Source organism: Taudactylus pleione, unplaced genomic scaffold, assembly GCF_031769625.1.
Source record: "Taudactylus pleione unplaced genomic scaffold, aTauple2 ptg000807l, whole genome shotgun sequence".
Lineage (NCBI taxonomy): Eukaryota > Metazoa > Chordata > Amphibia > Anura > Myobatrachidae > Taudactylus > Taudactylus pleione.
Window position 1 is genome coordinate 116,438 of NW_028285209.1, and position 144,179 is coordinate 260,616.

Here is a 144,179-nt window from a genome sequence, read left to right on the forward strand (position 1 = left end):
GCCTGATACTACAACATGCCTGATACTACATCAACATGCCTGATACTACTACAACATGCCTGATACTACTACAACATGCCTGATACTACAACAACATGTCTGATACTACAACAACATGCCTGATACTACAACATGCCTGATACTACAACAACATGCCTGATACTACAACAACACGCCTGATACTACAACAACACGCCTGATACTACTCACAGAAAAAAATCCTAGACTGCGCTATTTATACAGGTTACATCAGCACCCTTCAGTAAGTCCTCTGTTAGAAGGACTATTATACAAATGAACAAACAAATTACTGATGGGGCGCTCTTAATAGAACACAACTTTGTTATATAATATCATGCAATGCACTCCCTCTTACAATGTATATGTCTTCTATTCTTTTTTTGAAGAGACAATTTCGCTGTGGTTCCTATTTGCTTTTCAATTCAAATCAGTTAGTCCAGATAATGAGTTTGTTACAAATCCTCCTCGAGGTTCTATAAAAGATACCCTGGTACCAAAGCACCCGGACAGTTAGCCGTTGGATTGAGAAGCATAAGCGCGTATCTAGATTTTACGTTTCTATGAATCAACTATTAGATGGTCAATAATAAACCACGGGCATAAGTTTATTCATTCCAATTATGAGCTTCTACAACATCTGATTCAGAGAACCGTATAATCATTTTTGGTTACACATTAAATACAAGTGTGTACACCTATTTTGAGATTCACCCCTGAGGAAGTCTCATAAAGAGATGAAACGCTTTGGGTTTTAAAAGAAAGGTGGACACTATATCTAAACATTTTTCCGATTGGAAGGTGAAAATTATCCTTCTTTAAAGATCGGTAGTTGCTTACTATCAATATTATGTAAGAAATGTTCATGTACTATATATTGTTGGATTTTTAATAAAGAAATATTATCATTTTAGATTTTTAATTGTTTATTAATATTGGCCTTGGGCTAACTGTCCGGGTGCTTTGGTACCAGGGTATCTTTTATAGAACCTCGAGGAGGATTAGAAGCAAACTCATTATCTGGACTAACTGATTTGAATTGAAAAGCAAATAGGAACCACAGCGAAATTGTCTCTTCAAAAAAAGAATAGAAGACATATACATTTTAAGAGGGAGTGCATTGCATGATATTATATAAAAAAGTTGTGTTCTATTAAGAGCGCCCCATCAGTAATTTGTTTGCTCATGCCTGATACTACATTAACAAACTCTGATACTACAACAACATGCCTGATACTACAACAACATGCCTGATACTACATTAACAAACTCTGATACTACAACAACATGCCTGATACTACAACAACATGCCTGATACTACATTAACAAACTCTGATACTACAACAACATGCCTGATACTACATTAACAAACTCTGATACTACAACAACATGCCTGATACTACATTAACAAACTCTGATACTACAACAACATGCCTGATACTACAACAACACGCCTGATACTACATTAACAAACTCTGATACTACAACAACATGCCTGATACTACATCAACATGCCTGATACTACAACAACATGCCTGATACTACATCAACATGCCTGATACTACATCAACATGCCTGATACTACAACAACACGCCTGATACTACAACAACACGCCTGATACTACATTAACAAACTCTGATACTACAACAACACGCCTGATACTACAACAACACGCCTGATACTACATCAACATGCCTGATACTACAACAACACGCCTGATACTACAACAACACGCCTGATACTACATCAACATGTCTGATACTACAACAACATGCCTGATACTACATCAACATGCCTGATACTACAACAACATGCCTGATACTACAACAACATGCCTGATACTACAACAACACGCCTGATACTACAACAACACGCCTGATACTACATTAACAAACTCTGATACTACAACAACACGCCTGATACTACAACAACACGCCTGATACTACATCAACATGCCTGATACTACAACAACACGCCTGATACTACAACAACACGCCTGATACTACATCAACATGTCTGATACTACAACAACATGCCTGATACTACATCAACATGCCTGATACTACAACAACACGCCTGATACTACAACAACACGCCTGATACTACAACAACACGCCTGATACTACATTAACAAACTGATACTACAACAACACGCCTGATACTACAACAACACGCCTGATACTACATCAACATGCCTGATACTACAACAACACGCCTGATACTACAACAACACGCCTGATACTACATCAACATGCCTGATACTACATCAACATGCCTGATACTACAACAACATGCCTGATACTACAACAACATGCCTGATACTACAACAACATGCCTGATACTACAACATGCCTGACACTACAACAACATGCCTGACACTACAACAACAAACTCTGATACTACAACAACATGCCTGATACTACATTAACAAACTCTGATACTACAACAACACACCTGATACTACAACAACACGCCTGATACTACATCAACATGCCTGATACTACAACAACATGCCTGATACTACAACAACACGCCTGATACTACATCAACATGCCTGATACTACAACAACATGCCTGATACTACAACAACATGCCTGATACTACAACATGCCTGACACTACAACAACATGCCTGACACTACAACAACAAACTCTGATACTACAACAACATGCCTGATACTACATTAACAAACTCTGATACTACAACAACATACCTGATACTACAACTTGCCTGATACTACAACAACATGCCTGACACTACAACAACATGCCTGATACTACATCAACATGCCTGATACTACAACAAACTCTGATACTACAACAACATGGCTGATACTACATTAACAAACTCTGATACTACAACAACACGCCTGATACTACATCAACATGCCTGATACTACAACAACATGCCTGACACTACATCAACATGCCTGACATTACAACATGCCTGACACTACAACAACATGCCTGACACTACAACAACAAACTCTGATACTACAACAACATGCCTGATACTACATTAACAAACTCTGATACTACAACAACATGCCTGATACTACATTAACAAACTCTGATACTACAACAACATGCCTGATACTACATCAACATGCCTGATACTACAACATGCCTGACACTACAACAACATGCCTGATACTACAACATACCTGACACTACAACAACATGCCTGATACTACATTAACAAACTCTGATACTACAACAACATGCCTGATACTATATCAACATGCCTGATACTACAACAACATGCCTGACACTACATCAACACACCTAATACTACAACAACATGCCTGATACTACATTAACAAACTCTGATACTCCAACAACATGCCTGATACTACGTCAACATGCCTGATACTACAACAACATGCCTGACATTACAACAACATGCCTGATACTACATCAACATGCCTGATACTACAACAACACGCCTGATACTACATTAACAAACTCTGATACTACAACAACATGCCTGATACTATATCAACATGCCTGACATTACAACAACATGCCTGATACTACATCAACATGCCTGATACTACATTAACAAACTCTGATACTACAACAACATGCCTGATACTATATCAACATGCCTGATACTACAACAACATGCCTGATACTACATTAACAAACTCTGATACTACAACAACATGCCTGATACTACAACATGCCTGATACTACAACATGCCTGATACTACAACAACATGCCTGATACTACAACATGCCTGTCACTACAACAACATGCCTGACACTACAACAACAAACTCTGATACTACAACAACATGCCTGATACTACAACATGCCTGTCACTACAACAAACTCTGATACTACAACAACATGCCTGATACTACATTAACAAACTCTGATACTACAACAACATGCCTGATACTACATTAACAAACTCTGATACTACAACAACATGCCTGATACTACAACAACATGCCTGATACTACAACAACACGCCTGATACTACATTAACAAACTCTGATACTACAACAACACGCCTGATACTACAACAACACGCCTGATACTACGTCAACATGCCTGATACTACATCAACATGCCTAATACTACAACAACATGCCTGATACTACATTAACAAACTCTGATACTACAACAACACGCCTGATACTACATCAACATGCCTGATACTACAACAACATGCCTGATACTACATCAACATGCCTGACATTACAACATGCCTGACACTACAACAACATGCCTGACACTACAACAACAAACTCTGATACTACAACAACATGCCTGATACTACATCAACATGCCTGACACTACAACAACATGCCTGATACTACAACATACCTGACACTACAACAACATGCCTGACACTACAACAACATGCCTGATACTACATTAACAAACTCTGATACTACAACAACATGCCTGCTACTATATCAACATGCCTGATACTACAACAACATGCCTGACACTACATCAACACACCTAATACTACAACAACATGCCTGATACTACATTAACAAACTCTGATACTACAACAACATGCCTGATACTACAACATGCCTGATACTACGTCAACATGCCTGATACTACAACAACATGCCTGACATTACAACAACATGCCTGATACTACATCAACATGCCTGATACTACAACAACACGCCTGATACTACATTAACAAACTCTGATACTACAACAACACGCCTGATACTACATCAACATGCCTGATACTACAACAACATGCCTGATACTACATCAACATGCCTGACATTACAACATGCCTGACATTACAACAACATGCCTGATACTACATCAACATGCCTGATACTACATTAACAAACTCTGATACTACAACAACATGCCTGATACTATATCAACATGCCTGATACTACAACAACATGCCTGATACTACATTAACAAACTCTGATACTACAACAACATACCTGATACTACAACATGCCTGATACTACAACAACATGCCTGACACTACAACAACATGCCTGATACTACAACAACATGCCTGATACTACATCAACATACCTGATACTACATCAACATGCCTGATACTACAACATGCCTGTCACTACAACATGCCTGTCACTACAACATGCCTGACACTTCAACAACATGCCTGACACTACAACAACAAACTCTGATACTACAACAACACGCCTGCTACTACATTAACAAACTCTGATACTACAACAACATGCCTGTTACTACATCAACATGCCTGATACTACAACAACATGCCTGATACTACAACAACACGCCTGATACTACATTAACAAACTCTGATACTACAACAACATGCCTGTTACTACATCAACATGCCTGATACTACAACAACATGCCTGATACTACAACAACACGCCTGATACTACATTAACAAACTCTGATACTACAACAACACGCCTGATACTACATCAACATGCCTGATACTACAACAACATGCCTGATACTACATCAACATGCCTGACATTACAATATGCCTGACATTACAACAACATGCCTGATACTACATTAACAAACTCTGATACTACAACAACATGCCTGATACTATATCAACATGCCTGATACTACAACATGCCTGACATTACAACAACATGCCTGATACTACTTTAACAAACTCTGATACTACAACAACATGCCTGATACTACAACAACATGCCTGACACCACATCAACACACCTAATACTACAACAACATGCCTGATACTACATTAACAAACTCTGATACTACAACAACATGCCTGATACTACAACAACATGCCTGATACTACAACCACACGCCTGATACTACATTAACAAACTCTGATACTACAACAACATGCCTGATACTACAACATGCCTGACACTACAACAACATGCCTGATACTACAACATGCCTGATACTACATTAACAAACTCTGATACTACAACAACATGCCTGATACTACAACAACATGCCTGATACTACAACATGCCTGATACTACATTAACAAACTCTGATACTACAACAACATGCCTGACACTACAACAACATGCCTGATACTACAACATGCCTGACACTACAACAACATGCCTGATACTACAACAACATGCCTGACAGTACAACAACATGCCTGACACTACAACAACATGCCTGATACTACATTAACAAACTCTGATACTACAACAACATGCCTGATACTACAACATGCCTGATACTACAACATGCCTGATACTACATCAACATGCCTGACACTACATCAACACAACTAATACTACAACAACATGCCTGATACTACATTAACAAACTCTGATACTACAACAACATGCCTGATACTACAACATGCCTGATACTACGTCAACATGCCTGATACTTTGCTACAACACAGTCTTATAAGTGTAAGAATCGACCTGTCACAGCATGATGGCATTTCTGTCTATACAAACAAATGTATTGATTTCCCTGCTATTTGGAGTCTGTGCTGCTCCCTGCTGTTTGGAGGCTGTGCTGCTCCCTGCTGTTTGGAGGCTGTGCTGCTCCCTGCTGTTTGGAAGCTGTGCTCCTCCCTGCTGTTTGGAGGCTGTGCTCCTCCCTGCTGTTTGCAGGCTGTGCTCCTCCCTGCTGTTTGGAAGCTGTGCTGCTCCCTGCTGTTTGGAGGCTGTGCTGCTCCCTGCTGTTTGCAGGCTGTGCTCCTCCCTGCTGTTTGCAGGCTGTGCTCCTCCCTGCTGTTTGGAGGCTGTGCTGCTCCCTCCTATTTGGAGGCTGTGCTGCTCCCTGCTGTTTGGAGGCTGTGCTGCTCCCTGCTGTTTGGAGGCTGTGCTGCTCCCTGCTGTTTGCAGGCTGTGCTCCTCCCTGCTGTTTGGAGGCTGTGCTGCTCCCTCCTGTTTGGAGGCTGTGCTGCTCCCTGCTGTTTGCAGGCTGTGCTGCTCCCTCCTGTTTGGAGGCTGTGCTGCTCCCTGCTGTTTGGAGGCTGTGCTGCTCCCTGCTGTTTGGAGGCTGTGCTGCTCCCTGCTGTTTGCAGGCTGTGCTCCTCCCTGCTGTTTGGAGGCTGTGCTGCTCCCTCCTATTTGTAGGCTGTGCTGCTCCCTGCTGTTTGCAGGCTGTGCTGCTCCCTTCTGTTGTCTCCTGGGAGATGATTTAAGAGTTCTGTTGATGTTTTACCAATTTGTGACCGTGCACCCAATTTTTCTATTCTATATCGGCCTGATTCAGCAGTTGCAAAGACGCACTCAATCAGTCCATTAGTTCATATTGCGTATGCATCGCAATGCGCGTGCGCGAACTAGCAATTGCACTGGGAAATGTGTTTGCAGAGTCTACGCAGACCCCCGAGCACAGTTGGTGACGGGGGGAGGTCGGGCGAACGCAGGCGTGCCAGTGCATTGCAGGGGCGTGCATAAATTATCCACTACGCATACTACCATATACGCAGCATGAGACCTCATAGCGTGACCTGAAGATAGCAATTCCTGAGTGAGGTCTGACCTGCCTAACCTGTGCGTATGGGTCCGATGTTACCGATTATTTCACTATGTTGCCCAAGTATACGGATGTGTATAAGGGGAAGTGGGTGTCCTTATGGTAATCTGTGATTGCAATGCGAATGCAAACATTTACATTTCACCGCGGTGCGGTGCGTGCGTTCTAGCAGAATAGCGATCCTTGCTGAATCAGGCCCTGTGTGCTATTTTTCATGATTATATACTGTGTATATACAGTGCATCCAGAAAGTATTCACAGTGCTTCGCTTTTTCCACATTTTGTTATGTTACAGCCTTTTTCCAAAATGTAATAAATTTATTTTTGTCCTCAAAATTCTACACACAATACCCTATACTGACAATGTGTAAAAAGTTTTTTTTTAGATTTTCCAATATGTAATCTAAAAAAAACCCTAAGAAATCACATGTACATAAGTATTCACAGCCTTTGCCATGAAGCTCAAGATTGAGCTCAGGTGCATCCCGTTTCCACTGATCATCCTTGAGATGTTCCTACAGCTTAATTGGAGTCCACCTGTGGTAAGTTCAGTTGATTGATTGGACATGATTTTGAAAGGCATACACCGGTCTATATAAAGGTCCCACACGTGCCAGTGCATGTCAGAGCACAAACCAAGCATGAAGTCCAAGGAATTGTCTGTAGACCTCTGAGACAGGCTTGCCTCGAGGCACAAATCTGGGGAAGGGTACAGAAAAATATCTGCTGCTTAGAAGGTCACAATGAGCACAGTGGCCTCCATCATCCGTAAACGGAAGTAGTTCAGAACCACCAGGACTCTTCCTAGAGTTGGCCGACCGTCTAAACTGAGCCATCGGGGGAGAAGGGCCTTAGTGAGGGAGGTGACCAAGAACCTGATGGTCACTGTCACAGCTACAGCATTCCTCTATGGAGAGAGGAGAACCTTCCAGAAGGACAACCATCTCTGCAGCAATCCACCAATCAGGCCTGTATGGTAGAATGGCCAGACGGAAGCCACTCCTTAGTAAAAAGCACATGGCAGCCCGCCTGGAGTTTGCCAAAATGCACCTGTAGGACTCTCAAACCATGATGAGACAAAGATTGAGCTCTTTGGCGTGAATACCAGGCGCTATGTTTGGAGGAAACCAGGCACCGCTCATCACCAGGCCAATACCATCCCTACATTGAAGCATGGTGGTGGCAGCATCATACTGTGGGGATGTGTATCAGCGGCAGGAACTGGGAGACTAGTCAGGATAGAGGGAAAGATGAATGCAGCAATGTACAGAGACATCCTGGATGAAAACCTGCTCCAGAGCGCTCCTGACCTCAGACTGGGGCGACGGTTCATCTTTCAGCAGGACAACGACCCTAAACACACAGCCAAGATATCACAGGAGTGGCTTCAGGACAACTCTGTGACTGTCCTTGAGTGGCCCAGCCAGAGCAGAGACTTGAATCCGATTGAACATCTCTGGAGAGATCTGAAAATGGCTGTGCACCGACGCTTCCCATCCAACCTGATGGAGCTTGAGAGGTGCTGCAAAGAGGAATGGGCGAAACTGCCCAAGGATAGGTGTGCCAAGCTTGTGGCATCATATTCAAAAAGACTTGAGGCTGTAATTGCTACCAAAGGTCATCAACAAAGTATTGAGCAAAGGCCGTGACTACTTATGTACATGTGATTTCTTAGTTTTGTGTTTGTTTTTTTTTAAATAAATTTGCAATAATCTCAAAAAAACTTTTCAGTCGTTGTCATTATGGGGAATTGTGTGTAGAATTTTGAGGACAAAATTATTCCATTTTGGGATAAGGCTGTAACATAACAAAATGTGGAAAAAGTGATGCGCTGTGAATACTTTCCGAATGCACTGTAGATAGATAGATAGATAGATAGATAGATAGATAAATACCAGCAACTCTGCATACCATGTAAATATGTGATTTATGTCCCTGTGTAAAGTGATGATTGATGAGACGCCTGGTTTATGGGCCATTGACGTGTTTAATACTCTGGAGGACACGGAAACATATTTTTTACCTGGAAAAGGGCGTTTTTTTATCTCAAGATTGTGTTAAACTGCAAATATTTCCTTACTGTGCAGAGGCCACAATGTGATGGAATATTTAATGACTCAACAAACACCGGACCCCAGACTCATTATACCATCACCTGCATCTCTCCATCCATAGAATAAACTCCCTGACACAATGTCCTCTCCTCCAGGCCAGGTCAGTCACCAGTGCACTGCGAGCGCCTTCCCTGGGAGGACAGCGGCTTACATCATATAATTACCCCTATATTCCCTGTGACTGCGGCACAGCCACCCTATGATAGGCCCAACACCTTCATTTCTACATTATCTATACATGGTGTCATTCTCTCCATGGGCTCTATTCATTATGTTCATTATCGGGGTCTGAGCAGAAGCCGATTATTAACATTTCAACTTGCGGTGAGTGCCAGAACAATTCATCATTGCTCCAGCGTGGAGACAGCTGAACCAGAAATCAGCTGTGTGCCGGAATGAAACTACTGTGCCTGCATAACCAGTGGCAGTTCTAGGGGTGGGCAAACATGGTTATTGCCCGAGATGCTGTAGCTTAGGGGCCTGGCCACAGTCTCCCCTCCGGCATCATCTAATTAGATGGCATCCACCCACTCTTGCCTGCCGCGGTGCCCCCATCTAAGCCATCCCTTTCTCCCAGTCCCTCCCGCTGTCTCCAAGAATTCCTGTGTGACACACCGCCTGATGGTGTCGCAGCCATGTCTAGCATTCTGGGAGGCAGGGGAGAGAACTGAAGACCGAGACATGGAGGAACAGCCGTAGCAAGGAGTCACTGGGGGAGAGGAGGTGAGTCACTGGGGGGAGGGGGGATTAGGAGGAGGTGAGTTGCTGGATGAGGAGAAAGGGGGCATTATAGTGTAGCATAATAGTGTAAAGTACAATACAATAAGAGGCACTATTGCATGTGACATTATGTGTGAGGGCATTACTGTGTGTGGCAAATATGTAAGGGGCATTACTGTGTGTGCAGCATACTGCTTACAGGGCATTACTGTGTTCAACACACTGTGTAATATGCCTATACTGTGTGGAATACTGGCATATAGCATACTGCACATGGCATACTGTGACATAATGTATTATAAAGGCATTACTATGTGCAGCGTACAGTGTAAGGGCCATTACTGTGTGCAGCATATTGTGTAATGGGCATTACTGTGTGCAACACACTGTTAAGGGGCATTACTGTGTGTGGCATAATGTGTAAGGGGTATTACTGTGTGGCATAATGTATTTTTATGAGCAATACTTTGTGTAGAATACTGTATAAAGGGTATTACTATGAGTGACATACTGTGTAAGACGCGATACTATGTGCAGTACACTGTGTAAGGGGAATTACTGTGTGCAGCACACTGTAAAGGGCATTACTGTGAATGGCATAATTTATTATGAGGGACTTTACTGCATGTTGCAAAATGTATTATAAAGAGCATTACTGCATGTGGCATGTGTTATAAAGGTCATTACTGCAAATGGCATAATGTTTAAGGGGCATTCATGTGTGTTGCATACTGTGTAAGGGGCTTTGCTGTGTGAGCATACTGTGTAAGGGGAATTACTGTGTATGGCATAATCTATTATGAAGGGCATTACTGCATGTTGCAAAATGTGTTATAAAGGGCATTACTGCATGTGGCATAATGTGTTATAAAGGGCATTACTGCATGTGGCATAATGTGTAAGGGGCACTACTGTGTGTGGCATACTGTGTAAGGGACATTATTGTATCTGCAGCATACTGTACAAGGGGCATTACTGTGTGCAGTATACTATGTAAGGGGCACTACTGTGTGTGTCATACTGTGTAAGGGGCATTACTGTGTGTGACACACTGTAAGGGGAATTACTGTGTATGGCATAATGTATTATAAGAAGCATTACTGTGTGCAGCATACTGCATGTTGCATAATATAACAGACAAAAGAAAAACTCTGGCGCTTATTGTTTAGGAGTAAATAAATATCTAGTGAAATTAATATAAATCTCAGCTGCAGAGAATGAAATGAGCCTGTGACAACTCACCCTAGATGTAGACACTATAAAAGAAAAACATATATAACTTATTAAGTTATTAATGCATGTAATTATTGCATTCGGTATGAATAGCCGGCGGCCGCATGACCGGCGGCAGTTCAATTCTCGGCTGCGGCAGCCCAACAAAACAGCAGAGCCTGGCAGTGGAAGCTCGACAGCACTGGAAATCCTGATCGTCCCTAAGGTAAGTACTTACTAACCTACCCCCTAACCCTCCTTAGGGGTGCCTAACCTCCCCCCCAAATGCCTAACCCTAATCCCCCCTTCCTTGCTGCCTAAACCTAAGTCCCCCGGGGGGGTGCCTAGCTCTAACCCTCCCTCCCTCTAGCCTAACCCTAACCCTCCCGGGGGGGTGCCTAACCCTAATTCCCCCCCGGGGGCCCTAAACCTAACCCCCCCGTGACTGTCAGCTCGTGGCGCCCGTCATCCCTTTGATCGGGTTGCTGGGAGTCTGTCTCCTGAAGCCAGGAAAATGACAGGCGTCTAAATTTTAGACGCCGGTAATTTATCCCTAGGCGGAATAGAGGATTTGGGAGGCCAGCGGTCGGGATTGCGGTCGCCGGCTTCCTAAACGTATCTCGTAATTATTTGATTAAAATGTGTATTATGCAATTTTGATCGAGTCCTGATCAATTTTATATAATTATCGGTTGTGGTGTTTTTCTGCCATCTCACACATTATGAGTATGGCATAATGTATTATAAGGGGTATTTCTGTGTACAGTATAATGTGTAAGGGACATTTCTGTCTGTGGCATACTGTGTAAGGGGCATTACTATCTTTTGCAAACTGTGTAAGGGGCATTACTGTGTGCAGCACACTGTAAGGGCATTACTGTGTGTGGCATAATGTATTCTAAAGGGCAATACTGTGTGTAGCAAAATGTACATTAATGCATGTGGCATAATGTGTTATAAAGGGCATTACTGCATGTGGCATAATGTGTAAGGGGCATTACAGTGTGTGGCATAATTTGTAAGAGGCATTACAGTGTGGAGTAATGTATAAACAGCATTATTGAGTATGGCATAATGTATTATAAGGGGGATTTCTGGGTACAGTATAATGTGTAAGGGACATTACTGTCTGTGGCATACTGTGTAAGGGGCATTACTATCTTTTGCTTACTGTGTAAGGGGCATTACTGTGTGCAGCACATTGTAAGGGCATTACTGTGTGTGGCATAATGTGTAAGGGGCATTACAGTGTGTGGCATAATTTGTAAGAGGCATTACAGTGTGGAGTAATGTATAAACAGCATTATTGAGTATGGCATAATGTATTATAAGGGGTATTTCTGGGTACAGTATAATGTGTAAGGGACATTACTGTCTGTGGCATACTGTGTAAGGGGCATTACTATGTTTTGCTTACTGTGTAAGGGGCATTACTGTGTGCAGCACATTGTAAGGGCATTACTGTGTGTGGCATAATGTATTCTAAAGGGCATTACTGTGTGTAGCAAAATGTACATTACTGCATGTGGCATAATATGTTATAAAGGGCATTACTGCATGTGGCATAATATGTTATAAAGGGCATTACTGCATGAGGCATAATTTGTAAGGGTCATTACTGTGTGTTGCAAACAGTATAAGGGGCATAACTGTGTGCAGTATACAGTGTAAGGGGCTTTTACTGTACGCAGCACAGTAGAGAGGCAGACATATTGATAACAGAGCAGCAGACAGACTGATAATGGAGAGGTAGACAGACACAGACTGATAACAGAGAGACAGACTGATAACAGAGAGGCAGATAGACTGATAACAGAGAAACACAGAGAGGCAGACAGACTGTTAATAGGACACATACTGATAACAGAGAGACAGACTGATAATGGAGAGGTAGACAGACTGATAACAGAGAGACAGACTAATAATGGAGAGGTAGACAGACTGATAGAGAGACAGACTGATAATAGAGAGGTAGACAGACTGCTAGAGAGACAGACTGATAACGGAGAGACAGACTGATAATGGAGAGGTAGACAGAGTGATAGAGAGACAGACTGATAACTGAGAGACAGACACAGACTGATTAGTGTTTAGGTCCGGTGCCCGTCAGGGCATCTCTTTGTGATGCGTCCCCTTTCCGTCACTCCTGGGGGTGTGCCCGGCACTTACACACATGCTGGCAGCCCCAAGCACTGCGGTCACTGTGAATGGATGCCGGACGCATGCGCTCAGCATCCATTCACCGGAGGTGACCGCTGCACCACCGTTTCCCCCACCCACGGGACACTGCGGCCCGTGGGTGGGAGCAGAAACCACAGGCTGATTTCAGCGGGGCGCCAAGCCGGAGGACGGGGTGCTTTCTGCCCTTTAGAAATAGAGCAGGGTGCGGCGACCCACAGAAACAGCCTAGCGGGAATGATAACTGATAACTGAGAGACAGACAGACTGATAACTGAGAGACAGACTGATAACGTAGAGACAGACAGACTGATAACTGAGAGGTAGACAGACTGATAACGTAGAGACAGACTGATAACACAGAGACAGACAAACTGATAACGCAGAGACAGACAGACTGATAACTGAGAGACAGACTGATAATGTAGAGACAGACAGACTGATAACTGAGAGACAGACTGATAACGTAGAGACAGACAGACTGATAACTGAGAGACAGACTGATAATACAGAGACAGACAGACTGATAACTGAGAGACAGACTGATAACGCAGAGACAGACAAACTGATAACGCAGAGACAGACAAACTGATAACTGGGAGACAGACAAACTGATAACGTAGAGACAGACAGACTGATAACTGAGAGACAGACTGATAACGCAGAGACAGACAGACTGATAACACAGAGACAGACAAACTGATAACACAGAGACAGACAGACTGAAAACTGAGAGACAGACTGAAAACTGAGAGACAGACTGATAACGTAGAGACAGACAGACTGATAACGTAGAGACAGACAGACTGATAACACAGAGACAGACAGACTGAAAACTGAGAGACAGACTGATAACGTAGAGACAGACAGACTGATAACACAGAGACAGACAGACTGATAACTGAGAGACAGACTGATAATGTAGAGACAGACAGACTGATAACTGAGAGACAGACTGATAACGTAGAGACAGACAGACTGATAACACAGAGACAGACTGATAACTGAGAGACAGACTGATAACACAGAGACAGACAGACTGATAATTGAGAGACAAACTGATAACGCAGAGACAGACAAACTGATAACGTAGAGACAGACAAACTGATAACGTAGAGACAGACAGACTGATAACTGAGAGACAGACTGATAATACAGAGACAGACAGACTGATAACTGAGAGACAGACTGATAACGCAGAGACAGACAAACTGATAACTGGGAGACAGACAAACTGATAACTGGGAGACAGACAAACTGATAACGTAGAGACAGACAGACTGATAACACAGAGACAGACAGACTGATAATGGAGAGGACACAGGGGCCTATTCATCAACACTAAAATAATGGTTTTAAGGACATTTTCCTTAATTACCCTTATTTTAGTATCCATGAAGACACTTAGCACAGGTGATAGCACTGATATACGGTATGCTGGGTACGTCCCCCTGCGTTAATATCCACACTCCCCATATATTAGTACATTAGTATGAGGATGTAGAAATTATGCTATTACCGCAGCTGTAGGCAGTGCTGTGTATGCGCTGATTTTGTGACAGTAACGGCGCATGCGCAGCGCTGATTACAGCGGGGGTAAGGTAGAGCACTGATTACTGCTGGGGTAAGGTAGAGTGCTGATCACAGCTGCGGTAAGGATAGAACACTGATTACAGCTGATTACAGCTGGGGTAAGGTAGAGCGCTGATTACAGCTGCGGTAAGGTAGAGCACTGATTACAGCTGCGGTAAGGTAGAGCGCTGATTACAGCTGCGGTAAGGTAGAGCACTGAGTACAGCTGGGGTAAGGTAGAGTACAGCGGGGGAAGGTAGAGCACTGATTACAGCTGGGGAAAGGTAGACCGCTGATCAAAGCTGCGGTAAGGTAGAGCGCTGATCACAGCTGGGGTAAGGTAGAGCGCTGATTACAGCTGGGGTAAGGTAGAGCGCTGAGTACAGCTGGGGTAAGGTAGAGTGCTGAGTACAGCTGGGGTAAGGTAGAGCACCGAGTACAGCTGGGGTAAGGTAGAGCACCGAGTACAGCTGGGGTAAGGTAGAGCACTGATAATAGCTGTGGTAAGGTAGTGTAGTGATTATACCTGGGGTAAGGTAGAGCACTGATTACAGCTGGGGTAAGGTAGAGCGCTGATTACAGCTGGGGTAAGGTAGAGCGCTGATTACAGCTGGGGTAAGGTAGAGCGCTGATTACAGCTGGGGTAAGGTAGAGCGCTGATTACAGCTGGGGTAAGGTAGAGCGTAGAGCGCCGAGTACAGCTGGGGTAAGGTAGAGCGCTGAGTACAGCTGGGGTAAGGTAGAGCGCTGATTACAGCTGGGGTAAGGTAGAGCGCTGAGTACAGCTGGGGTAAGGTAGAGCACCGAGTACAGCTGGGGTAAGGTACAGCACTGATCATAGCTGCGGTAAGGTAGTGTAGTGATTATAGCTGGGGTAAGGTAGAGCACTGATTACAGCAGGGGTAAGGTAGAGCGCTGAGTACAGCTGGGGTAAGGTAGAGCACTGAGTACAGCTGGGGTAAGGTAGAGCACTGACTACAGCTGGCGTAAGGTAGAGCGCTGATTACAGCTGGGGTAAGGTAGAGTGCTGAGTACAGCTGGGGTAAGGTAGAGCACCGAGTACAGCTGGGGTAAGGTAGAGCACTGATCATAGCTGCGGTAAGGTAGTGTAGTGATTATACCTGGGGTAAGGTAGAGCACTGATTACAGCTGGGGTAAGGTAGAGCGCTGAGTACAGCTGGGGTAAGGTAGAGCACTGATTACAGATGGGGTAAGGTAGAGCGCCGAGTACAGTTGGGGTAAGGTAGAGCGCCGAGTACAGCTGGGGTAAGGTAGAGCACTGATCATAGCTGCGGTAAGGTAGTGTAGTGATTATACCTGGGGTAAGGTAGAGCACTGATTACAGCTGGGGTAAGGTAGAGCGCTGAGTACAGCTGGGGTAAGGTAGAGCACTGATTACAGCTGCGGTAAGGTAGAGCGCTGAGTACAGCTGGGGTAAGGTAGAGCGCTGATTACAGCTGGGGTAAGGTAGAGCGCTGAGTACAGCTGGGGTAAGGTAGAGCGCTGAGTACAGCTGGGGTAAGGTAGAGCGCTGAGTACAGCTGGGGTAAGGTAGAGCGCTGAGTACAGCTGGGGTAAGGTAGAGCACTGATTACAGCTGGGGTAAGTTAGAGCGCTGAGTACAGCTGGGGTAAGGTAGAGCGATGCGTACAGCTGGGGTAAGGTAGAGCGCTGATTACAGCTGGGGTAAGGTAGAGCGCTGAGTACAGCTGGGTTAAGGTAGAGCGCTGACCACAGCTGGGGTAAGGTAGAACGCTGATCACAGCTGGGGTAAGGTAGAGCGCTGATCACAGCTGCGGTAAGGTAGAGCGCTGATCACAGCTGCGGTAAGGTAGAGCGCTGCGTACAGCTGGGGTAAGGTAGAGCGCTGATCACAGCTGGGGTAAGGTAGAGCGCTGAGTACAGCTGGGGTAAGGTAGAGCGCTGAGTACAGCTGGGGTAAGGTAGAGCGCTGATCACAGCTGGGGTAAGGTAGAGCGCTGATCACAGCTGGGGTAAGGTAGAGCGCTGATCACAGCTGGGGTAAGGTAGAGCGCTGATTACAGCTGGGGTAAGGTAGAGCGCTGATTACAGCTGCGGTAAGGTAGAGCGCTGAGTACAGCTGGGGTAAGGTAGAGCGCTGAGTACAGCTGGGGTAAGGTAGAGCGCTGATTACAGCTGGGGTAAGGTAGAGCGCTGATTACAGCTGGGGTAAGTTAGAGCGCTGAGTACAGCTGGGGTAAGGTAGAGCGCTGATTACAGCTGGGGTAAGGTAGAGCGCTGAGTACAGCTGGGGTAAGGTAGAGCGCTGAGTACAGCTGGGGTAAGGTAGAGCGCTGAGTACAGCTGGGGTAAGGTAGAGCGCTGAGTACAGCTGGGGTAAGGTAGAGCGCTGAGTACAGCTGGGTTAAGGTAGAGCGCTGACCACAGCTGGGGTAAGGTAGAACGCTGATCACAGCTGGGGTAAGGTAGAGCGCTGATCACAGCTGGGGTAAGGTAGAGCGCTGATCACAGCAGGGGTAAGGTAGAGCGCTGATCACAGCTGGGGTAAGGTAGAGCGCTGATCACAGCTGGGGTAAGGTAGAGCGCTGATCACAGCTGGGGTAAGGTAGAGCGCTGATTACAGCTGGGGTAAGGTAGAGCGCTGATTACAGCTGGGGTAAGGTCGAGCGCTGATTACAGCTGGGGTAAGGTAGAGCGCTGAGTACAGCTGGGGTAAGGTAGAGCGCTGATTACAGCTGGGGTAAGGTAGAGCGCTGAGTACAGCTGGGTTAAGGTAGAGCGCTGATTACAGCTGGGGTAAGGTAGAGCGCTGAGTACAGCTGGGGTAAGGTAGAGCGCTGAGTACAGCTGGGGTAAGGTAGAGCGCTGAGTACAGCTGGGGTAAGGTAGAGCGCTGATTACAGCTGGGGTAAGGTAGAGCGCTGAGTACAGCTGGGGTAAGGTAGAGCGCTGAGTACAGCTGGGGTAAGGTAGAGCGCTGATTACAGCTGGGGTAAGTTAGAGCGCCGCGTACAGCTGGGGTAAGGTAGAGCGCCGATTACAGCTGGGGTAAGGGGTAAGGTAGAGCGCTGATCACAGCTGGGGTAAGGTAGAGCGCTGATTACAGCTGGGGTAAGGTAGAGCGCTGATTACAGCTGGGGTAAGGTAGGGCGCTGATTACAGCTGGGGTAAGGTAGGGCGCTGATTACAGCTGGGGTAAGGTAGGGCGCTGATTACAGCTGGGGTAAGGTAGGGCGCTGATTACAGCTGGGGTAAGGTAGAGCGCTGATTACAGCTGGGGTAAGGTAGAGCGCTGATTACAGCTGGGGTAAGGTAGAGCGCTGATTACAGCTGGGGTAAGGTAGAGCGCTGAGTACAGCTGGGGTAAGGTAGAGCGCTGATTACAGCTGGGGTAAGGTAGAGCGCTGATTACAGCTGCGGTAAGGTAGAGCGCTGAGTACAGCTGGGGTAAGGTAGAGCGCTGAGTACAGCTGGGGTAAGGTAGAGTGCTGAGTACAGCTGGGGTAAGGTAGAGCACCGAGTACAGCTGGGGTAAGGTAGAGCACCGAGTACAGCTGGGGTAAGGTAGAGCACTGATAATAGCTGTGGTAAGGTAGTGTAGTGATTATACCTGGGGTAAGGTAGAGCACTGATTACAGCTGGGGTAAAGTAGAGCGCTGATTACAGCTGGGGTAAGGTAGAGCGCTGATTACAGCTGGGGTAAGGTAGAGCGCTGATTACAGCTGGGGTAAGGTAGAGCGCTGATTACAGCTGGGGTAAGGTAGAGCGTAGAGCGCCGAGTACAGCTGGGGTAAGGTAGAGCGCTGAGTACAGCTGGGGTAAGGTAGAGCGCTGATTACAGCTGGGGTAAGGTAGAGCGCTGATTACATCTGGGGTAAGGTAGAGCGCTGATTACAGCTGGGGTAAGGTAGAGCGCTGATTACAGCTGGGGTAAGGTAGAGCGCTGATTACAGCTGGGGTAAGGTAGAGCGCTGATTACAGCTGGGGTAAAGTACAGCGCTGATTACAGCTGGGGTAAGGTAGAGCGCTGAGTACAGCTGGGGTAAGGTAGAGCGCTGAGTACAGCTAGGGTAAGGTAGAGCGCTGATTACAGCTGGGGTAAGGTAGAGCGCTGATTACAGCTGGGGTAAGATAGAGCGCTGATTACAGCTGGGGTAAGGTAGAGCTCTGATTACAGCTGGGGTAAGGTAGAGCGCTGATTACAGCTGGGGTAAGGTAGAGCGCTGATTACAGCTGCGGTAAGGTAGAGCGCTGAGTACAGCTGGGGTAAGGTAGAGCGCTGAGTACAGCTGGGGTAAGGTAGAGTGCTGAGTACAGCTGGGGTAAGGTAGAGCACCGAGTACAGCTGGGGTAAGGTAGAGCACCGAGTACAGCTGGGGTAAGGTAGAGCACTGATAATAGCTGTGGTAAGGTAGTGTAGTGATTATACCTGGGGTAAGGTAGAGCACTGATTACAGCTGGGGTAAAGTAGAGCGCTGATTACAGCTGGGGTAAGGTAGAGCGCTGATTACAGCTGGGGTAAGGTAGAGCGCTGATTACAGCTGGGGTAAGGTAGAGCGCTGATTACAGCTGGGGTAAGGTAGAGCGTAGAGCGCCGAGTACAGCTGGGGTAAGGTAGAGCGCTGAGTACAGCTGGGGTAAGGTAGAGCGCTGATTACAGCTGGGGTAAGGTAGAGCGCTGATTACATCTGGGGTAAGGTAGAGCGCTGATTACAGCTGGGGTAAGGTAGAGCGCTGATTACAGCTGGGGTAAGGTAGAGCGCTGATTACAGCTGGGGTAAGGTAGAGCGCTGATTACAGCTGGGGTAAGGTAGAGCGCTGAGTACAGCTGGGGTAAGGTAGAGCGCTGAGTACAGCTAGGGTAAGGTAGAGCGCTGATTACAGCTGGGGTAAGGTAGAGCGCTGATTACAGCTGGGGTAAGATAGAGCGCTGATTACAGCTGGGGTAAGGTAGAGCTCTGATTACAGCTGGGGTAAGGTAGAGCTCTGATTACAGCTGGGGTAAGGTAGAGCGCTGATTACAGCTGGGGTAAGGTAGAGCGTAGAGCGCCGAGTACAGCTGGGGTAAGGTAGAGCGCTGAGTACAGCTGGGGTAAGGTAGAGCGCTGATTACAGCTGGGTAAGGTAGAGCGCTGATTACATCTGGGGTAAGGTAGAGCGCTGATTACAGCTGGGGTAAGGTAGAGCGCTGATTACAGCTGGGGTAAGGTAGAGCGCTGATTACAGCTGGGGTAAGGTAGAGCGCTGATTACAGCTAGGGTAAGGTAGAGCGCTGATTACAGCTGGGGTAAGGTAGAGCGCTGATTACAGCTGGGGTAAGATAGAGCGCTGATTACAGCTGGGGTAAGGTAGAGCTCTGATTACAGCTGGGGTAAGGTAGAGCGCTGATTACAGCTGGGGTAAGGTAGAGCGCTGATTACAGCTGGGGTAAGGTAGAGCGCTGAGTACAGCTGGGGTAAGGTAGAGCGCTGAGTACAGCTGGGGTAAGGTAGAGTGCTGAGTACAGCTGGGGTAAGGTAGAGCACCGAGTACAGCTGGGGTAAGGTAGAGCACCGAGTACAGCTGGGGTAAGGTAGAGCACTGATAATAGCTGTGGTAAGGTAGTGTAGTGATTATACCTGGGGTAAGGTAGAGCACTGATTACAGCTGGGGTAAAGTAGAGCGCTGATTACAGCTGGGGTAAGGTAGAGCGCTGATTACAGCTGGGGTAAGGTAGAGCGCTGATTACAGCTGGGGTAAGGTAGAGCGCTGATTACAGCTGGGGTAAGGTAGAGCGTAGAGCGCCGAGTACAGCTGGGGTAAGGTAGAGCGCTGAGTACAGCTGGGGTAAGGTAGAGCGCTGATTACAGCTGGGGTAAGGTAGAGCGCTGATTACATCTGGGGTAAGGTAGAGCGCTGATTACAGCTGGGGTAAGGTAGAGCGCTGATTACAGCTGGGGTAAGGTAGAGCGCTGATTACAGCTGGGGTAAGGTAGAGCGCTGATTACAGCTGGGGTAAGGTAGAGCGCTGAGTACAGCTGGGGTAAGGTAGAGCGCTGAGTACAGCTAGGGTAAGGTAGAGCGCTGATTACAGCTGGGGTAAGGTAGAGCGCTGATTACAGCTGGGGTAAGATAGAGCGCTGATTACAGCTGGGGTAAGGTAGAGCTCTGATTACAGCTGGGGTAAGGTAGAGCTCTGATTACAGCTGGGGTAAGGTAGAGCGCTGATTACAGCTGGGGTAAGGTAGAGCGTAGAGCGCCGAGTACAGCTGGGGTAAGGTAGAGCGCTGAGTACAGCTGGGGTAAGGTAGAGCGCTGATTACAGCTGGGGTAAGGTAGAGCGCTGATTACATCTGGGGTAAGGTAGAGCGCTGATTACAGCTGGGGTAAGGTAGAGCGCTGATTACAGCTGGGGTAAGGTAGAGCGCTGATTACAGCTGGGGTAAGGTAGAGCGCTGATTACAGCTGGGGTAAGGTAGAGCGCTGATTACAGCTGGGGTAAGGTAGAGCGCTGAGTACAGCTGGGGTAAGGTAGAGCGCTGAGTACAGCTAGGGTAAGGTAGAGCGCTGATTACAGCTGGGGTAAGGTAGAGCGCTGATTACAGCTGGGGTAAGATAGAGCGCTGATTACAGCTGGGGTAAGGTAGAGCTCTGATTACAGCTGGGGTAAGGTAGAGCGCTGATTACAGCTGCGGTAAGGTAGAGCGCTGAGTACAGCTGGGGTAAGGTAGAGCACTGATTACAGCTGCGGTAAGGTAGAGCGCTGAGTACAGCTGGGGTAAGGTAGGTATAGGGAGGGATAACTATCTATTTCCTGAAAAGCTCTTATCGCAAGAATGACAGCTTTTTGGAATAGATAGTGATGGGGAGGAGGAATGATGGATGCCCCCGGGAATTAGGGAACATGGAGACTGATATTGGAGAGACAGACAGACTGATAGCAGAGAGACAAACTGATAACGGAGAGACAGACAGGCTGCCAGTAGTGAGGTAGGCAGACTGATAATGAAGAGACAGACTTGTAATGGAAAGACAGACAGACACATACTGATAACGGAGAGACAGACAGACTGATAACGGAGAGACAGACAGTCTGACACTGACTAGACAGAGAGACTGATAACGGAGAGCGAGATATATGATAACTGAGAGACAGACAGACATAGGCCCTCATTCAGAGGTGGTCGCCAGAAGCGAGCGCTCGCTCTGAATGAGGTCGGCCGCTTCTTTTTTTTTTAGTGCGGCCTCCTGGTTGCTTGCTAAGCTGTGGGTTACCAGGTTGATGGTCGCGACCATCGGGGCTTGCGACGAGACCCTAAGGTTGGGTCTTGGCAATTGCAAGCCCCAGAAAGCTTCCTGCTCTGATCAGGTAGACTGATAGCAGAGAGACAGACAGACTGATAGCAGAGAGACAGACAGACACAGACTGATAGCAGAGAGACAGACAGACTGATAACGGATAGACAGACAGACTGATAATGGGGAAACAGACAGACTGATAACAGAGAGACAGACAGACTGATAGCAGAGAGACAGACAGACTGATAGCAGAGAGACAGACAGACTGATAGCAGAGAGACAGACAAACTGTTAACTGCAAGATAGACAGACTGCTAGAGGAGAGGCAGGCAGACTGATAATGAAGAGACAGACTGATAACGGAGAGACAGAAATACTGATAACAGAGAGGAGACAGATTGCTAATGGAGAGACAGACTGATAATGGAGAGACAGACAGGCTGAAAACGGGGAGACAGACAGACACAGACAGATAATAGAGAGGGGACAGACATCTAATAGAAGGGGAAAGACAGACGGATAATAGAGAGGAGACAGACAGATAATAGAGAGGAGACAGACAGTTAATAGAGGGGGAAAGACAGACAGATAATAGAGGGGGAAAGACAGATAATAGAGGGGTAAAAGACAGACAGATAATAGAGAGGAGACAGACAGATAATAGAGGGGGACAGACAGATAATAGAGGGGTAAAAGACAGACAGATAATAGAGAGGAGACAGACAGATAATAGAGGGGGACAGACAGATAATAGAGGGATAAAAGACAGACAGATAATAGAGAGGAGACAGACAGATAATAGAAGGGGACAGACAGATAATAGAGAGGAGACAGACAGATAATAGAGGGGGAGGGACAGACAGATAATAGAGGGGGACAGACAGATAATAGAGGGGGACAGACAGATAATAGAGGGGGACAGACAGATAATAGAGGGGGAGGGACAGCTAATAGAGGGAGACAGACAGATAATAGAGGGGGACAGACAGATAAAAGAGGGGGACAGACAGCTAATAGAGGGGGACAGACAGCTAATAGAGGGGGACAGACAGATAATAGAGGGGGACAGACAGATAATAGAGAGGAGACAGACAGATAATAGAGGGGGGGGACAGACAGATAATAGAGAGGAGACAGACAGATAATAGAGAGGAGACAGACAGATAATAGAGGGGGACAGACAGATAATAGAGAGGACACAGACAGATAATAGAGGGGGAGGGACAGCTAACAGAGGGAGACAGATAATAGAGGGGGACAGACAGATAATAGAGGGGGTCAGACAGCTAATAGAGGGAGACAGACAGCTAATAGAGGGAGACAGACAGCTAATAGAGGGGGACAGACAGCTAATAGAGGGGGACAGACAGATAATAGAGGGGGACAGACAGATAATAGAGAGGAGACAGACAGATAATAGAGGGGGAGGGACAGACAGATAATAGAGAGGAGACAGACAGATAATAGAGAGGAGACAGACAGATAATAGAGGGGGACAGACAGATAATAGAGAGGAGACAGACAGATAATAGAGAGGAGACAGACAGATAACAGAGGGGGAAAGACAGACAGATAATAGAGGGGGACAGACAGATAATAGAGGGGGACAGACAGATTATAGAGAGGAGACAGACAGATAATAGAGAGGAGACAGACAGATAATAGAAGGGGACAGACAGCTAATAGAGAGGAGACAGACAGATAATAGAGGGGGAGGGACAGACAGATAATAGAGGGGGACAGACAGATAATAGAGGGGGACAGACAGATAATAGAGGGGGACAGACAGATAATAGAGAGGACACAGACAGATAATAGAGGGGGAGGGACAGCTAATAGAGGGAGACAGACAGATAATAGAGGGGGACAGACAGATAAAAGAGGGGGACAGACAGCTAATAGAGGGAGACAGACAGCTAATAGAGGGGGACAGACAGATAATAGAGACGAGACAGACAGACAGTAGAGAGAGAGACAGATAATAGAGAGGAGACAGATAGACAGTAGAGAGAGAGACAGATAATAGAGAGGAGACAGAGAGATAATAGAGGGGGATAGACAGATAATAGAGAGGAGACATACATATAATAGAGAGCAGACAGACATATAATAGAGAGGAGATAGACAGATAATAGAGGGGGACAGACAGACAGATAATAGAGAGGAGACAGACAGATAATAGAGGGGGACAGACAGATAATAGAGGGAGACAGACAGATAATAGAGAGGGACAGACAGATAATAGAGGTGGAAAGACAGATAATAGAGAGGAGACAGACAGATAATAGAGGGGGAAAGACAGATAATAGAGAGGAGACAGACAGATAATAGAGGGGGAAAGTCAGAGATAATAGAGAGGAGACAGACATAAAAGAGAGGAGACAGATAGATAATAGAGAGGAGACAGGCAGATAATAGAGAGGAGAAAGACAGATAATAGAGAGGAGACAGACAGATAATAGAGAGGAGACAGACAGATAATAGAGGTGGAAAGACAGATAATAGAGAGGAGACAGACAGATAATAGAGAGGAGACAGACTTAAAAGAGAGGAGACAGACAGATAACAGAGAGGAGACAGGCAGATAATAGAGAAGAGACAGACAGATAATAGAGGGGGCAGACAGATAATAGAGAGGAGACAGACAGATAATAGAGAGGAGACAGACAGATAATAGAGGGGAACAGACAGATAATAGAGAGGGAAAGACAGATAATAGAGAGGAGACAGACAGATAATAGAGGGGGCAGACAGATAATAGAGAGGAGACAGACAGATAATAGAGAGGAGACAGACAGATAATAGAGGGGGACAGAAAGATAATAGAGGGGGAAAGACAGACAGATAATAGAGAGGAGACAGACAGATAATAGAGGGAGACAGACAGATAATAGAGGGGGACAGACAGACAATAGAAAGGAGACAGACAGACAATAGAGAGGAGACAGACAGACAATAGAGAGGAGAGAGACAGATAATAGAGAGGAGACAGACAGATAATAGAGAGGAGACAGACAGACAATAGAGAGGAGACAGACAGATAATAGAGAGGAGAGAGACAGATAATAGAGAGGAGACAGACAGATAATAGAGGGGGACAGACATATAATAGAGAGGAGACAGACATATAATAGAGAGGAGACAGATAGATAATAGAGGGGGACAGACAGATAATAGAGGGGGACAGACAGATAATAGAGAGGAGATAGACAGATAATAGAGAGGAGACAGACAGATAACAGAGGGAGACAGACAGATAATAGAGGGGGAAAGACAGATAATAGAGGGGGACAGACAGATAATAGAGGGGGACAGAGAGATAATAGAGAGGAGATAGACATATAATAGAGTGGAGACAGACAGATACTAGAGAGGAGACAGACAGATAATAGAGGGGGAAAGACAGACAGATAATAGAGAGGAGACAGACAGATAATCGAGAGGAGACAGGCAGATAATCGAGAGGAGACAGGCAGATAATCGAGAGGAGACAGGCAGATAATCGAGAGGAGACAGACAGATAATAGAGGGAGACAGACAGATAATAGAGGGAGACAGACAGATAATAGAGAGGAGACAGACAGATAATAGAGAGGAGACAGACAGACAATAGAATGGAGACAGACAGACAGATAATAGAGAGGAGACAGACATATAATAGAGAGTAGACAGACAGATAATAGAGAGGAGACAGACAGACAATAGAATGGAGACAGACAGACAGATAATAGAGAGGAGACAGACATATAATAGAGAGGAGACAGACAGATAATAGAGAGGAGACAGACAGATAATAGAGAGGAGACAGACAGATAATAGAGAGGGATAGACAGATAATAGAGAGGAGACAGACATATAACAGAGGGAGGGAGACAGATAACAGAGGGAGGGAGACAGACAGATAATAGAGGGGGAAAGACAGATAATAGAGAGCAGACAGACAGATAATAGAGGGAGAAAGACAGATAATAGAGGGGGAAAGACAGATAATAGAGGGGGACAGACAGATAATAGAGAGGAGACAGACAGATAATAGAGGGGGACAGACAGATAATAGAGAGGAGACAGACAGATAATAGAGAGGAGACAGACAGATAATAGAGAGGAGACAGACAGATAATAGAGGGGGAAAGACAGACAGATAATAGAGGGGGAAAGACAGACAGATAATAGAGGGGGAAAGACAGACAGATAATAGAGAGGAGACAGACAGATAATAGAGGGAGACAGACATATAATAAGGTGGAAAGACAGATAATAGAGAGGAGACAGACAGATAATATAGAGGAGGCAGACAGATAATAGAGAGGAGACAGACAGATAATAGAGGGGGACAGACAGATAATAGAGGGGGAAAGACAGACAGATAATAGAGGGAGAAAGACAGAAAATAGAGGGGGAAAGACAGATAATAGAGGGGGACAGACAGATAATAGAGAGGAGACAGACAGATAATAGAGAGGAGACAGACAGATAATAGAGAGGAGACAGACAGATAATAGAGAGGAGACAGACAGATAATAGAGGGGGACAGACAGATAATAGAGGGGGAAAGACGGACAGATAGAAGAGGGGGAAAGACAGACAGATAATAGAGGGGGAAAGACAGACAGATAATAGAGAGGAGACAGACAGATAATAGAGGGAGACAGACATATAATAAGGTGGAAAGACAGATAATAGAGAGGAGACAGACATATAATAGAGAAGAGACAGACAGACAATAGAGAGGAGACAGACAGATAATAGAGAGTAGTCAGACAGATAATAGAGAGGAGACAGACAGATAATATAGAGGAGACAGACAGATAATAGAGAGGAGACAGACAGATAATAGAGGGGGACAGACAGATAATAGAGGGGGAAAGACAGACAGATAATAGAGGGGGAAAGACAGACAGATAATAGAGAGGAGACAGACAGATAATAGAGGGGGACAGTCAGATAATAGAGAGGAGACAGACAGATAATAGAGGGAGACAGACAGATAATAGAGGTGGACAGACAGATAATAGAGGTGGACAGACAGATAATAGAGAGGAGACAGACAGATAATAGAGAGGAGACAGACAGATAATAGAGGTGGAAAGACAGATAATAGAGAGGAGACAGACAGATAATAGAGAGGAGACAGACAGATAATAGAGGGAGACAGACAGATAATAGAGGTGGAAAGACAGATAATAGAGGGGGACAGACAGATAATAGAGAAGACAGATAGATAATAGAGGGGGAGGGACAGACAGATAATAGAGAGGAGACAGACATATAATAGAGGGGGAAAGACAGACAGATAATAGAGGGGGAAAGACAGACAGATAATAGAGAGGATAAAGAGAGATAATAGTGAGGAGACAGACCGATAATAGAGGGGGACAGACTGATAATAGAGGGGGATAGACAGATAATAGAGAGGAGACAGACAACAGAGAGGAGACAGACAGATATTAGAGAGGAGACAGACAGATAATAGAGAGGAGACAGACAGACAGACAATAGAATGGAGACTGACAGACAGACAATAGAGAGGAGACCGACAGATAATAGAGGGGGACAGACAGATACTAGAGAGGAGACACACAGATAATAGAGAGGAGACAGACAGATAATAGAGAGCAGACCAACAGATAATAGAGGGGGACAGACAGCTAATAGAGGGGGAAAGACATACAGATAATAGAGAGGAAACAGACCTATAATAGAGAGGAGACAGACAGATAATAGAGGGGGACAGACAGATAATAGAGAGGAGACAGACAGATAATAGAGGGGGACAGACAGACAGATAATAGAGAGGAGACAGACATATAATAGAGAGGAGACATACAGATAATAGAGAGGAGACAGACAATAGAATGGAGACAGACAGACATATAATAGAGAGGCGACAGACAGATAATAGAGAGGAAGCCGACCTATAATAGAGAGGAAACAGACCTATAATAGAGAGGAAACAGACCTATAATAGAGAGGAGACAGACAGATAATAGAGAGGAAACAGACCTATAATAGAGAGGAGACAGACAGATAATAGAGAGGAGACAGACAGATAATAGAGAGGAGACAGACAGACAGATAACAGAGGGGGACAGACAGATAATAGTGAGGAGACAGACATATAATAGAGAGGAGACAGACAGACAGATAACAGAGGGGGACAGACAGCTAAAAGAAAGGAAACAGACAGATAATAGAGGGGGACAGAATGAGAGGAGACAGACAGATAATAGAGGGGGACAGACAGATAATAGAGAGGAGACAGACAGATAGTAGAGGGGGAGTGACAGATAATAGAGGGGGAAAGACAGACAGATAATAGAGAGGATACAGACATAAAAGAGAGGAGACAGACAGATAATAGAGGGGAACAGACAGAGAGGAGACAGACAGATTATAGAGGGGGACAGACAGATAATAGAGAGGAGACAGACAGATAATAGAGGGGGAGAGACAGATAATAGAAAGGAGACAGACAGATAATAGAGAGGAGACAGACAGATAATAGAGGGGGACAGACAGACAGATAATAGAGAGGAGACAGACAGATAATAGAGGGAGACAGACAGATAATAGAGGTGGACAGACAGATAATAGAGGTGGACAGACAGATAATAGAGAGGAGACAGACAGATAATAGAGAGGAGACAGACAGATAATAGAGAGGAGACAGACAGATAATAGAGGTGGAAAGACAGATAATAGAGAGGAGACAGACAGATAATAGAGAGGAGACAGACAGATAATAGAGGGAGACAGACAGATAATAGAGGGGGACAGACAGATAGTAGAGAGGAGACAGACAGATAATAGAGGGGGAAAGACAGGCAGCTAATAGAGAGGAGACAGACAGATAATAGAGAGGAGACAGATAATTGAGGGGGACAGACAGATAATAGAGAGGAGACAGACAGATAAAAGAGAGGAGACAGACAGATAATAGAGGGGGACAGACAGACAGATAATAGAGAGGAGACAGACAGATAATAGAGAGGAGACAAACAGATAATAGAGGGGGACAGACAGCTAATTGAGAGGGAAAGACAGATAATAGAGGGGGACAGACAGACAGATAATAGAGAGGAGACAGTTAATAGAGGGGGATAGACAGACAGATAATAGAGAAGAGACAGACAGATAATAGAGGAAGACAGACAGATAATAGAGAGGAGACAGACAGATAATAGAGGGGGACAGTCAGACAGATAATAGAGAGGAGACAGATAATTGAGGGGGATAGACAGATAATAGAGGGGGACAGACAGATAATAGAGAGGAGACAGACAGATAATAGAGAGGAGACAGACAGATAATAGAGGGGGACAGACAGATAATAGAGAGGAGACAGACAGATAATAGAGAGGGACAGACAGATAATAGAAAGGAGACAGACATATAATAGAGAGGAGACAGACAGATAATAGAGAGGAGACAGACAGATAATAGAGGGGGAGGGACAGACAGATAATAGAGAGGAGACAGACATATAATAGAGGGGGACAGACAGATCATAGAGGGGGAAAGACAGACAGATAATAGAGAGGAGACAGACAGATAATAGAGAGGAGACAGACAGATAATAGAGACGAGACAGGCAGATAATAGAGAGGAGACAGGCAGATAATTGAGAGGAGACAGACAGATACTAGAGAGGAGACAGACAGATGATAGAGGAGACAGACAGATGATAGAGGAGACAGACAGATAATAGAGGGGAACAGACAGATAATAGAGGGGAACAGACAGATAATAGAGGGGAACAGACAGATAATAGAGAGGAGACAGACAGATAATAGAGGGGAACAGACAGATAATAGAGGGGAACAGACAGATAATAGAGAGGAGACAGACAGATAATAGAGAGGGATAGACAGACAGATAATAAAGAGGAGACAGACAGATAATAGAGGGGGACAGACAGCTAATAGAGGGGAACAGACAGATAATAGAGGGGAACAGACAGATAATAGAGAGGAGACAGACATATAATAGAGGGGGACAGAAAGCTAATAGAGGGGAACAGACAGATAATAGAGGGGAACAGACAGATAATAGAGAGGAGACAGACAGATAATAGAGAGGGATAGACAGACAGATAATAAAGAGGAGACAGACAGATAATAGAGGGGGACAGACAGATAATAGAGGGGAACAGACAGATAATAGAGGGGAACAGACAGATAATAGAGAGGAGACAGACAGATAATAGAGGGGGACAGACAGCTAATAGAGGGGAACAGACAGATAATAGAGGGAGACAGACAGATAATAGAGGGGGATAGACAGATAATAGAGGGAGACAGACAGATAATAGAGAGGAGACAGACATATAATAGAGAGGAGACAGACAGATAATAGAGAGGGATAGACAGACAGATAAATAAAGAGGAGACAGACAGATAATAGAGAGGAGACAGACAGATAATAAAGAGGAGACAGACAGATAATAGAGGGGGTCAGGCAGCTAATAGAGGGGAACAGACAGATAATAGAGGGGAACAGACAGATAATAGAGAGGAGACAGACAGATAATAGAGAGGGATAGACAGACAGATAATAAAGAGGAGACAGACAGATAATAGAGGGGGACAGACAGCTAATAGAGGGGAACAGACAGATAATAGAGAGGAGACAGACAGATAATAGAGGGGGGCTGACAGCTAATAGAGGGGAACAGACAGATAATAGACGGGAACAGACAGATATTAGAGAGGAGACAGACAGATAATAGAGGGGGACAGACAGCTAATAGAGGGGAACAGACAGATAATAGAGAGGAGACAGACAGATAATAGAGTGGGAGGGACAGACAGATAATAGAGGGGGAGGGACAGACAGATAATAGAGAGGAGACAGACATATAATAGAGGGGGACAGACAGATCATAGAGGGGGAAAGACAGACAGATAATAGAGAGGAGACAGACAGATAATAGAGAGGAGACAGACAGATAATAGAGGGGGACAGACAGATAATAGAGGGGGAAAGACAGATAATAGAGAGTAGAGAGACATAAAAAAGACGGGAGACAGACAGATAATAGAGAGGAGACAGACAGATAATAGAGAGGAGACAGACAGATAACAGAGATGAGACAGACAAATAATAGAGAGGGATAGACAGACAGATAATAAAGAGGAGACAGACAGATAATAGAGGGGGAAAGAAAGATAATAGAGAGGAGACAGACAGATAATAGAGAGGAGACAGACAGATAATAGAGGGGAACAGACAGATAATAGAGAGGGATAGACAGACAGATAATAAAGAGGAGACAGACAGATAATAGAGGGGGACAGACAGCTAATAGAGGGGAACAGACAGATAATAGAGGGGAACAGACAGATAATAGAGAGGAGACAGACATATAATAGAGGGGGACAGACAGCTAATAGAGGGGAACAGACATATAATAGAGGGGAACAGACAGATAATAGAGAGGAGACAGACAGATAATAGAGAGGGATAGACAGACAGATAATAAAGAGGAGACAGACAGATAATAGAGGGGGACAGACAGCTAATAGAGGGGAACAGACAGATAATAGAGAGGAGACAGACAGATAATAGAGGGGGGCTGACAGCTAATAGAGGGGAACAGACAGATAATAGACGGGAACAGACAGATAATAGAGAGGAGACAGACAGATAATAGAGGGGGACAGACCGCTAATAGAGGGGAACAGACAGATAATAGAGAGGAGACAGACAGATAATAGAGGGGGAGGGACAGACAGATAATAGAGGGGGAGGGACAGACAGATAATAGAGAGGAGACAGACATATAATAGAGGGGGACAGACAGATCATAGAGGGGGAAAGACAGATAATGGAGGGGGAAAGACAGATAATAGAGAGTAGAGAGACATAAAAAAGACGGGAGACAGACAGATAATAGAGAGGAGACAGACAGATAATAGAGAGGGATAGACAGACAGATAATAAAGAGGAGACAGACAGATAATAGAGAGGAGACAGACAGATAATAGAGAGGAGACAGACAGATAATAAAGAGGAGACAGACAGATAATAGAGGGGGACAGACAGCTAATAGAGGGGAACAGACAGATAATAGAGAGGAGACAGACAGATAATAGAGAGGGATAGACAGACAGATAATAAAGAGGAGACAGACAGATAATAGAGGGGGACAGACAGCTAATAGAGGGGAACAGACAGATAATAGAGAGGAGACAGACAGATAATAGAGGGGAACAGACAGATAATAGAGAGGAGACAGACATATAATAGAGGGGGACAGACAGCTAATAGAGGGGGACAGACAGCTAATAGAGGGGAACAGACAGATAATAGAGGGGAACAGACAGATAATAGAGAGGAGACAGACATATAATAGAGAGGAGACAGACAGATAATAGAGGGGAACAGACAGCTAATAGAGGGGAACAGACAGATAATAAAGAGGAGACAGACAGATAATAGAGGGGAACAGACAGATAATAGAGAGGGATAGACAGACAGATAATAAAGAGGAGACAGACAGATAATAGAGGGGGACAGACAGCTAATAGAGGGGAACAGACAGATAATAGAGGGGAACAGACAGATAATAGAGAGGAGACAGACATATAATAGAGGGGGACAGACAGCTAATAGAGGGGAACAGACAGATAATAGAGAGGAGACAGACAGATAATAGAGAGGGATAGACAGACAGATAATAAAGAGGAGACAGACAGATAATAGAGGGGGACAGACAGCTAATAGAGGGGAACAGACAGATAATAGAGGTGAACAGACAGATAATAGAGAGGAGACAGACAGATAATAGAGGGGGACAGACAGATAATAGAGAGGAGACAGACAGATAATAGAGAGGGATAGACAGACAGATAATAAAGAGGAGACAGACAGATAATAGAGAGGAGACAGACAGATAATAGAGGGGAACAGACAGATAATAGAGGGGGAAAGAAAGATAATAGAGAGGAGACAGACAGATAATAGAGAGGAGACAGACAGATAATAGAGGGGAACAGACAGATAATAGAGAGGGATAGACAGACAGATAATAAAGAGGAGACAGACAGATAATAGAGGGGAACAGACAGATAATAGAGAGGGATAGACAGACAGATAATAAAGAGGAGACAGACAGATAATAGAGGGAGACAGACAGCTAATAGAGGGGAACAGACAGATAATAGAGGGGAACAGACAAATAATAGAGAGGAGACAGACATATAATAGAGGGGGACAGACAGCTAATAGAGGGGAACAGACAGATAATAGAGGGGAACAGACAGATAATAGAGTGGAGACAGACAGATAATAGAGAGGAGACAGACAGATAATAGAGAGGGATAGACAGACAGATAATAAAGAGGAGACAGACAGATAATAGAGGGGAACAGACAGATAATAGAGGGGAACAGACAGATAATAGAGAGGAGATAGACATATAATAGAGGGGGACAGACAGCTAATAGAGGGGAACAGACAGATAATAGAGGGGAACAGACAGATAATAGAGGGGAACAGACAGATAATAGAGGGGAACAGACAGCTAATAGAGGGGAACAGACAGATAATAGAGGGGAACAGACAGATAATAGAGAGGAGACAGACAGATAATAGAGGGGGACAGACAGCTAATAGAGGGGAACAGACAGCTAATAGAGGGGGACAGACAGCTAATAGAGGGGAACAGACAGCTAATAGAGGGGAACAGACAGATAATAGAGGGGAACAGACAGATAATAGAGAGGAGACAGACATATAATAGAGGGGGACACACAGCTAATAGAGAGGAGACAGACAGACAGATAATAGAGAGGGGGACAGACATATGTGAGAGCAGAGGGGACACACAGGCTGTTATTATTATATTGTGCTCATGTATATAGGAGGCTGTTATCATATTGTATCACATAGGAGGGGTGTTATACTGTATTATATATAGAAGAAGTCTTACTAAACTGTATTATATGTAGGAGAGAGTGTTATATATATATATTATATATATATATATACTGTTTAATATATGTGTCTTATTATGATATATAGGAGATGGTGTTATACTGTGTTATATATAGAAGAGGTCTTATTAAACTGTATTATATATAGGAGAGAGTGTTATACTGTGTAATATATGTGTTATATATAGAAGAGGTATCATATATAGGAGGGGGTGTTATACTGTATTATATGTGTTATACTGTTATTTATATATGTGTTTGTTTCACTGTATTCTATAGGAGGGTGGTTATTACATTGTGGTATATAGGAGTGGGGTATTATACTGTATTATATAGGATAATGGTTATTATATTGTAATATCTAGAAGTGGAGTATACAGGTTGAGTCTCCCATATCCAAAATGCTTCGGACCAGGGGTATTTTGGATATCAGAATATTCTGTATTTTGGAATATTTGCATAAAATAATTAATTATCTTGGGAATGGGACCCCAATATAAACACAGAATGCATTTATGTTTTATATACACCTTATACACACAGCCTGCAGGTCATTTTATACTATATTTTTAATAATTTTGTGCATCAAAAAAAGTTTGTGTACATACATGAAATTCATTTATGTGTCATATATACCTTATACACCCAGCCTGAAGATTATTTTATACTATATTTTTAATAACTTGTGCTTTAAACAAAGTTTGTGTTTGAGTTTGAGAGGAGACAGACAGATGATAGAGGAGACAGACAGATGATAGAGGAGACAGACAGATAATAGAGGGGGACAGACAGCTAATAGAGGGGGACAGACAGATAATAGAGAAGAGACAGACAGATAATAGAGAGGAGACAGACAGATAATAGAGAGGAGACAGACCTATAATAGAGAGGAGACAGACAGATAATAGAGAGGAGACAGACATAAAAGAGAGGAGACAGACATATAATAGAGAGGAGACAGACAGATAATAGAGAGGAAACAGACCTATAATAGAGAGGAAACAGACCTATAATAGAGAGGAAACAGACCTATAATAGAGAGGAAACAGACCTATAATAGAGAGGAGACAGACCTATAATAGAGAGGAGACAGACAGATAATAGAGAGGAGACAGACAGATAATAGAGAGGAGACAGACAGATAATAGAGAGGAGACAGACAGACAGATAACAGAGGGGGACAGACAGATAATAGAGAGGAGACAGACATATAATAGAGAGGAGACAGACAGACAGACAGATAACAGAGGGGGACAGACAGCTAAAAGAAAGGAGACAGACAGATAATAGAGAGGAGACAGACAGATAACAGAGATGAGACAGACAGATAATAGAGGGGGACAGACAGATAATAGAGAGGGAGACAGACAGATAATAGAGGGAGACAGACAGATAATAGAGGGAGACAGACAGATAATAGAGGGGGACAGACAGATAATTGGGGGGACAGACAGACAGATAATAGAGAGGGAGACAGACAGATAATAGAGAAGAGACAGACAGATAATAGAGAGGAGACAGACAGATAATAGAGAGGAGACAGACAGATAATAGAGGGGGACAGACAGACAGATAATAGAGAGGAGACAGACAGATAATAGAGAGGAGACAGACAGATAATAGAGAGGAGACAGACAGATAATTGAGGGGGACAGACAGACAGATAATAGAGAGGAGACAGACAGATAATAGAGAGGAGACAGACAGATAATAGAGGGGGACAGACAGACAGATAATAGAGAGGAGACAGACAGATAATAGAAGGGGACAGACAGACAGATAATAGAGAGGGGACAGACAGATAATAGAGAGGAGACAGACAGATAATAGAGGGGGACAGACAGCTAATAGAGGGGGAAAGACAGATAATAGAGGGGGACAGACAGACAGATAATAGAGAGGAGACAGTAAATAGAGGGGGATAGACAGACAGATAATAGAGAAGAGACACACATATAATAGAGAGGAGACAGACAGATAATAGAGAGGAGACAGACAGATAATAGAGGGGGACAGACAGATAATAGAGAGGAGACAGACAGATAATAGAGAGGAGACAGACAGCTAATAGAGGGGGGAAGACAGACAGATAATAGAGAGGAGACAGACAGATAATAGAGAGGAGAGAGACATAAAAAAGACGGGAGACAGACAGATAATAGAGAGGAGACAGACAGATAATAGAGAGGAGACAGACAGATAATAGAGGGGGACAGACAGATAATAGAGGGGGAAAGACAGATAATAGAGAGGAGACAGACATATAATAGAGAGGAGACAGACAGATAACAGAAATGAGACAGACAGATAATAGAGAGGGATAGACAGACAGATAATAGAGAGGGATAGACAGACAGATAATAAAGAGGAGACAGACAGATAATAGAGGGGGACAGACAGCTAATAGAGGGGAACAGACAGATAATAGAGAGGAGACAGACAGATAATAGAGAGGAGAAGGACAGATAATAGAGGGGGACAGACATATAATAGAGAGGAGACAGACAATAGAATGGAGACAGACAGACCTATAATAGAGAGGAGACAGACCTATAATAGAGAGGAAACAGACCTATAATAGAGAGGAGACAGACAGATAATAGAGAGGAGACAGACAGATAATAGAGAGGAAACAGACCTATAATAGAGAGGAAACAGACCTATAATAGAGAGGAGACAGACAGATAATAGAGAGGAGAGAGACATAAAAAAGACGGGAGACAGACAGATAATAGAGAGGAGACAGACAGATAATAGAGGGGGACAGACAGATAATAGAGGGGGAATGACATATAATAGAGAGGAGACAGATAATAGAGGGGGACAGACAGATAATAGAGAGGAGACAGACAGATAATAGAGAGGAGACAGACAGATAATAGAGGGGGACAGACAGATAATAGAGAGGAGACAGACAGATAATAGAGAGGAGACAGACAGATAATAGAGGGGGACAGACAGATAGTAGAGAGGAGACAGACAGATAATAGAGGGGGAAAGACAGGCAGCTAATAGAGAGGAGACAGACAGATAATAGAGGGGGACAGACAGATACTAGAGAGGAGACAGACAGATAATAGATAGGAGACAGATAGATAATAGAGAGGAGACAGACAGATAATAGAGAGGAGACAGACAGATAATAGAGAGGAGAAGGACAGATAATAGAGGGGGACAGACATATAATAGAGAGGAGACAGGCAGATAATAGAGGGGGACAGACATATAATAGAGAGGAGACAGACATATAATAGAGAGGAGACAGACATATAATAGAGAGGAGAAGGACAGATAATAGAGGGGGACAGATATATAATAGAGAGGAGACAGACAGATAATAGAGAGGAGACAGACATAAAAGAGAGGAGACAGACAGATAATAGAGAGGAGACAGACAGATAATAGAGAGGAGACAGACATATAATAGGGGGGGACAGACAGATAATAGAGAGGAGACTGACATATAATAGGGGGGGACAGACAGTGACAATTACATTACACCTGATGTCCCTTTGGGATGGGGTCTCTGCTCCCAGTACATGAGGTGAGATGTGTAATCAGTGACAGCAGTGACGTTAGTGAGGATTCCCAGCTGTATATAAGGATGGGACAGTGCTGTCAGTGTACTCATCAGCACAGGAGCCGGCACAGGGTGAGAGCACAGGGGACACACAGGCTGCTATTATTATATTGTGCTCATGTATATAGGAGGCTGTTATTATTATATTGTATCACATAGAAGGGGTGTTATACTGTATTTTATATACAGAAGAGGTCTTACTAAACTGTATTATATGTAGGAGAGAGTGTTATATATATATATATATATATATATATATATATATATATATATACTGTTTAATATATGTGTCTTATTATTATATATAGGGGATGGTGTTATACTGTGTTATATATAGAAGAGGTCTTATTATATATAGGAGGGGGTGTTATACTTTGTTATATATAGAAGAGGTCTTATTAAACTGTATTATATATAGGAGAGAGTGCTATACTGTGTAATATATGTGTTATATATAGAAGAGGTATCATATATAGGAGGGGGTGTTATACTGTATTATATGTGTTATACTGTTATTTATATATGTGTTTGTTTCACTGTATTCTATAGGAGGGTGGTTATTACATTGTGGTATATAGGAGTGGGGTATTATACTGTATTATATACGAGAGTGGTTATTATATTGTGGTATATAGCAGTGGGGTATTATACTGTATTATATAGGATAATGGTTATTATATTGTGAAATCTAGGAGTGGAGTATTATACTGTATTATATAGGAGGGTGGTTATTATATTGTGGTATACAGGAATGGGGTATTATACTGTATTATATAGGAGAGTGGTTATTACATTGTGGTATATAGGAGTGGGGTATTATAATGTATTATATAGGAGAGTGGGTATTATTCTGTGCTATATAGGAGTGGGGTATTATACTGTATTATATAGGACAGTGGTTATTACATTGTGGTATATAGGAGTGGTCTATTATATAGGAGAGTGGGTGTTATTCTGTGAAATATAGGAGAGTGGTTGTTATTCTGTGGTATATATGAGTGGGTTATTATACTGTATTATATAGGAGAGTGGGTATTATTCTGTGGTATATAGGAGTCGAGTATTATACTGTATTATATAGGAGAGTGGGTATTATTCTGTGGTATATAGCAGTGGCGTATTATACTGTATTATATAGGAGATTGGGTATTATTCTGTGTAATATAGGAGTGGTGTATTATATAGGAGAGTGCTTATTACATTGTGGTATATAGGAGAGAAATATACTGTATTATATGGGAGAGTGGGTATTATTCTGTGGTATATTGGAGTGGGTTATTATACTGTATTATATAGGAAAGTGGGTATTATACTGTGCTATATAGGAGTGGGGTATTATACTGTATTATATAGGAGAGTGTGTATTATTCTATGGTATATAGGAGTGGGGTATTATACTTTCTTATATAGGAGAGTGGGTAGTATTCTGTGGTATATAGGAGTGGGTTATTAATTATACTGTATTATATAGGAGAGTGGGTATTATTCTGTGGTATATAGGAGTGGGTTATTATACTGTATTATATAGGAGAGTGGGTATTGTTCTGTGGTATATAGGAGTGGAGTATTATACTGTATTATATTGGAGAGTGGTTATTACATTGTGGTATATAGGAGTGGGGTATTATACTGTTTTATATAGGAGAGTGGGTATTATTCTGTGGTATATAGGAGTGGAGTATTATACTGTATTATATAGGAGAGTGGGTGTTATTCTGTGGTATATAGGTGTGGGGTAGTATACTGTATTATATAGGAGAGTCGGTATTATTCTGTGGTATATAGGAGTGGGGTATTATACTGTATTATATAGGAAAGTGGGTATTATACTGTATTATATAGGAGAGTGGGTATTATTCTGTGCTATATAGTAGTGGAGTATTATATTGTATTATATAGGAGAGTGGGTATTATTCTGTGGTATATAGGAGTGGGGTATTATACTGTATTATATAGGAGAGTGGGTATTATTCTGTGCTATATAGGAGTGGGGTATTATACTGTATTATATAGGAGAGTGTGTATTAATCTATGGTATATAGGAGTGGGGTATTATACTGTATTATATAGGAGAGTGGGTAGTATTCTGTGGTATATAGGAGTTGGGTATTATACTGTATTATATAGGAGAGTGGGTATTATTCTGTGGTATATAGGAGTGGAGTATTATACTGTATTATATAGGAGAGTGGGTATTATTCTGTGGTATATAGGAGTGGGGTATTATACTATATTATATAGGAGAGTGGGTATTATTCTGTGCTATATAGGAGTGGGGTATTATTCTGTATTATATAGGAGAGTGTGTATTATTCTATGGTATATAGGAGTGGGGTATTATACTGAATTATATAGGAGAGTGGGTAGTATTCTGTGGTATATAGGAGTGGGTTATTATACTGTATTATATAGGAGAGTGGGTATTATTCTGTGGTATATAGGAGTCGAGTATTATACTGTATTATATAGGAGAGTGGGTATTATTCTGTGGTATATAGGAGTGGCGTATTATACTGTATTATATAGGAGAGTGGGTATTATTCTGTGTAATATAGGAGTGGTGTATTATATAGGAGAGTGCTTATTACATTGTGGTATATAGGAGTGAAATATACTGTATTATATGGGAGAGTGGGTATTATTCTGTGGTATATAGGAGTGGGGTTATTATACTGTATTACATAGGATGGTGGTTATTCTGTGATATATATGAGTGGGTTATTATACTGTATTATATAGGAGAGTGGGTATTATTCTGTGGTATATAGGAGTGGAGTATTATACTGTATTATATTGGAGAGTGGTTATTACATTGTTGTATATAGGAGTGGGGTATTATACTTTTTTATATAGGAGAGTGGGTATTATTCTGTGGTATACAGGAGTGGGTTATTAATTATACTGTATTATATAGGAGAGTGGGTGTTATTCTGTGGTATATAGGAGTGGAGTATTATACTGTATTATATACGAGAGTGGGTATTATTCTGTGGTATATAGGAGTGGAGTATTATACTGTATTATATACGAGAGTGGGTATTATTCTGTGGTATATAGGAGTGGAGTATTATACTGTATTATATAGGAGAGTGGGTGTTATTCTGTGGTATATAGGAGTGGGGTATTATACTGTATTATATAGGAGAGTGGGTATTATTCTGTGGTATATAGGAGTGGAGTATTATACTGTATTATATAGGAGAGTGGGTATTATTCTGTGGTATATAGGAGTGGGGTATTATACTGTATTATATAGGAGAGTGGGTATTATTCTGTGGTATATAGGAGTGGGGTATTATACTGTATTATATAGGAGAGTGGGTATAATTCTGTGGTATATAGGAGTGGGGTATTATACTGTATTATATAGGAGAGTGGGTATTATTCTGTGGTATATAGGAGTGGGGTATTATACTGTATTATATAGGAGAGTGGGTATTATTCTGTGGTATAGAAGAGTGGGGTATTATACTGTATTACTGTATTATAAAGGAGTGTGGGTATTATTCTGTGGTATAGAGGAGTGGAGTATTATACTGTATTATATAGGAGAGTGGTTATTATATTGTGGTATATTGGATTGGGGTATTATACTGTATTATATAGGAGAGTGGGTATTATTCTGTGGTATATAGGAGTGGGGTATTATACACTATTACTGTATTATATAGCAGAGTTTGTATTATTCTGTGGTATATAGGAGTGGGGTATTAAACTGTATTATATAGGAGAGTGGGTAGTATTCTGTGGTATATAGGAGTTGGGTATTATACTGTATTATATAGGAGAGTGGGTATTATTCTGTGGTATATAGGAGTGGAGTATTATACTGTATTATATACGAGAGTGGGTATTATTATGTGGTATATAGGAGTGGAGTATTATACTGTATTATATAGGAGAGTGGGTGTTATTCTGTGGTATATAGGTGTGGGGTAGTATACTATATTATATAGGTGAGTCGGTATTATTCTGTGGTATATAGGAGTGGGATATTATACTCTATTACTGTATTATATAGGAGAGTGGGTATTATTCTGTGGTATATATACGAGTGGAGTATTATAGTGTATTATATAGGAGAGTGGGTATTATTCTGTGGTATATAGGAGTGGAGTATTATACTGTATTATATAGGAGAGTGGGTATTATTTTGTGGTATATTGGAGTGGGTTATTATACTGTATTATATAGGAGAGTGGGTTTTATTCTGTGGTATATAGGAGTGGGGTATTATACTGTATTATATAGGAGAGTGGGTATTATCCTGTGGTATATAGGAGTGGGGTATTATACTGTATTATATAGGAGAGTGGGTATTATTCTGTGGTATATAGGAGTGGAGAGTTATACTGTATTATATAGGAGAGTGGGTATTATTCTGTGGTATATAGGAGTGGGGTATTATACTGTATTATATAGGAGAGTGGGTATTATTCTGTGGTATATAGGAGTGGGGCATTATACTGTATTATATAGGAGTGGGACATTATACTGTATAATATAGGATGGTGTTTATTATTCTGTGGTATATATGAGTAGGGTATTATACTGTATTATATAGGAGAGTGGACATTATTCTGTGGTATATAGGAGTGGAGTATTATACTGTATTATATACGAGAGTGGGTATTATTCTGTGGTATATAGGAGTGGAGTATTATACTGTATTATATACGAGAGTGGGTATTATTCTGTGGTATATAGGAGTGGAGTATTATACTGTATTATATACGAGAGTGGGTATTATTCTGTGGGATATAGGTGTGGGGTATTATACTGTATAATATACGAGAGTCGGTATTATTCTGTGGTATATAGGAGTGGGGTATTATACTCTATTACTGTATTATATAGGAGAGTGGGTATTAATTCTGTGGTGTATAGGAGTGGGGTATTATACTGTATTACTGTATTATATAGGAGAGTGGGTATTATTCTGTGGTATATATACGAGTGGAGTATTATACTGTATTATATAGGAGAGTGGGTATTATTCTGTGGTGTATAGGAGTGGAGTATTATACTGTATTATATAGGAGAGTGGGTATTATTCTGTGGTATATATACGAGTGGAGTATTATACTGTATTATATAGGAGAGTGGGTATTATTCTGTGGTATATAGGAGTGGAGTATTATACTGTATTATATAGGAGAGTGGGTATTATTTTGTGGTATATATGAGTGGGTTATATACTGTATTATATAGGAGAGTGGGTATTATCCTGTGTTATATAGGAGTGGGGTATTATACTGTATTATATAGGAGAGTGGGTAGTATTCTGTGGTATATAGGAGTGGGTTATTAATTATACTGTATTATATAGGAGAGTGGGTATTATTCTGTAGTATATAGGAGTGGGTTATTATACTGTATTATATAGGAGAGTGGGTATTGTTCTGTGGTATATAGGAGTGGAGTATTATACTGTATTATATTGGAGAGTGGTTATTACATTGTGGTATATAGGAGTGGGGTATTATACTGTTTTATATAGGAGAGTGGGTATTATTCTGTGGTGTATAGGAGTGGAGTATTATATTGTATTATATAGGAGAGTGGGTATTATTCTGTGGTATATAGGAGTGGGGTATTATACTGTATTATATAGGAGAGTGGGTATTATTCTGTGCTATATAGGAGTGGGGTATTATACTGTATTATATAGGAGAGTGTGTATTAATCTATGGTATATAGGAGTGGGGTATTATACTGTATTATATAGGAGAGTGGGTAGTATTCTGTGGTATATAGGAGTTGGGTATTATACTGTATTATATAGGAGAGTGGGTATTATTCTGTGGTATATAGGAGTGGAGTATTATACTGTATTATATAGGAGAGTGGGTATTATTCTGTGGTATATAGGAGTGGGGTATTATACTATATTATATAGGAGAGTGGGTATTATTCTGTGCTATATAGGAGTGGGGTATTATTCTGTATTATATAGGAGAGTGTGTATTATTCTATGGTATATAGGAGTGGGGTATTATACTGAATTATATAGGAGAGTGGGTAGTATTCTGTGGTATATAGGAGTGGGTTATTATACTGTATTATATAGGAGAGTGGGTATTATTCTGTGGTATATAGGAGTCGAGTATTATACTGTATTATATAGGAGAGTGGGTATTATTCTGTGGTATATAGGAGTGGCGTATTATACTGTATTATATAGGAGAGTGGGTATTATTCTGTGTAATATAGGAGTGGTGTATTATATAGGAGAGTGCTTATTACATTGTGGTATATAGGAGTGAAATATACTGTATTATATGGGAGAGTGGGTATTATTCTGTGGTATATAGGAGTGGGGTTATTATACTGTATTACATAGGATGGTGGTTATTCTGTGATATATATGAGTGGGTTATTATACTGTATTATATAGGAGAGTGGGTATTATTCTGTGGTATATAGGAGTGGAGTATTATACTGTATTATATTGGAGAGTGGTTATTACATTGTTGTATATAGGAGTGGGGTATTATACTTTTTTATATAGGAGAGTGGGTATTATTCTGTGGTATACAGGAGTGGGTTATTAATTATACTGTATTATATAGGAGAGTGGGTGTTATTCTGTGGTATATAGGAGTGGAGTATTATACTGTATTATATACGAGAGTGGGTATTATTCTGTGGTATATAGGAGTGGAGTATTATACTGTATTATATACGAGAGTGGGTATTATTCTGTGGTATATAGGAGTGGAGTATTATACTGTATTATATAGGAGAGTGGGTGTTATTCTGTGGTATATAGGAGTGGGGTATTATACTGTATTATATAGGAGAGTGGGTATTATTCTGTGGTATATAGGAGTGGAGTATTATACTGTATTATATAGGAGAGTGGGTATTATTCTGTGGTATATAGGAGTGGGGTATTATACTGTATTATATAGGAGAGTGGGTATTATTCTGTGGTATATAGGAGTGGGGTATTATACTGTATTATATAGGAGAGTGGGTATAATTCTGTGGTATATAGGAGTGGGGTATTATACTGTATTATATAGGAGAGTGGGTATTATTCTGTGGTATATAGGAGTGGGGTATTATACTGTATTATATAGGAGAGTGGGTATTATTCTGTGGTATAGAAGAGTGGGGTATTATACTGTATTACTGTATTATAAAGGAGTGTGGGTATTATTCTGTGGTATAGAGGAGTGGAGTATTATACTGTATTATATAGGAGAGTGGTTATTATATTGTGGTATATTGGATTGGGGTATTATACTGTATTATATAGGAGAGTGGGTATTATTCTGTGGTATATAGGAGTGGGGTATTATACACTATTACTGTATTATATAGCAGAGTTTGTATTATTCTGTGGTATATAGGAGTGGGGTATTAAACTGTATTATATAGGAGAGTGGGTAGTATTCTGTGGTATATAGGAGTTGGGTATTATACTGTATTATATAGGAGAGTGGGTATTATTCTGTGGTATATAGGAGTGGAGTATTATACTGTATTATATACGAGAGTGGGTATTATTATGTGGTATATAGGAGTGGAGTATTATACTGTATTATATAGGAGAGTGGGTGTTATTCTGTGGTATATAGGTGTGGGGTAGTATACTATATTATATAGGTGAGTCGGTATTATTCTGTGGTATATAGGAGTGGGATATTATACTCTATTACTGTATTATATAGGAGAGTGGGTATTATTCTGTGGTATATATACGAGTGGAGTATTATAGTGTATTATATAGGAGAGTGGGTATTATTCTGTGGTATATAGGAGTGGAGTATTATACTGTATTATATAGGAGAGTGGGTATTATTTTGTGGTATATTGGAGTGGGTTATTATACTGTATTATATAGGAGAGTGGGTTTTATTCTGTGGTATATAGGAGTGGGGTATTATACTGTATTATATAGGAGAGTGGGTATTATCCTGTGGTATATAGGAGTGGGGTATTATACTGTATTATATAGGAGAGTGGGTATTATTCTGTGGTATATAGGAGTGGAGAGTTATACTGTATTATATAGGAGAGTGGGTATTATTCTGTGGTATATAGGAGTGGGGTATTATACTGTATTATATAGGAGAGTGGGTATTATTCTGTGGTATATAGGAGTGGGGCATTATACTGTATTATATAGGAGTGGGACATTATACTGTATAATATAGGATGGTGTTTATTATTCTGTGGTATATATGAGTAGGGTATTATACTGTATTATATAGGAGAGTGGACATTATTCTGTGGTATATAGGAGTGGAGTATTATACTGTATTATATACGAGAGTGGGTATTATTCTGTGGTATATAGGAGTGGAGTATTATACTGTATTATATACGAGAGTGGGTATTATTCTGTGGTATATAGGAGTGGAGTATTATACTGTATTATATACGAGAGTGGGTATTATTCTGTGGGATATAGGTGTGGGGTATTATACTGTATAATATACGAGAGTCGGTATTATTCTGTGGTATATAGGAGTGGGGTATTATACTCTATTACTGTATTATATAGGAGAGTGGGTATTAATTCTGTGGTGTATAGGAGTGGGGTATTATACTGTATTACTGTATTATATAGGAGAGTGGGTATTATTCTGTGGTATATATACGAGTGGAGTATTATACTGTATTATATAGGAGAGTGGGTATTATTCTGTGGTGTATAGGAGTGGAGTATTATACTGTATTATATAGGAGAGTGGGTATTATTCTGTGGTATATATACGAGTGGAGTATTATACTGTATTATATAGGAGAGTGGGTATTATTCTGTGGTATATAGGAGTGGAGTATTATACTGTATTATATCGGAGAGTGGGTATTATTTTGTGGTATATATGAGTGGGTTATATACTGTATTATATAGGAGAGTGGGTATTATCCTGTGGTATATAGGAGTGGGGTATTATACTGTATTATATAGGAGAGTGGGTATTATTCTGTGGTATATAGGAGTGGGTTATATTATACTGTATTATATAGGAGAGTGGGTATTATTCTGTGGTATATAGGAGTGGGGTATTATACTGTATTATATAGGAGAGTGGGTATAATTCTGTGGTATATAGGAGTGGGGTATTATACTGTATTATATAGGAGAGTGGGTATTATTCTGTGGTATATAGGAGTGGGGTATTATACTGTATTATATAGGAGCGTGGGTATTATTCTGTGGTATAGAGGAGTGGGGTATTATACTGTATTACTGTATTATAAAGGAGTGTGGGTATTATTCTGTGGTATAGAGGAGTGGAGTATTATACTGTATTATATAGGAGAGTGGTTATTATATTGTGGTATATTGGATTGTTGTATTATACTGTATTATATAGGAGAGTGGGTATTATTCTGTGGTATATAGGAGTGGGGTATTATACACTATTACTGTATTATATAGCAGAGTTTGTATTATTCTGTGGTATATAGGAGTGGGGTATTAAACTGTATTATATAGGAGAGTGGGTATTATTCTGTGGTATATAGGAGTTGGGTATTATACTGTATTATATAGGAGAGTGGGTATTATTCTGTGGTATATAGGAGTGGAGTATTATACTGTATTATATACGAGAGTGGGTATTATTATGTGGTATATAGGAGTGGAGTATTATACTGTATTATATAGGAGAGTGGGTGTTATTCTGTGGTATATAGGTGTGGGGTAGTATACTATATTATATAGGTGAGTCGGTATTATTCTGTGGTATATAGGAGTGGGATATTATACTCTATTACTGTATTATATAGGAGAGTGGGTATTATTCTGTGGTATATATACGAGTGGAGTATTATAGTGTATTATATAGGAGAGTGGGTATTATTCTGTGGTATATAGGAGTGGAGTATTATACTGTATTATATAGGAGAGTGGGTATTATTTTGTGGTATATTGGAGTGGGTTATTATACTGTATTATATAGGAGAGTGGGTTTTATTCTGTGGTATATAGGAGTGGGGTATTATACTGTATTATATAGGAGAGTGGGTATTATTCTGTGGTATATAGGAGTGGGGTATTATACTGTATTATATAGGAGCGTGGGTATTATTCTGTGGTATAGAGGAGTGGGGTATTATACTGTATTACTGTATTATAAAGGAGTGTGGGTATTATTCTGTGGTATAGAGGAGTGGAGTATTATACTGTATTATATAGGAGAGTGGTTATTATATTGTGGTATATTGGATTGGGGTATTATACTGTATTATATAGGAGAGTGGGTATTATTCTGTGGTATATAGGAGTGGGGTATTATACACTATTACTGTATTATATAGCAGAGTTTGTATTATTCTGTGGTATATAGGAGTGGGGTATTAAACTGTATTATATAGGAGAGTGGGTATTATTCTGTGGTATATAGGAGTTGGGTATTACACTGTATTATATAGGAGAGTGGGTATTATTCTGTGGTATATAGGAGTGGAGTATTATACTGTATTATATACGAGAGTGGGTATTATTATGTGGTATATAGGAGTGGAGTATTATACTGTATTATATAGGAGAGTGGGTGTTATTCTCTGGTATATAGGTGTGGGGTAGTATACTATATTATATAGGTGAGTCGGTATTATTCTGTGGTATATAGGAGTGGGATATTATACTCTATTATATAGGTGAGTCGGTATTATTCTGTGGTATATAGGAGTGGGATATTATACTCTATTACTGTATTATATAGGAGAGTGGGTATTATTCTGTGGTATATATATGAGTGGAGTATTATAGTGTATTATATAGGAGAGTGGGTATTATTCTGTGGTATATAGGAGTGGAGTATTATACTGTATTATATAGGAGAGTGGGTATTATTTTGTGGTATATTGGAGTGGGTTATTATACTGTATTATATAGGAGAGTGGGTTTTATTCTGTGGTATATAGGAGTGGAGTATTATACTGTATTATATACGAGAGTGGGTATTATTATGTGGTATATAGGAGTGGAGTATTATACTGTATTATATAGGAGAGTGGGTTTTATTCTGTGGTATATAGGAGTGGGGTATTATACTGTATTATATAGGAGAATGGGTATTATCCTGTGGTATATAGGAGTGGGGTATTATACTGTATTATATAGGAGAGTGGGTATTATTCTGTGGTATATAGGAGTGGAGAGTTATACTGTATTATATAGGAGAGTGGGTATTATTCTGTGGTATATAGGAGTGGGGTATTATACTGTATTATATAGGTGAGTGGGTATTATTCTGTGGTATATAGGAGTGGGGTATTATACTGTATTATATAGGTGAGTGGGTATTATTCTGTGGTATATAGGAGTGGGGCATTATACTGTATTATATAGGAGTGGGACATTATACTGTATAATATAGGATGGTGGTTATTATTCTGTGGTATATATGAGTAGGGTATTATACTGTATTATATAGGAGAGTGGACATTATTCTGTGGTATATAGGAGTGGAGTATTATACTGTATTATATACGAGAGTGGGTATTATTCTGTGGTATATAGGAGTGGAGTATTATACTGTATTATATACGAGAGTGGGTATTATTCTGTGGTATATAGGAGTGGAGTATTATACTGTATTATATACGAGAGTGGGTATTATTCTGTGGGATATAGGTGTGGGGTATTATACTGTATAATATACGAGAATCGGTATTATTCTGTGGTATATAGGAGTGGGGTATTATTCTCTATTACTGTATTATATAGGAGAGTGGGTATTAATTCTGTGGTGTATAGGAGTGGGGTATTATACTGTATTACTGTATTATATAGGAGAGTGGGTATTATTCTGTGGTATATATACAAGTGGAGTATTATACTGTATTATATAGGAGAGTGGGTATTATTCTGTGGTGTATAGGAGTGGAGTATTATACTGTATTATATAGGAGAGTGGGTATTATTCTGTGGTATATATACGAGTGGAGTATTATACTGTATTATATAGGAGAGTGGGTATTATCCTGTGGTATATATGAGTGGGTTATATACTGTATTATATAGGAGAGTGGGTATTATCCTGTGGTATATAGGAGTGGGGTAATATACTGTATTATATAGGAGAGTGGGTATTATTCTGTGGTATATAGGAGTGGGTTATTATACTGTATTATATAGGAGAGTCGGTATTATTCTGTGGTATATAGGAGTGGGGTATTATACTGTATTACTGTATTATATAGGAGAGTGGGTATTATTCTGTGGTATATATACGAGTGGAGTATTATACTGTATTATATAGGAGAGTGGGTATTATTCTGTGGTATATAGGAGTGGAGTATTAGACTGTATTATATACGAGAGTGGGTATTATTCTGTGGTATATAGGAGTGGAGTATTATACTGTATTATATACGAGAGTGGGTATTATTATGTGGTATATAGGAGTGGAGTATTATACTGTATTATATAGGAGAGTGGGTGTTATTCTGTGGTATATAGGTGTGGGGTAGTATACTATATTATATAGGTGAGTCGGTATTATTCTGTGGTATATAGGAGTGGGATATTATACTCTATTACTGTATTATATAGGAGAGTGGGTATTATTCTGTGGTATATATACGAGTGGAGTATTATAGTGTATTATATAGGAGAGTGGGTATTATTCTGTGGTATATAGGAGTGGATTATTATACTGTATTATATAGGAGAGTGGGTATTATTTTGTGGTATTTTGGAGTGGGTTATTATACTGTATTATATAGGACAGTGGGTTTTATTCTGTGGTATATAGGAGTGGGTTATTATTATACTGTATTATATAGGAGAGTGGGTATTATCCTGTGGTATATAGGAGTGGGGTATTATACTGTATTATACAGGAGAGTGGGTATTATTCTGTGGTATATAGGAGTGGAGAATTATACTGTATTATATAGGAGAGTGGGTATTATTCTGTGGTATATAGGAGTGGGGTATTATACTGTATTATATAGGAGAGTGGGTATTATTCTGTGGTATATAGGAGTGGGGCATTATACTGTATTATATAGGAGTGGGACATTATACTGTATAATATAGGATGGTGGTTATTATTCTGTGGTATATATGAGTAGGGTATTATACTGTATTATATAGGAGAGTGGACATTATTCTGTGGTATATAGGAGTGGAGTATTATACTGTATTATATACGAGAGTGGGTATTATTTTGTGGTATTTTGGAGTGGGTTATTATACTGTATTATATAGGAGAGTGGGTTTTATTCTGTGGTATATAGGAGTGGGTTATTATACTGTATTATATAGGAGAGTGGGTATTATCCTGTGGTATATAGGAGTGGGGTATTATACTGTATTATATAGGAGAGTGGGTATTATTCTGTGGTATATAGGAGTGGGGTATTATACTGTATTATATAGGAGAGTGGGTATTATTCTGTGGTATATAGGAGTGGGGCATTATACTGTATTATATAGGAGTGGGACATTATACTGTATAATATAGGATGGTGGTTATTATTCTGTGGTATATATGAGTAGGGTATTATACTGTATTATATAGGAGAGTGGACATTATTCTGGGGTATATAGGAGTGGAGTATTATACTGTATTATATACGAGAGTGGGTATTATTCTGTGGTATATAGGAGTGGAGTATTATACTGTATTATATAGGAGAGTGGGTGTTATTCTGTGGGATATAGGTGTGGGGTATTATACTGTATTATATACGAGAGTCGGTATTATTCTGTGGTATATAGGAGTGGGGTATTATACTCTATTACTGTATTATATAGGAGAGTGGGTATTAATTCTGTGGTGTATAGGAGTGGGGTATTATACTGTATTACTGTATTATATAGGAGAGTGGGTATTATTCTGTGGTATATATACGAGTGGAGTATTATACTGTATTATATAGGAGAGTGGGTATTATTCTGTGGTATATAGGAGTGGAGTATTATACTGTATTATATAGGAGAGTGGGTATTATTTTGTGGTATATATGAGTGGGTTATATACTGTATTATATAGGAGAGTGGGTATTATCCTGTGGTATATAGGAGTGGGGTATTATACTGTATTATATAGGAGAGTGGGTATTATTCTGTGGTATATAGGAGTGGGTTATTATTATACTGTATTATATAGGAGAGTGGGTATTATTCTGTGGTATATAGGAGTGGGGTATTATACTGTATTATATAGGAGAGTGGGTATTATTCTGTGGTATATAGGAGTGGGGTATTATACTGTATTATATAGGAGCGTGGGTATTATTCTGTGGTATATAGGAGTGGGGTATTATACTGTATTACTGTATTATAAAGGAGTGTGGGTATTATTCTGTGGTATAGAGGAGTGGAGTATTATACTGTATTATATAGGAGAGTGGTTATTATATTGTGGTATATTGGATTGGGGTATTATACTGTATTATATAGGAGAGTGGGTATTATTCTGTGGTATATAGGAGTGGGGTATTATACACTATTACTGTATTATATTGGAGAGTTTGTATTATTCTGTGGTATATAGGAGTGGGGTATTAAACTGTATTATATAGGAGAGTGGGTATTATTCTGTGGTATATAGGAGTTGGGTATTATACTGTATTATATAGGAGAGTGGGTATTATTCTGTGGTATATAGGAGTGGAGTATTATACTGTATTATATAGGAGCGTGGGTATTATTCTGTGGTATAGAGGAGTGGGGTATTATACTGTATTACTGTATTATAAAGGAGTGTGGGTATTATTCTGTGGTATAGAGGAGTGGAGTATTATACTGTATTATATAGGAGAGTGGTTATTATATTGTGGTATATTGGATTGGGGTATTATACTGTATTATATAGGAGAGTGGGTATTATTCTGTGGTATATAGGAGTGGGGTATTATACACTATTACTGTATTATATAGGAGAGTTTGTATTATTCTGTGGTATATAGGAGTGGGGTATTATACTGTATTATATAGGAGAGTGGGTGTTATTCTGTGGGATATAGGTGTGGGGTATTATACTGTATTATATACGAGAGTCGGTATTATTCTGTGGTATATAGGAGTGGGGTATTATACTCTATTACTGTATTATATAGGAGAGTGGGTATTAATTCTGTGGTGTATAGGAGTGGGGTATTATACTGTATTATATAGGAGCGTGGGTGTTATTCTGTGGGATATAGGTGTGGGGTATTATACTGTATTATATACGAGAGTCGGTATTATTCTGTGGTATATAGGAGTGGGGTATTATACTCTATTACTGTATTATATAGGAGAGTGGGTATTAATTCTGTGGTGTATAGGAGTGGGGTATTATACTGTATTACTGTATTATATAGGAGAGTGGGTATTATTCTGTGGTATATATACGAGTGGAGTATTATACTGTATTATATAGGAGAGTGGGTATTATTCTGTGGTATATAGGAGTGGAGTATTATACTGTATTATATAGGAGAGTGGGTATTATTTTGTGGTATATATGAGTGGGTTATATACTGTATTATATAGGAGAGTGGGTATTATCCTGTGGTATATAGGAGTGGGGTATTATACTGTATTATATAGGAGAGTGGGTATTCTGTGGTATATAGGAGTGGGGCATTATACTGTATTATATAGGAGTGGGACATTATACTGTATAATATAGGATGGTGGTTATTATTCTGTGGTATATATGAGTAGGGAATTATACTGTATTATATAGGAGAGTGGGTATTATTCTGTGGTATATAGGAGTGGGGCTTTATACTGTATTATATAGGAGTGGGACATTATACTGTATAATATAGGATGGTGGTTATTATTCTGTGGTATATATGAGTAGGGTATTATACTGTATTATATAGGAGAGTGGACATTATTCTGTGGTATATAGAGTGGTGTATTATACTGTATTATATAGGAGAGTGTGTATTATTCTGTGGTATATAGGAGTTGGGTATTATACTGTATTATATAGGAGAGCGGACATTATACTGTGGTATATAGGAGTGGGGCATTATACTGTATTATATAGAATGGTGGTTATTAGTCTGTGGTATACAGTGTCACGATCCTGCGTACAGACTCTCCAGATACGCCAATCTGAGAATCGCCACCCGTGACTATTGCAGGTCACCTGTTACGAATCCCACTGCCAGCTCCATGTGAGACCCCTAGAACCCGGTTAGTGAGATCTTCTACCAATAACAACCGCCCGTTGTTCCCTTAGAACTAGCATACGTTCACCGGTACTTAGGCGGCCGCCTGGACTTATGCTCGAGGTAGTAGCGGCTCACATGGAGATACAGGGGAATTCTATAGGTAAAGAATGTACAGTTAGGACTGACACAGTTGATGATTATAAGGATATCGATGGTAAGGATATTGTGAGAGTACAGTTTGTTTTCTTTGGCAATAGCTTGGGAGTCGATGGTGTGGCAGCTGTGCCGATGGTGCAGCAATGGCGCTGATGGTGTGGCAGTGATGCCGATGGTGCGGCAATTATGCTGATGGTGCAGCAATGGTGCCGATGGTGCGGCAGTAGCCATAGATAAACAGTCTAGGGTTAGTAAATGGCTCTGAGAGCCGATGGTGCGGCAACTGTGCCGATGTTGGGACATTTGCCGTACATAAGCAGACTATGGTTTAATAATGGCTTTGAGAGCCGATGGTGCGGCAAGTGTGCAGATGTTGCAGCAATAGTGCCGATGTTGGGGCAATTGCCATAGGATGAACGTTGGCAGCACGGGAACTGCTGGATATGGCTAGGAAGCCATTTGGAGATTGGTCTGTAGCACGGAAGCTACTTGGAGAGGCTAAGAAGCCATATGGTGAATGTTGGCAGCTCAGGAGCTGCTGGATATGGCTAGGAAGCCTTTTGGAGATTGGTTTGTAGCACGAAAGCTACTTGGAGCGGTAGGAAGTCATGTGGGAGTTCAGCAAACCGGAGAACAGGACAACCTGACTCTGCAGCCAGGCTGAGGGAACTCACAGACACTCTATAGTCGGCACTGGGCCACCATCGACCCGCTTGCGAGTGCAATGCGCTTGCGAGCGGATCTGAATCAGGCCCTAAGTGCAAATCTTCCTAAGGCTTTTACTGGGTGGACAGTTATTCACCGTGTACCCCTTGTCAACGCAGTACATACAGGGGCCAAGAGACAGTCTTCTGTGTCTCTCTAGTGATGATAGGTGAGAGGCACCAATCTGTATAGGTTCCTCTGTGACCAAGGATGGAACCCAAGCGGGAGAACAAGGCGATCTGACGGGAACATCTTGTTCACGTTTGCGTTCCCGTAACCACCGGTCAATCCTTATGGCTTGTTGCATGAGGTCATCCAGGGATTCAGAGGGTGAATGTTGCACAAGGATGTCCTTGATGGCCTCAGAAAGACCAACATGATATTGGCTACGTAAAGCCGGGTCGTTCCAACCGAAGTCAGTAGCCCATCTGCGGAACTCTGATGGTTAATTCTCTGCTGCCTTCTGCCTCTGTTTGAAAGCACGCAACTTGGACTCAGCCAAAGCAGCACAGTCCGGGTCTTCATACAATAGGCCCAAGGCCGTAAAGAAAGCCTCCACTGACTGTAATGCCACGTGAGTAGAAGGCATTCCGAAGGCCCAAGTCTGTGGGTCCCCCTGAAGGAGAGAGATTACCATTCCAACTTGTTGCAACGGTGTCCCTGAAGAGGTGGGACGAAGTCGGAAATAGAGCTTGCAACTTTCAAGAAAGTTTAAAAACTGTCGGCGATCCCCAGAAAACTGATCTGGCAAATTCATCTTAGGTTCTAGATGAGGAGCTGCATGCACAGGAGAACGGTTCTCTTCAACTTGTATAGTGAGTTCCTGGACTCTCTGGGTAAGAGTTTGGATCTGGGCTGCAAGCATCTGAGCAAGACTCTGTCCCTACTCCATTACAGAAGAAGTTATAAGTCTGACACAACAATTTCTGTAACTATATCCTAGTGTATCAACTATTATTATTTTGGCCGACTATAATGTTACGAATCCCACTGCCTGCTCCATGTGAGACCCCTAGAACCCAGCTAGTGAGATCTTCTGCCAATTACAACAGCCCGTTGATCCCTTAGAACTAGGATATGTTCACCAGTACTTAGGCAGCCGCCTGGACTTATGCTCGAGGTAGTAGCAGCTCACATGGAGATACAGGGGAATTCAATAGGTAAAGAATGTACAGTTAGGACTGACACAGTTGATGATTATAAGGATATCGATGGTACGGATGTTGTGAGAGTACAGTTTGGTTTTTTGGGCAATAGCTTGGGAGTCGATGGTGTGGCAGCTGTGCCGATGGTGCAGCAATGGCGCTGATGGTGCGGCAGTGATGCCGATGGTGCAGCAATTATGCTGATGGTGCGGCAATGGTGCCGATGGTGCGGCAATAGCTGTAGATAAACAGTCTAGGGTTAGTAAATGGCTCTGAGAGCCGATGGTGCGGCAACTGTGCCGATATTGCAGCAATGGTGCCGATGTTGGGACAGTTGCCGTAAATAAGCAGTCTATGGTTTGATAATGTCTTTGAGAGCCGATGGTGTGGTAAGTGTGCCGATGTTGCAGCGATGGTGCCGATGTTGGGGCAATTGCCGTGGATAAACAGTCTGTGGTTTGATGATGGCTTTGAGAGCCAATGGTGCGGCAAGTGTGCCGATGTTGCAGCGATGGTGCCGATGTTGGGGCAATTGCCGTGGATAAACAGTCTATGGTTTGATGATGGCTTTGAGAGCCAATGGTGCGGCAAGTGTACCAATGTTGCAGCGATGGTGCTGATGTTGGGGCAATTGCTGTAGTATGAACGTTGGCATCACGGGAGCTACTGGATATGGCTAGGAAGCCGTTTGGAGATTGGTGGTAGCACGGAAGCTACTTGGAACGGCCTGGAAGCCATATGGTGAACGTTGGCAGCACAGGAGCTGCTGGATATGGCTAGGAAGCCATTTGGAGATTGGTGGTAGCACAGAAGCTACTTGGAGCGGCTAAGAAGCCGTATGGTGAATGATGGCAGCACGGGAGCTGCTAGATGTGGCCAGGAAGCCGTTTGGAGATAGACGGTAGCATGGAAGCTACTTGGAGTGGCTAGGAAGCCGTATGGTGAACGATAGCAGCACGGGAGCTGCTAGATGTGGCCAGGAAGCCGTTTGGAGATAGACGGTAGCATGGAAGCTACTTGGAGTGGCTAGGAAGCCGTATGGTGAATGATGGCAGCACGGGAGCTGCTAGATGTGGCCAGGAAGCCGTTTGGAGATAGATGGTAGCACGGAAGCTACTTGGAGTGGCTAGGAAGCCATGTGGGAGTTCAGTGAACCAGAGAACAGGAACAACCTGACTCTGCAGCCAGGCTGAGGGAACTCAGACACTCTATAGTGGGCACAGGTGCAATAGATCAGTGAGTATAAATAGGCTGAAGTCCCAATCAGGTTTGCACTTGTGGAAAACACATCACTTCCTGAGGCATGCCGATCTCCTAGCAACAGGAAGAACTGAAGTAACCCCGTCCTGTCTGGGCATACTGTCAGAAAGTGTCAAGTCGTGACCGCGACTTGTAACATCACCTCAGCACGTGTGGTTAAATAAATCGGGTACCTGCCGCAAGCAGAAAGATACTATAATGCTAAAGCATAAGGTGGGCTTCTGCTCTCACCTGCACACACAATTATCAGTACTTAGAGCAATAGGTAACATCAGCCATGTGAGCCCTTGGGTCATAAAAACACAGTTCCAGAACTAGAATTAATGATTTAATTCAAGAATATCTTCAAAGCTTAGTTACAAAAGTTACAATGATAATAATGTTAAAAAGGAATCACACAATTACACACAATTTCCAGAAATAAAATAAAATGGAATAGACAAACCACTCCATTGATTTTGACTGGTTTTGGGATGAGGCTGTCCCACTGGCGAATTATGGAACAATGTGTACCTTTCCATAGCCTCAAACAGAATGAACCCTGAACTACCACTGTGTCACATTTTTATGCCTGCTTTTCCAGGCACCCCCCCTCACCTCTCCCTGGGGTGATTTTAACCCTTGTCAGCTTAGAGCTGTATTGTCCAGCTGGCTAAAGCCTCAGGGTTTCCCAGTCACCTGAGCAGGGGTTAGGTAGCTGCTCACTCCCTCCTGTTTGAAGCTCAGAGAGAGATTCAACACCTTGCTGGTCGGTCTGTCTCTTATTGGCCTGTAAGCCTGACCCCCTGCGGGGTTATAACCAGCCCCCCGTCTTTGATCTCTAACCCAGTACAGAACACAGAGCTCTTAATGATGGCTTATGAAGGGCCTGCTAGATGTCCTGTAACATTCACCAGCATCTTTCTTATATGCTATATACAATTGGACATAATTATGGCTGATGATGTGAAAGAGACCTTGGTTACAACCGCTGTTGCTCATCTTCAAAGGGAATTAGTCTAGAGAAGTTTTGTCACCTGTACACATACAAAGAATTCTACACACAAATGTACAAGAGAACGTTACACGTTTATACCAACACAGGGTTTTGTCACCTATCCATATACAACAGATGCTACATACCAATTTATAAGGGAAAGTTACAGGTTTCTATTAACGCAAAATATCATGTGCAGTTATGCCCATACTGATGCGAAATCCGCTTTTCTGCGATATATAGGAGTGGAGTATTATACTGTATTATATAGGAAGGTAGTTGTTATTCTGTGGTGTATAGGAGTGGAGTATTATACTGTATTATATAGGAGGGTAGTTGTTATTCTGTGGTATATAGGAGTGGAGTATTATACTGTATTATATAGGAGGGTAGTTGTTATTCTGTTGTATATAGGAGTGGAGTATTATACTGTATTATATAGGAGGGTAGTTGTTATTCTGTTGTATATAGGAGTGGAGTATTATACTGTATTATATAGGAGGGTAGTTGTTATTCTGTGGTATATAGGAGTGGAGTATTATACTGTATTATAAAGGAGGGTAGTTGTTGTTCTGTGGTATATAAGAGTAGAGTATTATACTGTACTATAAAGGAGGGTAGTTGTTATTCTGTGGTATATAGGAGTGGAGTATTATACTGTATTATAAAGGAGGGTAGTTGTTATTCTGTGGTATATAGGAGTGGAGTATTATACTGTACTATAAAGGAGGGTAGTTGTTATTCTGTGGTATATAGGAGTGGAGTATTACACTGTACTATAAAGGAGGGTAGTTGTTGTTCTGTGGTATATAGGAGTGGAGTATTACACTGTATTATAAAGGAGGGTAGTTGTTGTTCTGTGGTATATAAGAGTGGAGTATTATACTGTACTATAAAGGAGGGTAGTTGTTATTCTGTGGTATATAGGAGTGGAGTATTATACTGTATTATAAAGGAGGGTAGTTGTTATTCTGTGGTATATAGGAGTGGAGTATTATACTGTACTATAAAGGAGGGTAGTTGTTATTCTGTGGTATATAGGAGTGGAGTATTATACTGTACTATAAAGGAGGGTAGTTGTTATTCTGTGGTATATAGGAGTAGAGTATTCTACTGTACTATATAGGAGAGTGGGTATTATTCTGTGGTATATAGGAGTGGAGTATTATACTGTATTATATAGGAGGGTAGTTGTTATTCTGTGGTATATAGGAGTGGGGTATTATACTGTATTATAAAGGAGGGTAGTTGTTATTCTGTGGTATATAGGAGTGGAGTATTATACTGTATTATATAGGATAATGGTTATTATATTGTGGTATATTGGAGTGGAGTATTATACTGTATTATATAGGAGGGTAGTTGTTATTCTGTGGTATATAGGAGTAGAGTATTCTACTGTACTATATAGGAGAGTGGGTATTATTCTGTGGTATATAGGAGTGGAGTATTATACTGTATTATAAAGGAGGGTAGTTGTTATTCTGTGGTATATAGGAGTGGGGTATTATACTGTATTATAAAGGAGGGTAGTTGTTATTCTGTGGTATATAGGAGTGGAGTATTATACTGTCTTATATAGGATAATGGTTATTATATTGTGGTATATTGGAGTGGAGTATTATACTGTATTATATAGGAGTGTGGTATATAGGAGTGGGGTATTATACTGTATTATATAGGAGGGTGGTTATTATATTGTACTATATAGGAATGGAGTATTATACTGTATTATATAGGAGAGTGGTTGGAAAAAAAGTTTTTCTTTTAGGGGAGGAGTTTGTGGAGTCTTAGCTGATGCGAGGCAGATTTAGTATCTCTCTGATCTGGTTCACCCTCCCACACTCCCTATTTCTCTGTTGTGTGTATGAATTTACTGTATTGGTTCACTTCACTGAATTAAAGACCACAAGCAATAAAAATGTGGATAAAACCAGCAGGATTTCCTTACAATAAGCTTTGGTGCAATGGTGCCGTGCCTGTAGTCACAGCATAATAAAAACACCATAGTAATTTCTTTTTACAAAAACATTTGGTTTAAACCAGCCAACACTGATTATATAGGAGGGAGATTATTATACTGTATTATATAGCAGTGGTTATTATTCTGTACTATATTGGTGGGTAGTTATTACAATAATGGAGCGTATTTATTATGCTTTAGTATATAGGAGGGTGATGATTATACTTTACTATATAGAATGTTTATACTGTACTATATAGAATTATTATACTGTACTATATAAGGGGGTGATGATTATACAGTACTATATAGTAGGGTGATGATTATATTGTACTGTATAAGAGGGTGATGATTATACTGTACTATATACTAGGGTGATGATTATACTGTACTATATAGGAGAGATGATTATACTGTACTATATAGGAGAGATGATTATACTGTACTATATGGGAGGGTGATTATTCTGCATTATATAGGATGGTGATGATTATACTGTACTATATAGGATGGTGATTATACTATACTATATAGGAGAGATGATTATACTGTACTATATAGGAGAGATGATTATACTGTACTATGTAGGAGGGTGATGATTATACTGTACTATATAGGAGAGATGATTATACTGTACTATGTAGGAGGGTGATGATTATACTGTACTATGTAGGAGGGTGATGATTATACTGTACTATATAGGAGGGTGATGATTATACTGTACTATAGAGGAGGGTGATGATTATACTGTACTATATAGGAGGGTGATGATTATACTGTACTATATAGGATGGTGATGAATATACTGTACTATATAGGAGGGTGATGATTATACTGTACTATATAGGAGGGTGATGATTATACTGTACTATATAGGAGAGATGATTATACAGTATTATATAGGAGGGTGATGATTATACTGTACTATATAGGATGGTGATGATTATACTGTACTATATAGGATGGTGATTATACTATACTATATAGGAGAGATGATTATACTGTACTATATAGGAGAGATGATTATACTGTACTATGTAGGAGGGTGATGATTATACTGTACTATATAGGAGAGATGATTATACTGTACTATATAGGAGGGTGATTATTCTGTACTATATAGGATGGTGATGATTATACAGTATTATATAGGATGGTGATGATTATACTGTACTATATAGGAGGGTGATGATTATACTGTACTATAGAGGAGGGTGATGATTATACTGTACTATAGAGGAGGCTGATGATTATTCTGTACTATATAGGATGGTGATGATTATACTGTACTATATAGGATGGTGATTATTCTGTACTATATAGGAGGGTGATTATTCTGTACTATATAGGAGAGATGATTATACTGTACTATATAGGATGGTGATGATTATACTGTACTATATAGGATGGTGATTATTCTGTACTATATAGGAGGGTGATTATTCTGTACTATAGAGGAGGGTTATGATTATACTGTACTATATAGGATGGTGATGATTATACTGTACTATATAGGATGGTGATTATTCTGTACTATATAGGAGGGTGATTATTCTGTACTATATAGGAGAGATGATTATACTGTACTATATAGGATGGTGATGATTATTCTGTACTATATAGGAGGCTGATGATTATTCTGTACTATATAGGATGGTGATGATTATACTGTACTATGTAGGAGGGTGATGATTATACAATAATATATAGGAGGGTGATGATTATTCTGTACTATATAGGATGGTGATGATTATACTGTACTATATAGGAGGGTTATGATTATTCTGTACTATAGAGGAGGGTGATGATTATACTGTACTATATAGGAGAGATGATTATACTGTACTATATAGGATGGTGATGATTATTCTGTACTATATAGGATGGTGATGATTATACTGTACTATGTAGGAGGGTGATGATTATACAATAATATATAGGAGGCTGATGATTATACTGTACTATATAGGATGGTGATGATTATACTGTACTATATAGGATGGTGATGATTATACTGTACTATAGAGGAGGGTTATGATTATACTGTACTATATAGGAGGGTGATTATTCTGTACTATATAAGAGGGTGATGATTATACTGTACTATATAGGATGGTGATGATTATTCTGTACTATATAAGAGGGTGATGATTATACTATAATATATAGGAGGCTGATGATTATTCTGTACTATATAGGAGGGTGATGATTATACTATAATATATAGGAGGCTGATGATTATTCTGCACTATATAGGATGGTGATGATTATACTGTACTATATAGGAGGGTGATGATTATATTGTACTATGTAGGAGGGTGATGATTATACTGTACTATAGAGGAGGGTGATGATCATTCTGTACTATATAGGAGAGATGATTATACTGTACTATATAGGATGGTGATGATTATACTGTACTATATAGGATGGTGATGATTATACTGTACTATATAGGAGGGTGATGATTATACTGTACTATATAGGAGGGTGATGATTATACTATAATATATAGGAGGCTGATGATTATTCTGCACTATAGAGGATGGTGATGATTATACTGTACTATATAGGAGGGTGATGATTATATTGTACTATGTAGGAGGGTGATGATCATTCTGTACTATATAGGAGAGATGATTATACTGTACTATATAGGAGGGTGATTATACTGTACTATATAGGATGGTGATGATTATACTGTACTATATAGGATGGTGATTATACTGTACTATATAGGAGAAATGATTATACTGTACTATATAGGATGGTGATGATTATACTGTACTATATAGGATGGTGATGATTATACTGTACTATATAGGAGAGATGATTATACTGTACTATATAGGAGGGTGATGATTATACTGTACTATATAGGAGAGATGATTATACTGTACTATATAGGATGGTGATGATTATACTGTACTATATAAGAGGGTGATTATTCTGTACTATATAGGATGGTGATTATTTTGTACTATATAGGAGAGATGATTATACTGTACTATATAGGAGGGTGATGATTATACTGTACTATATAAGAGGGTGATTATTCTGTACTATATAGGATGGTGATTATTCTGTACTATATAGGAGAGATGATTATACTGTACTATATAGGAGGGTGAATATTATACTATAATATATAGGAGGCTGATGATTATTCTGTACTATATAGGAGAGATGATTATATTGTACTATGTAGGAGGGTGATGATTATACTGTACTATATAGGAGGGTGATGATTATACTGTACTATATAGGATGGTGATGATTATACTGTACTATGTAGGAGGGTGATGATTATACTATAATATATAGGAGGGTGATGATCATTCTGTACTATATAGGAGAGATGATTATACTGTACTATATAGGAGGGTGATTATACTGTACTATATAGGATGGTGATGATTATACTGTACTATATAGGATGGTGATGATTATACTGTACTATATAGGAGAAATGATTATACTGTACTATATAGGATGGTGATGAATATACTGTACTATATAGGAGGGTGATGATTATACTGTACTATATAGGAGGGTGATGATTATACTGTACTATATAGGAGAGATGATTATACAGTATTATATAGGAGGGTGATGATTATACAGTATTATATAGGATGGTGATGATTATACTGTACTATATAGGATGGTGATGATTATACTGTACTATATAAGAGGGTGATTATTCTGTACTATATAGGAGGGTGATTATTCTGTACTATATAGGATGGTGATGATTATACTGTACTATATAGGAGGGTAATTATTCTGTACTATATAGGATGGTGATGATTATACTGTACTATATAAGAGGGTGATGATTATACACTACCATAGAGGAGGGTGATGATTATACTGTACTATATAGGAGGGTGATGATTTTACTGTACTATATAAGAGGGTTATGATTATACTGTGCTATATAGGATGGTGATGATTATACTGTACTATATAGGACGGTGATTATTCTGTACTATATAGGAGGGTGATTATTCTGTACTATATAGGATGGTGATGATTATACTGTACTATATAAGGGGGTGATGATTATACTGTACTATGTAGGAGGGTGATGATTATACAGTACTATAGAGGAGGGTGATGATTATACTGTACTATAGAGGAGGGTGATGATTATACTGTACTATATAGGAAGGTGATGATTATACTGTACCATAGAGGAGGGTGATGATTATACTGTACTATATAGGATGGTGATGATTATACTGTACTATATAGGAGGGTGATTATTCTGTACTATATAGGATGGTGATGATTATACTGTACTATAGAGGAGGGTGATGATTATACTGTACTATAGAGGAGGGTGATGATTATTCTGTACTATATAGGAGGGTGATTATACTGTACTATATACGATGGTGATGATTATACTGTACCATAGAGGGTGATGATTATACTGTACCATAGAGGAGGGTGATGATTATAATGTACTATAGAGGATGGTGATGATTATAATGTACTATAGAGGAGGGTGATGATTATACTGTACCATAGAGGAGGGTGATGATTATTCTGTACTATATAGGAGGATGATTATACTGTACTATATAGGATGGTGATGATTATACTGTACTATATAGGATGGTGATGATTATACTGTACTATATAGCAGGGTGATTATTCTGTACTATATAGGAGGGTGATTATTCTGTACTATATAGGATGGTGATGATTATACTGTACTATATAAGGGGGTGATGATTATACTGTACTATAGAGGAGGGTGATGATTATACTGTGCCATAGAGAAGGGTGATGATTATACTGTACTATATAGGAGGGTGATTATTCTGTACTATATAGGAGAGATGATTATACTGTACTATTGAGGAGGGTGATGATTATAATGTACTATAGAGGATGGTGATGATTATACTGTACCATAGAGGAGGGTGATGATTATACTGTACTATATAGGATGGTGATGATTATACTGTACCATAGAGGAGGGTTATGATTATACTGTACCATAGAGGAGGGTTATGATTATACTGTACCATAGAGGAGGGTTATGATTATACTGTACTATATAGGAGGGTGATGATTATACTGTACTATATAGGAGGGTGATTATTCTGTACTATATAGGAGGGTGATTATTCTGTACTATATAGGATGGTGATGATTATAATGTACTATATAGGATGGTGATGATTATACTGTACCATAGAGGAGGGTGATGATTATACTGTACCATAGAGGAGGGTGATGATTATTCTGTACTATAGAGGAGGGTGATGATTATACTGTACTATAGAGGAGGGTGATGATTATACTGTACTATAGAGGAGGGTGATTATTCTGTACTATATAGGATGGTGATGATTATAATGTACTATATAGGATGGTGATGATTATACTGTACCATAGAGGAGGGTGATGATTATACTGTACCATAGAGGAGGGTGATGATTATACTGTACTATATAGGATGGTGATGATTATTCTGTACTATATAGGATGGTGATGATTATACTGTACTATAGAGGAGGGTGATGATTATACTGTACTATAGAGGAGAGATGATTATACATTATTATATAGGATGGTGATGATTATACTGTACTATATAGGAGGGTGATTATTCTGTACTATATAGGATGGTGATGATTATACTGTACTATGTAGGAGGGTGATGATTATACTGTACTATGTAGGAGGGTGATGATTATACTATAATATATAGGATGGTGATGATTATACTGTACTATATAGGATGGTGATGATTATACTGTACTATGTAGGAGGGTGATGATTATACTATACTATAGAGGATGGTGATGATTATACTGTACTATGTAGGAGGGCGATGATTATACTGTACTATATAAGAGGGTGATGATTATACTGTACTATATAGGATGGTGATGATTATACTGTACTATATAGGAGGGTTATGATTATTCTGTACTATATAGGATGGTGATGATTATACTGTACTATATAGGAGGGTGATTATACTGTACTATAGAGGAGGGTGATTATTCTGTACTATATAGGAGGGTGATTATTCTGTACTATATAGGATGGTGATGATTATACTGTACTATAGAGGATGTTGATGATTATACTGTACTATATAGGAGGGTGATTATTCTGTACTATATAGGATGATGATGATTATACTGTACCATAGAGGAGGGTTATGATTATACTGTACTATGTAGGAGGGTGATGATTATACTGTACTATATAGGAGGGTGATTATTCTGTACTATATAGGATGGTGATGATTATACTGTACTATATAGGAGGGTGATTATACTGTACTATAGAGGAGGGTGATGATTATACTGTACCATAGAGGAGGGTGATGACTATACTGTACTATGTAGGAGGGTGATGATTATACTGTACTATATAGGATGGTGATTATACTGTACTATATAGGATGGTGATGATTATACTGTACTATATATGAGGGTGATTATACTGTACTATATAGGATGGTGATGATTATACTGTACTATAGAGGAGGGTGATGATTATACTGTACCATAGAGGAGGGTGATGATTATACTGTACTATATAGGATGGTGATGATTATACTGTACTATATAGGAGGGTGATTATTCTGTACTATATAGGGGGGTGATTATTCTGTACTATATAGGATGGTGATGATTATACTGTACTATATAAGGGGGTGATGATTATACTGTACTATGTAGGAGGGTGATGATTATACTGTACTATAGAGGAGGGTGATGATTATACTGGACTATATAGGAGGGTGATGATTATACTGTACCATAGAGGAGGGTGATGATTATACTGTACTATATAGGATGGTGATGATTATACTGTACTATATAGGAGGGTGATTATTCTGTACTATATAGGATGGTGATGATTATACTGTACTATAGAGGAGGGTGATGATTATACTGTACCATAGAGGAGGGTGATGATTATACTGTACTATATAGGATGGTGATGATTATACTGTACTATATAGGAGGGTAATTATTCTGTACCATAGAGGAGGGTGATGATTATACTGTACTATGTAGGAGGGTGATGATTATTCTGTACTATATAGGATGGTGATGATTATACTGTACCATAGAGGAGGGTTATGATTATACTGTACTATAAAGGAGGGTGATGATTATACTGTACTATATAGGAGGGTGATTATTCTGTACTATATAGGAGGGTGATTATTCTGTACTATATAGGAGGGTGATTATTCTGTACTATATAGGATGGTGATGATTATACTGTACCATAGAGGAGGGTTATGATTATTCTGTACTATAGAGGAGGGTGATGATTATACTGTACTATAGAGGAGGGTGATTATTCTGTACTATATAGGATGGTGATGATTATACTGTACTATATAGGAGGGTGATTATTCTGTACTATATAGGATGGTGATGATTATACTGTACTATATAGGAGGGTGATTATTCTGTACTATATAGGATGGTGATGATTATACTGTACTATATAGGATGATGATGATTATACTGTACTATAGAGGAGGGTGATGATTATACTGTACTATAGAGGAGAGATGATTATACAGTATTATATAGGATGGTGATGATTATACTGTACTATATAGGAGGGTGATTATTCTGTACTATATAGGATGGTGATGATTATACTGTACTATAGAGGATGGTGATGATTATACTGTACTATATAGGAGGGTGATTATTCTGTACTATATAGGATGGTGATGATTATACTGTACTATATAGGAGGGTGATTATTCTGTACTATATAGGAGGGTGATGATTATACTGTACTATAGAGGAGGGTGATGATTATACTGTACCATAGAGGAGGGTTATGATTATACTGTACTATATAGGATGGTGATGATTATACTGTACTATAGAGGAGGGTGATGATTATACTGTACCATAGAGGAGGGTGATGATTATACTGTACCATAGAGGAGGGTGATGATTATTCTGTACTATATAGGATGGTGATGATTATACTGTACTATATAGGATGGTGATGATTATACTGTACTATAGAGGAGGGTGATGATTATACTGTACTATATAGGAGGGTGATGATTATACTGTACTATAGAGGAGGGTGATGATTATACTGTACTATATAGGAGGGTGATGATTATACTGTACTATATAGGAGGGTGATTATTCTGTACTATATAGGAGGGTGATGATTATACTGTACTATATAGGAGGGTGATGATTATACTGTACTATATAGGAGGGTGATTATTCTGTACTATATAGGAGGGTGATGATTATACTGTACTATATAGGAGGGTGATGATTATACTGTACTATATAGGAGGGTGATTATTCTGTACTATATAGGAGGGTGATGATTATACTGTACTATATAGGAGGGTGATTATTCTGTACTATATAGGATGGTGATGATTATACTGTACTATATAGGAGGGTGATTATTCTGTGCTATAGAGGAGGGTGATGATTATACTGTACTATATAGAATGATTATACTGTGCTATAGAGGAGGGTGATGATTATACTGTACTATATAGAATGATTATACTGTGCTATAGAGGAGGGTTATGATTATTCTGTACTATATAGGATGGTGATTATTCTGTACTATATAGGATGGTGATGATTATACTGTACTATATAGGAGGGTGATGATTATACTGTACTATAGAGGAGGGTGGTGATTATACTATACTATATAGGAGAGATGATTATACTGTACTATATAGGAGGGTGATTATTCTGTACTATAGAGGAGGGTGATGATTATACTGTACTATAGAGGAGGGTGATGATTATACTGTACTATAGAGGAGGGTGATTATTCTGTACTATAGAGGAGGGTGATTATTCTGTACTATAGAGGAGGGTGATGATTATACTGTACTATAGAGGAGGGTGATGATTATACTGTACTATATAGGAGGGTGCTTATTCTGTACTATATAGGAGGGTGATTATTCTGTACTATATAGGAGGGTGATGATTATTCTGTACTATATAGGAGGGTGATGATTATATTGTACTATATAGGAGGGTGATGATTATACTGTACTATATAGGAGGGTGATGATTATTCTGTACTATATAGGAGGGTGATGATTATATTGTACTATATAGGAGGGTGATTATTCTGTACTATATAGGAGGGTGATGATTATATTGTACTGTAGAGGAGGGTTATGATTATACTGTACTATATAGGATGGTGATGATTATACTGTACTATATAGGAGGGTGATGATTATTATACTGTACTATTTCTTCTTCATCCACTAGGGGACACTTCAAGACAGTGGGGTATAGACGGTGCTGAGTGGAGCTGGCACTTTAAATTTAAATGAATTATGACTAGCTCCTCCCCTCTATACCCCCTATAGGCCAGTATTAGTTTGTGCCCGAGTGGAAGCAGATCACAGAAAGCTCTCTCCTGCTCTTAAGGGCTAGGATAGTTTAAACACAAAATTCAACTCTGAGGACAGACAGGCAGTAGTAGCTGCAACTGCCTGTCTGCTATGCGGGACACTGCCGGAGGGGACCCTCTCGCAAGTGCATGCACTTAGCCTGGGGTCCCTGACACCTGAGACCTCCGTCTTCAGGGGGGGCCACATGCAGCGTCTTGCAGCGCGCAGCACGGACCCTCCACAGTCAGAGCTGCACCAGCAGCAGGAAGCCACCACCAGTCTAAATGTCAGTACAGCTGATTAGCACTGCAGCCAGCTCAGGGCTACATTAGCCGGCTTCCTGTGGGTGCGCTCCGCCTCCCTGACTAGCAGGGTAGCCGGTGTTTTCCCGGCATTAGGCGGCTCAGCATATTACTGCACAGAGGCAGTAATATATAAATACAGATATACTGGGTACACGCGCCCGTTTTCAAAATGGCGCTAGAATACAGGGGGCGGAGCTTAGCTCTGACTTCCTTCTCCTGCCTCCCATCAGCCCCAGCGTTTCACTGCAGACTGCTGGCGGCCATTACAGGGAGAGGCAGCGCTGGACAGCCTACGGACCTGTATGTATTACAGCAGGGGTTTAGGCTGATGTAGAGAGTGAGTATAATAATAATTAATCCTTTGCCTGGCGTTCTGGCACTGCCAGGAGCGCTGTTGTGGGCAAGTGTGACTGTCTCCAATCTCTCTGTACCCCAGTACATTCTGTTTTTTCTTGCTCTGTCACTTAACCTCTTTGTGGTTTGCGTGGGGTCTGTATGTAGCATGACTGGCAGGTCTAAGGCTTCGCAAAAGTTATTTACCTGCAAAAAGTGTGGAGTAAAATGTACACAGGGACAGTCATCTACCTCCAGATTGTGTGACGGATCAGCAATCTGCAGAGATGTCAGAACCACTGTCTTGGACGCAGTTTACATCCGTTATGTCCTCTCTGTCGGCTGAAGTGGAGGCTTCTCGCAGAGAAAGAGAGGCTTACAGGTCAGCTGCTACAGAGGAACCAGCATGGGCGAGATCCCTAGCTGTTTCTATGGTGGGGATTTCCAGAGCCATGACAATGGCGTCCGCTCCACAGGTCTCTAAAAAGAGATTGTTACCCTCAGTCCTCCATTGAGATGACCCGGAGGAGGAGGAGGATATGCCCGAATTAGAAGAGGGTGAGAACGCCCCAGATTCGCCTAAAGAGTCTCTGGAGTCTGATCCTGAACAGGTATCAGAGGGAATAGAAGCCTTGATTGCTGCAATATGACATGTATGGCACATACTGGAAGAGGACTCAGGTCCTGCAAAACAGTCTTTCTTAAGAAACAAAAACAAGCTACGGCTTTCCCTATATCGGAAGAGATGGATTCCCTTCTAACGACAGCCTGGGAACATCCAGATAAAAAGTTTCAGATATCCCGACATTTATTATCTTTTTACCCCTTTCCAGCAGATAATAGAAAGGCTTGTGAAACTCCCCCTACAGTAGATTCATCTGTATCGTGACTGTCAAAAAAGACTACGCTCCCTGTTCCTGGAGTCCCAACTTTAAAGGACATGTCCGATCGGAGACTGGAGAGCACTCTTAAGTCCATTTACACCTATGCAGGGGTAACTCTTCGCCCAGCGATAGCTAGCTGCTGGACTAACAGGGCTATCGAAATTTGGGCTAAGCAATTGGCGGATGGAATGAAAGATTAGCTGCCAATGGAGGAACTCATTCCATTAACAGAACATATAGGTGAAGCGGCGGCTTACCTTGGAGAAGCGTCTAAGCAGTGGTAAACGCAGGATTTCTAGAGGGGGGTTTCCAAATGCTTGATTTTAGAGTGAGTGTGGCCAGTCCATGAAGAGGACATAATTAGCACTTATCCTGCTTTAATATGCATCATACAAAGTGTATTGTGTGTCATAATTCCAGTATATAGAGGACCAGCAATCACAGTAAGTTATTAAATGTGGCAGTAGGGCCGTCGTGCCTGAGCTGAATGTTTTTATTTTAGATGTGGGCTCCATTCCAGGGCATGGGAGCAAGTCCGGGAGCCTGGGGGAGAAGCAGAAGAACCCAGCACTGCCCTGGACATATATGTACATATTGGGCTCTATAGCAACACATCCCTAACAGTGCATGTTTTCCAAATCCCCTAATTGGTGCACAGGTGTATTTATTACTAGCTGATACATGTTAAAAGATCCACAGGTGGTGCTAATTATTTAATTTATGATACTGAGAAGAACATGCAGCATTAGTAAAATTCCATTATATTAATATTTCTATTGTGGTCATGGTGTGGGCTGGGGAGGGGGATTTCCAGGCAGACGGAAACCCCCCCTGCGTTTGCCTATGCTAAGGATGTTTGTTCTATTGCCTCCAGAACTTCAGCTCTGGCAATTTCAGCACAGCAGGTGGTGTGGCTCAAAACTTGGCAGGCTGACGCAGAATCCAAAAAGGCTGTGGAAAAACTCCCTTTCACTGAAAGTGTTCTTTTTGGGGCAGAACTAGATAAGTGGATATCTCAGGCTACGGGAGGTAAATCCACTCTTCTACTGACTACAGCTCATCCACCTAGATGATCTTACTCTGGACCTTAGTTTCGGTCCATTCGGGCCCCGGGGCACTCACGTGGTCGTTTCAGAGGAGTATCATCAACGTCCCATGGTACCAGAGGTCGGGCTAGAACCGCAGCCACCACAGGCTCAAGTCTACAGGAGGTTAAGTCCACTTCTAAACCAAGTGCATGACGGGCTTCCCTCTCACCTGGGGGACCCCAGAGTGGGAGCACATCTTCGGGACTTCAGCGAGGTCTGGACGGAAACCTGTGCGGACGCTTGGGTCTGAGATCTAATAATTTGGGGCTACAAGCTCGATTTCCAACTTCAACTCCCGAATCATTTTTTTATGACAGGTTTGCCAGTTTCCAATGACAGAGGTGTGGTCTTACAGAAAGCAATAGACAGGCTTCTGTCCATGAAAGTGGTAATCCAAGTCCCCAGTCATCAGAAGGGAAAAGGATTTTACTCCAATCTTTTTGTTGTTCTGAAGTCGGATGGTTCGGTCAGACACATTCTAAACTTAAAGGATCTCAATCCATATTTACAGATTTTAAGGTTCAAGATGGAGTCTCTTCAGTCGGTAATTGCAGGCTTGGAGGAGGGCGAGTTCATGGTACCTCTAGATATCAAGGACACCTACCTGCACATTCCCATTTGGCCACCTCAACACCCTTTCCTGAGATTCGCAGTTCAGAATTCACATCTCCAGTTTCAGGCCTAGCCCTTCAGCTTATCTTCGGCCCCACGGGTATTCACAAAGGTTATGGCCTTGATGATGAGTCTCCTTCAGAAACAAGGGATCACTATTATTATGTACTGGACGACCTACTGCTGAAGGCAAATTCCAAGGATCAACTATTACAGGACATCACCGTGACGCACAACCTCCTCATTCATCATGGATGGATCCTGAATTTTCCCAAGTCACATCTGCAACCAACACAGAGATTGCAGTTTCTAGGAATGATCATGGACAGTGTCTCAACGGGTGTTCCTTCCCCAGGACAAGATAACTTCCATTCAGGAGATGGTGAGGTTGGTCCTTTGACGTTGGCAGGTTTCGGTTCATGCATGTATACAACTTTTTGGGAAGATGGTGGCAGCCTTCGAGGCTGTTCAGTACGGTCGTTTTCACTCCAGACCTTTTCAGCTAGATCTCCTATCACAATGGTCGAGATCCCACCTGTTTCTTCACAAAAGGGTCAGGTTACAACCCAACACTCGGATTTCCCTACTATGGTGGTTAAACTCAGTTCACCTTACAGAGGGAAAGAGATTCGGAGAGTGGGATTGGACGCTTCTTACCATGGATGTGAGTCTATGAGGCTGGGGGGCAGTAATTCTAGAGCATTACTTCCAGGGATGCTGGACAACACAGGAATCGAGTCTTCCAATCAACATATTGGAATTAAGAGCAGTTTTCTACGCATTACAGACAGCAGCTCACCTTCTGAGGGACCGAGCAGTCAGGGTCCAGTCCGACAACGCCACAGCAGTGGCATACATAAACAAACAAGGAGGCACCAGAAGTCGTGCGGCCATGAAGGAAGCCAGCCGGATTCTTATCTGGGCAGAAAGCTACGCAAGGTCGATTTCAGCAATCTTCATACCGGGAGTCAAAAATTGGGAGGCAGATTACCTCAGTCGTCATGATGTACATCCAGGAGAATGGGCTCTACATCCACAGGTGTTTCAGCAGCTGGTCCACCGGTGGGGTCTTCTGCAGGTCGACCTCATGGCATCCAGACAGAACCATCAACTGCCCCTTTACTGCTCTCAAACAAGGGATCCACAAGCGGTGACTGTGGATGCACTGTCAACACCATGGCGGTTCCAATTCATTTATCTGTTTCCTCCATTTCCCCTTCTCCCTCGAATCCTTCAACAGATCAAGAAGGAACAGGCCAAGGTCCTGATGATAGCTCCGGACTGGCCACGCAGAGCTTGGTATTCCAACATTCAGCTCCTGTTGGTAGACAATCCATGGCCCTTACCACTCAGAGAAGATCTACTCCTACAGTGTCCTTTAGTCTATCCAAACTTAAAGCAGCTAAGTTTGATGGTGTGGTTGTTATACTGTACTATATAGAATGATTATACTGTACTATATAGGAGGGTGATGATTATACTGTACTATATAGAATGATTATACTGTGCTATGTAGGAGGGTGATGATTATACTGTACTATATAGTAGGGTGATTATTCTGTACTATATAGAATGATTATACTGTACTATATAGGAGGGTGATGATTATACTGTACTATATAGAATGATTATACTGTACTATATAGGAGGGTGATGATTATACTGTGCTATATAGAATGATTATACTGTGCTATGTAGGAGGATGATGATTATACTGTGCTATGTAGGAGGATGATGATTATACTGTACTATATAGAATGATTATACTGTACTATATAGGAGGGTGATGATTATACTGTACTACATAGGAGGGTGATGATTATACTGTACTACATAGGAGGGTGATGATTATACTGTACTATATAGGATGGTGATGATTATACTGTACTATATAGGAGAGTGGTTACTATCCTGTATTATATAAGAGGATAGTTATTATACTGTAGTATATAAGAGGGGGTGATTATTATACTGTGATATACAGGAGGGTGGATATCGTAATGTGTTATATGGGAAGGTGTTTGTTAAACTGTAGTATATAATCTGTTATCTTGGCAGGAGGGGTTTTGTGCACAGGTACTGTGTTATATATGTGTAAATATAGTAATATAGTATTGTTATATATTAATATAAGTATATGTGTGGGGTATATATAGTATCCCAGCACAGTATGTACAGCATAATAATCCATTATATAGTATCTCAGTGTGGTATGTACAGTATAATGATGCAGTATGAGGTATCTCAGAGCAGTATGTATAATGGAACAGTATATAGTATCTCAGTGTGGTATGTACAGTATAATTATGCAGTATGAGGTATCTCAGAGCAGTATGTATAATGGAACAGTATATAGTATCTCAGTGTGGTATGTACAGTATAATTATGCAGTATGAGGTATCTCAGAGCAGTATGTATAATGGAACAGTATATAGTATCTCAGTGAATGATACAGTATAAGGTATCTCAGAGCTGTATGTACAGTATAATGGTATAGTATATAGTAGCTCAGTGTGGTATGTACAGTATAATGATACAGTATGAGTTATCTCAGAGCAGTATGTATAATGGAACAGTATATAGTATCTCAGTGTGGTATGTACAGTATAATTATGCAGTATGAGGTATCTCAGAGCAGTATGTATAATGGAACAGTATATAGTATCTCAGAGCTGTATGTACAGTATAATTATGCAGTATGAGGTATCTCAGAGCAGTATGTATAATGGAACAGTATATAGTATCTCAGTGTGGTATGTACAGTATAATTATGCAGTATGAGGTATCTCAGAGCAGTATGTATAATGGAACAGTATATAGTATCTCAGTGAATGATACAGTATAAGGTATCTCAGAGCTGTATGTACAGTATAATGGAACAGTATATAGTATTTCAGTGTGGTATGTACAGTATAATGATACAGTATGAGAAATCTCAGAGCAGTATGTATAATGGAACAGTATATAGTATCTCAGTGTGGTATGTACAGTATCTCAGAGCAGTATGTATAATGTAACAGTATATAGTATCTCAGCGTGGTCTGTACAGTATAATTATACAGTATGAGATATATCAGAGCAGTATGTATAATGTAACAGTATATAGTATCTCAGCGTGGTCTGTACAGTATAATTATACAGTATGAGATATATCAGAGCAGTATTTATAATGTAAAGATACCAGGTCAGTGTTTGGCCCATTTTGCCTTGCCAACTGACTAATTTGCAGTAACCTGTCACATAGATCAAGTTTTATGTTCAAAATGGGAAACATCTGGATGAGAGTTTAAATTGTGACAGTTTTCTCTGACTCTATTACATTGGGTGAGTTTCCATGTTCTCTGACTATATTACATTGGGTGAGTTTCCATGTTCTCTGACTATATTACATTGGGCGAGTTTCCATGTTCTCTGACTCTATTACATTGGGTGAGTTCCATGTTCTCTGACTCTATTACATTGGGTGAGTTTCCTGTTCTCTGACTCTATTACACTTTGGGCGAGTTTCCATGTTCTCTGACTCTATTACCTTGGGCGAGTTTCCATGTTCTCTGACTCTATTACATTGGGCAAGTTTCCATGTTCTCTGACTCTATTACCTTGGGCAAGTTTCCATGTTCTCTGACTCTATTACCTTGGGCGAGTTTCCATGTTCTCTGACTCTATTACCTTGGAGAGTTTCCATGTTCTCTGACTCTATTACATTGGGCGAGTTTCCATGTTCTCTGACTCTATTACATTGGGGGAGTTTCCATGTTCTCTGACTCTATTACATTGGGTGAGTTTCCTGTTCTCTGACACTATTACACATTGGGAGAGTTTCCTGTTCTCTGACACTATTACACATTGGGCGAGTTTCCATGTTCTCTGACTCTATTACCTTGGGCAAGTTTCCATGTTCTCTGACTCTATTACCTTGGGCGAGTTTCCATGTTCTCTGACTCTATTACCTTGGGCGAGTTTCCATGTTCTCTGACTCTATTACCTTGGGGAGTTTCCATGTTCTCTGACTCTATTACATTGGGCGAGTTTCCATGTTCTCGGACTCTATTACATTGGGAGAGTTTCCATGTTCTCGGACTCTATTATTTTGGGGGAGTTTCCATGTTCTCTGACTCTATTACATTGGGCGAGTTTCCATGTTCTCGGACTCTATTACATTGGGAGAGTTTCCATGTTCTCTGACTCTATTACATTGGGCGAGTTTCCATGGTCTCTGACTCTATTACATTGGGCGAGTTTCCATGTTCTCTGACTCTATTACATTGGGTGAGTTCCATGTTCTCTGACTCTATTACATTGGGTGAGTTTCCTGTTCTCTGACTCTATTACATTGGGAGAGTTTCCATGTTCTCTGACTCTTACATTGGGCGAGTTTCCATGTTCTCTGACTCTATTACATTGGGGGAGTTTCCATGTTCTCGGACTCTATTACATTGGGTGAGTTCCATGTTCTCGGACTCTATTACATTGGGTGAGTTTCTTGTTCTCTGACACTATTACACATTGGGTGAGTTTCCTGTTCTCTGACACTATTACACATTGGGCGAGTTTCCATGTTCTCTGACTCTATTACATTGGGCAGTTTCCATGTTCTCTGACTCTATTACCTTGGGCGAGTTTCCATGTTCTCGGACTCTATTACATTGGGAGAGTTTCCATGTTCTCGGACTCTATTACCTTGGGCGAGTTTCCATGTTCTCTGACACTATTACATTGGGCAGTTTCCATGTTCTCTGACTCTATTACATTGGGCGAGTTTCCATGTTCTCGGACTCTATTACATTGGGAGAGTTTCCATGTTCTCGGACTCTATTACCTTGGGCGAGTTTCCATGTTCTCTGACACTATTACATTGGGCAGTTTCCATGTTCTCTGACTCTATTACATTGGGCGAGTTTCCATGTTCTCTGACTCTATTACATTGGGGGAGTTTCCATGTTCTCTGACTCTATTACATTGGGGGAGTTTCCATGTTCTCTGACTCTATTACATTGGGTGAGTTTCCTGTTCTCTGACACTATTACACATTGGGTGAGTTTCCTGTTCTCTGACACTATTACACATTGGGCGAGTTTCCATGTTCTCTGACTCTATTACCTTGGGCGAGTTTCCATGTTCTCTGACTCTATTACCTTGGGCGAGTTTCCATGTTCTCTGACTCTATTACATTGGGAGAGTTTCCATGTTCTCTGACTCTATTACCTTGGGCGAGTTTCCATGTTCTCTGACTCTATTACATTGGGTGAGTTCCATGTTCTCGGACTCTATTACATTGGGTGAGTTCCATGTTCTCTGACTCTATTACATTGGGCGAGTTTCCTGTTCTCTGACACTATTACACATTGGGCGAGTTTCCATGTTCTCTGACTCTATTACATTGGGAGAGTTTCCTGTTCTCTGACACTATTACACATTGGGAGAGTTTCCATGTTCTCTGACTCTATTACCTTGGGCGAGTTTCCATGTTCTCTGACTCTATTACATTGGGCAGTTTCCATGTTCTCTGACTCTATTACCTTGGGCGAGTTTCCATGTTCTCTGACTCTATTACCTTGGGCAGTTTCCATGTTCTCTGACTCTATTACCTTGGGCGAGTTTCCATGTTCTCTGACTCTATTACATTGGGGGAGTTTCCATGTTCTCAGACTCTATTACATTGGGTGAGTTCCATGTTCTCTGACTCTATTACCTTGGGCGAGTTTCCATGTTCTCTGACTCTATTACATTGGGCAGTTTCCATGTTCTCTGACTCTATTACATTGGGTGAGTTTCCATGTTCTCTGACTCTATTACATTGGGGGAGTTTCCATGTTCTCTGACTCTATTACATTGGGTGAGTTCCATGTTCTCTGACTCTATTACATTGGGCGAGTTTCCTGTTGTCTGACACTATTACACATTGGGCAAGTTTCCATGTTCTCTGACTCTATTACATTGGGAGAGTTTCCTGTTCTCTGACACTATTACACATTGGGCGAGTTTCCATGTTCTCTGACTCTATTACCTTGGGCGAGTTTCCATGTTCTCTGACTCTATTACATTGGGCAGTTTCCATGTTCTCTGACTCTATTTCCTTGGGCGAGTTTCCATGTTCTCTGACTCTATTACATTGGGAGAGTTTCCATGTTCTCTGACTCTATTACCTTGGGCAGTTTCCATGTTCTCTGACTCTATTACATTGGGCGAGTTTCCATGTTCTCTGACTCTATTACATTGGGAGAGTTTCCATGTGCTCTGACTCTATTACCTTGGGCGAGTTTCCATGTAGTTTCCATGTTGTCGGACTCTTTTACGTTTGGGGAGTTTGTATGTTCTCGGACTCTTTTACATTGGGGGAGTTGTATGTTCTCGGACTCTTTTACATTGGGTGAGTTTCTATGTTCTCTGACTCTATTACATTGGTCAAGTTTCCATGTTCTCTGACTCTTATTACATTGGCTGAGTTTCCATGTAGTTTCCATGTTGTCGGACTCTTTTACATTGGGGGAGTTTGTATGTTCTTGTACTCTTTTACATTGGGGGAGTTTGTATGTTCTCTGACTCTTTTACATTGGGTGAGTTTGTATGTTCTCTGACTCTTTTACATTGGGGGAGTTTGTATGTTCTTGTACTCTTTTACATTGGGGGAGTTTGTATGTTCTCTGACTCTTTTACATTGGGTGAGTTTGTATGTTCTCTGACTCTTTTACATTGGGGGAGTTTGTATGTTCTCGGACTCTATTACCTTGGGCAGTTTCCATGTTCTCTGACTCTATTACCTTGGGCGAGTTTCCATGTTCAATGACTCTATTACATTGGGTGAGTTTCCATGTTCTCTGACTCTATTACATTGGGCGAGTTTCCATGTTCTCTGACTCTATTACATTGGGCGAGTTTCCATGTAGTTTCCATGTTGTCGGACTCTTTTACGTTTGGGGAGTTTGTATGTTCTCGGACTCTTTTACATTGGGGGAGTTGTATGTTCCCGGACTCTTTTACATTGGGTGAGTTTCTATGTTCTCTGACTCTATTACATTGGTCAAGTTTCCTTGTTCTCTGACTCTTATTACATTGGCTGAGTTTCCATGTAGTTTCCATGTTGTCGGACTCTTTTACATTGGGGGAGTTTGTATGTTCTTGTACTCTTTTACATTGGGGGAGTTTGTATGTTCTCTGACTCTTTTACATTGGGGGAGTTTGTATGTTCTTGTACTCTTTTACATTGGGGGAGTTTGTATGTTCTCTGACTCTTTTACATTGGGTGAGTTTGTATGTTCTCTGACTCTTTTACATTGGGGGAGTTTGTATGTTCTCGGACTCTATTACATTGGGTGAGTTTAAAAAGTGTCTGAGTTTACTGCTAAACTCTTACATTCTCTAACCTCTCACCCTATTACATTTGACCGTATGTGTTTTCCATACCAGAGGGCAGAATACCGGGTATAATGTTTTTCTCTAGCATTATACAGTAGCTGTAGAAAGTGCTTTTTTTGTTCACTTTCTGTTTCTATAATGAAATCAGTGATTTCTCTGCTTTCTCACTCATCCGTGTAATGTCTGCAGCCACCATGGGTATTAATGGAGGCTGCTGTAGGACGGTATTTATATAAAAGACTTAACGCCATCCAGACGGTCAGGCTTTACCACCTGTAACTATAACCTAGGACATACTGGCCTATGAGGATGGCTGCGCATTCTCCTCCATGTCCTTCTCCGAGGCCGCCATCTCTGCTGCTGCTGGGTCTGTCCCAGGAAGTTGGGAACCACTTGTGCTGCCAGCTGTGGCTCCGCTCTGCACATAGTAATAAGAAACTTTTATGCAGAGCCTCGCATCGGCGAGTAAGGTAAGGAACATCCACCCTGGGACAGACGTATATCACATGGACCGTATAGTACATGGGCTGTCCCAGCATTTCAATATTTATGTATTAATTAACAGTTTCTTATATAGCGCAGCATATTCCATTGTGCTTTACAATTGGACATATGGAGGTACTGTAATTAAAATACGAGAAACTGAGGTAATTACCTACAACTACAATGAATGTTTATTAAATAGACCCCTAAGTCCCTGGACTGAGCATCGCGTCTGGTACATCATTGCTGGCTGATAGCAGAGCAAGTGCAGCAAGATCTGTGTTAGTGGTTGGCAGAACTTCACAAAGTGCTGCCAGTTGGCTGGGTGCCCTCATGCCCTCCAGTGAGGGCACATCCTTAGGGGACATGTAAAGAGTGTATAATTTCAACATAAAACACATATGAACATTACCCGTCTTGTCTACTTTTGGCTTCTCCTTTCCACTGACCACTGCAGGGGGCGGGATCAAATTCCCATGTAATTAGACCCCACCCCCATCAAACAAAATGGATTAAATTGTGGGTACTTGGGGAGCAGGTGGAGTTAAAATGACGCATTTCGCTGCATTTTAGCCCAACCCCCTCTCTACGGACCCATGATTTTTAGCACTTACCTCCCGCACCTTCTGTAAGAGTAGGCAGGTATGACTTTACACTTGCGCATCATCCAGAGTATAGTACTGGTGAGAAGAGGTGCCACGAGGGCATAACCTCTATTACAGGTATCCTGGCACAGTGCTCTCACTACAAGCATCAAAATGATGGAAATTGTGAAGTGCCCGTGCACACAGGAGGCCGGGGAACCTAACTAACACTGAGTGAGTGACAGGAGGAAGTATAGCACCATGTTGTCTCAAAACAAAATCTGGAAGCCTCCGCTGAGTTCCTATCAGCAGGGGGGTGATTTAATGGCAGTTTCTGGTACTACAAGCACAGGATTTTCCTGATGGGAGTTTATATATGTATATATGTATATATATATATATATATATATATATATATATATATATAAATATATATATATATATATAAATAAATTCATTGTGGTCTGTTTGTTTGTACGGTTATGTGTTTGGACACCCCCTGAACCGAATGGGATGAAACCAATGTGAGGTGGTCCATTTGAATCCTGGCAAGGTTTTTTGGGGGATAGTGTCCCATTTGGACCTCCCATGGTGTATGCTGGGCAGAACTTTGACCCGTGGAGCCTGTACTGGGCCTTAAACTGGACAGATTTGGATGAAAACCTCACAGAGGGGTGGCAGTTGGTCTGAGATACCTAATGGATGGATGGGGTCCCAGTCGGACCTCATGGTGAAGTTTGCAGGACAGAAATTTGACCCCGGGAGCCTGTTCTGGCACTTCCACTGAATGGATTTGAATGAAATCTTCAAAGTGGTAACATTGGATCTCAGAAGACATACTAGGGGGTTGAGGTCCCAGTCGGACCTCCCGTTGGTGTATGTTGGGCAGAACTTTGACCCAGGGAGCCCGTTCTGGGCCATTCACTGAATTGATTTGTACGCAGTCACATAATAAATTGTAATAACTTGAAGATTTAAACCCGGGCAATGCCAACTACTTCAGCTAGTATATATAGAGAAAGAGAGATCTATCACACACACAAACACATGTAGGGTAGGGGGGGGGAGATTGGTCCATCAGGCAGAGTTTCTGGGTACTGAGAAATTGCCCCTGCATGTTCAGGCCTCAGTGGTTGGTCCAGAGGGGCTGATGGGTACACTGCGGTTTATGACTTGTGAATCCTTTGAAGCCAGCCACACCAGAAAGAGAGGGTGATAACCATCTAGGACCATCCTTGTGATGTGATTTGAGGAATGTTTACACAACTGTGTACTGGCCGGTGTCAGTTGAAGAGGGAGTTATGCAGTCACACATCTTTATAACAGGGACCCTGTTGACTTCATAGGGAGAACCTGTTTAAGTAGAAACAAAGAATTACAGATCTATAAAAATAAATGTCATCCAGCATTCAATGTCCATATCTGGGGAGCAGCCTTCTGAGGTTGAGATTCACCTGAAACTCACTTACTGAGCTCCTGCACAAAGTGATATATTGGTAAATTCATATTCTCTGATTTCTACCTTTTATTTTATCTTCTGTGTCATTTTATTCATATTTTTGTCACTAAGCCTTGAAAATATTTTTTGGATTAAACACATTTAATCCAGCATATTCTCCGTGATTCTTATTGACCTTGCGAGTCCCGGTTGCAGAGATGGATCTATTTGGATCCCTCCACCCCCGCTCGGCTCCTTCCGAAGTTGCTCAGGCATGAACCCACGTTCCTTCATGCGCAATAGCACTGCCAAGTCAGACTACTCTAGTAGCGGTGACAGGATTAGTGGGAGCAATGCTGAATTGCTTCTGGCGCTCGTGGCACATTAGGCCCCCAATAATTACCATAATGAATAGGCCCCCCAAGTGTTGTAATCCATATTGTGTGATAAATAATATACTGTATCTGTGAACATATAGGGGAGGTGCTACGCGTAGGAATGACCTCTATGCAAACCTTATTGGACATTTAGCTTTTTATATTGACGCCTATTCTTGATCCTGTTTACAAACCATTCTGCTTCAATAGATTACATACAAATTGAGTTTAATATGTAATTGTCTGAATGAATATGACATTGCACTTGTCATAGAACATTCAAACCACTAAGCATGTCTCCTGTCTTCTTTACTTCCTAGGTCTCTGAGAAGATCACACCATGAAGGCCACGCTGCTTACACGTCTCATCTGTTACCTAATTCTCACAACCCAAGCTGGAGCCCGGCCCATGGACAGGAGTATTTTTGAGGGACCAAGACTCACTCTAAATGGGCTAGTAAGCGATGAGAGTTCTCAGGCTCTGTTGTACTTTTTAAAGGAAAAATTCCAGCGAGGGTTAGAAGGGGGGGATCCCCACGTTCAGCTGAGGCTCACCAAGGGTTCTTTGCCTTCTGACCTTCAGGATACAGCTCCAGTTCTTAGCATCCTTCAGACTCTATTTCAGGAGAACAGGCCAGAAGAATCATCCAAAGCCTTCCTAGAAGTCTTCTCTGATCGGCTGAAGAGGGAAGACCCTCCTATCTCCATTGACTTGACATTTCACATACTCAGGCAGATGATCGAGATTGCCAAGACTCAGAACCAGAAACAGCAGGCCGAACAGAACCGCATTATATTCGATTCCGTAGGGAAGTGACGTTGAAGGTTCTGGGGCTTGAGTCCCAGTAATACTCCCTCTTTCTCCAAAAAAAATGGGATGTGCAATACCTCACAAAGCTAAGACTTATGTCCACATGGGGGTAGGGTGGGCTCAACCCATAAACTCGCAGGTCCAGAGGGAGGGTTCAATAAGGTGTCTCTAAAATGTAAACCTATTCTGCTTTCATCCAGCTTCTGTTCCCACTTTAGCTGTTGGTTCCCATGAAGTCAGAGGTCCATACCATACATGTCCAGGTTCTGTTGATAATGATGTGCAATGAAGTCTACAAACAGATCCATATGGTCAGCGTACAGAGCCAGTAATCTTACTGGGGGAAGCATGGATGGAGCATTATTATTAAACAGGTTATTTTTTATAAAAGACAGCTGTGAAGACGTTTCTGGAACCCACAGAAACCGATGTTATATCAGTTAAGTGATCATGGAATAAGCCTTTACTTATTAACATTTGGGCACCTTGTAGTGTATCTTTACTGTCCCTTTAGATGTTATTTATCATTAATACAGAAAGTGAGATGTCCAAGTGCTAGGTCTCCTGGAGATCGCTAAGAACATAAGTTTATATTATTATTGCAGTCACTGTGTATATTGGTTGTGTTTCCCAAGAAAACAGAATAAAATCTGCACTAGCCCCAAAAGCTCAAAAGGCTCCTATTCATTTACTGCAATAACCCGGCAGAGAAAGCTGCATGGAGAGAACACCGAACAGCAGGGTTAGCGACAGATCCTTCAGCCTGGTTCTCTCACAGCCCATAAATGCTATAATACACAGCTTCTCAAACTCGGTCCTCAGGACCCCAAACAGTGCATGTTTTCCAGGCCACAAGTGAAATAATTAGCTCCACCTGTGGATCTTTTAAAATGTGTCAGTAAGTAATGAATACACCTGTGCACCAGCTGGGCGACCTGGAAAATGTGACCTGTGTGGGTCCTGAGGACCGAGTTTGAGAATCACTGCCATAATAGGTCTTACACAGGATTCAGATCTGTCTATCTCCTCCTCTACTCGTGATTGTTGTGTGCAATAAAGGTGGTCCTACATATTGTCCATCGTCTGTCTCTTCCCTGCTGTCCGCAGACACTGTCCAACAAGCCAATCTAAGATTAAAGGAAAGTCATTACACCCACACACACATTTATATAAATATATATATATATATACACCCACACACACATTTATACAGTATAAATATGTATATACACCCACATTTATATAAATATATATATACACCCACACATATATATATATATATATATATATATATACACACCCACACATTTATATAAATATATATATACACCCACATTTATATAAATATATATATACACCCACATTTATATAAATATATATATACACACCCACACATTTATATAAATATATATATATACACCCACATTTATATAAATATATATATACACCCACACCCACATTTATATAAATATATATATACACCCACACATTTATATATATATATATATATATATATTATACACACCCACACATTTATATAAATATATATATACACCCACATTTATATAAATATATATATACACCCACATTTATATAAATATATATATACACACCCACATTTATATAAATATATATATACACACCCACACATATATATATATATATATATATACACCCACACACATATATATATATATATATACACACCCACACATTTATATAAATATATATATACACCCACATTTATATAAATATATATATACACCCACACCCACATTTATATAAATATATATATACACCCACACATATATATATATATATATATATACACACCCACACATTTATATAAATATATATATACACCCACATTTATATAAATATATATATACACCCACATTTATATAAATATATATATACACACCCACACATTTATATAAATATATATATACACCCACACACACATTTATATAAATATATACACACACACACATTTTTATATATATATATATATATATATATATATATATATATATATATGCACACACCCACACACACATTTATATAAATATATATACACACCCACACACACATTTATAGAAATATATATATACACCCACACACACATTTATAGAAATATATATATATACACCCACACACACATTTATAGAAATATATATATATACACACATATATACATATATAATGTAAGAGGGTCACAGAAAGAAGGACACATGACAGGCAGGTTCCCGGTGAGACACTACCTTTTAATGGCAGCAGACACTGCAGCTTAACATATACACACAATGGCCTGGACAGAAAGGTACAGTGATTAGACATGCAGATGGAAACAAATGATCCCACACCTAAACTGCTAATGCTCAGTCTGCTACGCTTCCTAGCACAGCCAAATCCGAAAGTCCCGGGAGTACGGAAACTCAGGCCTACTCACTGGCTGCTATTCGGCGTCAGTGCCCAGAGCAATGGGTGAAAGTTTTAAACTCTTGCTGTCTTCCAGTAATAACTTGCAGCTGGACCTATGCAATCCTGAAAACTCGGAGTTCCAAACCTACCCTGCTGCTACAGACTGCACAGGATTGGTTTTAGTCTTCCTTGGAGGAAGCTGATCCCAGGAATGTGGGTAATTCAGGTGAGAGGCAACTCTTCTCACCACAATATATATATATATATATATATATATATATATACACACAGACACACATATATATATATATATTGTATGTGTGTAAAGAATAAAGGCAGAGGCGCCTACTAGTACATTGAATATAAACGTTCCCAGTGTTATGCAACTTCTGTGAAATACACACGTATCATGTATAAAGCCCAGAAAGTATCCTTGCGCTAATAACGCTTGTGATTGTGAACAATCCTGGAAACAAACTCCCAGCTCCACCGGTTTCCCCGGAACTTTTGCATAAAGTGCATATATAACAAATAGACATATATATAGTGCAATATGCTAAAAAAATGATTTGTTAAACAAATATATAATTTAAGCGTACTGTACATAAATATAGCACAGATAATTATCAGTGTATAATGAGCTTATCTGAGCCACAAGGAACAGCAGCAGCCATACAGGTCCCAGAACAGGTACAGTAACCGCCTCAACGCGTTTCGTCCATCTATAACTTACAGGACTTCATCAGGAGGAGATCCTTTGTTTAATAAATCACACACATATACTGTACATATAAATATACATACATACAAACACACATATATACACACACGCACATATACACATATACAGTATATACAAACATATACTCTACATAAACACAAATATTTTGTTTAGGACCATGCACCCCCTGCCTATTATGAATGAGTGCTACCTTCTCTGATCCACATATATATATTTATACACACACATACTATAAATATATATATATATATATATATATATATGTATATACACACATACTGTACCATACTATATATATATATATATACACAGACACATACATACCATACTTGCCAACCCTCCCTGTCTCCCTGATTGCACCTTACCCCCATTATGAAGCTATTATATAAAATGAAAAACCAGAGATATATACATTCAAATGGGATCATTAGTATCATTTCCCTGCATTGGATATAATACACAATGATCCCTATGGTTACATGTATTAGTATCATTTCCCTGCATTGGGTATAAGGCACAATGATCCCTATGGTTACATGTATTTTCTGATAAGTATCAGTGTGTTTTAATCAACATGTAGATCTTACTGACTGCTTTGAGACTCATTTACAGTTGAGCCCCGTGATGCGGCGATGAAAACTGTATCGGTGCAGTTGACAACTGTAACAAAGATGGATACGATGTCCACAGGAGTGAGAGGCAAATAGGCAAAGTAAATAGTGCAGCAAAAGGTGAAACCACAGCAGTGGAGCAGAAAGCAATTCTTAGGCAATGGCTCTGCTGAGCTCTGTAGTGTGGCTGGTAACTGGCATAAGAAGTTTAGCTGGAACATGAGCAGAGATATAGCAAAGTCCACAGCAACCCACAGGCACTGCAGGGATCTGGCAGGAGTCCAAGAAAGACCTGAAAGTAACGTTGCACAGACACTGAGACACAGCTAGTAACAGGCTTTATACTAGAGGTCTGTGATCCATAGGAAGTTTACAACATGTGACCCAAATGGAATGAGGTTTGAAATAATTAGCAATCTAGGAATCCCACAACCTGACAACACCTTGGAAACAGACGATCACTTTAACTCTCTATTCCCTGTATGTGAAGAACGCCAGCAAGCAGGATAGCTCCTCCAACGACCACAAAGGAACTTTGGACAAAGTAATCTATCTTTATGTACTGAAATAGTCGCAGTGCCGACAGTAACTCCCCCCCCTTTTTGGTGGTCTCCGATCACCCACAAGGTTTTAAAGGGAATTTAGCATGAAAATTACATATCAACTTAGGAGCATGGACATCAGAGTCTTTAATCCAGGACCTCTCCTCCAGGCCGTTACCCTTCCAGTCTACAAGGTATTGTAATTGATTTTGATGCTTATGTGAATCCAGAATCTTATCGATCTCAAACTCCACACCTCGAGCAATTGTTATGGGAGGTACTTTAGGCACGCTGTCATGAAATTGATTAAGAATCAATGGTTTAAGCAAGGAGACATGAAACAAGTTAGGTGCACGCATAGTTGGAGGTAACTGTAACTTACATGCCACTGGGTTGATAATTTTTATAATATGAAAAGGACCAATATACCGGGGAGCAAACTTCATAGTAGGTACTTTAAGTCGAAGATTTCTAGTATATAACCAGACGTTATAGATGTTTTCTATAAGCAAAGACCTTATAGTTATGAGAGGCTTTCCTAAGACGCTTATGTACCTGTTTCCAAATTCCAGAAAAATGTTGGAGAGTAGCCTTGGCTGCTGGAACGTCCACTGTAGGAATTGATTGAAGCTTAGGAACTCGAGGATGCCGACCAGAATTGGCAAAAAAAGGACTTACACCTGTAGCAGATGAATAATGAAAGTTATGAGCAAACTCAGCCCAAGGCAAGAAATCCATCCAATCATCTTGAGAAGAAGAAATATACATTCTCAAAAGGTCTCCAACTCCTGGTTCACTCTTTCGGTTTGTCCATTTGACTGAGGGTGATATGCAGAAGAAAACTGTAATTTAATTTGCAATGATGAACATAAAGCCCTCCAAAACCAAGCAACAAACTGGACACCCCAATCAGACACTATCTCAGAAGGAAGTCCATGAAGACTAAATATCTCTTTGATAAATATTTGTACTAATTTGGGGGCTGATGGAATTCGAGCCAAAGGACAAAAATGAGTCATCTTGGTAAAACGATCCACCACTACCAAAAATAACTGTACACCCCCTAGAATCAGGAAGATCTGTAATAAAATCCATGGAAAGATGGGTCCATGGTTGGGTGGGAATGGGTAGTGGATGGAGAGGACCAACTGGAGACTGCCGGGAGGACTTATGTTGTACACACTTAGAACAAGAACATATAAACTCTTGGACATCTTTTTTCATGGAAGACCACCAATAGGAACGTTGCAAAAATGAGTACATTTTATGAACCCCTGGATGTCCAGAGAAACGAGAATTATGAGCCCAGGAAAGAAGTTTACCTTGTAACTCTGGTGCCACAAATATCTTCCCAGGAGGAGGATCAGGAGAGATGGAAATTGAAGAAAAAGACAGAGGGTTTGTTATAGGGCACCTTTGATCCTCATTTTGTGCTTTCTCTTCCAACATTGAGCGTGAAAGTACATCTGCCTTTTTATTCAATTAACCTGGACGATACCTGAGGACAAAATCAAAACGAGAAAAAAAGAGTGCCCAACGAGCTTGTCTTGGGTTCAGACAATGGTCTGTTTTCAAATACAACTAATTTTTATGGTCTGTAAAAATAGTAACAGGATGCTTTGCGCTTTCTAATAAATATCTCCATTCCTCCAAAGCTAACTTAATAGCTAACAACTCTTGGTCCCCGATGGAGTAATTACTCTCAGCACTAGAAAACTTTCATGAAAAGAATCCACAAGACACTGTTCTCCCATCTACAGCCACTTGAGACAAAATAGCCCCAAATCCATAAGTGGAGGCATCCACTTCTCAACATTAGGTTGAACTAGAATGGGGGCCATGGAAAATGCATCTTTGAGAGTCTGAAAGGCATCCAATGCCTCTGGGGACCACACTTTGGGATTAGCCCCTTTTTTGTCATAGCAGTAATTGGAGCTACAATCTTTGAAAATGCTTTGATAAACTTCCGGTAATAATTGGCAAAGCCTAAAAATCTCTGAATAGACTTTAATGAAGTGGGCAAAACCCAATCTTGAATAGCCTTTAACTTCTCATGGTCCATCTGAAGTTCGGAAACCGGAAATGATATACCCCAAAAAGGGTATCACTGGGACTTCAAAAACACACTTGGAGATCTTACCATAAAGCTTATTAGCTCGAAGACGACTTAATACCTCTTTAACATGGGTACTATGATCAGAGAGATTCCTGGAAAAAAATCAAAATATCAAGATAAACATTAACAAACTGATAAAGTATATCTCGGAAAATTTCATTCACAATCTCCTGGAACACCGCAGGAGCATTATATAAACCAAAAGGCATGACGAGGTTCTCATAATGCCCATGTCGCGTATTAAACGCAGTTTTCCACTCATCACCCTCTTTAACTCTGATCAAGTTGTAAGCTCCCTTTGGATCAAGTTTAGTAAACAGTCGAGACCCCTTAACTCTGTCAAACAATTCTGTAATGAGAGGAAAAGGATATTTATTTTTTACCGTGATCTCATTTAGACCTCTAAAGTTGATACATGGACGAAGACCACCATCTTTTTTCTTTACAAAAAAGAAGCCCACTCCAGCGGGAGATGAAGAAGGCCTGATAAATCCCTTTCGTAGGTTATCTTGCACATATTCTGACATGGATTGAGTCTCAGGAACAGAGAGAGGGTATACTCGACCTTTGGGTGGCATTTTACCAGGCATAAGTTCAATAGGACAATCCCAGGGACAATGCGGTGGAAGTTCGTCTGCCGCCTGCTCAGAAAAGACATCAGCAAATTCATGATAAGGCTGTGGGAGAGAAGGTGGAACATCTACTTTCACTTCAGCCAATGGTATCACAGGAATCAAACAATTTAATTTGCATTTAGGACTCCAAGAAAGAATTTGAGAACAAGTCCAATCAATATGAGGGTTATGAAGAGTTAACCATGGTAAACCAAGAACTATATCATACATAGAAATGGGTAATACCAAAAACTCTAAACTTTCTTCATGCAAAGCTCCTACCCTCAACTTCATAGACTTTGTTTGAAGCGTAACATATCCATTAGAAATTCTAGTCCCATTAACTTCAGAAAGGGAAAAAGAATGGGTTAATTTGACAACAGGAATTTTTAATTTCTGAACCAAGGACAATGAAACAAAATTGCCAGCTGCTCCAGAATCTAGCAAAGCAGAAAACTCTTGACACGAAGAACCAAAATCAGGAATGCTCATAGAAATTAAACAATCGTTTTTGGGGGAAACTTTAGAAAGTACCCCTAGTTTGACTTCCCCTCCATCAACTAGGGATGATCGTTTCCCGGCCTTATTGGACATTTAGCCAAGAAATGTTCTGAGGTTGCACAATACAAGCACAAATTAGAACGCCTCCTATGTTGCTTCTCAACTTCAGACAATTTAGCTTTATTAATTTGCATAGGCCCATCAGATGTACTATGAAAAGAGCGAGATTGGGGAAGAGAGCTTTTAGAACACTCAGAGCGACTCCTCTGAACCCCTCGTTCTCGCATACACAGATCAATTTTAATAGTCAATTAAATTAACTCATCAAAATTCTCAGGAAGATCCCGAGTCACCATCTCATCTTTAAGTCTCTCAGAGAGACCATTCCAATATGCTGCTCTTAATGCCTCATTATTCCATTTAAGTTCTGCGGCTATAGTTTGAAAACGAACCATATACTGACCAAATGGAGCTGTTCCTTGCTTTACTCGCAAAATATCCACAGATGCGGCCACTGATCTTCCAGGTTCGTCAAATATCCTTTTGAAAGTAGAAACAAAAGCTTGGTAATTAGACATTAAGGCATCATTTCTCTCTCATAAAAGAGAGGCCCACTCAAGAGCAGCACCAGACAATAATGACACAATATAAGCCACTTTAACATGAGAGGTGGTAAAACTTTGAGGTAACAATTCAAAATGAATCTCACATTGGTTGAGAAATCCTCTACATGTTTTTGGATTACCATCATAAGAGGTAGGAGTCAGTAAATATAAATGAGAAACAGAAACCCCTGATGCACTTGCAACAGGAATCTTAAGTTTATCAAGACATGTGGAAAGATCCTGTAGACATTGCAAAACTTGAACTTGAGTGTTTTCCTGTACTTCCAAACGAGTGGTCACACCCTGAAGCATCTGTACCCCAGTAGCCTGTTCCAGATCCAGATTCATTTTTATTTCTGTGCAAACTGTCACGGCTGCCGACACTTGAGACTCCTGGGAGGAGGGAGGCCTACTAGGCACAATAACCTGGGGTGGCTTTAGGAATGACCTTTTCTTGAAAACTCGATAGCACGGAGTAAAAGTAAATAGAATTTATTCACAGGAGAAATATAATAGCAACGTCTCACATAAAGTCTCAACACTGAGGTTCACATAAGCAATAATGAATATAGGAGAAAACCCCCCATATAGTCTTTAACACAGAAAAGTAATATGGTAGAGGACCCCGAGTCCAGTATGAGGCTAACACCTCAGAATGGTATAGAGAAGCTTCACCTGGGTGGAACCTTGTAGTGATGGAGATCTGGAGCACAGTGAGTCCTTTAATGCGGTAAAAGATGGAGCAGGGTTGAGCCCTGTGATGCTGTGAGGTTGAAGCCGGGTTGAGCCCTGTGAAGTAGTGAGGTCAGAGCAGGGTTGAGCCCTGTAATGCAGTGAGGTCGGAGCAGGGTTGAGCCCTGTGATGCAATGAGGTTGAAGCAGGGTTGAGCCCTGTGAAGCGGTATGGTTCCGGGACAGGGTTGAGCCCTGCGGTGTAACTAGAATCCGGAGTGGAGTTGAGCCCCGTGATGCAATGAAAGTTGAAGCAGGTTTGAGCCCTGTGAAGCGGTGTGGTTTCCAGAACAGGGTTGAGCCCTGCGGTGTGACTAGAATCTGGAACGGGGTTGAGCCCCGTGATGCGGTGATGAATGTATCGGTGCAGTTGACAACTGTAACAAAGATGGATACGATGTCCACAGGAGTGAGAGGTAAATAGGCAAAGTAAATAGTGCAGCAAAAGGTGAAACCACAGCAGTGGAGCAGAAAGCAATACTTAGGCAATGGCTCTGCTGAGCTCTGTAGTGTGGCTGGTAACTGGCATAAGAAGTTTAGCTGGAACATGAGCAGAGATATAGCAAAGTCCACAGCAACACACAGGCACTGCAGGGATGTGGCAGGAGTCCAAGAAAGACCTGAAAGTAACATTGCACAGACACTGAGACACAGTTAATAACAGGCTTTATACTAGAGGTCTGTGATCCATAGGAAGTTCAGAACATGTGACCCAAATGGAATCAGGTTTGAAATAATGAGCAATCTAGGAATCCCACAACCTGACAACACCTTGGAAACAGACGATCACTTTAACTCTCTATTCCCTATATGTGAAGAACGCCAGCAAGCAGGATAGCTCCTCCAACGACCACAAAGGAACTTTGGAAAAAGTAATCTATCTTTATGTACTGAAATAGTCGCAGTCCTGGCAATCCCAAAAAGAAGGCCATAGGTTTCTATTGGATAACGCCATCCCACCCAATAAAATCATTATTTATTTATTTTAATCATGTCAATTTTTATTGGAAAATTTTCTACATATTATAAACAAAACACAGGAAATAAACAAAAACATATAAGTGTATAACTAAATACCAAAATATGCAGTCAGCGAAATATCAGCATTAAGCCGAACCCGAAATCACAAATATAGCATATAAACAGCTCGCGCATGGAGGTAAGAGAACAACCAAACAAACAGAAAGCAAAAGAGGAAAACTAAAGAGGAAGAAGAGAAGATGGAAGAGGATAGATTACACAAAAGGATCTCCAACAGGTCTACGAAGGCCCAGGAAAGAAAGAGCCCATCTTGTGGAAATTAGAAAGGGCTTTACAAGTAGTATAAACATACCGTTCATTAAAAAGCGCCCTCCATTTGTGAGGGGGATCTGGAGCACACCAGGGATGGGCAATAATTACTTTTTCTAAAGTGGATAAGCCTAAGACATAACGATAATTATTTGTATTAAACAATTCCTCGATATCCAGTGTGAACAGACAAAGTTTTGCCTCTAGGGGAGGTAATGATGGGACAGTAAATTGCATATCTGACCATACTAAGTTCCAAAAATCATTAACACTCAATCCCATAACAAATGCCAAAAATCACAATAAAGAGCACGAGATTTGGGGCAATTAGTTGGAATATTACGCGCAATAGAAACGGGACTGGAAGGACCTGAGCAAACTAAAATACTGGATTTGTTGGAAATGAACACAAGGGGAAGTATGTCTTATAGAGTCCAACAACCCAAATTTAAGTCCCATTTATTCCTAAGGGGAAGAAGGGCATTATGGCAAATTACCAGAAATAAGATTACTATAAAGATAGGGGACCATCTTACGCACAGGTAATAGAACGAGTGCAAGTTTAAGAAGAGAAGGTGATAATAAAATAGGATCAGATCCTAACTGAGTGTGCAGGGCGTGACGAGCTGAAGGTATCTATAAAAGGCCGTACGAGGAAGGCCAAACTCCATACCCAAATATTCAAAGGAGTGAAGCACCCCATTATGAAACAAATGGCCAAGAATTTTGATACCATATGATATCCAAAAGGTCTCCGATCCCAGCACTCCCAGCTCAGAAAGACCACCATTATACCACAGGGGGACATCTGGATCCACACCCTCATCCCAAAATAATCCCTGAGCAAAATGCCAAAGCAGTCGAGCCTGTCGAAGTTGGGGGAAATCTACCCAGCAATTTAACCGAGAATAAAATTTGTAAAGGAGCTAAATTGAAAGAGCCCATTTGCCCACTAAGAAATCCCACCAAAGTGGTGTCAGTACCAGTAGATAACCAGGGCACCAAGTGTGATAGTTGTGCCTTATACCCAATGCAGGGAAATTATACTAATACATGTAGCCATAGGGATCATTGTGCCTTATACCCAATGCAGGGAAATGATACTAATACATGTAACCATAGGGATCATTGTACCTTATACCCAATGCAGGGAAATTATACTAATACATGTAACCATAGGGATCATTGTGCCTTATACCCAATGCAGGGAAATTATTCTAATACATGTAACCATAGGGATCATTGTGCCTTATACCCAATGCAGGGAAATTATACTAATACATGTAGCCATAGGGATCATTGTGCCTTATACCCAATGCAGGGAAATTATACTAATACATGTAACCATAGGGATCATTGTACCTTATACCCAATGCAGGGAAATTATACTAATACATGTAACCATAGGGATCATTGTGCCTTATACCCAATGCAGGGAAATTATTCTAATACATGTAACCATAGGGATCATTGTGCCTTATACCCAATGCAGGGAAATTATACTAATACATGTAGCCATAGGGATCATTGTGCCTTATACCCAATGCAGGGAAATTATACTAATACATGTAACCATAGGGATCATTGTGCCTTATACCCAATGCAGGGAAATGATACTAATACATGTAGCCATAGGGATCATTGTGCCTTATACCCAATGCAGGGAAATGATACTAATACATGTAGCCATAGGGATCATTGTGCCTTATACCCAATGCAGGGAAATTATACTAATACATGTAACCATAGGGATCATTGTGCCTTATACCCAATGCAGGGAAATGATACTAATACATGTAGCCATAGGGATCATTGTGCCTTATACCTAATGCAGGGAAATTATACTAATGATCCCATTTCAATGTATATATCTCTGATTTATCTTTTATGTAATAGCTTCATAATGGGGGTAAGGTGCAATCAGGGATACTGGGAGGGTTGGAAAGTATGGGCTGCAGCATGAGGCCGGCCCCATACCCAGCCTCAGGGGAGATGAATGGAGGGATGGGGGTATTACTGAGCTATAGCATGAGGCTGGCCCCAGCCTCAGGGGAGATGAATGGAGGGAGGGGGGTATTACCGAGCTATAGCATGAGGCCGGCCCCAGCCTCAGGGGAGATGAATGGAGGGAGGGGGGTATTACTGAGCTATAGCATGAGGCCGGCCCCAGCCTCAGGGGAGATGAATGGAGGGAGGGGGGTATTACTGAGCTATAGCATGAGGCCGGCCCCAGCCTCAGGGGAGATGAATGGAGGGAGGGGGGTATTACTGAGCTATAGCATGAGGCCGGCCCCAGCCTCAGGGGAGATGAATGGAGGGAGGGGGGTATTACTGAGCTATAGCATGAGGCCGGCCCCAGCCTCAGGGGAGATGAATGGAGGGAGGGGGTATTACCGAGCTATAGCATGAGGCCGGCCCCATACCCAGCCTCAGGGGAGATGAATGGAGGGAGGGGGGTATTACCGAGCTATAGCATGAGGCCGGCCCCATACCCAGCCTCAGGGGAGATGAATGGAGGGAGGGGGGTATTACTGAGCTGCAGTGTTAGAGAGTAGCCCAATATCCACATCCGGGTCTAACACCATGCTTCATATGACAGACTCGGGATGCTGGGGAAGGCTTTGAGGGGAATTCAATTAGAGGCATAAAGTCATATTCTCCTGTTTTTTGTGAAAAATTCGCCTAAAATTTTTTTACCAAATTCAATTCCAGGACAATTTCGCCTAAGTGGAAACAATTCTCCAAAAATGATTCTCAAATCACTAGCTGGTGAAAAGAAATGCAAAATCTTTATTTTGGGATGCAAACGTGGGGAAACAACTCAGACCCCTTGGGACAGCCCCCAAAGGACAAATACGCAAAAAAACAGAAACTAAAACCTAAGAACACCCCAAAAAAGACATGTCATTTTTGGGGTGAAAATTTAAAAAGTGGGGGGATAAACATTAAAAGTAGCGAAAAAGACTTCTTGGGGGTCCACAAGTATGGGTCAGGTGTTTTTGGGAATGCAGGTGCATGCAGCAGGTGGATTTTTCACATTTTTAAAATGTTCACTTTAGAGACATAAAAACATGCTTGCAACCATTTTCATGTACCCCAAATGTGACTGCACTACTTATTTTCACCAAAAAATACAGCTTTATGCCATTCTTCACCACTTTTACCTAGACGCTATTAGCAAGCAATTTACTCAACTTAAGTACCCAAAATAGTTTTATTAGGGCTATTAGTACACATCTATAGTAATTCCCTATGTTATTAGTACACATCTATAGTGATTCCCTATGTTATTAGTACACATCTATAGTGATTCCCTATGTTACTAGGGCTATTAGTACACATCTATATTCATTCCCTATGTTATTAGTACACATCTATATTCATTCCCTATGTTATTAGTACACATCTATATTCATTCCCTATGTTATTAGGGCTATTAATACACATCTATATTGTTTCCCTATGTTATTAGTACACATGTACAGTGATTCCCTATGTTATTAGGGCTATTAGTACACATGTACAGTGATTCCCTATGTTATTAGGGCTATTAGTACACATCTATATTGATTCCCTATGTTATTAGGGCTATTAGTACACATCTATAGTGATTCACTATGATATTAGGGCTATTAGGGAATCACTATAGATGTGTACTAATAGCCCTAATAACATAGTGAATCACTATATAGATGTGTACTAATAGCCCTAATAACATAGGGAATCAATATAGATGTGTACTAATAGCCCTAATAACATAGGGAATCACTGTACATGTGTACTAATAGCCCTAATAACATAGGGAATCACTATAGATGTGTACTATGTTATTAGGGCTATTAGTACACATCTATATTCATTCCCTATGTTATTAGTACACATCTATATTCATTCCCTATGTTATTAGTACACATCTATATATATTCCCTATGTTATTAGGGCTATTAGTACACATCTATAGTGATTCCCTATGTTATTAGTACACATATATAGTGATTCCCTATGTTATTAGGGCTATTAGTACACATCTATAGTGATTCCCTATGTTATTAGGCCTATTAGTACACTTCTACAGTGATTCCCTGTTATTAGGGCTATTAATACACATCTATAGTGATTCCCTATGTTATTAGGGCTATTAATACACATCTATAGTGATTCCCTATGTTATTAGGGCTATTAGTACACATCTATATTCATTCCCTATGTTATTAGTACACATCTATATTCATTCCCTATGTTATTAGTACACATCTATATATATTCCCTATGTTATTAGGCCTATTAGTACACTTCTACAGTGATTCCCTGTTATTAGGGCTATTAGTACACATCTATAGTAATTTCCTATGTTATTAGGGCTATTAGTACACATGTACAGTGATTCCCTATGTTATTAGGGCTATTAGTACACATCTATATTGATTTCCTATGTTATTAGGGCTATTTGTACACATCTATATTCATTCCCTATGTTATTAGGGCTATTAGTACACATGTATAGTGATTCCCTATGTTATTAGGGCTATTAGTACACATGTACAGTGATTCCCTATGTTATTAGGGCTATTAGTACACATCTATATAGAGTCCCTATGTTATTAGTACACATGTACAGTGATTCCCTATGTTATTAGGGCTATTAGTACACATCTATATAGATTTCCTATGTTATTAATACACATGTACAGTGATTCCCTATGTTATTAGGGCTATTAGTACACATGTACAGTGATTCCCTATGTTATTAGGGCTATTAGTACTAGGGGTGTGCACCGGCCACTTTTCGTGTTTTGTGTTTTGGTTTTGGATCTGGATCTTTCTTCGTGTTTTGGATCTGGATTGGTTTTGCCAAAACCACCCTTCCGTGTTTTGGGTTCTGGGTTTTGTGTTTTGGATCTGTATTTTTTTTTTAAAAAGCATAAAAACAGCTAAAATCACAGAATTTGTTGGTTTCTCTGCTCCTATGCTATTATTAACCTCAATAACCTTAATTTCCACTCATTTCCAGTCTATTCTGAACACCTCACACCTCACAATAGTGTTTTCATGTCCAAAAGGTTGCACCGAGGTAGCTGGATGACTATGCTAAGCGACACGAGTGGGCGGCACAAACACGTGACCCATCTAGGAGTGACACTGCAGTGGCAGACAGGATGGCAGTTAGAAAAACTAGGCCCCAAACTGTACATAATGCAAAGAAAAAAAAGAAGTGCAAGATGGAATTGTCCTTGGGCCCTCCCACCCACCCTTATGTTGTATAAACAGGACATGCACACTTTAACAAATCAATCATTTCAGCGCCAGGGTCTGCCACACAACTGTGGCTGAAATGATTGGTTCGTTTGGGCCCCCACAAAACAAGCTGGCAATTAATGTGTCCCTGCACAAACTGGCTCTACGGAGGCAAGATGTCATCCTCATCCTCCTCATCCACCGATTCCTCACCCTCTTCAGTGTGTACATCCTCATCCTCACAAAGTATTAACTCGTCCCCACTTGAATCCACCACCACAGGTCCCTCTGTACCTTCTGGAGGCTGGTCTCCCTGGAAGAGCTGATAATTCATTTTGATGAACATCATCTTCTCCACATTCTGTGGAAGCAACCTCCTGCGCCTTTCGCTGACAAGGTTCCCGGCTGCACTAAACACTCTTTCGGAGTACACACTGGAGGGGGGGCAACTCAGGTAAAATAGAGCCAGCTTGTACAGGGGCCTCCAAATTGCCTCTTTTTCCTGCCAGTACAGGTATGGACTGTCTGACATGCCTACTTGGATGCTGTCACCGATGTAATCCTCCACCATTCTGTCAATGGTGACAGTATCATATGCAGTGACAGTAGACATGTCAGAAATTGTTGCCAGGTCCTTCAGTCCGGACCAGATGTCCAAACTTGGTCCTGCCTGCCCTGCATCACCGCCAGCGGGTTGCTTAGGATACCTAAGTTTTTTCCTGGCAGCCCCAGTTGCGGGAGAAAATGAAGAAGGAGCCGTTGACGTGTCACGTTCCGCTTCAGCTGACAGTGTGTTCACCAGCAGGTCTTTGCACCTCTGCAGGCTTGTGTCGGCCAGAAAGAGAGACACCACATAGGCTTTAAACCTAGGATCAAGCACGGTGGCCAAAATGTAGTGGTCTGATTTCAACAGATTGACCACCCTGGAATCCTGGCAAACCGAATGAAGGGCTTCATCCACAAGTCCCACATGCCGAGGGGAATCGCTCCGTCTTAGCTCCTCCTTCACTTTCTCCAGCTGCTTCTGCAAAAGCCTGATGAGGGGAATGACCTGACTCAAGCTGGCTGTGTCTGAACTGACTTCACGTGTGGCAAGTTCGAAAGGCTGGAGAACCTTGCACAACACGGAAATCATTCTCCACTGCGCTTGAGTCAGGTGCATACCCCCTCCTTTGCCTATGTCATAGGTGGATGTATAGGCTTGTATGGCCTTTTGCTGCTCCTCCATCCTCTGAAGCATATAGAGGGTTGAGTTCCACCGCGTCACAACCTCTTGCTTCAGGTGATGGCGGGGCAGGTTCAAGAGTGTTTGCTGGCGCTCCAGTCTTCGGCACGCAGTCGCTGAATGGCGAAAGTGGCCAGAAATTTTTCGGGCCACCCAAAGCGTCTCCTGCACGCCCCTGTTGCTTTTCAGAAAATTCTGCACCACCAAGTTTATTGTGTGAGCAAAACATGGGACGTGCTGGAATTTGCCCAGATGTAATGCCCGCACAATATTGGTGGCGTTGTCAGATATCACAAATCCCCAGGAGAGTCTAAGTGGGGTAAGCCACTGGGCGATGATTTCCCTCAGTTTCTCTAAGAGGTTGTCGGCGGTGTGCCTCTTACTGAAACCGGTGATAAACAGCGTAGCCTGCCTTGTAACGAGCTGGCGTTTCTGAGATGCTGCTACTGGTGACGCTGCTGCTGTTGCTGCGTAAGGTGATACATCTACCCAGTGGGCTGTCACAGTCATATAGTCCTTAGTCTGCCCTGTTCCACTTGTCCACATGTCCGTGGTTAAGTGGACATTGTGTACAACGGCATTTTTCAGGACACTGAGTACACTTTTTCTGACGTTTCTGTACAGTCTCGGTATCGCCTGCCTAGTGAAGTGGAATCTAGACGGGATTTGGAACCGGGGACACACTACCTCCATCAATTGTCTAAATCCCACTGCACTAATGGCGGATACCGGACGCACGTCTAACACCAACATAGCAGTCAAGGCCTCAGTTATACGTTTTGCTTCAGGATGACTGCTGTCGTACTTCATCCTCCTCGCTAAGGACTGTTGGAGGGTCAATTGTTTAGTAAAAGTAGTGGTGTTCCTACTTCCTCTCTGGGATGATGAACGACTCCCAGCAGCAGCAACAGCAGCAGCGGCAGCAGTAGGCGTAGCAATGCAGGATCCTCCAGAGGAATCCCGGATAGGAGAGTCAGTCATGCCAGTGACATGGCCTGCAGGACTACTTCCGATCCTGACTAAGGAGGAAATTGACGAGGAGGGAGTTGACGGTGTGGTTTGCAGGCGCTTGGATACAACAGGACAACGGGATTTAGGTGTCCCTGGACTGCTTACGGTCTTAGCCAAAGTTTCTGAACTTGACAGTAACTTTTTATGAACGCGCTGCAGGTGCCGTATAAGGGAGGATGTTCCTAGGTGGTTGACGTCCCTACCCCTACTTATTTCACCTTTACATATGGTACATATGGCAAGACAGTTGTTGTCCGGATTTGGATAGAAATATTGCCAGACCAAAGAGGTGGAATGTTTGGTCTTCTGCCCAGGCATGACCGTGATGGGCTTTTTCATCCCACGGACAACAACTGTCTCCCCCGGAGCCTGATTTAAACAAACCACATCACCATCAGAATCCTCCTCGCCAACTTCCTCCTCAGCGCCAGCTACACCAGTATCCTCATCCTGTTGTACTTCAACAGTGACATCTTCAATTTGCATATCAGCAAGTGGACTGTGGGTGCTCCTTTCAGCACTTGCAGGGGGCGTGCAAATGGTGGAAAGAGCCACCTCTTCCCGTCCAGTGCTGGGAAGGTCAGGCATCGCAACCACCACCACACTGGGACTCTCCTTGGGGATTTGTGATATCTTCTTAGAAAGCACAGTTCTTCGCTGTGCTTTTGCCAGCTTAACTCTTTTGATTTTTTTAGTGGGAGGAGGGCTTCCATCGTCATGTGAAGCTGAACCACTAGTCATGAACATACTAGGGATCGACCTTAGCCGTTCCTTGCCACTCCGTGTCGTAAATGGCATATTGGCAAGTTTACGTTTCTCTTCAGCTGATTTAAATGTCTTTTTCAAGGTCATTTTCCTGAACTTTGTCATTTGGGATTGTATGTGCCCTCTACTATGACATTGGGCATCGGCCTTGGCAGACGACGTTGATGGCATGTTATCGTCTATGTCATGACTAGTGGCAGCAGCTTCAGCACTAGGAGGAAGTGGTTCTTGATCTTTCTCTATTTTATTTTTATCGGAGAAAGTTTGGTCCTCCATTTATGTTATATCGATTTGATATATACGTGCGGCTAAACACAGAAAATAATTTTTTTTTGGTTTGGACTGGAGTGTACTTTCGGGGGTTACAGCACCCTTAACGGTCAAGCCAGCCGGCCTTTTACTTATGACACAGGCGCACGCTTGGCACTACTTTGTTGATGCACGTGCGGCTACTGCGCACACAATTCACAAACACAGAAAATAATTTTTTTTTGGTTTGGACTGGAGTGTACTTTCGGGGGTTACAGCACCCTTTAACGGTCAAGCCAGCCGGCCCTTTACTTATGACACAGGCGCACGCTTGGCACTACTTTGTTGATGCACGTGCGGCTACTGCGCACACAATTCACAAACACAGAAAATAATTTTTTTTTTGGTTTGGACTAGAGTGTACTTTGGGGGTTACAGCACCCTTTAACGGTCAAGCCAGCCGGCCCTTTACTTATGACACAGGCGCACGCTTGGCACTACTTTGTTGATGCACGTGCGGCTACTGCGCACACAATTCACAAACACAGAAAATAATTTTTTTTTGGTTTGGACTGGAGTGTACTTTCGGGGGTTACAGCACCCTTTAACGGTCAAGCCAGCCGGCCCTTTACTTATGACACAGGCGCACGCTTGGCACTACTTTGTTGATGCACGTGCGGCTACTGCGCACACAATTCACAAACACAGAAAATAATTTTTTTTTGGTTTGGACTGGAGTGTACTTTCGGGGGTTACAGCACCCTTTAACGGTCAAGCCAGCCGGCCCTTTACTTATGACACAGGCGAACGCTTGGCACTACTTTGTTGATGCACGTGCGGCTACTGCGCACACAATTCACAAACACAGAAAATAATTTTTTTTTGGTTTGGACTGGAGTGTACTTTCGGGGGTTACAGCACCCTTTAACGGTCAAGCCAGCCGGCCCTTTACTTATGACACAGGCGCACGCTTGGCACTACTTTGTTGATGCACGTGCGGCTACTGCGCACACAATTCACAAACACAGAAAATAATTTTTTTTTGGTTTGGACTGGAGTCTACTTTGGGGGTTACAGCACCCTTTAACGGTCAAGCCAGCCGGCCCTTTACTTATGACACAGGCGCACGCTTGGCACTACTTTGTTGATGCACGTGCGGCTACTGCGCACACAATTCACAAACACAGAAAATAATTTTTTTTTTGGTTTGGACTGGAGTGTACTTTCGGGGGTTACAGCACCCTTAACGGTCAAGCCAGCCGGCCCTTTACTTATGACACAGGCGCACGCTTGGCACTACTTTGTTGATGCACGTGCGGCTACTGCGCACACAATTCACAAACACAGAAAATAATTTTTTTTTTGGTTTGGACTGGAGTGTACTTTGGGGGTTACAGCACCCTTTAACGGTCAAGCCAGCCGGCCCTTTACTTATGACACAGGCGCACGCTTGGCACTACTTTGTTGATGCACGTGCGGCTACTGCGCACACAATTCACAAACACAGAAAATAATATTTTTTTTGGTTTGGACTGGAGTGTACTTTGGGGGTTACAGCACCCTTTAACGGTCAAGCCAGCCGGCCCTTTACTTATGACACAGGCGCACGCTTGGCACTACTTTGTTGATGCACGTGCGGCTACTGCGCACACAATTCACAAACACAGAAAATTATTTTTTTTTTGGTTTGGACTGGAGTGTACTTTGGGGGTTACAGCACCCTTTAACGGTCAAGCCAGCCGGCCCTTTACTTATGACACAGGCGCACGCTTGGCACTACTTTGTTGATGCACGTGCGGCTACTGCGCACACAATTCACAAACACAGAAAATAATTTTTTTTTGGTTTGGACTGGAGTGTACTTTCGGGGGTTACAGCACCCTTTAACGGTCAAGCCAGCCGGCCCTTTACTTATGACACAGGCACACGCTTGGCACTACTTTGTTGATGCACGTGCGGCTACTGCGCACACAATTCACAAACACAGAAAATAATTTTTTTTTGGTTTAGACTGGAGTGTACTTTCGGGGGTTACAGCACCCTTTAACGGTCAAGCCAGCCGGCCCTTTACTTATGACACAGGCGCACGCTTGGCACTACTTTGTTGATGCACGTGCGGCTACTGCGCACACAATTCACAAACACAGAAAATAATTTTTTTTTGGTTTGGACTGGAGTGTACTTTCGGGGGTTACAGCACCCTTTAACGGTCAAGCCAGCCGGCCCTTTACTTATGACACAGGCGCACGCTTGGCACTACTTTGTTGATGCACGTGCGGCTACTGCGCACACAATTCACAAACACAGAAAATAATTTTTTTTTTGGTTTGGACTGGAGTGTACTTTGGGGGTTACAGCACCCTTTAACGGTCAAGCCAGCCGGCCCTTTACTTATGACACAGGCGCACGCTTGGCACTACTTTGTTGATGCACGTGCGGCTACTGCGCACACAATTCACAAACACAGAAAATAATTTTTTTTTGGTTTGGACTGGAGTGTACTTTCGGGGGTTACAGCACCCTTTAACGGTCAAGCCAGCCGGCCCTTTACTTATGACACAGGCGCACGCTTGGCACTACTTTGTTGATGCACGTGCGGCTACTGCGCACACAATTCACAAACACAGAAAATAATTTTTTTTTGGTTTGGACTGGAGTGTACTTTCGGGGGTTACAGCACCCTTTAACGGTCAAGCCAGCCGGCCCTTTACTTATGACACAGGCGCACGCTTGGCACTACTTTGTTGATGCACGTGCGGCTACTGCGCACACAATTCACAAACACAGAAAATAATTTTTTTTTTGGTTTGGACTGGAGTGTACTTTGGGGGTTACAGCACCCTTTAACGGTCAAGCCAGCCGGCCCTTTACTTATGACACAGGCGCACGCTTGGCACTACTTTATTGATGCACGTGCGGCTACTGCGCACACAATTCACAAACACAGAAAATAATATTTTTTTTGGTTTGGACTGGAGTGTACTTTGGGGGTTACAGCACCCTTTAACGGTCAAGCCAGCCGGCCCTTTACTTATGACACAGGCGCACGCTTGGCACTACTTTGTTGATGCACGTGCGGCTACTGCGCACACAATTCACAAACACAGAAAATAATTTTTTTTTTGGTTTGGACTGGAGTGTACTTTGGGGGTTACAGCACCCTTTAACGGTCAAGCCAGCCGGCCCTTTACTTATGACACAGGCGCACGCTTGGCACTACTTTGTTGATGCACGTGCGGCTACTGCGCACACAATTCACAAACACAGAAAATAATATTTTTTTTGGTTTGGACTGGAGTGTACTTTGGGGGTTACAGCACCCTTTAACGGTCAAGCCCGCCGGCCCTTTACTTATGACACAGGCGCACGCTTGGCACTACTTTGTTGATGCACGTGCGGCTACTGCACACACAATTCACAAACACAGAAAATATATTATTTTTTTAGCACTTGGGGGGAGCACCCCTGATGGACAGAGCACCCCCTGGACAACACTACAGCACTCCTTTAGGACTGGGACACTGCACAGGACTTTGGAGTGGACACAGCCCCTATGGAGAACTGACTGCACAACACAGTCCAGCCAGCCCCTATGGACTTTGAAGTAGTGGACACAGCCCCTATTAACAACAGCAGCACAGCACAACACAGCCAGCCCCTATGGACTTTGAAGTAGTGGACAACAGCAGCACTACACTACACTACACTACACAGCCCTAACTCCCACCCTCCCTCTTCACTGTCCACAGCCGAGTGAGAAAATGGCGCCGACGCGGGTACCTTATATAGGATCCAAAACCCGCGAGACTCGGAAGGCGGGATGATGACGTTTTGCCTCGATTTCAGATCCGAGTCAGGCGGGAAAAGTCGAGCCTGACTCGGATTGGACTCGGATCGGGGGGGCTCGGGGGGGGTTCGGATTTCAGAAATCCGAACCCGCTCACCCCTAATTAGTACACATCTATATTGATTTCCTATGTTATTAGGGCTATTAGTACACATGTATAGTGATTCCCTATGTTATTAGGGCTATTAGTACACATGTACAGTGATTCCCTATGTTATTAGGGCTATTAGTACACATCTATATAGAGTCCCTATGTTATTAGTACACATGTACAGTGATTCCCTATGTTATTAGGGCTATTAGTACACATCTATATAGATTCCCTATGTTATTAAGGCTATTAGTACAAATCTATATAGATTCCCTATGTTATTAAGGCTATTAGTACACATCTATATAGATTCCCTATGTTATTAGTACACATGTACAGTGATTCCCTATGTTATTAGTACACATGTACAGTGAATCCCTATGTTATTAGTACACATGTACAGTGAATCCCTATGTTATTAGTACACATGTACAGTGATTCCCTATGTTATTAGTACACATCTATATTCATTCCCTATGTTATTAGGGTTATTAGTACACATCTATAGTGATTCCCTATGTTATTACGGCTATTAGTACACATCTATATTGATTTCCTATGTTATTAGTTCACATGTACAGTGATTCCCTATGTTATTAGGGCTATTAGTACACATCTATAGTAGGGGTGAGCGGGTTCGGATTTCTGAAATCCGAGCCCCCCCGATCCGAGTCCGATCCGAGTCAGGCTCGACTTTTCCCGCCTGACTCGGATCTGAAATCGAGGCAAAACGTCATCATCCCGCCTTCCGGGTCTCGCGGGTTTTGGATCCTATATAAGGTACCCGCGTCGGCGCCATTTTCTCACTCGGCTGTGGACAGTGAAGAGGGAGGGTGGGAGTTAGGGCTGTGTAGTGTAGTGTAGTGTAGTGCAGAGTAGTGTTGTGCTGTGCTGTGCTGCTGTTGTCCACTACTTCAAAGTCCATAGGGGCTGGCTGTGTTGTGCTGTGCTGCTGTTGTTAATAGGGGCTGTGTCCACTACTTCAAAGTCCATAGGGGCTGGCTGGACTGTGTTGTGCAGTCAGTTCTCCATAGGGGCTGTGTCCACTCCAAAGTCCTGTGCAGTGTCCCAGTCCTAAAGGGGTGCTGTAGTGTTGTCCAGGGGGTGCTCTGTCCATCAGGGGTGCTCCCCCCAAGTGCTAAAAAAATAATATATTTTCTGTGTTTGTGAATTGTGTGCGCAGTAGCCGCACGTGCATCAACAAAGTAGTGCCAAGCGTGCGCCTGTGTCATAAGTAAAGGGCCGGCTGGCTTGACCGTTAAGGGTGCTGTAACCCCCGAAAGTACACTCCAGTCCAAACCAAAAAAAAAATTATTTTCTGTGTTTGTGAATTGTGTGCGCAGTAGCCGCACGTGCATCAACAAAGTAGTGCCAAGCGTGTGCCTGTGTCATAAGTAAAGGGCCGGCTGGCTTGACCGTTAAGGGTGCTGTAACCCCCGAAAGTACACTCCAGACCAAAAAAACATTATTTTCTGTGTTTGTGAATTGTGTGCGCAGTAGCCGCACGTGCATCAACAAAGTAGTGCCAAGCGTGCGCCTGTGTCATAAGTAAAGGGCCGGCTGGCTTGACCGTTAAGGGTGCTGTAACCCCCGAAAGTACACTCCAGTCCAAACCAAAAAAAAAATTATTTTCTGTGTTTGTGAATTGTGTGCGCAGTAGCCGCACGTGCATCAACAAAGTAGTGCCAAGCGTGCGCCTGTGTCATAAGTAAAGGGCCGGCTGGCTTGACCGTTAAGGGTGCTGTAACCCCCGAAAGTACACTCCAGTCCAAACCAAACAAAAAATAATTTTCTGTATTTGTGAATTGTGTGCGCAGTAGCCGCACGTGCATCAACAAAGTAGTGCCAAGCGTGCGCCTGTGTCATAAGTAAAGGGCCGGCTGGCTTGACCGTTAAAGGGTGCTGTAACCCCCGAAAGTACACTCCAGTCCAAACCAAAAAAATATATATTTTCTGTATTTGTGAATTGTGTGCGCAGTAGCCGCACGTGCATCAACAAAGTAGTGCCAAGCGTGCGCCTGTGTCATAAGTAAAGGGCCGGCTGGCTTGACCGTTAAAGGGTGCTGTAACCCCCGAAAGTACACTCCAGTCCAAACCAAAAAAAAAATTATTTTCTGTGTTTGTGAATTGTGTGCGCAGTAGCCGCACGTGCATCAACAAAGTAGTGCCAAGCGTGCGCCTGTGTCATAAGTAAAGGGCTGGCTGGCTTGACCGTTAAAGTGTGCTGTAACCCCCAAAGTACACTCCAGTCCAAACCAAAAAAACATTATTTTCTGTGTTTGTGAATTGTGTGCGCAGTAGCCGCACGTGCATCAACAAAGTAGTGCCAAGCATGCGCCGGTGTCATAAGTAAAGGGCCGGCTGGCTTGACCGTTAAGGGTGCTGTAACCCCCGAAAGTACACTCCAGTCCAAACCAAAAAAACATTATTTTCTGTGTTTGTGAATTGTGTGCGCAGTAGCCGCACGTGCATCAACAAAGTAGTGCCAAGCATGCGCCGGTGTCATAAGTAAAGGGCCGGCTGGCTTGACCGTTAAGGGTGCTGTAACCCCCGAAAGTACACTCCAGTCCAAACCAAAAAAATATATATTTTCTGTGTTTGTGAATTGTGTGCGCAGTAGCCGCACGTGCATCAACAAAGTAGTGCCAAGCGTGCGCCTGTGTCATAAGTAAAGGGCTGGCTGGCTTGACCGTTAAAGTGTGCTGTAACCCCCAAAGTACACTCCAGTCCAAACCAAAAAAACATTATTTTCTGTGTTTGTGAATTGTGTGCGCAGTAGCCGCACGTGCATCAACAAAGTAGTGCCAAGCATGCGCCGGTGTCATAAGTAAAGGGCCGGCTGGCTTGACCGTTAAGGGTGCTGTAACCCCCGAAAGTACACTCCAGTCCAAACCAAAAAAATATATATTTTCTGTGTTTGTGAATTGTGTGCGCAGTAGCCGCACGTGCATCAACAAAGGAGCAGCGCCAAGCGTGCGCCTGTGTCCCATAAGTAAAGAGCCAGCTGGCTCATTTCTTAAAGGCTGGTGTAACCCACAAAGTGCACTACTCTCCAGCAAAAATAAAAAAATATTTTCTGTGTTTAGCCGCACATATATATCAAATCGATATAACATAAATGGAGGACCAAACTTTCTCCGATAAAAATAAAATAGAGAAAGATCAAGAACCACTTCCTCCTAGTGCTGAAGCTGCTGCCACTAGTCATGACATAGACGATAACATGCCATCAACGTCGTCTGCCAAGGCCGATGCCCAATGTCATAGTAGAGGGCACATACAATCCCAAATGACAAAGTTCAGGAAAATGACCTTGAAAAAAACATTTAAATCAGCTGAAGAGAAACGTAAACTTGCCAATATGCCATTTACGACACGGAGTGGCAAGGAACGGCTAAGGTCGATCCCTAGTATGTTCATGACTAGTGGTTCAGCTTCACATGATGATGGAAGCCCTCCTCCCACTAAAAAAATCAAAAGAGTTAAGCTGGCAAAAGCACAGCGAAGAACTGTGCTTTCTAAGAAGATATCACAAATCCCCAAGGAGAGTCCAAGTGTGGTGGTGGTTGCGATGCCTGACCTTCCCAGCACTGGACGGGAAGAGGTGGCTCTTTCCACCATTTGCACGCCCCCTGCAAGTGCTGAAAGGAGCACCCACAGTCCACTTGCTGATATGCAAATTGAAGATGTCACTGTTGAAGTACAACAGGATGAGGATACTGGTGTAGCTGGCGCTGAGGAGGAAGTTGGCGAGGAGGATTCTGATGGTGATGTGGTTTGTTTAAATCAGGCTCCGGGGGAGACAGTTGTCCGTGGGATGAAAAAGCCCATCACGGTCATGCCTGGGCAGAAGACCAAACATTCCACCTCTTTGGTCTGGCAATATTTCTATCCAAATCCGGACAACAACTGTCTTGCCATATGTACCATATGTAAAGGTGAAATAAGTAGGGGTAGGGACGTCAACCACCTAGGAACATCCTCCCTTATACGGCACCTGCAGCGCGTTCATAAAAAGTTACTGTCAAGTTCAGAAACTTTGGCTAAGACCGTAAGCAGTCCAGGGACACCTAAATCCCATTGTCCTGTTGTATCCAAGCGCCTGCAAACCACACCGTCAACTCCCTCCTCGTCAATTTCCTCCTTAGTCAGGATCGGAAGTAGTCCTGCAGGCCATGTCACTGGCATGACTGACTCTCCTATCCGGGATTCCTCTGGAGGATCCTGCATTGCTACGCCTACTGCTGCCGCTGCTGCTGTTGCTGCTGCTGGGAGTCGTTCATCATCCCAGAGAGGAAGTAGGAACACCACTACTTTTACTAAACAATTGACCCTCCAACAGTCCTTAGCGAGGAGGATGAAGTACGACAGCAGTCATCCTGAAGCAAAACGTATAACTGAGGCCTTGACTGCTATGTTGGTGTTAGACGTGCGTCCGGTATCCGCCATTAGTGCAGTGGGATTTAGACAATTGATGGAGGTAGTGTGTCCCCGGTTCCAAATCCCGTCTAGATTCCACTTCACTAGGCAGGCGATACCGAGACTGTACAGAAACGTCAGAAAAAGTGTCCTCAGTGTCCTGAAAAATGCCGTTGTACACAATGTCCACTTAACCACGGACATGTGGACAAGTGGAACAGGGCAGACTAAGGACTATATGACTGTGACAGCCCACTGGGTAGATGTATCACCTTACGCAGCAACAGCAGCAGCGTCACCAGTAGCAGCATCTCAGAAACGCCAGCTCGTTACAAGGCAGGCTACGCTGTGTATCACCGGTTTCAGTAAGAGGCACACCGCCGACAACCTCTTAGAGAAACTGAGGGAAATCATCGCCCAGTGGCTTACCCCACTTAGACTCTCCTGGGGATTTGTGATATCTGACAACGCCACCAATATTGTGCGGGCATTACATCTGGGCAAATTCCAGCACGTCCCATGTTTTGCTCACACAATAAACTTGGTGGTGCAGAATTTTCTGAAAAGCGACAGGGGCGTGCAGGAGACGCTTTGGGTGGCCCGAAAAATTTCTGGCCACTTTCGCCATTCAGCGACTGCGTGCCAAAGAACCTGCCCCGCCATCACCTGAAGCAAGAGGTTGTGACGCGGTGGAACTCAACCCTCTATATGCTTCAGAGGATGGAGGAGCAGCAAAAGGCCATACAAGCCTATACATCCACCTATGACATTGGCAAAGGAGGGGGTATGCACCTGACTCAAGCGCAGTGGAGAATGATTTCCGTGTTGTGCAAGGTTCTCCAGCCCTTCGAACTTGCCACACGTGAAGTCAGTTCAGACACAGCCAGCTTGAGTCAGGTCATTCCCCTCATCAGGCTTTTGCAGAAGCAGCTGGAGAAAGTGAAGGAGGAGCTAAGACGGAGCGATTCCGCTCGGCATGTGGGACTTGTGGATGAAGCCCTTCATTCGCTTTGCCAGGATTCCAGGGTGGTCAATCTGTTGAAATCAGACCACTACATTTTGGCCACCGTGCTTGATCCTAGGTTTAAAGCCTATGTGGTGTCTCTCTTTCCGGCCGACACAAGCCTGCAGAGGTGCAAAGACCTGCTGGTGAACACACTGTCAGCTGAAGCGGAACGTGACACGTCAACGGCTCCTTCTTCATTTTCTCCCGCAACTGGGGCTGCCAGGAAAAAACTTAGGTATCCTAAGCAACCCGCTGGCGGTGATGCAGGGCAGGCAGGACCAAGTTTGGACATCTGGTCCGGACTGAAGGACCTGGCAACAATTTCTGACATGTCTACTGTCACTGCATATGATACTGTCACCATTGACAGAATGGTGGAGGATTACATCGGTGACAGCATCCAAGTAGGCATGTCAGACAGTCCATACCTGTACTGGCAGGAAAAAGAGGCAATTTGGAGGCCCCTGTACAAGCTGGCTCTATTTTACCTGAGTTGCCCCCCCTCCAGTGTGTACTCCGAAAGAGTGTTTAGTGCAGCCGGGAACCTTGTCAGCGAAAGGCGTAGGAGGTTGCTTCCACAGAATGTGGAGAAGATGATGTTCATCAAAATGAATTATCAGCTCTTCCAGGGAGACCAGCCTCCAGAAGGTACAGAGGGACCTGTGGTGGTGGATTCAAGTGGGGACGAGTTAATACTTTGTGAGGATGAGGATGTACACACTGAAGAGGGTGAGGAATCGGTGGATGAGGAGGATGAGGATGACATCTTGCCTCCGTAGAGCCAGTTTGTGCAGGGACACATTAATTGCCAGCTTGTTTTGTGGGGGCCCAAACGAACCAATCATTTCAGCCACAGTTGTGTGGCAGACCCTGGCGCTGAAATGATTGATTTGTTAAAGTGTGCATGTCCTGTTTATACAACATAAGGGTGGGTGGGAGGGCCCAAGGACAATTTCATCTTGCACTTCTTTTTTTTCTTTGCATTATGTACAGTTTGGGGCCTAGTTTTTCTAACTGCCATCCTGTCTGCCACTGCAGTGTCACTCCTAGATGGGTCACGTGTTTGTGCCGCCCACTCGTGTCGCTTAGCATAGTCATCCAGCTACCTCGGTGCAACCTTTTGGACATGAAAACACTATTGTGAGGTGTGAGGTGTTCAGAATAGACTGGAAATGAGTGGAAATTAAGGTTATTGAGGTTAATAATAGCATAGGAGCAGAGAAACCAACAAATTCTGTGATTTTAGCTGTTTTTATGCTTTTTAAAAAAAAAATACAGATCCAAAACACAAAACCCAGAACCCAAAACACGGAAGGGTGGTTTTGGCAAAACCAATCCAGATCCAAAACACGAAGAAAGATCCAGATCCAAAACCAAAACACAAAACACGAAAAGTGGCCGGTGCACACCCCTAATTTATAGTGATTCCCTATGTTATTAGGGCTATTAGTACACATTTATAGCGATTCCCTATGTTATTAGGGCTATTAGTACACATCTATAGTGATTCCCTATGTTATTAGGGCTATTAGTACACATCTATACTGATTCCCTATGCTATTAGTACACATCTATAGTGTTTCCCTATGTTATTAGGGCTATTAGTACACATCATAGTGATTCCCAATGTTATTAGTACACATGTACAGTGATTCCCTATGTTATTAGGGCTATTAGTACACATCTATAGTGATTCCCTATGCTATTAGTACACATCTATAGTGATTCCCTATGTTATTAGGGCTATTAGTACACATCTATAGTGATTCCCTATGTTATTAGGGCTATTAGTACACATCTATAGTGATTCCCTATGTTATTAGGGCTATTAGTACACATCTATAGTGCTTCCCTATGTTATTAGTACACATCTATAGTGATTCCCTATGTTATTAGGGCTATTAGTACACATCTATTCTATATTGTTTCCCTATGTTAGTGCATCTTTTTCTGGGGTACAGACTGATTTCCCCAATTCTTTCAGTACTTTTCACCTGTTCCGCATTCGCCTATTTCCGTTTTCGCCTGTTTTGCAATTGAATTAGGCAAAAAGCGGGGACGAGCACAGAATAAATTTGCCTCTGAAACAGGCGAATAAAGCGAACAGTCGGACAGGCGAAAACTTTGCCTCTAATTGAATATGGCCCTTTGTGTGCAGGATTCATATATGTCACTATTGCAGGAGATGCTGGGTCAGCTGGTACAGGGGGCGGGTGTGAGCATAGTGGGCAAAGTTGCAGCCTCACATTTATAAAACAAATTTTCAACATAGACTATTCTTGCAATGAAATCATCAGGTATGGAAGATGGGATTAATGTACCTGTATTCTGGACATAAATAGAGACGTCTGTTGGCTGCATGGAATAATATTAGTTTTGTTTATCAAATATTCAATATGAGCCAGTGGGAGATCATCCAAGATGAATTGGCAGAAAGTCATTCAGTAGTGCTGCCAACACAGATGGTGAGAGCCCTGGGGAGAATAGGTAGATTTATGCTTTATAGATGATATTGACATTCAAAGAAAGTGTGTGCGGTAGGTATAGGTGTCTCTCAGTTAGCGTGGAGGGGCATGGGAGCTGAGAGATCGGTGGTAGTATGAGAGAGTGTGGAGGTGGGTGTAGGTGAGTCTCCCAGACAGATCGGAGGGGCATGGGAGCTGAGAGATGGGTGGTAATTAGGCCACTTTTCGTGTTTTGGTTTTGGATCTGGATCTTTCTTCGTGTTTTGGATCTGGATTGGTTTTGCCAAAACCACCCTTCCGTGTTTTGGGTTCTGGGTTTTGTGTTTTGGATCTATATTTTTTGTTTTTATGTCCAAAAGATTGCACCGAGGTAGCTGGATGACTATGCTAAGCGACACGAGTGGGCGGCACAAACACATGACCCATCTAGGCGTGATACTGCAGTGGCAGACAGGATGGCAGTTTGAAAAACTAGGCCCCAAACTGTACATAATGCAAAGAAAAAAAAGAGGTGCAAGATGGAATTGTCCTTGGTCCTCCCACCCACCCTTATGTTGTATAAACAGGACATGCACACTTTAACAAACCAATCATTTCAGCGCCAGGGTCTGCCACACGACTGTGGCTGAAATGATTGGTTCGTTTGGACCCCCACAAAACAAGCTGGCAATTAATCTGTCCCTGCACAAACTGGCTCTACGGAGGCAAGATGTCATCCTCATCCTCCTCATCCACCGATTCCTCACCCTCTTCAGTGTCTACATCCTCATCCTCACAAAGTATTAACTCGTCCCCACTTGAATCCACCACCACAGGTCCCTCTGTACGTTCTGGAGGCTGGTCTCCCTGGAAGAGCTGATAATTAATTTTGATGAACATCATCTTCTCCACATTCTGTGGAAGCAACCTCCTACGCCTTTCGCTGACAAGGTTCCCGGCTGCACTAAACACTCTTTCGGAGTACACACTGGAGGGGGGGCAACTCAGGTAAAATAGAGCCAGTTTGTACAGGGGCCTCCAAATTGCCTCTTTTTCCTGCCAGTACAGGTATGGACTATCTGACATGCCTATTTGTTAGCTGTCACCGATGTAATCCTCCACCATTCTGTCAATGGTGACAGTATCATATGCAGTGACAGTAGACATGTCAGAAATTGTTGCCAGGTCCTTCAGTCCGGACCAGATGTCCAAACTTGGTCCTGCCTGCCCTGCATCACCGCCAGCGGGTTGCTTAGGATACCTAAGTTTTTTCCTGGCAGCCCCAGTTGCGGGAGAAAATGAAGAAGGAGCTGTTGACGTGTCACCTTCCGCTTCAGCTGACAGTGTGTTCACCAGCAGGTCTTTGCACCTCTGCAGGCTTGTGTCGGCCGGAAAGAGAGACACCACATAGGCTTTAAACCTAGGATCAAGCACGGTGGCCAAAATGTAGTGGTCTGATTTCAACAGATTGACCACCCTGGAATCCTGGCAAAGCGAATGAAGGGCTTCATCCACAAGTCCCACATGCCGAGCGGAATCGCTCCGTCTTAGCTCCTCCTTCACTTTCTCCAGCTGCTTCTACAAAAGCCTGATGAGGGGAATGACCTGACTCAAGCTGGCAGTGTCTGAACTGACTTCACGTGTGGCAAGTTCGAAGGGCTGGAGAACCTTGCACAACACGGAAATCATTCTCCACTGCGCTTGAGTCAGGTGCATACCCCCTCCTTTGCCTATGTCATAGGTGGATGTATAGGCTTGAATGGCCTTTTGCTGCTCCTCCATCCTCTGAAGCATATAGAGGGTTGAGTTCCACCGCGTCACAACCTCTTGCTTCAGGTGATGGCGGGGCAGGTTCAAGAGTGTTTGCTGGCGCTCCAGTCTTCGGCACGCTGTCGCTGAATGGCGAAAGTGGCCAGAAATTTTTTGGGCCACCCAAAGCGTCTCCTGCACGCCCCTGTCGCTTTTCAGAAAATTCTGCACCACCAAGTTTATTGTGTGAGCAAAAACATGGGACATGCTGGAATTTGCCCAGATGTAATGCCCGCACAATATTGGTGGCATTGTCAGATATCACAAATCCCCAGGAGAGTCTAAGTGGGGTAAGCCACTGGGCGATGATTTCCCTCAGTTTCTCTAAGAGGTTGTCGGCGGTGTGCCTCTTACTGAAACCGGTGATACACAGCGTAGCCTGCTTTGTAACGAGCTGGCGTTTCTGAGATGCTGCGACTGGTGACGCTGCTGCTGTTGCTGCGTAAGGTGATACATCTACCCAGTGGGCTGTCACAGTCATATAGTCCTTAGTCTGCCCTGTTCCACTTGTCCACATGTCCGTGGTTAAGTGGACATTGGGTACAACGGCATTTTTCAGGACACTGAGGACATTTTTTCTGACGTTTCTGTACAGTCTCGGTATCGCCTGCCTAGTGAAGTGGAATCTAGACGGGATTTGGAACCGGGGACACACTACCTCCATCAATTGTCTAAATCCCACTGGACTAATGGCGGATACCGGACGCACGTCTAACACCAACATAGCAGGCAAGGCCTCAGTTATACGTTTTGCTTCAGGATGACTGCTGTCGTACTTCATCCTCCTCGCTAAGGACTGTTGGAGGGTCAATTGTTTAGTAAAAGTAGTGGTGTTCCTACTTCCTCTCTGGGATGATGAACGACTCCCAGCAGCAGCAACAGCAGCAGCGGCAGCAGTAGGCGTAGCAATGCAGGATCCTCCGGAGGAATCCCGGATAGGAGAGTCAGTCATGCCAGTGACATGGCCTGCAGGACTACTTCCGATCCTGACTAAGGAGGAAATTGACAAGGAGGGAGTTGACGGTGTGGTTTGCAGGCGCTTGGATACAACAGGACAACGGGATTTAGGTGTCCCTGGACTGCTTACGGTCTTAGCCAAAGTTTCTGAACTTGACAGTAACTTATTATGAACGCGCTGCAGGTGCCGTATAAGGGAGGATGTTCCTAGGTGGTTAACGTCCCTACCCCTACTTATTCCACCTTTACATAAGGTACATATGGCAAGACAGTTGTCGTCCGGATTTGGATAGAAATATTGCCAGACCAAAGAGGTGGAATGTTTGGTCTTCTGCCCAGGCATGACCGTGATGGGCTTTTTCATCCCACGGACAACAACTGTCTCCCCCGGAGCCTGATTTAAACAAACCACATCACCATCAGAATCCTCCTCGCCAACTTCCTCCTCAGCGCCAGCTACACCAGTATCCTCATCCTGTTGTACTTCAACAGTGACATCTTCAATTTGCATATCAGCAAGTGGACTGTGGGTGCTCCTTTCAGCACTTGCAGGGGGCGTGCAAATGGTGGAAAGAGCCACCTCTTCCTGTCCAGTGCTGGGAAGGTCAGGCATCGCAACCACCACCACACTTGGACTCTCCTTGGGGACTTGTGATATCTTCTTAGAAAGCACAGTTCTTCACTGTGCTTTTGCCAGCTTAACTCGTTTGATTTTTTTAGCGGGAGGAGGGCTTCCATCGTCATGTGAAGCTGAACCACTAGTCATGAACATACTAGGGATCGACCTTAGCCGTTCCTTGCCACTCCGTGTCGTAAATGGCATATTGGCAAGTTTACGTTTCTCTTCAGATGATTTAAATGTTTTTTTTAATGTCATTTTCCTGAACTTTGTCATTTGGGATTGTATGTGCCCTCTATTATGACATTGGGCATCGGCCTTGGCAGACGACGTTGATGGCATGTTATTGTCTATGTCATGACTAGTGGCAGCAGCTTCAGCACTAGGAGGAAGTGGTTCTTGATCTTTCTCTATTTTATTTTTATCGGAGAAAGTTTGGTCCTCCATTTATGTTATATCGATTTGATATATACGTGCGGCTAAACACAGAAAATATTTTTTTATTTTTGCTGGAGAGCAGTGCACTTTGTGGGTTACACCAGCCTTTAAGAAATGAGCCAGCTGGCTCTTTACTTATGGGACACAGGCGCACGCTTGGCGCTGCTCCTTTGTTGATGCACGTGCGGCTACTGCGCACACAATTCACAAACACAGAAAATATATATTTTTTTGGTTTGGAGTGTACTTTGGGGGTTACAGCACCCTTTAACGGTCAAGCCAGCCGGCCCTTTACTTATGACACAGGCGCACGCTTGGCACTACTTTGTTGATGCACGTGCGGCTACTGCGCACACAATTCACAAACACAGAAAATAATTTTTATTTTGGTTTGGACTGGAGTGTACTTTGGGGGTTACAGCACCCTTTAACGGTCAAGCCAGCCGGCCCTTTACTTATGACACAGGCGCACGCTTGGCACTACTTTGTTGATGCACGTGCGGCTACTGTGCACACAATTCACAAACACAGAAAATAATTTTTTTTTTGGTTTGGACTGGAGTGTACTTTGGGGGTTACAGCACCCTTTAACGGTCAAGCCAGCCGGCCCTTTACTTATGACACAGGCGCACGCTTGGCACTACTTTGTTGATGCACGTGCGGCTACTGCGCACACTATTCACAAACACACAAAAAATATAATTTTTTAGCACTTGGGGGAGAACCCCTGATGGACAGAGCACCCCCTGGACAACACTACAGCACCCCTTTAGGACTGGGACACTGCACTGGACTTTGGAGTGGACACAGCCCCTATGGAGAACTGACTGCACAACACAGTCCAGCCAGCCCCTATGGACTTTGAAGTAGTGGACACAGCCCCTATGGAGAACTGACTGCACAACACAGTCCAGCCAGCCCCTATGGACTTTGAAGTAGTGGACACAGCCCCTATTAACAACAGCAGCACAGCACAACACAGCCAGCCCCTATGGACTTTGAAGTAGTGGACAACAGCAGCACAGCGCAGCACAGCACAGCACAGCACAACACTACTCTGCACTACACTACACTACACTACACTACACTACACAGCCCAGCCAGCCCTAACTCCCACCCTCCCTCTTCACTGTCCACAGCCGAGTGAGAAAATGGCGCCGACGCGGGTACCTTATATAGGTTCCAAAACCCGCAAGACTCGGAAGGCGGGATGATGACGTTTTGCCTCGATTTCAGATCCGAGTCAGGCGGGAAAAGTCGAGCCTGCCTCGGATCGGGGGGGCTCAGGGGGGTTCGGATTTCAGAAATCCGAACCCGCTCACCCCTAGTGGTAATATGAGAGTGTGTGTGAGGTGTGTGTAGGTGTCTCTCAGGTAGATTGGAGGGCATGGGAGCTGAGTGATGACTGGTAATATGAGAGTGTGTGGAGGTTGGTGTAGTTAAGTCTCTCAGGTAGCTTGGAGGGACATGGGAGCTGAGAGATGGGTGGTAATATGAGAGAGTGTGTGAGGTGGGTGTAGGTAAGTCTCTCAGGTAGCTTGGAGGGACATGGGAGCTGAGAGATGGGTGGTAATATGAGAGAGTGTGTGAGGTGGGTGTAGGTAAGTCACTCAGGCAGATTGGAGGGGCATGGGAGCTGAGAGATGGGCGGGTAATATGAGACTGTGTGTGAGGTGGGTGTAGGTAAGTCTCTCAGGTAGCATGGAGGGGCTTGGGAGCTGAGAGATGGGTGATTATATGAGGGAGTGTGAGAGGTGGGTGTAGGTAAGTCACTCAGGCAGATTGGAGGGGCATGGCAGCTGAGAGATGGGTGGTAATATGAGAGAGTGTGAGATGGGTGTAGGTAAGTCTCTCAGGTAGCTTGGAGGGACATGGGAGCTGAGAGATGGGGGGTAATATGAGAGGATGTTTGAGGTGGGTGTAGGTAAATGTCTCAGTAGCTTAGAGAGATATGGGAGCTGAGAGATGGGTGGTAATATGAGAGTGAGTGAGGTGGGTGTTGGTAAGTCTCTCAGGCAAATTGGAGGGACATGGGAGCTGAGAGATGGGTGGTAATATGAGAGTGTGTGAGGTGGGTGTAGGTAAGTGTCTCAGGTAGCTTAGAGGGACATGGGAGCTGAGAGATGGGTGGTAATATGAGAGTGTGTGAGGATGTTGTAGGTAAGTCTCTAAGGTAGATTGGAGGGACATGGGAGCTGAGAGATAGGAAGTAATAATATGAGAGATTGTGAGGTGGGTGTAGGTAAGTCTCTCAGGCAGATTGAAGAGGCATTGGAGCTGACAGATGGGTGGTAATATGAGAATGTGTGAGGTGGGTGTAGGTAAGTCTATCAAGTAGCTTGGAGGGACATGGGAGCTGAGAGATGGGTGGTAATATGAGAGTGTGTGAGGTGGGTGTAGGTAAATGTCTCAGTAGCTTAGAGAGATATGGGAGCTGAGAGATGGGTGGTAATATGAGAGTGTGTGAGGTGGGTGTTGGTAAGTCTATCAGGCAAATTGGAGGGACATGGGAGCTGAGAGATGGGTGGTAATATGAGAGTGTGTGAGGTGGGTGTAGGTAAGTGTCTCAGGTAGCTTAGAGGGACATGGGAGCTGAGAGATGGGTGGTAATATGAGAGAGTGTGAGGTGGGTGTAGGTAAGTCTCTCAGGGCCGATCAGAGGGACATGGGAGCTGACAGATGAGTAGTAATATGTAAGTTTGTGAGGTGGGTGTAGGTAAGTCTCTTAGGTAGCTAGGAGGACATGGGATCTGAGAGATGGGCGGTAATATGAGAGTGTGTGAGGTGGGTGTAGGTAAGTCTCTTAGGTAGCTAGGAGGACATGGGATCTGAGAGATGGGTGGTAATATGAGAGTGTGTGTGAGGTGGGTGTAGGTAAGTCTCTCAGGCAGATTGGAGGGACATGGGAGCTGAGAGATGGGTGGTAATATGAGAGTGTGTGAGGTGGGTGTAGGTAAGTCTCTTAGGTAGCTAGGAGGACATGGGAGCTGAGAGATGGGTGGTAATATGAGAGTGTGTGTGAGGTGGGTGTAGGTAAGTCTCTCAGGCAGATTGGAGGGACATGGGAGCTGAGATGGGTGGTAATATGAGAGTGTGTGAGGTGGGTGTAGGTAAGTCTCTCAGGCAGATTGGAGGGACATGGGAGCTGAGAGATGGGTGGTAATATGAGGGTGTGTGAGGTGGGTGTAGGTAAGTCTCTCAGGCAGATCAGAGGGGCATGGGAGCTGAGAGATGGGTGGTAATAGGAGAGTGTGTGAGGTGGGTGTAGGTAAGTCTATCAGGTAGCTTGGAGGGACATGGGAGCTGAGAGATGGGTGGTAATATGAGAGTGTGTGAGGTGGGTGTAGGTAAATGTCTCAGTAGCTTAGAGAGATATGGGAGCTGAGAGATGGGTGGTAATATGAGAGTGTGTGAGGTGGGTGTTGGTAAGTCTATCAGGCAAATTGGAGGGACATGGGAGCTGAGAGATGGGTGGTAATATGAGAGTGTGTGAGGTGGGTGTAGGTAAGTCTCTCAGGCAGATTGAAGAGGCATTGGAGCTGACAGATGGGTGGTAATATGAGAATGTGTGAGGTGGGTGTAGGTAAGTCTATCAGGTAGCTTGGAGGGACATGGGAGCTGAGAGATGGGTGGTAATATGAGAGTGTGTGAGGTGGGTGTAGGTAAATGTCTCAGTAGCTTAGAGAGATATGGGAGCTGAGAGATGGGTGGTAATATGAGAGTGTGTGAGGTGGGTGTTGGTAAGTCTATCAGGCAAATTGGAGGGACATGGGAGCTGAGAGATGGGTGGTAATATGAGAGTGTGTGAGGTGGGTGTAGGTAAGTGTCTCAGGTAGCTTAGAGGGACATGGGAGCTGAGAGATGGGTGGTAATATGAGAGAGTGTGAGGTGGGTGTAAGTAAGTCTCTCAGGCAGATCAGAGGGACATGGGAGCTGACAGATGAGTAGTAATATGTAAGTTTGTGAGGTGGGTGTAGGTAAGTCTCTTAGGTAGCTAGGAGGACATGGGATCTGAGAGATGGGTGGTAATATGAGAGTGTGTGTGAGGTGGGTGTAGGTAAGTGTCTCAGGTAGCTTAGAGGGACATGGGAGCTGAGAGATGGGTGGTAATATGAGAGAGTGTGAGGTGGGTGTAGGTAAGTCTCTCAGGCAGATCAGAGGGACATGGGAGCTGACAGATGAGTAGTAATATGTAAGTTTGTGAGGTGGGTGTAGGTAAGCCTCTCAGGCAGATTGGAGGGACATGGGAGCTGAGAGATGGGCGGTAATATGAGAGTGTGTGAGGTGGGTGTAGGTAAGTCTCTTAGGTAGCTAGGAGGACATGGGATCTGAGAGATGGGTGGTAATATGAGAGTGTGTGTGAGGTGGGTGTAGGTAAGTCTCTCAGGCAGATTGGAGGGACATGGGAGCTGAGAGATGGGTGGTAATATGAGAGTGTGTGAGGTGGGTGTAGGTAAGTCTCTTAGGTAGCTAGGAGGACATGGGAGCTGAGAGATGGGTGGTAATATGAGAGTGTGTGTGAGGTGGGTGTAGGTAAGTCTCTCAGGCAGATTGGAGGGACATGGGAGCTGAGAGATGGGTGGTAATATGAGGGTGTGTGAGGTGGGTGTAGGTAAGTCTCTCAGGCAGATCAGAGGGGCATGGGAGCTGAGAGATGGGTGGTAATAGGAGAGTGTGTGAGGTGGGTGTAGGTACGTACTGACTGTGGTAGGCTTGCATCACAATTTAAGAGGTGGGGCCTAGCAAGTGGTTGTATTACTGACGCTTACTCTGGCCGCAATGTGTTTCTGATGTCACGTGACTGTGCAGCTGATGGGTGGATGTTATTGTGTCCACCTTTCCCTTTAACTACAGTCCTTTAAAATAGATTGTGTCAATTAATTGCACAAAACACAAGTCTCCATGGGGTTATTTTAGGTTAAGTGTCATTTATGGTAAGATTTCTTTCATGTGCTAAAGCCTTAGCTGACAGTCGGCTGAATGTTACTGATCATGTTCCTTCCTTTATAGCCACAGCTTCCCATCCTCTAATGGCTGCTTACAGCAGGGTAACACGCCATGTCACACAGCACACGCTAGTTCCATCTACATGAGAATAAGCTCCGTGTAAAAAAACAATGTCTGCTGCAGTCACCAGGTCTCTGTACATCGCGAGATTTGTGGGATGTATTTGCCACAAATACATAACGCTGTCATGTCACCATGGGCCAGAGGATCTGAGGAACCTTTTTGTATCCATGCCCCTGAGACTGCTCTGCTGTAATACCATGCTATACAAGGTATTATGCCTAACACAGTGTGGATAAATCTCAGCAGCCTCTGCAGCTGCTCAGAAGGGCAGGAGCAGGTGACATGACCAGTGTCAGTTGGAAGGGAGCGGCAGTTGGTGGTTCCAGTTCTGAGGTGCCGTTGGAAGGAGTGGGCGGCTTTGCTGCATGTTCAGATGGCGACTAGCGCAGAGTGGTGGCCGGAAGCCACAGCAGTACAGATGGAGCAGAGACTGTGTTAGCCGGCCAGAGAGAGAGAGTGGACTGCGTCACTGAGGTGCGGCTGAGGAGGAGCGGCTAGTACACGGCCGGGCTATTTGTAATCAGAGAGGAGGTCTCTGAACATGGGCAGTGCCTAGGCTGGATAGTGGGGAGGCAGTGACACTCCAACACCATGATGACTGGTAAGAACCAACACCAATTCCCTTAAAGAGTTCCCCGCAACAGGCTCCTTGTCAACAGATAGACATCAGTCTGACAACCAGTGCCCTTGCCATTCGGATATTGCAAACCCAGTAATAGAAGGCAGCGTATCTGACACCCATGACTACTCCCATAACCAGGAATAGCTCCCTGATAGATTGCCTGAATTACCCTCATCCCTCGCAGCGGAGTAGCGCACTTACTAGAAGAGGTGGACAGATATAGACTATGCTTGGGGAGTACACAAAGTTCAGGGTCCACTGGTAATAAGGAGAATATTCTGTGTATCTAGGTCAAACAGGCTGCCACATTATTAACTCTAAAGTTGCCCAGTAGCAAAGGAACAATTCACTTAACCCAACACTCTACTGTGCTTTAACTAACTACTGCAACTGTCAGGACCTAGACTATCAAACTGCGACCATTTCCCAGGGTGTCTGTACCTTGTGTGCCCAGACTCAAAGGCCTACTCTGGCACACTCACCCTGGTAGTGGTAGTGTGCAGTGTCGGCCGTGTGAAGTTACTTCGCTCTATCTGAGTGATGTCTGCCTCTCTATGTCTTCCATTTGCTGGCATGTCCTGTGGCTTCAGCCAATATTCTCCGATGCATGGAAGCAGCCATATTGGTTCTGTCAGGTGGTGTATAGATCTCCAGTCCTAAGGTCCCTTGTGGTCAGCTGTCCACATGCTCCAATCAATATTAGACACTAGGTATAAAAGTTAATCACAGACACTCAGTCAGTGTCTGTGCAACGTCTCCACTAGGTCTCCTTTTGGCTCCTGCCAGATCTCCGTTCTATACTGTTCCTGTTGTTGCTTTACTGGGCACTGCCCAGCCTCTGCTCTGGAACTTTGCTACACTGAGCGCTGCTTAGCCCCTGCTCCTAAACTTGGCTATATTGAACGAAGCTCAGCACCCTTTTGTTTTGAACTTTTGCTGTGTATCACATTTTCCCTTAATACTCTCACTGCTCCCAGCACCTGTACTCAGTACATCACTGGGTTCAGCCCAGCAGGGCCGCCTTCAGAAATCGCGGGGCCCGGGATGGACCAAATAGGTAGGGCCCCCCCCAGCCCCCATTATGCAGAACACAGCAAACACCCCCCCCAGTAAAGAGGGGCCCACGGGGCCCACCAACCCACTACTATTCCCCTGCCAAATTTACACTCCCTGACAGGCTCGGCCGGTGGTCCGCTTATACCACTGCGTGGCCAACTGCGCCCAGTACTATATCCTCTACCTACCTCTCCAGCCGCCTGCCGCTGCTGTGGTGTTTGTGGCTGCTTGTGGGAAGCAGGCAGAGAGGATACTCCCGGCTGCTTGATTGTGCTATAGGCTAGCAGCACAGAGCAGGCTGGGAGCATCCACTCTGCCTGCCTCCCACAGCCAGCCATATACACAGGAGCAGCGTCGGGCAGTCAGAGATGTCAGAGATAGTGAGAGGATATAGGAAAGGGCGCTGGCGGCTGATGGGCGGCAGCCCCGACTGAGACTGTCAGTGAACGTAAGTTTAACAGGGGGTAAGTAGTGGACATGCGTTCGGAGGAGTGGACGGGGCCCCCAGAGTGTCCGGGCCCGGTACTACAGGCCCGGCAGTCCCCCCCTGATGGCGGCCCTGCAGCCCAGCACCTGTACTCAGGGGGTCATTCAGACCCGCTCGCGAGCGCAGGACGCTCGCAATTGGGTCGATGTTACCCCAATGCGCATGCACACGATGGAGGGAGCTCCGTCGTGCACATGCGCGAGACCGGGACAGCGACAGCCAAACTGTCGCTCCGGGTCTCGCACCAAAGGGGGCATGCTGTCGATGGTGACTGACAGCACGCCCCCTTTGGTGGGCGTGCCCGGGGCGTGGCTGCCAGACGGGGGCATGGCTGCCAGATGGAGGCGTTCCCATGGGAACGCCTACCGTCTGGGTCCATCCCCACTGACATCACTAGTGATGTCAGTGGGAGTGATTTTGGCTCTGATAGAGCCAAAATCACTCCAGGGCTTGCGTCAAGACCATCGCGACCATCTTTTTGGCCGCTCGCATATGCTGTGGGTGGTCACCCACAGCTATGTGAGCAGCCAGGAGGCCGCTCCATTTTTAGGTAGGAGGGCACTGATTCAGAGCGAGCGCTCTGGTCAGAGCGTCCAGCTCTGAATCAGGTCCTCAGTTCATCACTAGGCACTGTCCAGCACCTGTACTCTCAGTTCTTCACTGGGCGCTGTCCAACACCTGTGTTCAGCTCATCATAGGATTCAGCCCAGCACCTGTACTCAGTTCATCACTAGGCGCTGTCCAGCACCTGTATTCAGCTCATCATTGGGTTCAGCCCAGCACCTGTACTCTCAGTTCATCACTGGGCGCTGTCCAGCACCTGTATTCAGCTCATCACTGGGTTCAGCCCAGCACCTGTACTCAGTTCTTCACTGACCATGTCCAGCACCTGTACTCAGCTCATCACTGGGTTCAGCCCAGCATCTGTACTCAGTTCTTCACTGACTGTCCAGCACCTGTACTCAGTTCATCACTGGGTTCAGCCCAGCACCTGTACTCAGTTCTTCACTGGGCGCTGTCCAGCACCTGTATTCAGATCATCTCAGGGCTCAACCCTGCACCTATCTACAGATGCATCTCAGGGCTCAACCCTGCACCTATCTACAGACGCATCTCAGGGCTCAACCCTGTACATATCTACAGATGCAGCTATGGACTTTCTCAGTAATTCCTCAAGATATCAATAAATACTCTTCCTTTATTCATACAACCTGGGCCAGTCCTCATTTCCAACATTTCCTGTCACTGTTACTTTTAGCGGAAAACTTACCTAAAGCCTCCACTGTTTGTGCTCCCAGAATCTTCTCCAGTTAAGTCTGATCCTCCGCAGAAAGTCCAATTTTCTACAGACGTGACAGTTTGCACAGACCATATCAATCCAAATCAGGATCAGGCTTTGGGGGTTCAGGTGCTTCAGAGTCTGGTAGCCAGACTGGAGGCTCAAGAAAATACTCAGACTCAAGTATTGCAGTGTTTGCAAGATCTCTCGGGCCAACTAGATCAGCTACAGGTTTCCTCCTCATCCACAAGTTCGGTGCCGTCTGTCTCCTCATCCACCCCTTCTGTTTCGCCGAGCCTCTCGTTTACGGCTTCCAATTCCTACTCACTTCGATGGTAATCCTAAATCCTACTTAAGATTTCTCAACCAATGTGAGATCCATTTTGAATTATTGCCTCAGAACTTTCCGACTGTGAGAACCAAAGTAGCCTACGTCATTTCTCTGTGACTGGCTCTTCCCTGGAGTGGGTATCTCCGCTATGGGAAAGAGGTGATCCACTGACCTCTAATTATCAAGAGTTTGTTCGCTCATTTAAGAGAATATTTGATGAACCAGGAAGGTCCGTGGCAGCTTCTGTTGATATACTGCATCTAAAGCAAGGCTCCTCTCCTGTAGGACAGTATATGGTCTGATTTCAAACCGTGGCGGCCCAATTAATGTGGAACAATGAGGCTTTAAAAGCTGCTTATTGTAATGGCCTCTCTGAGAGACTCAAGGACAAGTTAGTTACACAGGATCTTCCAGAAAACCTTGACGATCTGATATCTCTTAGTTTTAAGATAGACTTTTGGATACGTGAACGTGGGGTTGAAAAGAACCATGGAGATCATCATAAGGCTCGGCCTTTCTCACAGTCTCGTGCTCCTCTGTATGTAACGGATGAACCTATGCAAGTCAATCGCTCCAAGTTAACAGAGGAGGAGAAGCAGTGCAGAAGGCATTCAAATTTATGTCTCAGAACATTTTCTGAACAAGTGTCCATTGAGGCTGGGAAACGGATAACCCTATTAGATGGAGGGGAAGTCAAACCAGGGGTTCTTTCAACTTTTTCCCCAGAACAGGACTGTCTAATGTCTGTGTTCATTTATGGAGTGAATTCTCAGTGCCACAAGGATTCTGCCTTCATTGATTCCGGAGCTGCCGGCAATTTCATCTCGTCTTCTCTAGTGCAACAATTACAGCTACCCATTTGTCTGCTGCCTCGGGCCTTTGCACTCACTGCGGTGAATGCCACTTGGATAGAGAATGGAACCATCACACATCATACTAAACCTCTCAAATTCAAGATTGGAGCCTTACACTAGGGACTTTTAGAGTTCTTGATACTACCAGCCTCTACTCAAGAGATTGTTCTGGGGCTGCCATGGCTAAGTCTTCACAACCCTCATGTTGACTGGTCAATGCTCAAATTTTGTCCTGGAGCTCCCATTGTAAACAAAATTGTCTAATTCAAGTTCTCCGACTCGCAGATGTCAAGGTTGACTCCAAAGATATTCTTCCTCAGCCATACCAATCATTTGCGGACATCTTCTCCGAGCAGGTTGCTGATGAACTTCCTCCACATAGGCCATGGGATTGCCTAGTTGACCTAATACCCGGTAAAATTCCCCCTCGAGAGTGTATTTATCCTCTCTCAGTGCCATGTCTGAGTATGTCCAAGAGAATCTCCAGAAGGGATTCATCCATCCTTCTTCATCATCTGCTGGGGCAGGGATTTTTTTTGTTAAGAAAAAGACGGAGGACTCCGCCCCTGTGTTGACTTTCATGGTCTAAATTAAATAACCATTAAAAACAAATATCCTTTACCCCTCAGTACGGAACTCTTTGATAGGGTCAAGGGTGCTCAAATCTTCACCAAACTTGATCTTAAAGGTGCCTAGAATTTCATTAGGATCAAGAAAGGGGATGAGTGGAAAACTGTGTTCAATACGCGAGATGGACACTATGAAGATCTCATTATGCCTTTCAGCTTATGCAACGTCCCAGCAGTATTTCAAGAGTTCGTCAATGAGGTTTTTCGTGACATTTTATATCAGTATGTTATCGTTTATTTGGATGATATTTTGATTTTTTGCTAAAAATCTCAGTGATCATCAACAACACATTAAAGAAGTTCTACATCGACTTTGAGCTAACAAGCTCTATCAGAAAATATCTAAAAGCTATTCAAGACTGGGTTTTACCCACCTCACTAAAAGCTATCCAGAGGTTCCTTGGTTTTGCAAATTATTACAGAAACTGTATTAAATTATTTTCCACTATTGTCGCGCCAATTACGGCTATGACCAAGAAAGGGGCTAATCCGGCTGAATGGTCCTCTGACGCTCTTTCTGCTTTCCAGGCCCTCAAGGATGCTTTTTCTTCAGCTCCAATATTAATACAACCTGACGTGGAAAAACCATTCATCTTGGAGGTTGATGCATCAGCTTTTGGAGTGGGAGCTGTTCTATCACAGACATCGGCAGATGGGAAATTAGTATCTTGTGTTTTTTTTTCTCGAAGGTTTTCAAGTGCTGAAAGCAATTATTCCATCTGAGATGCAGAATTGTTGGCTATTAAATTAGCCTTGTAAGAGTGGAGATACTTGCTAGAGGGTGCAAAACAACTGGTAACTATTTTTACTGAAGACAAGAATCTCTTATACCTAAAATCCGCTCATTGTTTAAACCCTCGACAGGCTCGTTGGGCACTCTTTTTCTCTCGTTTTGATTTCACTCTCAAATATCTACCTGGTTCTTTGAATAAAAAGGCTGATACTCTCTCTCGGTCTATGTTGGAAGAAAAAGAGCAAACGGTAGAACAGGAGTATCCCATCATTAATCCTCTGGGCTTTGACTTCAACTACTTCTACTCCCCCTCCAGGTAAAACTTTTGTTCCTTCAGAACCTCGAAAATAAACTTCTGTCTTGGGCTCACGATTCCTGCTTCTCTGATCACTCGGGAGTGCATAAGACTTATTCGTTCCTTCAAAGTGGGTATTGGTGGCCATCAATGCAAAAATATTTTCAAGAGTTCATTTGATCCTGTCCCAAGTGTGTTCAACATAAATTTCTCGTCAATCTCCTGCTGGTTTACTACATCCTTTGCCAATTCCTAACAAACCCTGGACCAATCTCTCGATGGACTTTATCGTGGATCTTCCGGAATCAAAGGGTCACTGTCATCTGGGTAGTGGTGGATCGATTCACTAAATTTGTCCATTTCTGTCCCCTACCACATGTGCTTTCTACACCCAAATTGGCTCAGATCTTTATCCAAGAGATCGTTCGTCTCCATGGACTTCCTTTGCAAATAGTCTCTGATGAGGAGTCCGATTTGTTGCCCGCTTTTGGAGATCTCTGTGCTCTGCCTTACGAAAACAAACTTCAGTTCTCCTCTGCTTACCACCCTCACTCTAATGGACAGACCAAGAGGGTTATCCAGGATTTTGAAACCTTTCTTAGGATTTATTTGTCTTCTTCACAGAATAATTGGGTTGATTTATTACCATGGGCTGAGTTCACTCATAATTTCCACTATCAGTCTGCTACTGGAGAAAGTCCATTTTTTGCTAATTATGGTCTACATCCTCACATTCCAGTCATCTCCTGTGGTGGAAGTACCTGCAGCTAGTGATTCCCTTCAACATTTCTCTCAGATTTGGAGACAAGTCCGTCAATCCTTAAAGAAAGCTTCTCATAGTTATAAAGTGTTTGCTGACAAAAAACGCTCCGCTATACCCAAGTTTTCCCCTGAAGATCGAGCCTGGCTGTCTATGCAAAATCTCTGACTCAAGGTGCCCTCCATGAAATTTGCTCCTCAATACATTGGACCCTATCGGGTCAAGCGGGTCATCAACCCTGTGGCCTGTAAACTACATCTTCCTCCCAACTTGCGGATTTCAAATTCCTTCCATGTCTCTCTACTTAAGCCACTGATTCCCAACTGTTTCCACGATAGATTACCCAAGACACCGCCGGTACAAACTTCTCGTGGAGTTGAGTTTGAAATCATACAGATTTTGGATTCATGCTGGCATCAGTGCCATCTGCAATATCTTGTAGATTGGAAAGGTTACGGGCCTGAGTAGAGATCGCGGACTAGGGCTCCTGACGTTCATACTCCTAGACTGGTATGAAATTTTCATCAGAGATTCCCTCGGAAGCCTAGTGGGTGTTCGGAGACCACCCAAAAAGGAGGGGGTACTGTCAGGACTGTCGAAGCTGGATAATTGGCTGAGACAAGATCAGCTCAAAATTAGATCGTAACGATGCCATCTTGCGACTGGCCGCCCAGCGCCATTTTAGATAAACTCACACTTACGTACATATGGCGATGTTACTATTAGCATCATGCAATTGCATCTTACACCATTTCTCATACACACATAAATACGCACAATTGCGCTGTTAACTAGTCGCACATTAGCGAATGCATAAGATCCTGTATGAAAATGCTGTTTATTAGCTTCATGCACACGCATCTGCCCCAAGTTAACTAGCGTCTTTCTATCAAACCCCACATACTTATACATTACATATTCACATACAAGGTCCCATAAGCTTTAAAGGCTATTTGGTAGCTAAGGTTTAATACATGATAAGTATGCCGTGTTTGGTATTATACTGATCTGCACCCTCTCCACAGCTTCCCGGTATCATCGGTGGGAAGATCGCAACATGCACTCGCAACTTATGGACTGCAGAGACTTCAAGCACCCAAATGTACATTATAAGACCAACTGTTAGGATTTGCATGAGGCGGGAAACAGAGACAATCAGTTGTTAGGGGCTGGACTGTGTCTATTTGAATCAACCTGTTAAATGCTCTGTAACAGATGCATCCCCCTTGGGAACCAATGGCATCAGCAACAAGCCATTCTATTGTGTTGTCTATTTCTGGGGGGGGTATAAATATGTGCGCTCTGACCCTTGGTTTGAATGCTGATTGACGGAGGTCATCTTGCTGATGCCGGGATCTGGTCCAGAGCGCTTGCATATGTATAACTGTACTTAGGTCTGTATAATTTCTTTGCGCTAAATTGTACTTAGATCATAGCGTGTAACTGACTGTACTTTTACTTGAATAATACTTTGTGCTTTGGAACCACAGGTTCAAGGTCTGGAGTCTTTATTTACTGTATGACTGCGTACGCAAAATAGCGTCATCCTTAGAGGTTTATAGGAAGGATATTAGAAGGTATAGGCAGGAGTGTATAGAGGGTCAAAGTTAGTATCGTTAGGACCCAGACTATCAGATTCTGACCAAGTCCCAGGGCGTCTGTGCCTCGCATGCCCAGATTCAAATGCCTACTCTGATGTGCTCGCACTGGTCGCGGTGGTGTGCAGTGTCGGCCGCGTGAAGTTACTTAGCTCTATCTGAGTGATGTCTGCCTATCTATGTCTTCCATTTGCTGGCATGTCCTGTGGCTTAAGTCAAGCAGCCATATTGGTTCTGTCAGATGGTGTATAGATCTCCAATCCTATGGTGCCTTGTGGTCAGCTGTCCACAAGCTCCAATCAACATTAGACACTAGGTATAAAAGTTAATCACAGACACTCAGTCAGTGTCTGTGCAATGTCTCCTCTAGGTCTCCTTTTGGCTCCTGCCAAATCTCCATTCTGTACTGTTCCTGTTGTTGCTTTACTGGATGCTGCCCAGCCTCTGCTCTGGAACTTTGCTATACTGAGCGAAGCTCAGCACCCTTTTGTTTTGAACTCTTGCTATGTATCATATTTTCCCTTAATATTCTCACTGCTCCCAGCACCTGCATTCAGCTCATCACTGGGTTCAGCCCAGCACCTGTACTCAGTTTATCATTGGGCGCTGTCCAGCACCTCTATTCAGCTCATCACTGGGTTCAGCCCAGCACCTGTGCCCAGCTCATCAGTGGGCACTGTCCAGCACCTGTATTCAGCTCATCACTGGGCACTGTCCAGCACCTGTATTCTACTCATCACTGGGTTCAGCCCAGCACCTGTACTCAGTTCTTCACTAGGCATTGTCCAGCACCTGTATTCTGCTCATCACTGGGTTCAGCCCAGCACCTATTAATGATACTGAATTAGAACCTCTATACAATCCTTCGTATACCTTCTAATATCCTGCCTATACCTTCTAAGGATGATGCTAGTTTGCGTACGCAGTCATACAGTAAATAAAGACTTCATACCTAGAATCTGTGGTTCCAAAGCACAAAGTATTATTCAAGTAAAAGTACAGTCAGTTACACGCTATTGATCCAAACACAATTAGGCGCAAAGGAATTATACAGACCCAAGTACAGTATACATACGCAGCGCTTCCAGACCAGATGTTAGGCATCAGCAAGAAACTCCTCGTCAATCAGCATTCAGCACGAAGACTAAGACCCAGTGTTGGAGCACACATATTTATACCCCCCAGGAATAGACAAAACAATAGAGAAGTTTGTTGCTGATGCCATTGGTTCCCAAGGGGGATGCATCTGTTACAGAGCATTTAACAGGCTGATTCAAATAGACCCAACCCAGCCTCTAAGAACTGGGGGTCTCTGGATTCCCGCCTCATGCAACATCCTAACAGTTGTTCATATAATATACATTTTGTTGCTTGAAGTCTCTGCGGTCCATATGTTGAGAATGCATGATGCGATCTCCACAGATGATACCGGAATACTGTGGAAAGAGTACGCATCAGTAAAAAACCAAACATGGCTTACTTAGCATGTATAAAACCTTAGTTACCAAATAATCTTTATTTCACAGCATTTATACTAAATGAACAAACTTAAATCTTATACCTTAAAACTTATGGAACCTTGTATGTGGATATGTAATGTGTGAGTATGCGGGGTTTGATATAAAGATGCTAGTTAACTTGGAGCAGATGCATGCGCATAAAGCATAAAGCTAATAAACAGCGTTTTCATATAGGATCTTATGCATTCGCTAATATGCGACTAGTTAACAGCGCAATTGTGCGTATTAATGTGTATATGAGAAATGGTGAAAGATGCAATCGCATGGTGCTAATAGTAATATCGCCATATGTACTTAAATGTGAATTTATCTAAAATGGCGCTTGGGCGGCCATTCGCAAAATGGCGTCTTGCAATCTCATTTCCAAGATGGTGTCTTGTGGCCAGTCACAAGATGGCATTGCTGCGATTCAATTTTTAAACTGATCTTGTCTCAGCCAATAATCCAGCTTCGACAGTCCACCCTTTGATAGCGAACAACATGCTATCACAATCTGATTTTAAAATATAATTTAGGCTTTCATTTATATACTATTTAGTGTTATTATGGGATGGCACAAGGTGGTTCTTAATCCATCAATAATGTGTCTCTGAGTGGGGACATAAAACTACTATTATACACACACCGTGGATCTTGGAAGATCATGTGAAAGGTGTGGGAATGCACCAGTCTTATAAAAGCAGTCTTGAAGGGGAATTTAGGCCCTCATTCAGAGCCGTACGCTCTGAGCAGAGCGCACGCTCTGCATGAGGGCCGGGCTCCTTTTTCATGGAGCGTCCTCCTGGACGCTCGTATAGCTGTGGGTCACCACCCACAGGCTATACGAGCGTGCATTTTGATGGCCGCGATGGTCGTGACCATCGTGACCATCGAAATTGCGAGCCGGAGCCTGCGGTTGTGGTTTTCAACCGCAAGCTCCGGAGTGATTTTGGCTCTATCAGAGCCAAAATCACTCCCACTGACATCACTAGTGATGTCAGTGGGCCGGCTTCTGACGGGAGGCGTTCCCGTGGGAACGCCCCCATCAGGGAGGCACGCCCCCGGCACGCCCACCAAAGGGGGCGTGCTGTCAATCAACATTGACAGCACGCCCCCTTTGATCGGACACAACGAGCGAAGGAAAGTCCTTCGCTCGTCGTGTCTGGCGCATGCGCACGACGGAGCTCCCTCCGTCGTGCGCATGCTCAGTGCAGACCATCGACCCACTTGCGAGCATACAGCCGCTCGCGAGTGGGTCTGAATCAGGCCCTTAGACTTTACATTATCTGAGGTGTTTTAAAAATAACATTTCAATATAACATTCTATGCACGTCTAAATATAATACATTAAATGATGGTATTTCCTAGCTCAGGATTGTAATGCAGTTCTGTATTTACCTCGGTATTCATACTAGCCACCATCATAGTTTCGTTCTTTTGTTTTACACTTTCCACACTTCAAGACAATAGGAACACACCGGACGCATATGCCAATTATTATGATGACAATCAGTATAAGGATCAATTTGCCTATGTTGACGATCATTTCCTGGACCCATTCCCCTAGACCTGAGAACCATTTCACTGGGTTCAGCCATGAAACCCATCCTTCTATCTTCTCCCATACTTCAGCCACTGAAGCATTATGGTTCTTACGAAACTCCCATTTTAGCTGCATAATTTCATCCATCTTCCGGTCTATCACCTCCTTAGGGTCGCTGGTATCATTGGTGACATAGGTGCAACATTTTACTCCAAATTGGGTGGCTAACGTTACGCAATACCCTCCAGTAACAGCAGTTAAATAATTCAACACTAGCCTGTGTTGCACCAGTTCTTTCTTGTACGCTTGCAATTCTCTCCCTGTATACCCGAATGTGTCATCGTACATCTTGGTGATATTATATATCAATTTAGCAAGTTCCTGAATATATCTAAAATGTAATGTACCCTGAGCAACCCTGGTGGGATCCAGTGCGACTAAAACTTGAAAGCCAGTTGTCTCACTAATTAACTGAGCGGCTTTATGCACAACACCAGGTATCATAATTCTTTTGCCTCTGTGTTCATATTGTGTGTGAAGATATGGTGATGGTGTGTTCTTATGTATACCAAGCATTTCAACATGTGTGAGGGTCATAACTTCTGGGACTACTCTTCCCAAATAACATAACAGTTACAATACTAAGATTGGTCAGACACTCCCCTGATTTGGTATAGCACTCCTCCTGACTCCACTCCATCAGCACTGCCATCAGCTCACATTTCCTTTATCGGTTCTCCATCACAGACACTGAGTATCCCCAAACAGATCATCACGACAGAAACTCTGGAAGAAAGAACTAGGATGACCACAGCAGACCACTCCATTGCTGGAAGCACTGATCTACACATTTCTTTAGCTCAGGTATCTCACCATCACCTTTTTAATCCTTCCGGCATGTTATCGGCCTCGTCTCCGCCTTGTATCTCCACCGGTTGGTTAACCTCCCTATACTGAGTGGAATGGACCCACGTATCTTCCCCGGCCACCCTTTGAGGATGTGGTATCGTCAGATCCGGACCTTTCCACCGATCAGTCAAACAACCTGAGCTAAAAAAAAATTTGGATCATAACAAATTCTCCAGGCTTGACATCATGACAGTTTGCATTATACATGTTAGTTAATAACACTTTCAATTTCTGTTATTCTCATTCATCTTCATGAGACCCTGCACAGTAACCTCATTATCATATTTTCACATGAGGCTGCCTGTTTGAACAGTATCTCAAAGAAGGGGCAAATAAAGGAAAAGACAGTCTGGGATAATCTTAGTGTTATTATCCATCATCTTACACATGTTCTTGGAAACGTCACCTGTAAAATGAGTCCCCCTATCATTTTTTTTTAATAATTCTAGGGATATAGTATCTGTATACAGGTTCCTGCAATTAAATCTTGTTATTAATAGCTACTGTTCTAAGTAATGCCTGTGCCACTGGGTTGGATAATATTCCGAGTAGTTGACCTTAGTCTGGCATGGCTGCCGTTTATCCTTAGCAACCTTGTGTCCTGTGAGTGAGAGATAAAGCAAGCACAACAGTTTAATATCATTTAAACATGACCTAAATACAACAATAAATCGTCTACATTTTACATTATAACAGATCCATTGGCAGGTTGAAAACATTGTAAACAGTCATATAAGGCCTGGGAGAAGATACTGGGGTTACCTATGAACCCATGGGAAACTCGTGTTCATGTGTGGTGTTCTTCACTTTGCAGTTCTTACTTATGTGTCCCACTTGGTGACAGTTAAAACATATTTTTGAGCGGGGTGGATGAAAGGATTGTTGTGGGAGTTGAGCAAGAGGAATAGATGGTGGGTATGGGTAAGGATATGAAGGCTAAGGGTATCGTGGGAGGTATGAAGTTTGTGGGTAGTATGAGGCCTGTGGTTGTGTATGATATGTGGGGTAAGGATGTGTTTGCTGTGGTGTGGGATTGGTGAGGACGTGTATCTGTTCAGGTGCAGGTGTGTCGGTTGGCTGTGATGTTATTGTCATTCCTTCTAGAACTTGGATACTGACAGCCATTAGTTTTTTGCTCTGGGTCTCTCTCTTCTTTGTGATATTTTTATCATGTTCTATGGCAGACTCTATGAGGTTATCTATTGTGACTCCCCTCCAGCCAGGTTGTGAGGTCTGAACCCGAGTCTTTAAGTCGTCTTTCAGACCGTCCATGAGTACCGTGACTATCATTCCCCTGTGGTGAGTGCTATCTTTAATATCTTCTAACCCAGTGTACTGGGTGATAGCCTGCAGAGCCCGGTCGCAATAATCTTCTGCAGATTCACTCTCCTTTTGCTTAATGGTGAAAATTTTGTTCCAGTTAACTACTACTGGAAAATATATACCCAATTGAGTTACAATGCGGGAAATGTTACCTTGGTTTACTTGGTCTGTTAAGGGAATGTCGCCATCCAATACACAGTCCGTGACAAATTTTGTCACGTCGGTATTGCGTGGCAGACAGGCCCTTAACACCACACGCCAATCTTTATTAGTTGGTTCATGAGAACTACCAAAATTCCTCAAAAATCTTTGACATTTGGCTAGTTTCGTTTTGGGATCGGGGAAATCATTTATGATGGAATTTAGTTCTGCTCTTGTCCAAGGACAATGCATTACTACTTCCCTCGTGTGCACTATACCATTTGCATCTGCATTTCCATTCGGAACAGTTATCGTCCGAATGGGATGCAGACCGGCAGCGTTGCTACCTCTGACCTGGTTACCTGGCTGGGGGTTTAATCTGCTGCTGCTACGTATGGTATTAACAACTTCCTCTATGGGTGCAGAGGGTGTTAGCACTTCCCTTGCTGTTACCGATGAAGATGGCGGCACCACTCGTGATTGTGGTGATGCAGCATCTATCATTTGCACAGCATGGGAAATGGCAGACATTACAATAGGCTCATCATCCGTATCATAAACATTTTCTTTATGGTTGCTTAAGAGAGGCTACAAGTTGCTTGTTACATTTTTATGTGTATTTTTGGTAACTGAACTTGCACCTCCATCCACATAAGGTGGGGGAGGTGAGCGTGAACTGCTGGCAATATTCTCCACAACGCTACCTTGCTGCATGTGCGCACCATTTTGCGGCCCGCCCGCATTGCAATTTAGCGTCGCGGATGTATTCTCTTGCAATGCGCTCACAACGCTAGTTTGCGTCGCTTGCGCATTTTTAAGCCACACATCCCCTTCATGCTGCCACAAATTTAAACATTCATAATATTTGACCTTTTTCTCTCGGGAGCTCATCAGACTGATGTGATCCCGGACATTATCTATTACATTTTTATCAACACTACCAATTCTGGGAAACGGTCTAACACTCTTCATCATCATTTTAAACCATACATCACAATACCTTATTGCATAAGTACTGTACTTAGTATGCATAATACGACGGGCCAATCCAATCTGCGTCTCCATTTGCAGCACATCATTGTCTAACATCTCTACTGTTTGCGCGGCTCCCATTCTGAGACAAATTCTACGCTTTTCAATAAAGATTTAAACTGGTGAAAGACAATCAAGATACTTTCACTTACCTGTGGACAATTTAAACGGCAGCGCCCACACACCTGGATAAGATTTGAAAAAGGCAACTTCCACACCTGGATAAGATTTAGTAAGGCAACTTCTACACCTATGGAAGTTTAAGTAGGCTACTCTCACGCACCTCTCTACAACAAAGACAACATGTACACCTGCTACTGTGTATAGAATGGTAAGCTGCTTACTGAGCAGCTAGACTAATCCTTGCACCTAGCCCTTAAGGATCATACGATACCCTTAACCTTGTCCAACAAATACTCACTGTTACATACTTTTTCCTGCGCAGAAAAATACACGTTAACCCAGATATTGATAACAATTGAAAAATGTAAACCTCAACGGCTTTATTTAAACACGTGGCAGCACAACCGGAAGTACGTATACGCTATTGTGCGACCAGTCGCATACACAATAATGCGACTACTACACAACCGTATGACAACTTTTTAGCTGCGTACGCAAAAGTGCGTCTTTGCTGTGCGCAAAACTGTGACTCAGCTGCGTACTCAATACTGCGGCACCCCTTTAAACGTTAGGTTCTATCAACAAAGGAAAACAAACTTTTTCCTCTCTTGTCCCTGGATTCTAGTCAGCTTCCTTGGCTCACATGAAAATGAATAGCAATCTTTCAGCACAAAGCGGTTGCAGGTAAACACTGCATGTGGCCACTCCACCCTTTGCTGAGATATCGATAACCGTATGTGCCATGTGAGTAGGTAAGTGACTTCACTACGAGCCCCCAACTAACAATACTGAATTAGAACCACTATACACTCCTTCCTATACCTTCTAAGTATGACGCTAGTTTGCATACGCAGTCATACAGTAAATAAAGAATTCAGACCTAGAATCTGTGGTTCCAAAGCCTTAAGTTACCAAATAATCTTTATTTCACAGCATTTATACTAAATGAACAAACTTAAATCTTATACCTTAAAGCTTATGGAACCTTGTATGTGAATATGTAATGTGTGAGTATGTGGGGTTTGACATAAGGACGCTAGTTAACTTGGGGCAGATGTGTGTGCATAAAGCTAATAAACAGCGTTTTCATATAGGATCTTATGCATTCGCTAATATGCGACTAGTTAACAGCGCAATTGTGCGTATTAATGTGTATATGAGAAATGGTGAAAGATGCAATCGCATGGTACTAATAGTAATATCACCATATGTACTTAAATGTGAATTTATCTAAAATGGCGCTTGGGCAGCCATTTGCAATATGGCTTCTTGCGGCCAGTCGCAAGATGGCTTCGCTGCGATTCAATTTTTAAACTGATCTTGTCTCAGCCAATAATCCAGCTTCGACACTATGCTCAGTTCTTCACTGGGCACTGTCCAGCACCTGTATTCAGCTCATCACAGGGCTCAGCCCAGCACCTGTACTCAGTTCATCACTGGGCACTGTCCAGCACCTGTATTCAGCTCATCACTGGGCTCAGCCCAGCACCTGTACTCAGTTCATCTCTGGGCGCTGTCCAGCACCTCTATTCAGCTCATCACTGGGCACTGTCCAGCACCTCTATTCAGCTCATCACTGGGCACTGTCCAGCACCTGTATTCAGCTCATCACTGGGCTCAGCCCAGCACCTGTATTCAGTTCATCACTGGGTTCAGCCCAGCACCTGTGCTCAGTTCATCTCATCCCTTCACCTATCTACAGACGCATTTCAGGGCTCAACCCTGCACTTATCTATGGATGCATCTATGGACTTTCCCAGTAATTCCTCAAGATATCAATAAATACTATTCCTTTATTCATACAACCTGGGTCAGTCCTCATTTCCTGTCACTGTTACTCTATGTGGAAAACTTACCTAAAGAATCCACTGTTTGTGCTCCCAGAATCTTCTCCAGTTAAGTCTGATCCTCCGCAGAAGGTTCAATTTTTTACAGTTGTGACAGCAACCAGTGTAGCCAGGGGGATTGTAACTACTTAGATACAGTCAGGAGTATTATGCAGAAAACATATTGCTGTTGGAATTTAGGGATTTTATCTGTAACATAATTACTAGTACATCAGCACAGCATAAGACAGTGTGATCACCACCTTATACAAGCTCAATTAGCCCGGGCAACGAGTTGTGCACCATCGAATAAGAAAGCATGAGACTTTCCATTGAATAGAATTAATAGTGTTAGTACAAGGTAGTATTTGTTATACGGTAATAGGAAAGGGTTCTACCAGTTCATTACTGTTAGAAAGTGGATTAATGTTTGTATTCAGTGCTCATTACTTGTAAAATGCTACAGTACTATAGGGTCTATTCACAATCCCTTCATTTTTACAAAAGAGGGTGAAAATTAACATTTCCCCCTACTTTTATAAAAATTAAAGTTCAAGGCTATTCATTAACAATGTAGCACAGGAGATATCACTGATATCTCCTGGTTACAATGCTGCCCCGATCATTTCCACCGTCCCCATACTTTAGTAGAAATTATGTAATTCATCAATTTCCGAAAATGCATTTTTTTTCAGAACTTGAAAGTGATACTGTATGCCACTCTGAGATGGCGTACAGCATCCGATAACATGCACAAGCTGCCATTTACACAGCTGCTTGTACAACAGAGGGATCTATTCAGATCCCTCCTGCTGTATTTACTAACCTCCGGTGTCTCTGGCTGTCACTGGCTCCTTCCTGTGCTCTTCTGCCGGGGGGGAGCTTGTGCTGCAGGGGCGCCGGAGGAAGCTTAGGAGGACTCGGAGGAAGTGGCATGGGGGGGTTATCACCACCTTTATCATCCGCGAGGAGGAAATGAGGGACGTACAGTACACCGTTGGCTGCAGGGGTAAGATTGGACACCGGCAGCCACGGGTATGGGGAGGACAATGGCGGCCACGTGGGGGGGGTGATGGACACTGGTGGCCATGGAGGGAAGGGGGGCCACAATGGACACAGCGGCAGTTGCAGATGACATAGAGTAGAAGCATCAGGGGGAGGGTACATAGAGCAGCAGAATCAGCAGCATTGGAGGAGGGGGTTTCAAAGTGACCGGATTATTTCTAGTGTGTACTTTACCTATGACTGTGCTGTAATGTTGTATCTATTGTTATAGTAATGTTTATTTTATGATTGCTAGGGGTAAATTTACTAAAGTGACAGTCATGAGAAGTGAGTTTTACAAGAGATGTTGCCCATATAGGGTTAAACGGACCCTCTATGGTCGCAAGAGAATTTGTGATAGGTTGGTTATAAATCTCTACTCTAGCAGTTATAAACAATAGCTGTTTTTACACAGGCCAACACATATGATATACTGTGTGATGGTATCTGGACTTAGTCACATATTAATATACGCCAATTATGTTACTGTTCATTTTTCCAAAACAGTCAGCAGGTCGTCAACCTGCCTATATAGCAGGCTGTAGTACCCAATGCCAGACGTTATACAAGGGGGAGACAAAGTTTAAATGAAAATGTTTACTGTGAGCCAGTAGCTGCGTACTGACAAGGAGTATCTTCCCGATTGTCAGCGGGTTGGTGCCCCGACGCTGGTGTCACGTGAAGCCGGATACTGTGTGGGTACACGGCTTGGACTCTCCGGAGCGTCCCTCCGCGAGTCAGCGGGATGGTACCCGGCCGGCCGATCAGGACAAGTCACGTGACAGAATGATGACGTACGTTTCGCCCGAGGCAGGGCTTGTTCGCATCGGTGAAGAGTCACGCTGAGGACTATTTAAATACCCCGCCCAATCAGTATGCTAATTGCTCTCAAGGGGGAGCGATCAATTCCGGATGTGTGTAGCGGAATGAATGTGCTTGTACTGGCATTGCTTCAAATAGCAAACTAGGACACGTCAATTGGTTGTATGCAACTAGTAGATAGAAGTGTGATAAGATTACACTACCTACCATGTCCATATTGGGACAGTATTAGGTAGATTTAGGTTTAAATTTTAACCAATTCCATACATTAGAAAAACAAGGACAAGAACAAAATAGTTAGTTATACCATAAAGTATATTTAGTGTTAGAGAAGAAAGGATGTTTAAAGTCAATTCATTAAGTACCAAAATTTGTATAAAACGAGGAGCCAAAGGGTTACTTATCATAAGGGAAACATACCAAATAATACTCATATTGTTAAAGGAAGTCAGATAAACCTCCACCACATAATAAAATCCTCATGTTGGTCATATAAGGACAGTAATCAGTCAAAAAATGGGGGATAGGAATCTTTTTGTAGTTGTGACTGATAAGGGGTCACCTGTTATCACCCCACGTATACATGGCTCATGTATACATGTGCACAGAACATGTACACCTAAATTCATAAGCACAAACGTAAAAAATCATGAATTGAAATAATAAAAAAAAATTCATCAAAAAATAGTCAATCAAAAAAATCAAGACAAATGAATCCAACAAAAAATATATATCCAAAAAAATAATATCATAAAAAATTAGGTATCTGAGGTTTATCCTGACAGAGGATTATAAGAAGGGGCTAAAATTGATATATTCATTGAGGCCACCTGGTGTAAGGGTCCCCAAATTGAAAGTCCATTGGCTTTCTCTCTTCAACAGCTCCTTTGTCAGATCGCCTCCTCTTATGCCTAACTTGACTTCTTCCAAGCCAAAGGCTTTGAAATATCTTAGGTCTCCCTTATGTAGGTAGTGAAAGTGTCTTGCCACAGATGTTAATTGTTTCATTCTTGTTATGTCGGTTGGAGCATTTCTCACTGATCCAAGGTGTTCTAGGATCCTTTCCTTTAGCATTCTGGTGGTCATGCCAACATATCTTGCACCACAATCACTTGAGATGCAATATATCACTCCCTTACTCCTACAGTTAATATATTGTTTAATTGGAACTAGAGTACCATACCTGTTCCCAACTTCCTTCTTTTTTACCATGTGGACACATGCTTTGCATGATCCACATGGGTAGGATCCTTTGATGGATAGAGTTCGGGGAGTGGTTCGCCTATAGTGGCTCTGGGTGAGATTGTCGCGTAAATTGGGCAATCTTCTCCAGCTCATTGCCACCTGGTCACCCAAAATTGGGGCTAGATCACTATCACATAGAAGGACATGCCAGTGTTTCTGGATAATATTTTTTATGGTTCTCCACTCTTGGCAGAAATCTCCCACAAATCTGATAGTCTCCGATGCACTGGTATCTATTTTCCTACCGCATCCGAAGATTAGTTCATCCCTATTGGTAGACTTGGTGGTTTTGAGTGCTTTTTTAATGGATCTATTGCTATATCCCCTTTCTCTTAACCTGGAAGTGAGTAATAGACTTTGATTTTTAAAGGTTGTTGGATCTGAACATTTTCTCCGGAGACGGAGGAATTCTCCTTTGGGAATATTTTCCACCGTCGGTGGGAAATGTGAGCTCGTTTGATGTAGTACGCTATTCGTCGCGGTCTTTTTCCTAAAAAGTTCGGTTTCGATATTGCCCAACGAATTCTTGTAAATTTTAAGATCCAGGAAGGTAATCATAGTGTCGCTGATTTCAGAGGTAAGTTTCAAATTGAAATTGTTGTTGTTCATCATCTGGATAAATTCGAGTAGAAGTTCTTCCTCTCCATCCCATATGACAAGGA

The 144,179-nt window shown here is 42.6% G+C and overlaps 1 protein-coding gene across 2 annotated transcripts; it reads left to right on the top strand.

Moving 5' to 3' along the window:
• Positions 1-9,619: 9,619 nt before the first annotated feature.
• Positions 9,620-84,698, top strand: UCN (urocortin). 2 transcript variants are annotated; one of them, XM_088458097.1, is made up of 2 exons: positions 9,620-9,672; positions 83,517-84,698. In XM_088458097.1, the coding sequence occupies exon 2, from the start codon at positions 83,537-83,539 to the stop codon at positions 84,011-84,013; it is 477 nt and encodes a 158-aa protein (XP_088314223.1). In that variant the 5' UTR covers positions 9,620-9,672; positions 83,517-83,536; the 3' UTR covers positions 84,014-84,698. The 2 variants fall into 2 exon arrangements, with proteins under 2 accessions (XP_088314223.1, XP_088314222.1); XM_088458096.1 differs by lacking the exon at positions 9,620-9,672 and adding an exon at positions 38,084-38,102.
• Positions 84,699-144,179: the final 59,481 nt, after the last annotated feature.

Bases quoted from the DNA above. Each gene is read 5' to 3' on its own strand.
- UCN (XM_088458097.1), top strand. From the start codon at position 83,537: ATGAAGGCCACGCTGCTTACACGTCTCATCTGTTACCTAATTCTCACA.